Genomic DNA, 144,179 nt, shown 5'->3' with positions numbered 1-144,179 from the left:
CGATGGGCATGAGTTTGAGTAAACTCCAGGAGTTTGTGATGGACAGGGAGGCCTGGCGTGCTGCTATTCATGGGGTCGCAGAGAGTCAGACACGACTGAGCAGCTGAACTGAACTGAAGTGAACTGAAGCAACTACTTTAGAGGTAACTTTAGGAACAAAGACTATAAACTAAGAAATGCATTGTGCATTTTTACTTTTGAATTAAAACAACTTTTCAGTTTTGTACATACTCAGTTAGGTACATGGAAGAGGAAACCTGACCTAGCTGGGATATTGAGACTCTTAAGTTTCATGTTCTAGTGAAACAGCTTTATTTATTTTTATTGAAGTATAGTTGATTTACAATATTATATTAGTTTCAAGTGTACAACATAGTGACTCAGTATTTTATAGATTACATTCCATTTATAAGTATTATAAAATATTGGCTGTATTCCTTGTGCTCCACAATATATTCTTGTATCTTGTTTATTTTGTACCTCTTAATCCTCTAAGCCTATCTTGCCCCTCCCTCAACTCTCTTCTCACTGATAACCACTAGTTTGTTCTCTATATCTATGAATCTATTTTATAATATTTATTCATTTGTTTAATTTTTTAAATTCTACATATAAATGATATCATACAATATTTGTCTTTGGTAGTGCCTCAAAAATGTATATGTAGGTTATTACATGATCCAACAAATCTACTAGTTACATACCAAATAGAATTTAAAGCATATTTTAACACAAACACACAAATTGGCTGACAAATGTTCATAGCAATATTATTCTTATTAACTAAAAAGTAGAAACAACCCAAATATCTATTCACTGGTATGATATACCCATACAATGAAATGTTATTCAAACATAAAAAGAAATGAGATCCTGATATATTCTACAACATGGATGAACCTTAAAATCATTAAACTTAGTGAGAGAAGCCAACCACAAAAGATCACTCATTGGATGTTTAATTTGCATGAAATAGACATATCCATAGAGAGAAAAAATTGATTAGTTGCTGTCAGGGGCTGGGGAAGTGGAGGGAGAATGGGGAGTGTCTATTAATGGTTAAAGGGTTTGTTTTGTGAGTAATGAAAATGTTCTGGAATTAAATAGTGACAATTGTGGCACAGCTCTGTGAATATATTAAAAAACAACTTTTAAATAGTACATTTTATGATATGTGAATTGTATCTCAATATGAAACATGTTTTAAAAAGCTGTTACTCTACTGAAATGTAAACATTGAGGTTGCTATCTAATCAAGGAACTGAGAAGATTTTACTTATTGAACAAGGAAAATCTGGGGGCCTGACTTGGATTAAACATCTTTAGTTATCTATTCCTGCTTCACTATTACTTTACAGAGTATCCATCGCCCCAGAGCTAACCAGATCATCATCTTGAGGAAGAAATAGACCAACGGCAGTCTTCACCATGATCCCTACAGAGCACCTGTATGGACATCACAAGACTCAGAGGCCAACACTCATCTGATGCTGGGCAGCTCAGGAAGGGGCAGGATGTGACCTTGATTGAGTCTTAGCATTCAAGCACGTGAGGACATAAGGAAGAAGAAGTGAGAAATACAGGTGCCAAGATAGTAAAACAGCAAATACAGGGCTTCTTTGGCAGGGATGGGGGCTGGGGGGGTGGGGGGGTTGGGGTGGTGGGGCGTGGAGTGTGTCTTCTAGTTTGCTCGTCCATAGGAGTAAGGATATAGGAGTACTGGTAAAATGCAGAAAAGGTTGTGTTAGATTGAGGAGTTACACCTTGAATGCCAGGTTTCAGAGACAGAATCAAACTAAGAGAATTCCACTTGTGCCCTGGACTTTCTATAGGTAAATGAGTGAAGTTAGGTAATTTACTTCACTCTGTGCTTAAGGTTGCTTTTCTATAATGGGAGATACTGAAATTGATTTCAACAGTGTTTTATTTGGGTTAATTCTGAATTTGTTTCCTATTACTGCTATAACAAATTAGCATAAACTTAGTTGCTTAAAACAACATAAACTTGTTACTTTACAGTTATAGAAGTCAAAAGTCTAAAATCAAGACATTACAGAGCAGCATTCCTTCTGGAGGTGTTAGGAGACAATTTGAGAAACTGTTTCCTTGCTTTTTCCAGCTTCTAGAGGTCATCTGCATTTCTTACCTCATGATCCTGCCTCCATCTTCAAAGTGCCTCATTCCAATCTCTGGTCCCATTGCCACATCTCCTTTTTAAACTTTGACACTCTTGCCTCTGTCTTATAAAGGTCCTTGTAGTTACATTAAACACCAAAACCCGAGGCTTCTCTGGTGGCTCAGATGGTAAAGAATCTGCCTGCAATGCAGGAGACCTGGGTTTGATCGCTGGGTTGGTAAGATTCCCTGGAGAGGGCATGGCAACCCACTCCAGTATTCTTGCCTGGAGAATCCCCATGGACAGAGGAACCTGGCGGGCTCTCCATGGAGTCACAAAAAGTTGGACATGACTGAACAACTTTCACTGGATTCCATTCTAGATCTTAAGGAGTAGGGTCCAGGAATATGCATTTTAAACAAACTTCTCCAAGTTTGAGAATCACTGCAGTGAGAAAAGACATGTTACTCAAAATTTTTGTGAGTAAGTACAGGAGTGAGATTAGTAAGACAGTATTTTAACATAAGCCTGAGCTTTTTAAAATCAGGTGAGAGTTAAGCTCTGTTAAGGGTTACTTAAGTATTGGTCTACATTTGCTCTTTTTTTTTTTTGTAACAGAAAATTCTGCAAATAGTTTGGATCAAAAAATGGAAAACAAAAGCAAATAGTTGGGGCGTGAGAATGAGGGAAGCCTGTTTCTCTAATCTGTGAACCACCCTAATTACTAAACCTCTTTGCTCGTTGGGGGAATTCTGCTTTAACATACCTGCTTTTGATACCCAAAAGCTCAGCTTCTCTGTGCACTGGTGCCGAGTCAGATCTTGGAGTTTTGAGTGAAGCAGAAAAGGTTAGCCATATTGCTTTGCCAGCAAAGGCAGCCACAATGGGCTAATGCCCTCAAGACTTTGTCCCCAACTTGGGGAAGATAGTGAGAAGTTTTGTAGTAATTGTTCAAAGAGGGCATGATCAGCTTGCTGACATTCTTCTGATGGATTGGTGGTAAGTAGAAATCAATGTCATCAACCTTCACATCTAATTGGTCTGGGGTCTTCATACTTGTGGGCAGCATACCATCATTAATCATAAACTTCTCCCCTCTGGCGGTGGTTTCAGTCTCTACAAAGTAGCTCAAAGATATTGTTGTGTGTATCCATTGATGGGGAAACAGGACCTTGGTCCACGGCTGCTCCTGACTGTTTCTCTCTGATCTCACATCACCTCCCTTCACTAATTAACAACTGTTTGAATCTGCCCAGTGGAACTCAGAGAAGGTCATGGAGGCTGAATGAAGGTTGTTTCCTATAATCAAAGAAATGGTGGACAAGAAAGGCCTTGTTCCAGGAGCCCCACTAGGCCCTGCACAGTACCACTTTCCCATGGCATTACCTGCCAGGAGAGAAGCCTTTTGAACCCCGTTGCAAGTATTCAGAGTGACTGACTTAGGGCTTCTTAGATGGGTCCAGCTTGGCAAGTATCTAATAGTTGCAGTCATTATGGTGGTGTTTATATATATATATATAAAATATTATCTATATATAATTTTATTTATTTATTTTGGAGTGTGCTGGGTCTTCACTGCTGTGCAGGCTTTTATCTAGCTGCAGTGAGTGGGGGCTATTCTCTAGTTGTAGTGTGTGGGTTTCTCATCACTGTGGCTTCGATTGTCGTGGAGCACGGCCTAAGGTGCCCGGGTGTCAGTAGTTGTGGTTCCCGGGCTCTAGAGCACAAGCTCAATAATTGTGCACACAGGCTTAGTTGCTCCAGGACACATGGGATCTTCCTGGACCAGGAATCAAATCCATGTTTCCTGCATTGGCAAGCAAATTCTTTACCACTGAGTCACCAGGGAAGCCCCCATTCTAGCATTTTTAAAACTGGAGTACAGTTAAGAATTCTCTTTTTGCTTGTATGCAAAGTTCATTCTATATGTTTGAACTCATGGCACTCACTTTAGTGATAATTAAGAGTTGGAAAAGAGTATAGACACATTCTAATAATATTTAGTAGAAAGAGCTTGAGCTTTGGAGACAGACTTGGGTTGGAAGGACATTTGGTTCTTCCAATTACTTCCTGGGAACTTAACTACTTAGCCCTTCTAAGCTTCAATTTCCTCTTCTGTATATTATGCATAATAAATCTTGACTTGTGGACTTCTTAAAAGGAATAAATGAGACTTAAATGAAGTCCCTGTCATGTTAGTTCACACATAGTAAATATTATTATCCCTCTTTGCATACAGAGGAGAAATTCTTCACAAAAAACCCTCTGTTGTGTGTCTTCTCTATATAATACAGTGACTAGCCTAAACTATGAGGGTAGAACTGATGGCTTTTCGTTGGAACCTGGTTCTTTGCAGAATCACAGTAATGCGGCTAATTTGATAATTAGAAACAGTAACAATTTTCCTGTTATAAAGGTGTGCTTCTAGCTGACTATTACCTGCAATGGCCCAAATCATCATATTTCCTTTTTCTCCTCTTTCTTTGGCTGCATAATTAAATTTACAAGCAATGAGGAGGTTAGTACAGGGCAGGGCACAGCTTATGTGGCAGTAGCAATAAAATGCTTTAGAGCAGATAATTCGATACTTCAGATGAGAAGGAGATGCTGAGGATGGTTTCTCTCTGGCCAGCTGTAGGTGGTACAACTCCATGGACTTAAATATGATTCTAGAACCGTGCTGTTCAGTGTAATTTTACCTAGCCATATGGAGCTATTTCAAATAAAATTAAAATGAACTAAAATTAAGTAATTTTTTAAAACTTGGTGACTCAGTTGTACTGGTCACATTTCAAGTGCTGAGAAGTCACATGTGACCAGTGACCACTCTATTGAATGGCACAGACATGGAGGATTTTCATCACCAGCATTGTGTTAGAGCACCTATATGCTGAGGTTGATCAATTAAGAGTTGTTAATTATTTAACTATATAATGGGCAAAAGGGTGGGTTGTGCTATGAAAATTAGCTGAGAGGAATTATACACGAAGAAAGAGAAAATAAGAGTTTTTCCTTCTGGATTGACATCTGGTAATTGACAGTTGAAGCAAGAATAAACCATCCCTTAGGACAGAAAACAGAAGCACCCTGGCTAAAGAGTTCATTATGCTTAAGTCTGAAAGGCTGGGGATGGGTCATCTGATACAAAGGTCTGGCAGCCAGTGTGCCTACTAGGCTCCCAGTGGGTTCCTGCTGGCAGCTGTCACCATGACAACGCTCAAGATGAAGGCTGGAGCCCTGAAAGTAGCTACTGTCACAGGGCTGCCCCACACCTCACACTTACGCTGAGTGGCGTTAACCACAGTCTAATCAATCAATCACTGTGAAATCCCCAGAGAGCTCAATTTAAGTACAATTTATTGCAGTAAAAAGTGAGACTTGGAAAGAATTTCAGGCATTAAATCTAATCAGCAAATGTAATGTTCAGCCTCTTTCTGTTAAAAAATCAAAACATAAATTTCACCGTATCCTTGTTGCTATATTTGATTCTCAGGTAGGAAGCGGTGCCCCTTTTCCTTACATTAAGATGACATTCTTCATTCAGGGTAACTGTGGTAGTTATTGGTACCGTTCAGCGTTTGCTTTCTTTCCAAGCACTTAGTAGGATATCATTACCAAGCCCCTCTCTTTCTATGAAAGATTAAATATCTTTGTTGGGAGTCAATTAAGACAATAGGAAGTAAAATGCAATTCTATTTCTGTCCAAATGATTTATTTTGGTCAATGCAATGGTCTTGGAACTGATACGTTACTTCCAGCCAGAAATCTTTAAGAATCAGTGCATTAATTAACCACCTTTTTCCTGCTGCCTTCAATGTTTCAGATGCTGGAAGGCTGCATGGCTCCATCAGTCTCAACACCTGCTGAGGGCAGCTTGGAGCAGCTGTTAACCTCTCCCCCGTTAAAGATGGACCTGAATTGAGACCAGGTTTCAAATCACTGAGATTTAGAATCTTGTTTGATGCTAAACATAAAATATTTTCAAATCTCTTGACTAAAACAGTGGATATCCCAAAATTTAAAAAAAAAGAGTGAAAAATCTAATAAGAATGAACAATTTCAATGTAAACTGACCATTTCAAGAGTATCCAATCTATCGCTGGTCAGTGTAAATGAAAAAAATCACTTTAATAATGTGGTTACTTCCATGCCAATATCATTTATCTTATCAGCAAAATTTATTAGCCTTGGTTTAAAGTAAAAAATTAGCCTTGCAATAGCAACTGAATTTTTCTACTCAGACTTCTTGATGAAAAAATCCACACAAAGACATCTGATGACACCTATATATAGGTGCTGCAAGCTTAGTCATTCAGTCCTGTCCACCTCTTTGCAACCCCATGGAATAAAGACCACCAGGCTTCTCTGTCTATGGGATTCTCCAGGCAAGAATATTGGGGTGGATTGCTATTTCCGCCTCCAGGATATATAGATATTGAATTAAAAATTTTTAGTTAAATATAGAGATATTTTTTAAATAAAATACTCCAGTCCTTATCTTTAAATTTAAAAAAAACACATACACAGCCTATGGGAAAGGTAGGTGATATATAGTTCAGTTCAGTTCAGTTCAGTCGCTCAGTCGTGTCCGACTCTCTGCGACCCCATGGACTGCAGCACACCAGGCCTCCCTGTCCATCGCCAACTCCTGGAGTTTACTCAAACTTATGTCCATCGAGTCGGTGATGCCATCCAGCCATCTCATCCTCTATCATCCCCTTCTCCTCCTGCCCCCAATCCCTCCCAGCATCAGGGTCTTTTCCAATGAGTCAACTCTTCTCATGAGGTGGCCAAGGTATTGGAGTTTCAGCTTTAACATCAGTCCTTCCAATGAACACCCAGGACTGATCTCCTTTAGGATGGACTGATTGGATCTCCTTGCAGTCTAAGGGACTCTCAAGAGTCTTTCCAACACCACAGTTACATAGTTAGTACATTATTTAACCTTTTGAAGATTATTTGGGGGGAAATCCTGGGGAATGATGTAGAAAACATATATTTTATTTTTATTATTTTAGACACAGTTTTCTAACTTTACTAGTTCATTCATGAACTAATGTAGTTGATTTTTTTTTTTTTTTTAGTTCTACCACTTTATTGCTACCAACCCATCTCCCTCCACCCTCGTGCACACATGCTCAGTCATGTAATCCCATGGACTTCAGCCCACCAGACTCCTCTGTCCATGGACTTTTCCAGGCAAGAATACTGGAGTGGGTTGCCATGTAGTTGATTTTGAATGATTTATGGATGTTACAAAATGCCGAATAGATTTTTAATGTGTTAATACTTGCCATAAAGTTATAGTTCAAATAATAAAGCAAAAAAAAATTCAAGATTGTTTTTAACAATGACAGCCTCCTTATGGGGCTTCCCATGTGGTGCAGTGGTTAAGAATCCACCTGCAATGCAGGAGATGTGGGTTCCACTCTGTGTTGGGAACATTCCCTGGAGGAAGAAATGGCAACTTACTTCAGCATGTTTGCCTGGGAAATCCCATGGACAGAGGAGCCTGGTGGGCTATAATCTATGGTATCGAAGAGGAGTCAGACACAACTTAGGGACTGAATAACAACAACCAAACCTCCTCATTGTAAGCATATGGTCTTCAAAAAATGCAACTCATTTATATATATCAACTCTGTCATGTTTGTGTACTTGTGTATGCACCTCATCCATCACCTCAAATAGTTTTAAAAATTAGATATAACTATAAAAGTTTTAAAATGAAAATGTTTAAAGCAATTGTATTCCTTTATAATCATAAATCCTAACATTGGACTCTAGACATCCACTGGGGATAGTTAATATAAAAGACAAAGAATGATTCTGATGTATTTTATAAATATCATGGCTGAAATTTCTCCTTTTATCTTGATCCTCAGAAAATAAAATCTCCTTTAGCAGAAAAAAAATTTTTTTTTTAATGCAGTTAACTTAGAAGTTAATGAGGATGCTTTGGCAGTGTGTGTCCTCCCTTTTCTCTTTAGAACAGGATCTAGGATGTTCTGCCTGTTGGCCAGTAAGGGGAGCCATCACAAAGTAATTATGAACACATTTACATGACAACTTTTCCTCCTAGAATGAACGCTTGTGAGGATTTTTCTAATGTCCGTCTTGCTCTTCAGGGAATTTTCTAGGTCATCACTGACCACGCTTTGTGAGCTCCCAGGCTGTCATAGTGGGGGGCCATCAGATAGTAAATGCTGTAGAAATGCTCAGCTGCTGTGCTGTTTCTTTGGAATTCCTTCCTTCCCCACGTCCCATGCTGTTAGAAAGAGCTTCTATTACGTAGGATCCAGGCCAAAGGCTCTGATCTGAGTCCTGCTGTTTTAATGCCTGCCCCTACTCAGGTCTCTTTATCAACTCCCCTCACTCTCCAATAATAAATGTAAATTGCATGTTTCTTTCAAGTCCACCTACCCACGTCTTTCAGGAAAAGCCATTTGTCTCCATGCACCTGAAGCTAATTCTCACTTCTAGCATCTTATCCACTGAGCCAACCTCCTGCCCTGCTGCCTTCTCCCAGACTCCCCTCAATGTTATTTTACTTCTTCTGGAGGCCCGAGTGCATGTGTTTTCAGGTTGGCCCAGAATGAAAGAATTCAAGCACTGAATATCCCCGGTATGGTATTTCTCCGCATTTGTTTCTGATAACTCAAGAGACGAGGTAGAGCGTTTGAGTGTGGCGCCTAGCCAAACATAGATGTTTCAAGAAAAGTCAATAATGCATATTACAAACATGTTTTGGTGACCAAACACAGCCTCCCAGCTATAGGTCTCCCCTAGAAAAGTGAAGCAATTATCTCAATCAGTCAAGTGAAAAGGTCCATTTATGCTTCAATTCTCTGGCTAATTCAGGCAAAAGTAAAATTTTCATCTGAATGATCCCAGTAATTGGCTTGCTGCTTTGCTTTACTAGTGAAAGCTTGACAAAGAGGCAGAGGCTGTTCCATACTGACAGGGAGGTGCTGATCATAGGGAACTTGTGCATAGAAAATGCTTATAAGAAAGCACATTAGCAGTGGAGACTTTGTCGAGAAATTTCAACAAAGGTAGCTCCTAATCATAGATTATTAGATGAACCTTAAAATTCAGTCTTTCTTTTCTTCCCTTGTCACCGGTTACCCCTCTTCCAGTGTTTCCTATCTAGAGCAAGTATACATCTAGGCACAAATCAGGAAATCTATGTATTCTCCTTCACTCCTTCCTCTTCCTTCTTCTTCATTCAGTCTTTGACATATATTTTGATGTAGTTGCCACCTCTCTGTTCCCATGGTCACTGTCTTAGTTCAGGTGAGTATTTGTACTTGGCTTGAGCATTTACTCATTTGATGGTGATTTTCTGAGGCTCTCCTCATATGCAGCCACAATGCCAGGTACTGAAAATACCATGATGAGCAAGACCTGGGCCCATCCATCATGGTTACTCTTAATTGGTTTTCTGCTTCCTGTCTTGTACATCTCCCCTAGTCTGTTCTATTTTGCTGTCAGACTTACTCTTCTAAAACTCCAAGTGGAATAAAACTCACCACTGCTTTATAGCCAAAGTCCTAAGACAGTCCCTTGAACTGCAAGGAGATCCAATCAGTCCATCTCAAAGGAAATCAGTCCTGAATATTCATTGGAAGAACTGATGCTGAAGCTGAAACTCCAATACTTCGGCCACCTGATGCGAAGAACTGACTCATTGGAAAAGACCTTGATGCTGGGAAAGATTGAAAACAGGAGGATTGACAGAGGATGAGATGTTTGGATGGCATCACCAACTTGATGGACATGAATTTGAGCAAGCTCTGGGAGCTGGTGATGGACAGGGAAGCCTGGTGTGCTGCAGTCCACGGGGTCACAAAGAGTTGGACATGACTGAAGCACTGAACTGAGGCTTGGCACTTAATCCCACAGGGGATAATTTCAAGAGTCCTTAGGTATCTGAAGAAAATTTCTATGTAGTGTAAACATTAGTTCTTTAAGCAGGCCTCTTTCATTATAATTTTTTGTCTCTTTACAATTCTGATCCTTCTTCTCTGAATACAGTTCAGTAAGTGGATCTTCTTAAAATGCAGTAACCAGAACTGAAGTCAGCACTTCGCAGCGGGGGTGGGTATTAGGGTGGTGGGGAATGGGGAAGGTGTGGTTAGGGCAGGAAGTCTATCATGAAGCATAAATCTTGTCCAGGTGAACATACATGTTCATTTTTAAAATCTAAGTCCAACACTTTACGTTTAGCTCTTAATTGCTACACATCTTCACTTCCTTCTTTTGAATCCTGAGTTTGTGATGGACATGGTAATGTCCCATTCCAATTCATGTCAGGCTGACACTGTTTCTCTTTCAAGGAGGGCCTCAGTTACAGAGAGATGCCTTGCTTAAAAGCATGACCAACCTGGGGTACTCACATGCATGACTGATCACGACGGGTTTAAAGACCTGATGTCCTTGGCTCACTAGGGGACAACTCCAGTGGGCCATATTGGCTCTGGGGCTCCTTGTGGGTTGTACTGAGGCCACATCACAGTTTCATTTATTCCTCTGTTTAATTGCTTCTGCCTCTTTGATTCTCCAGGTATTGATACCTAATAAATATCTGCATGTCAATGCCCATTTTAGAGTCTGTTTCTCTAAAATCCAAACTGACTAGAAATGGTCCAAAAATAGTAATCAATATGGTGGGATTCTGGAGCTGCACTTGCCCATCACTGGTGGTATATGGACCACAGATGCCCAAGGTGGAAGTCCACTGGGGTTCAGTTCAGTTCAGTCGCTCAGTCGTGTCTGACTCTTTGCGACCCCATGAACCGCAGCATGCCAGGTCTCCGTGTCCATCAACAACTTCTGGAGTTCACCCAAACCCATGTCCATTGAGGTAGTGATGCCATCCAACCATCTCATCCTCTGTCATCCCTTCTCCTCCTGCCCTCAATCTTTCCCAGCATCAGGGTCTTTTCAAATGAGTCAGCTCTTTGCATCAGGTGGCCAAAGTAATGGAGTTTCAGCTTCAGCATCAGTCCTTCCAATGAACACCCAGGACTGATCTCCTTTAGGATGGACTGGTTGGATCTCCTTGCAGTCCAAGGGATTCTCAAGAGTCTTCTCCAACACCACAGTTCAAAAGCATCAATTCTGGGGTTAGTGGAACTCAAACACAATAAAGGACAGGTAGCGGCAGCTAACTGCTAAAAGCCAGAAGGTTGCACTTTTCATAATGAGTGTCAGAGTCAGAGCAGCAGAAAAGGGTCCTGACACAGAAAGCCATGGACTGGCTCATAGGTAACTGGTGTATCTACCGACAAAATAGATGGACAGCCTTTATACCACCACAAGAAATTAGGGTAGATGACTAACAGCCTAAAGGCAATCACTCCAATAAAAAATCATAATAACTCTTGCCCATTTTCCAGACCTGAATTAGTTTTCAGACTCCGGATTCATTGACCCAAGAAGGGGCTAAGTCTCTAGGAGGAAGAACCCAACTGTATCATTCAAGTCTACATGCTAATGGTTCCCCCAGTCCTCTTGAAAAGGGACCTACAACCATTTACTGAGATGACTGTGCACCAGGGAAAGAGGAATATCCCAACATTTAAGGGCTATTTGATGCTGTATTAGACTTGACAATATCTGGAGAAATGAAGCCTCACCATGAGCCTCCTGTTTAAGAGGGGACCTGTTAAGAACCAGGAAATAAACAGAGTTCTAGTACAGAGCTGGCTTAAGTCCACTAGGTTTGTAGATCCACCAGTGGTCAGTTCCCCTGTCTCAGATCACATAATTGAGATTGGCATATGTGGTATATATGAAGTCCCCATACAGGACATTTGGCTATGGGATAAAGGCTATAATAGTGAGGAAGGCCTAGAGGAAATCTCTGAAACTGTTCCTGCCCCTTCCCTCTAATAAAAGTAAAATAAAATAAACAAAGTTGCAATTCAGGGAGGATAGTGGAAATTAGTCTTACCCTTAAATACCTAAGGTGTCCAGGGGCAGAGGTCCCATCACATCTCCATTTAAGTCACCTAAGTCTCTGTAGAATGCAGATAGTTCTTGGAGAATGAGAATAGATTATTGTAGATTCAATCAAGTGGCCACTGCAATTGCAGTTGCTGTGTCAGATAGAAAGAGAACATTTTCTAGAGAAGGCTAACCAATGTCAGGTACGTGAGTGAGGCCATTAATTTGGAAAATGTATTCCATTCTCTTCCAACCAGAAAAGAGAAGTGAAATTGTTTGCCTTTATGTGGATTGGGTGACAGTATACATTTAGTTTTGTATTTTGTCATAATATAGTGCAAAGAGATATTGATTCTCTGGACATCCCGCAGTTAATACCACCCCATCTATGATATTCTGCAAATCAGGCCAGGTGAGTAATAAATGGTCAGCATGCTGGAGGCATTAGGTGCTCTAAAGGGCAGGATATAAACACTTTGAAGACTCAGGAGCCTGCCACATCAGGATAATCTTTGGGGATCCCGTGGTCTGGGGCATTCCAAGACATATCCTTCACAGGAGAAGTAAGTTATTGCTTCTCCTACCTTGAGGAGGGAAGCATAGTACCTGGTAAAGACTCTGGGTTCTGAGGCAGCATGTTGCACACCTGTGAATGCTGTTCTGATCATAAACTGGACAACGGGACAAACTGCCAACTCTGAGTGAACACAGAGCAGACAAGGTCCGGGTAGCAAGTCCTGGTTGCAGTGTCAAAGTGTGGCAGAAGCTATGACATCAGAGGTGATGGCAAAAGATGTGGTATGGAGGTTAGGGCAAGTACCAGTGGTATAATCACAAGTCAGGCCTGTGGATCAAGGCATTGCCATTTGTAGTAGTAATTTATATGCCTTTTGAAAAACAACTCAATATATTCCTGAGGCTTGGTAGAGACTAAATACCTGACTAGGGGATGGCAAGTGACCATGCCTTTGGAATCAGATCTCAGAAGTTGGGTTCCAACAAAGCCACTAAGTCCAAAGATAAGGCAGGGCTAGCAGCGATCCACAGTATTGCTCTGATACAAAGCAGAAAACCTGGGGCTACGCACAAACCAGAGTGGAAGGCGCAGGAAGCTGCACGAAGACGTAGCCCCGTCTTCTGTCTCTGTGCCAGCACCTCTCACTCAGCTCACCCTCCTACAGTGCGGAGGATTCCTTATGTCCATTCCTTATGGAGGAGGAAAAAACCTGAATTTGTTTGGGAAGTAGATGCAATGTAAGCCCAAATGCATGGCAGCTGCTCTGCAGCCTCTCTCAAGGGTTCAGTTCATTTCAGTTCAGTCACTCAGTCGTGTCCGACTCTTTGTGATCCCATGGACTGCAGCACACCAGGCTTCCCTGTCCATCACCAACTCCCAGAGTTTACTCAAACTCATTCCTATTGAGTCGGTGATGCCATCCAACCATCTCATCCTCTTCTTCTCCCACCTTCAAGCTTTCCAAGCATCAAGGCCTTTTCAAATGAGTCAGCTCTTCACATCAGGTGACCAAAGTATTAAGAGCTTCAGCTTCAACATCAGTCCTTCCAATGGATATTCAGGACTAATTTCCTTTAGGATGGACTGGTTGGATCTCCTTGCAGGCCAAGGAACTCTCAAGAGTCTTCTCCAACACCACAGTTCAAAAGCATCAATTCTTCAGTGCTCAGCTTTTTTATAGTCCAACTCTCACATCCATACATGACCACTGGAAAAACCATAGTCTTGACTAGACGGACCTTTGTTGGCAAAGTAATGTCTCTGCTTTTTAATGTGCTGTCTAGGTTGGTCATAACTTTCCTTCCAAGGAGTAAGTGTCTTTTAATTTCATGGCTGCAATCACCATCTGCAGTGATTTTGGAGCCCCCCAAAATAAATTCAGCCACTGTTTCCACGGTTTCTTCATCTATTTCCCATGAAGTGATGGGACTGGATGCCATGATCTTTGTTTTCTAAGTGTTGAGATTTAAGCCAACTTTTTCACTCTCCTCTTTCACTTTCATCAGGAGGTTATTTAGTTCTTCTTCACTTTCTGCCATAAGGGTGGTGTCACTCAAGGTTAGCTTTGAAAAAGGCTGGGGAAGACCTTTCATATGGGCAGAACATCAGTGGTGCACCTGGTTTTCTGGTGTGGAAGGGAAAATTGCTCTGTTACGATATATGGATCATGAACAGAAGTGAATGGCCTGGCTGATTAGTCGGGGCCCTGAGATGAGAGAGATCAGAAGATTAGGAAAAAGGAAGTCTGGGTAGGATGGTGTGGGTGGGCATATGGCAATGGGCACACAGTGTGAGGATTGTGGTATTTCATGTTAACACTGACCAGACGGCATCCATGGCAGAAGGGCCATGAAATGGCACTATGGACCCATGCTGCCTATTACTTTGTCCACTGTCCACATGTGGCTTGTCCAAACTGAAACATGCTATTAGTGAAAATACTGGACTTCAAAGATTTAGGAGTACAGAAAAAAGAGGAATGTAAAATGTGTTTTTTTTGGTTGTTGTTGTTGATTACATATTGAAATGATTTTTTTTTATATTAGGGTGAATAAAAATACTTTGAATTTTTTTAAATCATTTTACATGCAGTTACTAGAAAACATAAAGTTGTATGTGCAACTCACCCTTGTGGCTCACATTATGCTGATGTAGGCAGAAAAACTTCGCCAGCGAAGAGCAGTGAGCCTCAGCCATTGTCTACTTCACTGCTGCCATGATAGGCCCATGAATTGGGCAGCAGTGGGAGACACGAAAGTTATGCTGGGCCCTTGAGCACAACCTCCCTTTTACCAAGGTAGATAAAGCTACCACTGCTGCCCAAACTACAAAGTGCCAGCAACAGAGACTCAATATGGGAAGCCCTCGATATGATGCCATTTTTCCAGAAGTTTAACCAGACACTGGCAGATTAATTACATTGGACTTCCTACATCCTAGATGGATAAGAGGTTGTTTTTCATTGCTGCTGTTGTTTGCTTCTAACTTAAATATATATATATATATTTCTAACTTCTACCTTAAATATATATATATATTTAAATATATATATATATATATATATATTCCAAGTCTGATTTTGCTTTTCTTAGCTGCAAGGCTTACAGTATATTTAATCTGCTCATATGAGACCCCATATCACACCATATCAGAACAGTGAACTAACTTATAGGAAAGGAAGTATGTACAGTGGGCTTGTCACTATGAGCTTTTACTGGCCATATCATGGACTCAGAAACTGCCAACCAGACAGAGTGCTGACCGGCCTGCTAAAGGTACAGCTGGAGTGCAAGTTTGGAGGTGAAATTCTGTAGGATGGGGTTACGTAGTCTATACATTGGACCTTTATATACCATTACATCCCCAGTAGAAAGAACACATGGGTCTAGGAACCCAGGTGTTTCTTCCAAAGGGTGAAAGCAGAAGGGGCCCCACTTAACATGACTCACTGGGGAAAACTGTGCATCCTACTCTACAACTCTATAGGCTCTGCCAGGCTAGAGGTCCCAGTTCTCAAAGTGGGCACACTTTTATCAGGGGACTACAGATTCCCATAACCTCAGATATGCAGATGACACCACACTTATGGCAAAAAAAAAAAAAAAAAAAAAAAAGCAAGCCTTTTGATGAAAGTGAAAGAGGAGAGTGAAAAAGTTGGCTTAAATCTCAACATTCAGAAAACCAAGATCATAGCATCTGGTTCCATCACTTCATGGGAGATAGATGGAGAAAGAGTGGAAACAGTGGCAGACTTTATTTTGGGGGGCTCCAAAATCACTGCAGATGGTGATTGCAGCCATGAAATTAAAAGATGCTTACTCCTTGGAAGGAAAGTTATGAACAACCTAGATAGCATATTAAAAAGCAGAGACATTACTTTGCCAACAAAGGTCAGTCTAGTCAAGACTATGGTTTTTCCAGTGGTCATGTATGGATGTGAGAGTTGGACTGTGAAGAAAGGTGAGTGCTGAAGAATTGATGCTTTTGAAGTGTGGTGTTGGAGAAGACTCTTGAGAGTCCCTTGGACTGCAAGGAGATCCAACCAGTCCATCCTAAAGGAAATCAGTCCTGGGTGTTCATTGGAAGAACTGATGCTGAAGCTGAAACTCCAATACTTTGGCCACCTCATGCGAAGAGTTGACTCATTGGAAAACACCCTGATGCTGGGAGGGATTGGGGGCAGGAGGAGAAGGGGACGACAGAGGATGAGATGGCTGGATGGCATCACTGACTCGATGGACATGAGTTTGAGTAAACTCTGGGAGTTGGTGATGGACAGGGAGACCTGGTGTGCTGTGATTCAAGGGGTCGCAAAGAGTCGGACACGACTAAGCGACTGAAGTGAACTGAACTGAAAGATTCCCATAGAATGTAAGCTGCTGCCTGGGCATTTGGGGCAGGGAGAAGAGTTGCCATCCTAATAGAAGTAATTGACCTTGATCATGAGGAAGAGATGGGTTTACTGTTATACAGTGGGAACAGGAAGAAATATCTATTAAGATGCCTTCTGGGTCTGGGTCTTACCACCAAGGAAGCCACAGAGATTAGCAGAGGTGGTTGCTGAAGCTGAGGAAAAAGTAGAATGTATAGTGAACGAGGGAGATGATGTGTATTGGTGGGGGTTCTAAGACCATCTGCAGTGGTAAAAGCTGTAGTTCATTCTGCTAACCAAGTTCTTATAAGTTTTCCTGAATCCCAGAAGGCCTGCTCCCTGAAATTTAAATGAAGAAGTGGGTCTGAGTTGTGGTCTGTGGAAGACACAGAGTTGTTACCTTCAAGAATTCCCCTCCAGGGTAGGGCTTCCCCAGATTCTGAGAGTGCTCAGTAGTTTCCAGCTTGCAACTCTATTTTTGGGCATTTCTACTACAGAGCACCAACTTGCCCCAGAGCACTCCCTTCCTGGGGGACCACGTCCAGTGACTAATTGTGGGGTGGGTATAAAGGTCCAATCATTTTCAGCCACCAGGCTTGGAGAAGCCCTTTCTAGTCCAGCACCCAACTAGGGATGGCTGGCTGGGGCTTTGTTGGATCTGCTTTGTAACTTGATTTCTCCCTCCTCCTCACCTGTGTCCTCCCTAAGCTTTCACAAGCATTGGTCCCTAAGGAAAATCCTGCTTGCTAAACTGCATCTCAGCATTTCTGCTGGAAAGCACAGCCTGCAACCCCAGCCTCTTAGAGGTTCAGTCTTCTTCTTTGTACTTTTCTCTTCTCTCTCTCTAGTTACCTCTTTAGACACCGTTTCACTCTCAATCTCGCATCTTTATCTAAGTTCTAGATCCCTATTTCCTTCTGTTCATTTGGTATTTTCACTGAGTATTCCAGCAACATTCCTTGTCCAAAATGAACACACCTCCTTGTAACACTTAATTTCTGTTCATGATGCATCTATTCACTTGAATTCTCCCCTGTTCACTTAAATTCTCCACCTGTAGTGTCTTGAGTCATCATCTTTTTGCTGCTTTTAATCTCTCTCACCCAAGAAGGCTTTCAAAGAACCAGCCTTTTCTTTGCCATAATCGTCTGGATCCCTGTCCTTGCTTGTCTGGAGGGGACCTATCTTGTTCATGCTGCCCCCTTGTAATCTAGCGAAATGTCCTAAACATAGTAGGTCCTTGACAGTGATTTTATGAATGAGTAGTGACTTCAATAGCTACAAGGAAAATTTTTACTCTGGCATTCCCATCTTCCCAAACTGTCTGTGTCCTGCCACCACAGTGCTTTCACTGTTAAGCATCACTCTTACTTGGTTGAACCTCCTCTTCTAATACCTTCAAGATTTCCCTCCTTCCCTAAGGATAAAAGGAAGACTCTCTAGACTAGTCTTCAGAGTTTTGCAATATCTGAATAGATTTTCCTCATTGGATTGCTCATTTGTCCCTCAAGGTATATCACTTAGCAGCATCTTTCTAGTCTGCACAGAAGGGGGTGACCTGGTCCTGACTCAGTCCTTCCCCAAGCCATCCCACATCTTGGAATCTGGATGTCCCCTACCAGTAAAATTTCTTCCTCCTGTTGAATCTGACCCCATCTCCACCCTTTCAGACAGCCATCCTTCCTTCATCTGAACTCCTGCAAACGCACCACTCAGATCTGTACTGCACATATGTCAGTAAACATATTTTAAGCATCTACTATATTCTGGGTGCTAAGTTGGATGCCAAGGACGTGGTGAGTAAAAAGACACGTTTTAGTTCTCAGGGAGTCCTACAGAGGGAGTAAATAGGTAAACAAATTCAGTGAGACTTGAAGAGCTGTGTTGTCACTGTCATGTAGGCTGCCGGCTCTTTGGAGCCCCATGGACTGTAGCCCGCCGGGCTCTTCTGTCTGTGGAATTTTCCAGGCAAGAAATACAGGAGTGGGTCGCCACTTCCTACTCCAGGGGATCTTTCCGACCCAGGATGGAACCCGCATCTCTTGCATCTCCTGCACTTGGCAGGCGTATTCTTTACCACTAGCGCCACCTGTAGCATCTGCATTTAGCATAAAAGAGCAGGCCATCCATCTTCAGGAGATTCAGAAAGGCAACATAAAGTTTGAAGGGGCATTTGAGTTTTTGCTCAAAAAGTAAGTACTCACTAGAATTGTGCTGTCAGGATGCAGTTGTGGGGTGTATATTCTGGGCAAAGGAGGAGGCAGAGAAAAAATAGTGTAGTAGGGTCAGACACAACTGGGCAACTGAACAAAAACAACAAAGGCAAAGTCTAGGCCGTCTGCCTGTGGGCAATGGAACAAATAGTCTGATAAGTAAAATAGCTAGAGAGATTTGCTGTACCCAGATCTCACCTCACCTCGTAGGGACATTCCAAAAGTGAAAGTCGCTCAGTCATGTCCAACTCTGCGACTATACAGTCCATGGAATTCTCCAGTTCAGAATACTGGAGTAGGTAGCCTTTTCCTTTCCCAGGGGATCTTCCCAACCAAGAGATCAAACCCAGGTCTCCAGCATTGCAGGCAGATTTACCAACTAAGCGATCAGGGAAGTCCTGGGGACATTCCAGAGTTTGTGTTTTATCTTGTCAACAATGAGGAAGGAACTCCACAGATTTTTTAAGTAAGTGAGCCACGCGATCAAATTTGTGTTCAGGTGTGATCAATCACATATTATGATTTAACTTTCAAAAATATACCAGTGTTCAAATATAAGAAAAACAAGTTGTTCGAAGACAGTGACCTGTACATAATAGGAAATTAGGAAGGATCCATTTTCTTTTCTCTTCATTCTACTGCCAATAAAAAGAAGTTTGGTTACCTTGAGTCAGCATGATTAAACAGATAGGCATATATGTGTACATATGTGTACGTATTCTAAATACCAAATCACATAGATTCTGCTTCAAGCAAAGCAAAACACAAATACTACTAAACAGGAGAAATGCAGAATACTACTTACAAAAGATTGTATTTGCCTTGGTAAAAATATCCTCCCCAATTTCATTGGAACAGGAAGTTCCTCTCTGGCCCTCATATTTGTTTACATGTCATTACTTGATGAAAGAGTTGAATACAGTTGAGGAAGAAAAATGTTAAGCATCTTCACTTAGAGATCAATCACAGTAGAGTTAGCACATCTTTGAGTCATTTCACAGGAACTGGCTTCACACACAACTTTTCAGGAATGTATCTGTTACACCGAAGGAGGGAGGTATTCTTGTATGTGTGTGACTGCTTTGAAGGTAAGAACAAAGGATTTACACAAAATGCAACAGTAGATACAATTTAGAAACTGGTTTTACTCTGCTGCAAACAAATGGACAAGATATTTGTACAATATATAATAAAAAGTACAGCATAATACAAGTGCCACTAATAAAAGAAACTTAAGGATAAGACTTAAAAATGCTTATTTGTAATATATATATATATATACACACTGCAATAAAAAGCCACAATAAATACACAAATTTCCATGTCATTCATAATAAATACTGAAAATATAAATACAGAAGACTACAGCTAATATGAATAAATTATTACAACATAAGGTCCAGGTTAAGTTCTGTTGACTATTACTGTAGCTTATTTTATATACCCTTTGGCATCTTTGATGTTATAACTTATACACAAGAGAAATCAATCTAGAAACTATGTGACATACAACATGATGTCTTAGTGTAAAGTGAAGGTATGTATGAATTGTAGTTTGATTTTCTTCCTGTCAACCTTTCTAAGTGATTATATTGAGCATAACAGTAATAAAGTATCTATTGAAATATTTTTGAAACTGAGTAAAGGTCATAATAGGAGTCAACAAAAAGATAAAACCAATCACAATATAGAAAATGTTATATGGTGAATTGATCCCACTGTGTTTAGATTACTTTTTTTGCCAGAAATCCAACAGATAAGAAACAAAAAACCCCACAAATACTCTCAAAAGACTTCCCTTGTGTAAAGACCATTCCCAATGTCCGAATGGTTCAATGTAGACTGAAGGATAACACCCAAGTGCTTTGGATCATTTGCTCTACCATTACATTCAGCTCACAAAATTTCACCAGAATTTGCAAATGTACCAAATTTCTATGGCAGCTGGAAAGTGGACACACAGTTGATGTCTAAGACTATGATCAAGATAAAGATACTGCAAAAGGTGACATTTGCCTATGCAACCAATTATACATACACATTTTAAATGGGGAGAATGCATTTTTGACCAATGTCAGATGACCTTTTCCTATTAAACTGTTATACCCTGTGACACTGAGGGAAACACATTGAAATAACAAAGTGCCATTTCTGCATTAACAGGCATTAACCAGTACATATGTATTAATAGTTCTATCTTAAGAGGCTATTACACCAGAAATGCAATAAACTAAAATGAAAGCAGATCAGCTTTACTAAGACACGATAAAGGCTGAGGTTCTTAGGAACAGAGTTGTAATCTACATTTTTTTAAAAACTATTTCTGTACTGTAAATGTCTAGCATTTATTTTACATCAAACACTTTTGAAACATGTTTCACAAACTACGCCTCAGACTTATTTCCATAGAGGTGTCTAGAGTCAATTAAAACATGGGCCAAATGATTCAACATTCTTTACATAAGCAAACTATAGGTTGTTTTTTTTTTTTTTTTTAAAGCAAAAAAAGGTTATTTCCCCTAATGTTATTTATGGGGAGCAACCACATGGATGTGGCTGTCATTTCACAAGATCATCTGAGTTGGGGGAGTTAAGCAGCTGTACCTAGACTGGAAAAAATCCCATAGAGAGAGGAGACATTGATTTCCAGGGTGCTCCTTATTTTCCTGCTAGTTCTAACTCCAAGCTGTAGGCAACTCTGAACAAACAGAAAAAGCTCTCTGCAGGGGGTGCTTGGGTCAAGTGATGTAATCAGAAAAAAATCACCACCCTACTGGACTCCTCCTTCTGTTTTCAGGCCTTGTCAGGACAACACATTTTTACATCATTGTGTGGAACCCTGAGAAGGCAAGCAGCCACTGTTTCCAGAACATGGGGACAAAGGCTGGGATCAAATGGTGGCTGAGCATTTTCTCTGGAGTCATTCTATCCCACACCAGACTCTCCACAGCCAGTCCATTCCCCAGAAAAAGTGGGAAAACTAGAGATTCTCCTTTGTCATTTTAGGGAATAGAAAGATGAATGAGAAAGTACCTATTTGGAAGCAAGAAGGGAGAAAATGCTCCCTTTTTGTAACTGTAACTTCTCAGAAAATTGAGCAGTTTAAAAGTGGAGTCACTTGATCCTAGTTCTGATATCTGTCACTTGGGATCTGAAACAGTCACTTTTCCTGATATCATAGCAATGGCAAAACAAAAAAGAAGATAAAAACAAACCAAAAACTATAGCAATATTTGTCATGAGCAGGTCATGTTACTGATCATTGTCCCAGCATCCACATCTTTATTTTTAAAACTCTGATTTCTTAGGAGTCTTAGGGAATCATCAAATGTAACAAACACCAAAGGTAAGGGAAATCCGACTTTCTGAGGCTCCCAGGACAATGGCCTAAATCACCACATCTGTTGCCAGGTGCCTAGTTCACAAAGACTGGCCAAGATATTTTCCTACTGTGAGAAAAGCCTAAAAGAACTGGATTGTGTTGCTAAGGAAACCTTCTTCCCCAGAGATGTTAAGAATAGATGGGTATCTATCCTGTAGAGCATGCCTGAGTGACAGTCTTCCCTAGAGGTAGATGGATGAGTTAGATGACCTCTGGAGCCTCAGGGCTATAAAATTTGAAGAATACAGAAGAATCTCAAACTTTCCATTATTCACACACAGTTGGCCATTTTAAGTATCTTTGAAAAGATGAAACTATGCTGAGATACCTGTTTGGCATGACTGGTGCCTAATGAACCAAGACACAGACAGTAACCTGTGGCAGTGGATGGACCTTATTTGGTTATGGTACAGAGGAAATGACTTTGTCAACTACTAAAATTTAAAATCAATTATATTCAGATATCATTTGGGTATCATTAAAACATTCAAGGATCAACACTAAATTAAAAATAAAACAACAGCTAACCTTGGGTAATTTATATTCTAGTTTTATATATTTGGGTTTTCCTTTTCAGAAGAATTCAGATAAGGATTTCATTTCATTTCTTCTTTCTCTTTCATAAGTATCTTTTCAGAAGGGTATATAGATCTTTGAATTTTTTAAAAGATAGGCGCTTTATTTACGGCTAAGGAGAAAAGCTTGGCGGCCAACATAAAAAGAAGGAACAAAACAAAATTGGATAAATTTTGCTACAAAGTTAGAAATTTCAGTTTTATATTGTATAGGTTCCCTACTTAGAGACAATAACAAAACCGTATTAGGAGGCCACACCCCGACAAGGTCAGTTCTGGTCCTACCCAGCACGGCAGGAGAGCTTGAGTGATAGAAGCTCCTAGACAATTTTTAAAGAGATATTTTCTAAGTCAATTCCCCTTCTAAAAATACTCATAATAAATAACTTGCAATATCCTGCTAAGCCAGATAAAAATACTGGGAGAAAGCCCCAAGAGTAGGGAGAACACCTAACAAAGAAGTATTCCAAAATTACAACTGAAGTCATTCAAACAGGTCACATAAATTAATTTAGACAAAGGCTAGGCTAATTTCTACCATAAATTTGTCTTCTCCTAAACCCTTCTAATCAATATACATTAGCTTGAAAATATTTAAGCGGCCTCACACGTCACTAGAATGAGTCATTGAACTGAGTTGACTATCACCATGGTAACGAGTAATGCAAAGAAAGGAATGCCACCATTAGTACGCTGAATTCAAGCATTGTCCAACATAAATTCTACATTCTTGAAACTTCAGTTCTGCCAGAAGCTTCTATGAGATGAAATAAATGACACACTAGAGTTGGCTTTTCTTGAATTATAAGCAAGTGTAGAGTAGCAAGTGAAAACAATTACCCTGTATAGTGATATATTTATCACAAGTGAAGAAAGTAGTCAACCACCTGACTTAAATCTTTGAAATTCAATTTCCATGAATGTACCAAGTACCTGAATTTACTAAAATCAAAGGCTATATGTTAGATTACAAAAAGTGTATAAAAAAATGAACTGGCTTAGGTTTTGAATCTGGTTGTACAGACCTTCCTGCTGCCCATCATTCTGTCTGAATCACCACTGCCAGGATACAGAAATCAAGGCATTATTACATTTACTCTCCAGACAGCACAAAGTTAGACTAACCCCAGGGCTGCTTATCAAGTAAAACCCAGCTCACATCAAGCTTTTAAATTTGAATCTGATAAGAAAGAAAAAAACCAAAACACATGCATTGTTAGAAAGGAGGACTCTCTTGCTCCCCTTTGTAGGAGAGGGCTGTAGGGTTGAAATAAAACTTAGAAACAACTGTTTTAAATAATCACATTCAATATACAGATTTGGCAGGTGAAATATTAAAGAGCTCTTTCATTTCCATATTCATGACTTTTGACAAGAATCTATCAGTCTTTTTAATATAAAATGTGTTTACATCTTTAAAAGTTTTTTTTATCATGCTGTAGCTCTGTATTATTTTTTTAAAGCATCAAATTATTTTTAGATAAGAAGATGTAATTGATGGGAATAGTAGGTCACAGATGTGAACACCAACTGGGTTGTGAGGGTTCACACTGTAACTTCTAGGTTTGGGGTTGCTATTTATGAATCCAATTATTCTAGTAAAATAAAATTCTAGTTTCTCAGCTCAGCTGAAACTTTATGATTCTTAGGAGACATCATAACTTATTAAGCTTATAGTCCATCCTCACCCCACCCAAAATTCCTATAATTCTAGTGAGTTTTCAAATTGCTGATATTCAGTTAAATTAAGTCAATTACATTCTTTAATGCTACAGAAAACATCTGATGAGCTGTGCTATTTGCACAGAGCTGTGGCATTCGGCTTAGGCATTTAAGTTACTCAAGCACAAGTTAGCAGATTTCAGAATGAATAAGGTAATCAGTAGTTGCAAATTTGTGTTAGAACTAAGAGTGATTAAGGCTTTAGCTTTTGGTGTTGGTCATGGTAAGAATTCATAGCTTAGTTCCACTTTTGAATTATAGTTGTCTTGCCTTTGAAAGCATGAAGCTAGTTCCCATTTAAGGTTGGTATTTTATACACCGACTACAATAATGAACTCTGAATTATCTTGAGACAACAAGGAGCAGATGCCACTTTGAAGAGAAAGATTAAGTCTGAATTTGGAGAAATGGAAGTCTCGTGGCACCTTTTAAAAGGGCAGTCTCTTAACGTTGGAGGATGTCGATTTTCTACCTGCTAATTCAATGGTTTGTAATCCGTGGCTAAAAGTAAGGATGGTGAGTGACCTGTTTTCTACAAGCTGCAAGGCAATGCTGTTGGAACCAGGAACTCAAGCTTAGCTATTTTATAGGCTCTTTGTAAACAGAAATGAGTGATGGTGTTCTACATTGCTGCTTCAAAGGTTTCCTGAAAGGTTTCCTGGGTTATATGTGAGTCAACCTGCCTTTGAAACTGTCTGGTAGGAGTGCTGGTATAAATTTAATATAACTTACACAGGTCTAACACCGAAGAAGCAATTATGTGAAAATCTCTTTTTCACTGGGTTAAGTTCTTCTAGTTGTGGCCAAATTTAATTCATAAATTTCAGATAGAGAGGGAAGTAGGAGGATTCAGTGAGTTCTACTAATTTAGGCAAAAGAAGTATCTTTTTTAGTTGCAGTTTTCATGTAGTCAGACAAGAATTGATGTCGTTTTTTTCTAACATCACTTTATAAAGTCATAACTTAAAAGGACTGCAATGAGGCTTGATTATTTCATTCCACTTTTCATCATTATCATAATCCCTTAGAATTTGTAGTGTTTCCCCCTCTTTTTAACCACCCAGGATAGTTCCTTTAACATAGTAGGTGTTCAATAAGAATTTGTTAAAAGAAAGAATTGATAAACACATTCTAAATATGTCAAGACCAAAGGATTTTGACTTGTACAACAATTTCAGAAGTTTAACCAAAGAATCAGTGATACATCAGTTAACAGGAAATAAATCATTCATTTCCTTGCTTAATGACAACCAAACCAGAATTCTGTCTAGAAGTCATCTGTCAGAGGATAAAATTTTAAAGAACATAATCATTTATAATCTCCTTTTTCCTTTGTTAATGTGTGACCAGTGTTTCTGTAATTCATTGTTTTTATTGGGGGCAGTATTGCTGGGCTATATATGATTATGAAGACTTTAATAATAAAATTAATTAGTAAGTATTAGTTTCAAATTTTATATGTGATTGGAACTCTGGGAAAAATGCTGTTTCACCACAAAGAAAAGACTGGCTTTCAGAAAGTAACCATATTCTTCAATTAACCAAAAGACAGAAGACAAATAGATTTTACTGATGTCTTAAATAATCAATGATCAAGAGAAGGGAAAAAAGTAAATCTCTTTGATTGATTTCTTTCTCCCAGAGGAAACCTAGAATGACAAAGGAAATGCAAGCTGCTCCAGCCACTTGACTTGCAAATCAATTTGGCCTGGATTATAACCGGGAATTAAACCCTAATAAAAGGTAGAGGGCTGGTGCTAAAACAACAGGGACTAAAGCACGAAGCATTGCCATTGACAGTGAATGACTAAAAAGCCGTGTGTCAAAACAAGACTATAATTTGGCTAGCTATACTACGGGGGGAATACAATAGCTGCAGGTCAGGCCACTGTGTCTCCGTGTAAAGATCTGAAGAATCCACTGGCTGTGTTCAGCTCTTGGTCCCCATTTAAAAATGCTTAGAAAAACTGTAGCCCTTCCTGGCATGTGGGCATTTTTTTGTTGAATAGACGATCAATTAATGGAAAAATAAAAGTCAAACGGCACACTGTGCTCTCTCAGCTTTTCTGGGAAAAAGTAACAGTGAAATGATTCCACCATTAGTTTTATTTACAACTTTGAACCAGTATATTTAAAATATAGCTTTAAAAATCATCCTTATTTCCAGACCACAGTTTTAGATCATAAAACCCAACCAAATGCTAGGGTAGGGAAAATTCAGTACTTGTTATTGGCCTAAAATCTGTCATTCTCTGATGTGTGGTATTACACCTACTGTGTGTGTTGAGGGAGGCATGTGTGTGAGTGTTTTCATAGGTAATCTGTGTATGTAGGCAATATTGAGGGGTTAGGTTATAAATATATATATGAACGTTTGGAACAGAAGCTCTCGTGGCTGGAAGGTTAATCCTGTGTAGCTGTGACTTTTGACCCCAATTAGACAGATAGGGGAAAAAGTTGTTTTTTGTTTGTTTTCCTGTTTCTAGGTTAAACATATTTTTGGAAGTGAAGCTACAAAACAGAGACGAAGTCCAACATAAACAACTAGGTGTCAACGTTCTTGTGAAAATAAAGCTGAACTGAATTAAATATCCATCCTTTCAGAATCTAGACTGGCATTCTACCCTTCAATCCTACACAGAGACACCTCTGCCCCACTCTGACGCACTGTGTTCCAAGCATAAGCTGAGTGCTTCACACATTAAGTAACTATTTCAAAGGCTTGCAATGGTCTAATCAATATGGCACAGAGGATTTTTCACGTGCTCAAGTGAAGGGACAATAGTTTCTTGTCATTTTCTCTTTGGGCCTGTGCTCTTTAGATTGTATTGATGGGGGGAAAATTTGGAGATCAAGCACTAAAAACTGTAATTTTACAGACAACATGAGATATGCTATCAAGATTTGAGCAAAATCCCAATCTGAATAGCCCAAAGGGCCTGTCATTCAAGGAGCATCCCTGCCCCCATTACTGCTACCTCCATAAAGACCAGCCCAAAGCTGCTTTAATGTTAATACTAATGGTTCTAAGGTTGGGTTGGCTCATTGTGGGGGTAGAGTAGGAGCTGTAACCAACTGCACAGTGGAAGAGCTGCCAAGTAAACATGTTTTCCCCAAGTCAAGTCTTAGTAGAAACTCTTCCATTGGAGGACTTTCTCTAGACCAAACATTTTTAAATTCAGTGAAATAAAATAGTAGTTTTTAAGGACTTGAGATCTACAATGTATTTATATCCATATTTCTAAACATCCAAGTCTAAGAGACAAAAAATAAGTAGTGATGCAGTCACTGAATAGCAAGGCATGTCCACATTTCAAAGAGGCATAAAATGTGAAATGACATAACAATAGAAGGTCAAAAATATGAAACAGATTTAGCATAGTCATATTGCATTGGAACTAAAAAGTTAGAACACACTATTTAGTTACCTAAACTAATTTACAGGAAAACAGGATCTTAGAAGTCCTCCGACGAACCAAGTGCAGATAATCTAAAGGTGGGGAGTGCATGTTTTATTTTTATCTGTCCCCTTTTATAAGAGAACATGAGGTAATTAGAAAGTATTCAATGCATTCTGGACTGTTCTGCTAATTGTCCCAGGCAAGAGAAATCAAAATACTTCAGAAAAGTAAGGCCTAGTTGAGTATTTGGGTAGAGGCCCCCACTTCAGTCAGCTAGTCACTAAGTGTAAATTTCATTAGACACTCATTTTTGTAGAGACGGATTGATCACGCTGTAGAAAAAGGCTGGTTGCTGAGGCTGTGTCTCTTCCATGTTTTCTCAGCCTCCTCTGCTTTGACCCAGTTAGGTCTTGAGAGTGGTGAAGGAAAACAGGTCATTTTTCCTTCATAAAGTATCATTGGATTGATTCCTCTATTTAATTCTATGAACCTTATAATAGTTACAGATTTTAAAAATGTTTTTTTTTTTTTAATTTTTCATCTCAAAGAGTTCTTAGTCCCCACCCCTCACAAGTTACCATGAAGGGGCATAAAGTGCATTTTGATGCAGGGGCGTAGAGTTTGAAGGTGCTGTCCGAGCTAAGAACCAAGATGATGCTGTGTTTAAAAAAGAAAGGCAATTCCTTCTACCTCCATCTCTGGAGTCAGCTGAGGGAGGGCAATGAACTAGGCCCTCACCAGAGGATTGTCCTAACTCTTAACTTTAGAGAAAAGTGTGTAAGGACCTGCACATACAGACTCATTTGTTTGTCCAAAATAGCAAAAATAGGCCTATTTCACCCTTAAGAAAGTATTTGCAAATCTGATCAGACATGATCATAAAAACGTGAATGGATTCCAGAGGCAATCCATGTGGGCATGCTCGGTGGTACTAACTATGCATCTTCAGCTGAAAAGAACATGCTGCAGTTCGTTTTCATCAGAACATGACTTCTAGCTACCATAAATAAAATACACAGGGGGCAATTAAATCTTTTTCTTACAATAATAACTTTTACATTAAAAAGTCACCGTCATCTTCAGATATATCGAAAATTAGGACTCTAAATCTTATTTCCCAGTCTTAGTTAACAATCTTGCACAGGCCCGATAATCCAAAACTTGGAGCTCTGATCTACACAGCTTGGCAGGTTTCACACAGTTTGACAGGTAGGCAACTGTGAGATATGCTTTTTTTTTTTAAATTAGCATTTTCTATCAAAACAGTCTGAAATCATTTAAAATCCTCATAGAGACTGCGTTTGTGCAACGGCACAGTCACGTAGCTAGAAAGGAGAAAACAAAATACAGTCTGGATGCTTCACCACGGGCCAAGTTTTCTTGGTCCTCAGTTGAAACCACAACGAGCCCAGGAAATCCAATTAAATACAGTGCTTTAAATAGGAGAAGAGTTGGTCTTAGAATAACTTAAACTACTAAACAGGGACAGTCTCGACCACGGGCGATTTGATGCACTCTTCGTGCAATCTACTCTTTTCTGCAAGGCTCAGAGGATCTTCAGCAGGATGCTCTGAAATGTGACTGTCACCATTCATCGCAGAGACAAACCCTTCCTGGGAGGGGCCTTTCAAGTATGAGTGAAATTCCACTTGAGGATGACTGGACCTGTGTTCGGGATATAAGCTATTGCAGGGCACTCCGCCGTCATTTTCCGAAGAGGAGCAGCAAACGATGACGGAGGGGTTGGCTGCTGGATAGTGGGAGGCGCCATACGCCTCTTCGGCTTGCCGGGCGTAGTCCACGAACTGCTCCGGGGTCATGGTGTAAGGCACCAGCGAGAGGGCACCGCTCTTGACAGTCTCTCTTTCCGGATAGTTTTCAGAGATCTGGTTGGGCGTTCCTGGAATGTGGCTATCTATTTGGTAATAGAGGGTCGAAGAGCTGGCATAAAAAGGAGCGTTCTTTGCGTGGCTCTCGTGGACGGCGGTGCCATCGGAATAGCAAAGGACGGAAGGAAGAGGGACCACCTCGGCGTGAGGACCCAGCCCTTCCACGAAACCGTCCCCTTTCTCGTCGTCGTCCTCTTCCTCCTCCTCCTCCTCTTCCTCCTCCTCCTCCTCGGACTCGCTGGGGGCCAGGCTCTGCGTGCTGGAGTCCGTGACTCCGCTGCAGAAGCTGCTGCCGTCCTCTTCCTCCTCCTCCTCCTCCTCTCCCTGGCAGTCTAACTCCTCGGCCGACTGCAGGTGCAGCACGGCGGCCTGCGGTTCCGTCTCAATCTCGAAATTGTCTGCGAGAGCGTATTCGACGGAGTGAGCCACCGGGCCCATGGCGCTGCCGTGCGCACCCATCTCCCCGGGGCAGCCGTTCAGCGCCGGGATTGGCTGCTCGCGGTTTTTCTCCAGTTCGAGTTTCATTATTGTGTGCAAAAAGTGAGTCCGGACGCGGATCGGATTGAATTCAATTCTGCCGGCTGTGTTACTACAACCTTCTTTAGTGCAGCCGCAGGGGAAGGACATGCGATCCACCTTGGGAGGAAGGACACGGGTTAGCCCCCCTGGAACTCGGAACAAGCCACATCCAAATCCGGTACCTCACGGCAAACCCTTGGACTCTGGGATGACAAACCCACTCACGCCAGAAAAAACGACAATCAAACAGCAAACAGAAACTAAAGGGGAAGTGAAGGCTTAGGACAGAAGAGTTAAACGAATTTTAAACCTATGCTCCAAATAAAAATGAGTCGATGGTATGGTTTTAGTTCGTTTATCCCTCCTGCGCTTTCTTTACTTCTGTTTCCATCCTCCCTTACCCCTTCTCTCCAGCCCATTAATTTCGGTCCCATTCCCCCCCCCCCCCCATGTTTCTCTCCTTTTCCTGAGCTCTTTTTTCGGCAGCAAGCCAGCTCACATGCCCAATTTTAAACAAATTTACTGCCCTTATACCCATCTGCTATTTTTAGTCTAAATAACATGACACTCCTCACACTAGCCAGGAGTTTTTTCTTTTCTTCTCATAAAATGAACCTCTCCGCCTGAGACACCATTTAGTCTCATGCAGCCTGATAATTCACTCGCATTGGTTCACTGTCTTATTCTTTTGGGTCCTTGGTACTCGATGCACCACTGTGGGGGCTGCGACAGGTATGCACATTCATGACTGTGCCTGGAGGACTCCGGTTTAGTTGCTGCCCGCACCCCCTCCCCCCCATCCCCCACTTAGACTGTAGGCTTCTCTAGAGAAGCTGCTTATTTAATCAATGCCCCCGAATTACTCCAATTGGACTGTTTAGATAGAGTGATTGGGTGCAGCAAAGGCTGTAAGCCTGAGCTCCCCACCCAGGTGATGAGTGGAATTCTGGGCATCCCAAAGAACGCCTAAGATATGCTTACTGTCTTAGACCCCATCTCTATGCAGACCAGAGTACAGGCAAGCAGGAAGAACTTGCCTTTCTTGCTACCTTATTCAACCTCAGGAATTTCCCATGCTACAGAGAAGAAAGCAGATTCGATCCCAGTCATCCTGGCCTCAACAAAAAGCAGTAGCAGATGTCAGAGCCAGAATCTAGAGCCGCTTTCTAAGCTGTGATTTCCTTTTCTGTGAATTCACCTCAAGCAACTGCTCAATGGATGAGAACTGCCTTCTCCTTTTGTCTGCCTGAGGGCTTTAACTGAAAAAGTTGAATTTCTGCATAAAATACCACCCCCTATCTAATCACATAGCACCAATGACACAGATGGACAGGAACCTGAGAATCATCTAGTTCAGGGGTTGGTAAGCTTTTTTTTGGTAAAAGGCCAGAGAATAATTTTAAGCTTTGTGAGTCATAAGTCTCTCCAGCAACTATTCAACTCTGCTGTAGAATTATGAAAGCAGTTATGGGAAACATGTAAACAAAAAACAAAAACATAACTGTGCCTCCATAAAACTTTATTTACAAAATCAGGTGGTGGGCCAGACTTGACCTGAGAGTAATCATTCCCCAACCCCTGATCTAGTCTAGCCCATTCAGGTCAGAGGTGTGAAAATTGAACCCAGTAAGCTTACCTGACTTGCCAGTTTCACATAGTGGCAGAAAACAGAGCCAGGAGGAGAACTCAGTGTTCTGAAGATCCAGTCTAATCATTATTCCACTAGTCTGCACCACTTCTAACCAATCATCATTTTATAGCCCATGGATGGATTAGAGAATGCAAACTCAAATGGTAGGGATGACATGATCTCCCTGGCTGCTTGTTAGAAACCAAAATGAGCTCGTATAATAAATGAATCCAAGGGGAAACAATTTCAACTGATAATTGCATCTTGGATTGCCTTTCACACTATGTCATATATGTGTGCATATATATTATATAATATGTGTGTATATATATACACATTAATATGTATACACACATTTATTATTATGTATACTATGTATATCATACATATAAATATCATATATACAAATAATATATTATATAATATATAAATAGATATATGTGTGTATAGGTAATACACATACATAATATATAGAATATTGTGTATGCATATATTTACATAAATATGTATATATGCATGTTTATGTAATACATATTATGTATAAGTATATATATTACATGTACTCATAAATGTCATTGAATTAGTATTTCTCTCTTCTTGAATCATGTGTCTTGCCTTGCTTCAGAGTTTTTTCCACGTGTGGGAAACTTCATTATGTGTAACACAACTGCCTCTTTAGTGGGTAGTGTATCGTGTCTTGCCTTTGGGTTCCCTGAAATCCCAATCCTTACCTGACACTTAATGCCTGCCAGGCTGCAGGTACACGTTTCTGGATCACAGAACGCCCGGCAGTCACAACCACAGTCCTCTCGAGACAGGCGGATGGCCCTCAGCTCGTGCTTTTCCTCCACGTCAATCTTTTTAACTCCAGAGGCCCGCAGCAGTGCTCTTCGTTTTTTTGTTGGCAGGGGTTGAAGAAAGAAGTACTCATCCACCTCGGTATTGTCTAAATCAATATCATCATCAGAAATGTCATCCACTGTAAGAGTGCTCGCTTCTTCAGATTCCACAGTGCCGTTCTTTGTCATCTAGAAATACAAAGCAGCAAATAAGAGACTTAGCAGGTTTGGAAATCCCCACTTTTGCACTTGGTAAGGATGAAGTTCTTATATAACACTATGTCCCTATAATCTGTAAGTGTTTGTGGATAGGTCTGGGAGACTAAGAAGTCTGCACTTCCACTTACAAATGATTCATATGGGATGAAAAAAAAACTGTGAGTCAAATCATTTCCTCTTATTTTTCTCTTTAGAGAAGTTACAGGAAGGCACACAAACATATCAAAATGATAGGCTTTTATATGGACACAAGACCTGTTAATTGGAACTCTTAACCTCCTAATCTAGGAGCTACAGTTGTTGGAGCTTTCAGCCAGCATGATGTGAAACAGGCCAAAGGTTACAGATGCCCATCAGTGAAAGCTATCTTTAGACTCAGTTCATGATGGACACATTTGATGTTGGGATAAATGTGTCCTTGTTCAGAGGTGATAGCATCTTAGTGGAAGCTCCTGCCACCTAAATCAGCAAAACATGTCCTTCAAACAGCAACTCTGTCTTTTGGGCTCCAGAGAAATCATGTACTAGGAAATAAAGTTTTGCTGCCCTGTGCTGTTGGGATTACAAACATGGTTTCTCTACAGAATGTTCCATGACCGAGGCCTGGACATGAAGCAGTCAGTCAGGTCAGTCTCTTACTGGGAAATAAGACAAGAGCAGATGGCAGTGAGGCAGGCTCCTGCACACAGGTACCCAAACAAACTCCGCCCTCAAAGGAGTGCATAGGAAACTACCCACAGCACTGCCTTCCGCAGTAGAGCCCCTGAGGGCGGCTGGGTCTCATACCATAACTGTTCTCTCCTATGTATATTTCTTGTCTAAATTAATTTCATTCATCAGGAAACCCAGAGTCAGTATTTCACGTCTTACTGCTATATCACCACATAATGTGTTTTCTTCATAAAAAAGCATTTAGAAAGAGACACTTTCTCTGAATATGAGCAAAACATATATTCTAAAACAGCACAGGAATAAATGCAGAAACTCAGTAAGGGACTATTCAAGGAAGTTCTAAATAGAACTTTTTTGATTCTTTAGCTTTTCAATGTATTACTTTATGGATTTCATTTAATTGTAATCATTACTATGCTTTTTGATCTTAACAACAATTCAGTTATTACACAGTTAAAATACCCTGGTGATACCGGACATCATTTTCTCATCTTTATAGGAAAAAGTCTGACATTTAGAGAAGAATATTTATTGCTGACCAAAAATCCCAAACTTGACAACTTGACAACTCTGAATGTATTGAAAAGCAAATAAAAGGTTGATCTTTGCCCTCACGTGGAGGAAGCAACACAGTAGCAAGTGTGTGTGTGTGTGTGTGTGTGTGTGTGTGTGTGTGTGTGTGTTGCAAAGAGTCCCTGAAATACATTCTCAAAAGCTGTTGATTTATTATATAAATTTGTTTTTATTCCAGAGCTTAAATCTATGTTCTAACAAAGTTAAGCATTTCCTTTTATTGGGTTTTGTCTCGTGCTGTGATCTGTAGTTTATTACCTTCCTTGAAATTTCTTTATAAATGCATTGGTTAAGCTGTTTTCATTTTTCTTTGATGTCCACTAATAGGGTATTACTTCGTTTGGCTGCTATTAGCACTTTTGCTAATTCTTATTTGCCAACAGAAGCATCTTTCTATCTGTAAAGATTTGATTTTTGAAGGAATTCAAGTGTATAACTGCCTAACATATACTCAATCCTCTGAGACAGGTAACTCTGCATTAACCAATAGGAGGGTTACCTTTCCTATTTTGTCATCTCTGTGGCATTTAAATTATGTTTTCACTAATTCTTGGCTTGTCTATGTGAACTTCATCAAAATTCTGACTCCACAGCACATGTAGGACACCTAGGACTTAGCATGATTCATTTCAGTACCTCCTTCCCACTTAATCTCCATGTTCTATAATATTTATGCTCCCTTGTGTAGCTGGTAACATCACAAAAACAACAAAGAACTTCATTTCATATGTTTGATTTTTTTAAAAAAATAATGGTGGCTGTCATTTAACACATGAAATCTAAAAATCAATAAAAATAAGCAAACATTTTAAAAACATGAAAATTTTTAGGACAACAGGAAAAACCCAACTGGCATCTAAGAATGAAAAAGAAACAACTGTATCTCAAACCACAGATGATGCTTATGCCAATACCACACGATCACTCACTGATCCCATTCTTGAGCATTTATCTGGAGAAAACTATAATTTGAAAAGATACATGCACCTCAGTGTTCATTCACAGCAGCAGTATTTACAATCGCAAAGACATGGAAGAAGCCTAAATGTCCACTGACAGAAAACTGATAAAGAAGATGTGGTGTGTGTATATATATGTCTATGTGATGAAATATTAAAAAGAATGAAATGATGCCACTTGCAGCATTGTGAATGAAGCTAGAGATTATCATAATAAAGAAAGTAAGTCAGACAGACAAAGATAAACATCGTATGGTATTGCTTACATGTGGAATCTAAAAAAAATGATAAAATGAACTTACCTACAAAACAGAAATAGACGCATAGACAGAAAAGAAATTTATGATTACCAAAGGGAAAGGAGAGAAGAAGGATAAGTTAGAAGTTTGGGATTAAAATATACACACTACTATATATTGTATAAAATAGATAACCAACAAGGTCGGTTGTTGGTTCCCTGTATAGCACAGGGAACTCAATATCTTGTAATAACCTATAATGGAAAAGATACTGAGAAAGATATATATATATATATATATATATATAAAACTGAATCACTTTGCTGTGTACTTGTCACTTAAATTACAATAAGCAGTTTCATTTTAAATAAAAATTCAATTAAGAATCTAAAAATCCTTGATACAGAGTGCAAACTATTTTTACTCTTGTTCAAGAACACACAAGGGCTCTAATCAAGATTTTAAAAATCTCATATTATCACTGAAGTGGTCTGGCAAGGTTTTCTCCTCATCTATCCAATATCATCTCTGTCATTTCTAGTGAAGACTGGAACTATTCCAGTTCATCCTAGTTAACTGGCTTATCTTCCCTCCTCACAGTATGTGGTTTGGTGTGTAACCACTGACAGGTACGATTCTCTACTGTCCCCTCGGAAGTCTTTCTCCAACTCTCTCCAGGATATGCCCATTTGCACCTTTAAAACTCAGGCCAAACCTACTGAGTTTAAATGCTCTTTTAAATTAGAGTATTGCATACATTATTTTCAAATGCATTTTCTATATTAGAGCAATGGGGAAATAAGCCAATGAGCATTTTATTTCTGTTCACTAACTCATGTTCATTTCGCTTTCAAGATCTAGTACAACAAACTCTGGGGAGTCTTCCAAGATTTCCTCATCTGTTTTTGCTGACTCCTTTACCCCATGACCCATCTTCACAGGAATATTTATTTTGTACATTTTTTTTCCTCTTTGACATGAATGATACCTTTAAATGTCTTTTTCTTATCTTAAAATAGAATCATTGAATTTTCAGACATTAGTTCATCAAATGCAGCCTCCTTATTTTATGCATTCCTGAAGCTCAAATTATTAACAATTACAGCCTCTCCAAACCGTGCTTAAACAATCTAATCCCCTGACTCCTATTTTAGTATGCTTTTCCCTGTATGAAACAGATGGATTCCAAGTTTCCAATGGTACCTAATGCAGTATGGGGACTATTAATATAATGTGGAATTAAACCACAATGTGTCTAAAAAGTTCCTTTGTTTATAAAATAAATGCATACATAGTAACGAGCACATTCAAAAAAATGCTCTCTTTTGAAGTTGATTCCTTAGAAGGCAATCTGTATCTTGGACCATTTCTGGCTCAGTGTTGTTTTCCCAAAGAATGCTGCCTTTCCAAGAGCTCAAAGAAGGCTTGCCAAAAAATGTGGTTTAAGGAGACCATCAAATGATACTGACCTTCAAACCTGACAGAGAATGAGAGAGAGAGATTGGAGGTGGGGGTGAAAGAGAGGTGAGAGAATCAGATGTTGAGATAATAAGAGCAATATGAATAACAATAATTTTGAATCTGCATGTCACTGCTTCAAGCAGTTTACCTGCACAAGCTCACTGAGCATCAGAAAATATCTCATAAAGTAGATATTAGCATTAGATTGTTTAACTGATGGGGAAACAGGCATAGGAATGCTAAATAACCTGTCCAAAATCAGAGGCAGTGAGGTATGTACCATGTCAGAATCCTAAATATTTAACTCTGCAGCTTGTGTTCTTAACTGCTTTGATAATTACTTAGATACACTCTTTTTTGATATTTAATATATATTCAATAATCTTTTGTGCTTATTTTACATTAGGCTCTAGGTGTGTTGGTACACAAGATATGGGTCTTGAAATCAATGGATTAAAAAGAAGAGGAATCTAGTAATTTCTGAAGGTGGGAGGAGAAGTGGACGACAGAGGATGAGATGGTTGGATGGCATCACCGACTCAATGGACATGCGTTTGAGTAAACTCTGAGAGCTGGTGATGGACAGGGAGGCCTGGTGTGCTGCAGTCCATGGGGTCACAAAGAGTCAGACATGACTGAGAGACTGAACTGAACTGAACTGATAAAGATTTCCTAACTGAACTTGGACACAGGGCATTGAGACTATGCAGAAGGGGCAACTGGTGGCTCAGATGGTGAAGAATCCACCTGCAATGCAGGAGACTGGGGTTTGATCTCTGGATTGGGAAGATTCCCTGGAGAGGGAAGTGGCAACCCACGTCCAGTATTCTTGCCTGGGAAATCCCATGGACAGAGGATCCTGGTGGCTCCAGTCCACGGGGTCACAAGGGTGATACAACTTAGTGACCGAACCATCAGAAGGGGCATCTAGTGGTGTGGCTAAGTGGTGGAATGAGGAGGGTAGGCTTCCTATCTAAGCTTGATCCTGAAGATGGAGTAGCAGTTCGCTGAACAGGTGGAAGCAGAAGGCAGTCCCTGCTGAGCAACAATAGCTTTAAAGGCCTGAGATGGGACAGAGCTTTCACTGGTCTACAAAATATCCAGACTGGATGAACTTGTGTGGCATTCCTTCCTGTCTTGGCCCATAAGCAAAAAACAAAAAGTAAATCAACAGAACGTATTCAGAAAATGGCATCCCCCTTCCTCTGCCTTAGCCATCTTCAGGTGATAAGTAATGTCTTAACTCATAATTTGATTTAATGATCCTTATCTTATATTTATCTCATTTATGTGTACGTGTGTTTATACTATATTGGAACTATCTCGAGGGATGCTGTGTATGTGTGTGTGTGTGTATTTGCTTTGTTCTAATGATGCTACTTAAGATAGGACTTAGTTCTTGAGCCACTGTGTAAACTTGTCCAGACTCACTCTATAAATTAAAGGATTATAGCTTTTCTTAAACAGAATTGAAACTCCTCACTTTTGCAAATCTATCTGATATGTACTGATAAGTATGAGGAAACAGTTTCCAAAGCCCAACAGAGTAAAAGTTTTGCCCATCTAAATATGTTTGAGGGATGGGACACGTTACACATTACTTCCAGAATCAGCAGAGTGATTCTTAGACTATCCTGAATCAAGGACCAGATGGGATGGGGGAGTGAGTGGGGTGGGGGATTGGTGAGTGGGAGATTATCAACTCAGTAGTCAATCTTTTTTTTTTTCTATATCATGTAGTGGATATATTCCGCTGTAAATTCCAACAAGATGAACTTTTTGATGAATTGAAGGCTTGAAGAAACTAATTTACTGTAAAATAATTATAGTAGGGAAACAGTACTGAAAATGTGGATCGATCATAATGCTAAAAATAAAGCAAAAAACAACAAAAATAAAAACACTTCCTTTCAGTGGTTTAAAGTGTTCTTAATAATAAAAACTCCTGGTTATTACAAACTCATTAACACATATAACAAGGACAGAGGCAATAAGAATGTGAAAAAATAATTCAATTTCACAATAATGAGGATGATGTGGAGAATGACCCAAGCCATCATATATTGAAAACCAGGTACTGACCTCTCTACTATATATAAATTATCTCACCTGATTTGCAAACAATCTTCGGAAGTATTTTAACAGTTGAGAAAACTGGAGCATGGAGAAGATAATTTGCTAAAGTCTAGCTACTTAGATAATTGGTGATTGTACTGAGAATCAAATTCAGGTTTGGTTTGACTCCAAAACTTGAGCCAGGCTCACAAGACCAGTTTTGAGTGAAAATTCTTAGAGTAATATTAACAGAAAACCTGTATAGAAGAAAAGAGAAGGATATGGTTGCAGTTACACTCCAAGAGCTGATCTCAATGCTGTGGGGCAGGAGGTAAGAGAGCAGAAAAGCTTCCTTATAATTAGCTCATTCAGAAATTTTAAAAAATATATGATTCATACACAGAGAACAAGAGCTCAAAAAAGAATACAGGAAGCCAGCTGAAGATATGACATTCTCGCCAGTGAGCATTTCCTTTGAGTAATCTATTTTGTGAGCTTGTGGAGGTGTTCTTTCTAATAGACATGCCAGCAAAAGAAGCTAGTCCAAGTGATAGCTACCACTGTTGAACTCATGTGTTACTTTTGATTTTTTCAGCTGACTTGTAACTCATTTACCCTGTGCTATATGCTTAGTCACTCAGTTGTGTCTGACTCTTGGGACTCAATGGACTGTAGCCCACCAGGCTCCTCTGTCCATGGGGATTATCCAGGCAAGAATACTGGAGTGGGTTGCCATTCCCTTCTTCAGGGGATCTTCCCAACCCAGGGATCAAACTCAGGTCTCCTGCATTGCAGGCTGAATCTTTACTGTCTGAGTCATTATCGTTTACCCTGGGAGCACTTAATCAACATAGTATGCTGCCTAATTTTGTAGTAATACATTAGTTTTGGTGGTTGGTTTTATGTATATCTCCCTCATTATAATGGGAATATGTTGACAACAAGGACCAGCAGCTACTAGTCTGCTGGGGAGATGACCGTGTAATAAATATGATAGAGTGTGGTAAGTGCAACAAAATATATGAGCAAGTTATAGAAGCAGTGGAGAGGAGGAAATGACAGACAAATAAAATGGGAGGGAGATACAAAGACACAAAGTAGAATCATTTACTTCCCATTCTGATTTCACAGTCTGTACCAAGGAGAAAAACCTTTAAACAAGAAATGGGAGAACAGATATGTTAGGAAGAATTTCATGTAAAAAAAGAAGGTGGGAGATAGTCCAAGAGTGCTCAGCAGTTTTATGTAAGACTCCTTAGGTCTGGGCTATTCATGTTTTAAATCAACGAAAAAGTTGAAAGTTATGACTGCTCTGTCTAGGGTCTGCAAAGAGTCACGGGGAAAGGAATTAAAAGGTAATAAAAATGCAAGTGAATTATTATTTTTAAAAGTGCAAATTATAGATGAAATTCCAAAAAAAGATGATTTAAAAAGATGGTCTCTGTACAGGTGAGAACAGGGAACAGTGACTATTAGACTATTGCCTGGGCTCACTAGGGAGAGAATGTCCATTTGCCAAATTAAAATTCATGCAGAATCTTAACCTATTAAACAAACAAAAGTGAGAAAGGTATCCAAAGCCCTGACCCGATGGAACATAACTGGAAAACCAGTGATCTAGTCTTGAGATTCTCTGACAAAGTTTCTTATTTTCTGTGCATGGAAGGATGGAATACCAACTGATTAATAAGGGTATGGTTGAATGCATGGATTTTAGTTAGTTGAAATGTTGAAAATGTTTCAAAGAACAGAGATGCTCAGCCTCTTTGTACCACCAATAAGGCGTGTGCTACCTAGAGATTCTATTGGCAGTAGAGACCAATCCAGGAAAGGAATCTCCATGAAGGTCACCATGGGGTGGTGACAAGGATCCTCCGAGAGGGTATCATGAACTTGGCCCTGTCTTGTTAAATGTAGTTTTTAAATAATATCTTGGATGGATAACTAAAAGGCAGGTTAGCACATTTTTCAGATGACAAGATCAAGTTCATTCAAATAAAAAAAACAAAATTTTATTGACTGCTCTCTGTACACCATGTATAGTACTAAAGAGGATTCTTACCTAGGAGCTGTTAAAAAGTTTTAATTTGCATGATGATGCAGACCTTATTTACCAGGCCTGATATGCATATTCGCTTCCTTGTCTTTTTGGTGTTGCTTTACTTACCACTAGCATAATATGAACAAACAAACTGATTAAGATCCAAAAAGCTCCTGTACCTTTAGCATATACCTGTGGATAGAGTATCTATAGCTCGGTTAGCAGGTAATGTAACATATTGCTATGTACTGAAAAAATCCCATCTTGAGTGCAATGTCCAGATCAAGTTCCATAATTTTTAATTGGAGTATAATTGCTTTATAATGTGTTTGTTTCTGCTCTACAACAACATGAATCAGCTTTATGTATATGCGCATCCCGGCTCTCATGAGCCTCACTCCCACCCCACCGCCAGGTTCCACATTTTGAGGTGGACATTAATAAACAGCATTATATTCAGAAGGAGCAACCAAGGCTATAAAGTGTGTGGAAAACAGGAACGTTAGAGAAAAGAACTAAGGATGTTTAAATCTACAGAACAGAGACACATGGAGCCCATATAACCTATTGTCAAATATTTGCAAGTCCATCAAGACTGCTTTCAAACACTTGGAGTTTGGAGAACAGGGACAAGATTTATTCTATGTCTCTAGAGGCCAGAATTAGGGTCAGAAGGTATAATTAGATGATAGCAGGTTGATCAATATGAAGAAGAGCTTTCTAACAATTATCACTACAAAATGGAATTGGCTTTCTCAAAAAGCAGTGTGTGTTTATATATAGTAGTGTATGTATATATATAAATCCCAACCTCCTAATTTATCCCTCCCCTTCTTTCCTCTTTTGTAACCAACTATACTTTAATACATTTTTTTAAACAAAGCAATGTGCTTTGGGTTGCCAGAGATGTGTAATAAGAGGCTGGATATACATATCTGCATTTGTATACTCAAATACACATAGGATATATATTTGATGAAAGGAATTCCTGGTTACATGTTATGAGTTGAATAAATAGCCTGGGTGCTAATGTCTCTGGCAAACCAAACTAAAACATTCATATCACTTTGATGTTCAGTCAAATCTTACAGTATAAGTCCTCAGCTCATTAGTTGTTAATTGTAGTTGGCAATTTAGAACCAGATTCATTATGTTTGGCTGTTTCGTCAGCTGATAAGAATTTCAACAACCCGAATTTACAATGAGTCCTTGGTTTACATATCACCCCAAAAGTCACCAGAAAAGATGATAATATCAACAAATAAGACACACATTTTCCATACATTCCTCTGTTCTTCCTTCTGGTTTAGACAAATATTGTCTCTTTCAGCAGAGGCTAATAAGCGAAATGAATCCAAGAGTGTGCTGGTAAATATATAATAACTACGTCTCTGAAAAAAAAGGGAGGGGTGTTTCTAATTTGTTGTCGAGTTTGTTGTGTTTGTCTGATGTTGTGTTTGCTTTGTGTTTGTCAAGTCCCACAATATGACTGTTCCCATTATTGGCGATTTCAAGCTACGGTGGGGGAAGAGATGAGTCCAATCCACTTTAGTGAGGAATTTTTACAAGCTGACTCCAGAACACCACCGCATGAACTCCACATATTAATGAGAATGGGTGTCTCCTGAACTAGAAGATCACTGTTTATTGCATAGGAAAACTGTAGAGATTTGATTACATATGTTTAATTTTTCCAGTTAAATAAAAATGCCAGCATTTTTGAAGGAACCTATTCTTAAATGTATTGCATTTGCTCAGGGCTGAAGCCCAGCCTCTCAGGATGCACCACTTTGGTTAGGTGTATTTTCTCTGAATCTCTCAAAATATGTTGCACATATGACATGGCAAGTATTTGGGAAGTCCATGTTTTCTCTCTGGTGTCGGAGAAGGCCTGCACTGAACAATGTATTGAAGTACTGGTCCTATACAAGCTTTTGAGTAATCTCTGCAGAGGCTGACAAAGAAATTCTGTACGGAGTTTAAAAATACTAAGTGGAGTTTAAAAATACCAAGATCAGCACACTCTGACCCATTTAGTAAGAACTGTAGTATGAGGAAATAGTTAAAAACATATCCCTAAATTTGGAAACTACAGGTTAGAGATACTTGGCATCAGTCATGTCTCACAAACCTCTACTGGCTTCTATCTCCTAGAGCCGTTAGGAATTTTACTTGAAGGTTAGTTAAATCATAAGACTGTTGAGAGGAAATAAGAGGGCAGGGCTGGAAGACTGGGCGTGAAGGTGGAGAATTATAATACTGTACAGGTAAATTACTAACTGAATAAAGCACAGTCATAAATCTAAGATTTGGGGTGAAGGAAACTTAGATAGAGACATTTTAAAGTTTGCTCATTAAAGGAAGAGTTACCATCTGGCAACTCTTTTTTTTTATGAAGAAAGAGAGCAAACAACCAAGCATTACTCAAGGAGCACATGATAACCCCAAAATGTAGAAACAGCTTTGACCTTAGAAAGGAGAGGAAGAACGATCACGGCTGAGAAAGCATTGAGAAAAAGAACCCAGTGAAAGTTGTGAAAACTAAGTTACATTTCCCATACCATGGTAACAGAATCCAGAAAAATATAACCCCAGAGGCGAATTCAATGCCAAGGTTCTTTTGAAACATAGAGGCAGCCGCCTAATGGATTTTACAGATACATGTGAAATGGGAATGAAGGCTAGTGTAATTGTTCAACAGTGTGGTGCAGATGATGAAATCTAAGTACTTAATTTGGAAAAATGTATAGTATTAAGATGACTGCAATGATTACTGTGAAGAGTATGACATGTCTGAATGGGCTTGACAGGGGAAAAGAACTGTACTCTATAATTTAGAAATCTAAAGCTAGTTATTTCTTCTAGAAACATGTACTTTATTCAATAAGCTTTCCCTATTAATTGTTTCTAGACAATGTTTGGAACAAACACCACCACCACCAATAAAGGCACACTTGAACCCCTCCCCCCCAAGTAAAACTGGATTTATTCTACAAATCTAATTATATATATTACTTCTCAATATATCAAACTCATAATTAGATGGAGATGAATCACTAAGAAGACATTTTACAATGAGAAACTAAATTTCTATCCTTATTTTGTTTCTGAAGTATTTATTATAAATAAACACCAAAACACATGTCTGTGTTCTTTTTACTGATCTTAAGACTGTCATATGGGCTTCCGTGGTAGTTCAGCTGGTGAAGAATGCACCTGCAATGCAAGAGATCCCGGTTTGATTCCTGGGCCAGGAAGTTCCCCTGGAGAAGGGATAAGCTACCCACTTCAGTATTCTTAGACTTCCCTGTGGCTCAGATGGTAAAGAATCTGCCTGCAGTGTGGGAGACCTGGGTTCAATCAGTTGGGAAGACCTCCTGGAGGAGGGCATGGCAACCACTCCAGCATTCTTGCCTAGAGAATCCCCATGGACAGAGGAGCCTGGCGGGCTACAGTCCATGGGGTCGCAAAGAGTCAGACACGACTGAGCGACTAAGCACACAGCACAAGACTGTCATACAGAGTAAAGTAGGTCAGAAAGAAAAACAAATACTGCATATTAATGCATATATGTGGAATCTAGAAAAATGGTATAGATGACCTTATTTGCAAGTAGAAATAGAGACACAGACTTAGAGAACAAATGTATGGAAACCAAGAGAGGAAGGGGGGATGGGATGAACTGGGAGATTGGGATTGACATATACACAATACTGATACTAAGTACAAATTATATAACTAAGGAGAACCTGTAGTGTAGCTCAGGAAACTCTACTCACAGGGCTCTGTGGTGACCTAAATGGGAAGGAAATCCAAAAAAGAGGAGATAGAGTTGATTCACCTTGCTGCACAGTAGAAATGAACATGACATTGTAAAGCAACTATACGCCAATAAAAATTAATTTTAAAAAAAGGCCCCATTGGAGGGGGGATGTCGTTGTGTAAACAGATTCTAAACTCACTGTTTAGAACCTGAGACACCCTGGAAAGACACACAGGTAGACTGGAAAGAAAAACATCTCCTTTATGTCCCAGAGCTTTTGTTTCTCAGGTAAGCAGGAAGGAAATGACCCAGAGACTGGGAGAGTTCTTTCCTCCAAGTCCACTGAGTTTCCTGGTGTGTTTTATCTGGTCTCCATAGTGAAGGCTTTGGAAAAAGTTTGACACTTAAAGCTTTGCAAAGTGTGTGTGTTTTTTTTTTTTTTTTTTTGGTCAGACACTCCTTCTCTCTCCTCCCTTAATGGGCAGTTCACTGTCACCCAGAGAGGACCATCTCCAGGAAAAACCAAAGTGGCAAAGTTTGTCCTTAATAATCCTCCCTTTCTTCTTTGGGTCCCTCTCTCTGCTACTGACCCTTTCTAGCTGCTTTAGCCAAAAAATGGAATCAATTTAGTCACATTCTGTTCCTTATCCCAGAGGTATATTTCAAAGCAAATGTCATATTGAAAGTGAAATCTCAAGTATCTGAGTGAAATTTTTGGATCCGTAATGTTTTTGGATAGCTAATTTTAGATTTTGGATAGCTAAATCTTAGACAAGCATAGTCGGTGATATTTAAAAACTCATAAAAGTTAATATATGTTTTCTTCCATTAATACCCCTCAGATTTTTTAGTCAATGAGTCCACAGTGCTTTGATCTTTTATTAGATTTCTGTGAAATGTGTTTCCCAGTTTCTGAATACTTTCAGTACGCTTAGATCAGATCACCTTGGAATCCCATTCATTATCTTTTTGCTTAATATTCACTTGAAAGGAGTGATAATATCCAAATGCCTTTTGTTCATATCTTCACCAAAATGGAAAGTTGCATGTTTTCAGTTATCAATGACAAACCAAGGCATGACACCCACTCGGAAGACTGATTCTTCAACTTGCAACACTAAGCACAATGACAAAAATAAATCAATAACAGAAGCCTCTTTTTGCTGCTTCTTCAGCTTGCTAAAAATAAAAGGGTAGAAGTAACTGAATACAAATTATAGCATCAGAATATATCACCGCCTGGTAAGGAGGAAGGTTCCTGCAGGTGTGTAGCTCCCCCTAACAGTCATTGCGTGTGTGTGCTACAAAGGTCACCACAATACATCTGGTTCTCAGATGGAATTACAGTTCCCCACCTACCAAACCCCAGACAGGGGTGACTCCCAATAGGTACAGAGATTGTTTTTCCCGACACCTATCCGGTAAAATCAATTGATTACAGAATACTAAGTAACAAGATAATAGTTTTCTATTGAGTGAGCCAGTTAACATCTTTGTGCTTCTTTTTATTCAGTTGTACACATGGTCTCATAATTTACCTATTCCAGTGGGTTTTTGTCAGGATTAAATTAAATAATGTTTATAAAATGCCTGGCAGGTAAAAAATCATTTAATGAATGGCAGCCATCACTACTGTTCTGCCAATATTTGAGTTTGGAGAATGACTTCATCTTTTGAGTAAGGGTTACAGTTGGTTTGTAGTGAGTTAGAAAAGCAGACAGTGTATTTCAGAAGCAAATCTGAGACTTATTATTAAATTAGGCTACATTCAAAGCTCTTATATAGAACAACAACAATAGTGACTCATTACCAAAAAAATCTTAAGGGCCTGTCAATGAACTGTGTCAAAAATACCTCCAAAGGAGTAATGAGACTTGCTCTAGTCCAGGTTGTAACCAGCTTCATTTAAGCAATTGGCTTCTTGCACAACTGGGGACAATGTACATACACGAGGTGCAAAATACCTAAAAACAGGTGTTGTGAAACACACATCACACCTCTGCTAACTGACTTCATATTGGCAACTAAAGGTACACGTAACACAGGTGTTTCTGCTACTTAACCAGTGATACTTTATGTTTAGCATCCTGGATTATGTAAGAAAAATCCTTGTCTTTCTTCCTTTGTCATTAGATAATAATGGGAGGCCATTTACTATAAGTTGATAAGTTGATGGATCAATACAAATATAAAGAGTGTCTCTGATCGAGGAAAAGGTTTTCTGAGCTGTGTTTCTCTCCACTGACTCTCTAAGATGGCACAATGATAGTTATTTCTGCCTGGATCTCTCCCTGACATCATTTTAATAACTCAAAAGTCTCTCAGAATCACCTGGATTCCTTCTCATATTCTTGTCATCAAGAAAGGTACTATCACCCATAACCCATTCAGTTTTGTGAGCCAGAAATTTAGGAGTCATTCTTGACAGCTCCCCACTTTCCTTCCGAATCCAACCCGTCATCAAGGACTGTTGATTTTATTTCCTAAATTACTCCCTCCGTCCATCTCTCTTCATGTCCCCTACCATCAGTGTAATCTAACCTACCATCTTCTCTCTCCAGGACTATTGTAATAGCCTCTTAACTGGTCTGACTCCATAAGCTCCCCTAACATGGCTACCCCTGCCCCTAAACCATTCTCAAATCATAGCATGAACCAGATCACATTATTCTGCCAACTGACCCCATGCCTAAAACTCCTATATGAGTTCTGATGGCATTAGGATGAAGAGAAAAACAGTGTCTTAATCAGGCTGACAAAGCCCAACCCTACCCCCTTCACATTACTCCTTCCGTCTCTGCTCCGGGCTCCCGAGCCTCTGCATGGCTCCCCGTGCTTCCTCCTGACACAAGGTAACTCAGCGTTCCCTGCTGCCTGAACCACTCTCACCAACCCTTTCTGCCTAATTACCTGTTCAGATTTCAGTTCAATCGTCACTTTCTTGAGGAAACTTTCCTTGATATCCAGCCCCCGTCAATTCTCGGTTACATACTTTCCTAGCACCTTGCAACTCCCCTTTATGGTACTTCATGAAGCTGTGATTTTTGTCTACATGATTAATATTTTTCTTTTCTGTTAATATGTAAGTTCCAGGAGAAAGGGGACCACATCTATTTTTCATAGCAATTAGCCCCAGCCGAAGCACAGGGTTTATGACCTAAATAAATATTTATAGAGCGAATGAATAAACGATGTCAGGGAAGTTTTCTGCCCTGTTTTCAGTGATGAGACTATACTGTTTTTCCTTTAAAAAAAAAAAAAAAAAAAGCCTCAGCAGAGAGTCTGCTTGGAAAATACCCATTTTAATCTGCGGATCTAAACATGAAAATGGGTTAATGCAACTAGATTGAGGTAAGGATAGGGGGTTTGGCAAAAAAAAAAAAAAAAAAAAAAAAAGTGCATTTCTAAGGTTTTTGTTACCTTTAGTTTTAGAGAATTCAGTTTTTCCTCCCTGAGGTGTTCTCTGAGCATCTCCCGGTGGAGCCTCTCCTGCTCCCTGGCGAACTCGCCCAGGGTGTACTGGCGCACGCTGTTGTGGCGGCTGGACATGCCCAGGGTGCTGCCGCCTTGGCTGGGCACGCTCGTGAAGCCCTGCCTCCGGGTGAAGTAGTACACAGTGACGCAGCTGAAATGCACATTCTTGGTCCTCAGCCGCTTCTCTCTTTTGAGGATGGAGGAGGCTGAAAGGGAAAGAAACAATTCAGGGAACAGCCCCACAGCAGTTTCCGGATGAGGTGAAGAATTAGAAAATGCCACTCGATGATCTCAAATTTACGGTCAACCCTTTCTGGCTGGGAGACGCTAAAAATGTTGTCACTCAGCATTGGCACAGAGTTCGCATTCCTTGCTTAGATTTTTCCTAGCTGTGGTGGAGTAGACTTTTAAGCCCTCTATAATGGTAGTCCAAGCAAACTTATAGGCAAGTTGCCAATAGTCTGTGAATCAGTGGCAGAATTTAATTTCTCATTTCCCTTAACCTTTTAAGTTTCACTTTTATGATTTTCACATGAGTTGTATTTTACTATAATCAGAAAAGACACATACTACAAACTCTTTGTCTCTCATTTGATATGGATGCACTTGGTGTGAAACAAATATTTGTCTATTTTTAAATTTTAGAAAATTCCAAAATGCAATAAAAATTTATAGGAAAAGGCTCAATGGCACTATTTAGGCATTTTTACAATCTAAATCTAACCCAAGTTTTCATCTGATGAAAACACCAATAAGTAACATTATGGAGAGTGGGACTTTAATCCAAGTATACATTGAGCATACTGAAAACGTCATGAGATATATCAGAACCTTTACTACTAGTTACAGAGACATCAAGATGCACAGAGCACCATGGAAGGTTGAGATGAACTCTGTAGTTGAGAGAAAGAGAGTTAGACATTGACCTCTTGACGTTGGAAGATGTGCCAGTCTGTTTATTTTGTTGTGAAGTAACCCAGTCTTATAGAATTTGAGTGATTTCTTTCAATGAAACAAAAAGAAACAATGAACCCCTCAGATGTTATATATATATCCGCTAACATTTATGGACTGTTCAACGAACTATGCAAAGGACTATGCATGAATTATCTCATTTTATTCTTATGACTGCTTGAGTTGGAGTAATCCAAGCCTCCATTTTGAGGAAAACAATCCATAAAAGGTTAAATGACGTGGCCAAGCTTATATAACTAGCAGTGAAAATGGGATTCATTATTCTAGAACCCAGTCTTTTAGCCATCAGGTCACAGTAGAAAGCTGAGATCAAGCTAAGGAAGATGAACAAGGCTATGATTTGGGGCCACACTGCTTCTGGGAGATGTTAACGCTGCAGACTCCAAAGATGATTTTTATTTGTAAGACTGTATAAACAATGAAACAAAAGTAACTACAGGAGCACTTTGGATTTATATAAAAATATGCTTCTAAGGGAACAGAATGAACTTCCAAGTTCAGTTGTCTCATTTTCTCCTTGTAAAACCTTCAAGCCAAATAGAGAGATTGCTGTGATACATATCATTTTGAGGATTTATATATTCTATAAATACAAACCAGTAGTTTTTCCAGGCACTTTCTAAATGATTGGATATATTGGTGGAAAAGACAGATAGTGATCCCTGCCCACATGGAGCTTTCATTTCCAGTAATGAGAAACTCAGAATAAATAGACTCAAACAGAGTAAAAGAAATAAGACATTTGGGCAAGAATTTAGCTATCTCAACTTTTCCTCCTCGTTAATGCTTCACTTCTCCAAAAGAGATTGCCAGGGAGCGAATGCTTCCAATGTGTATGTCGTTTTTCCATTTATTTTTTTCTAGTTATTTATGTACATGTTCACAGCAACATACTTGTACTCCTGGCACTAGTGACAATTTTCAACTTAGATTTAAAAGCTCTGATCTGCTTCATAACTGTAGGTTTAAATCATCTCAAAACAAAGAAGAATTTGTCAAAATGTAAAAGATTTCACCACAGAAAGTAAAATTCAACCATCTGACCAGTAATTTGCTACCTGATCTGACAACCTTATCCATCACCACCTTACAGCAGGCTAGAGCCTCTGCTTTTTGGGTGATAACCTTGAACTTATTTTGCTCTTCATATCATAAAAATGATGCCCTGAAAATATTATCTTTTTAATGTACTCATTTAAAATAGTTACCATAACCACATCTGATAATTTTCTTACTTGTATTTTAGATAATTCATAGTACTCTACATGAATTTCCTTTAGAAATTTTTATTCAGATTTTATACCTGCATTTTTAGATTATAAAAGAATTCCATCTTTTGGATGAATCTACTGTACCATCCTTTCACAAAAAGCCATATTATACTTTCCCCAGAAAACTGTTAAGAGATGATTTTCCAAAGCTTGGAAGAAGACAACAGTGGCAGAGAGTAGGAACCCTTCACCTGGGCTCTTGGCATTTCTAACATTGTCAGAGTGCACATGGACTTATGCTTTTTCCTATCCACTACAGCTTATAATTCAAACGTGCTTATACTTGTTTCAGCACTTGCATATTGTAAGTAGCACATTAGAAACATGATCAAAAAGCCTATAGAATACCTTTAAAAGGAAGGTTTTGAGATGCTGTAAGATTAGTCTTATGAGGAATATTTTAAATGTGACTTTCCTAAACTTAGGAGGCACTCATGTCTCTCTTTTGATGATTGAACTGGAGCCCTAGAACAGTCCCTTATGGGCTATCTCTTGCCTCCAGAACCAGTTTGACTAACAATCACAGAATGAAGTTATCAAAAAAGAGTCTGTGTTTTTCAAATCTGAGAAAAACAGATTAAATCCCACATCTGCCATAGGGAATCTGAAACCTTGATGATACACCTACCTAGTAATCTGTGCCCTTTACAGAATAACTGAACTTAATGTTGTGTCTCTACAGAGTTCAGGGTTCATTTTACTACAGTGAGGTCAAGAGCAAGAAAAAAAAAAAAATGAAGGAGAAGGTGGCGTTCATTACTGCTTTGAAAAATAACTAGTCTGCTTTCATATGCAATGCTAATTTTTTGCTGCCTTCCAGCTCCTCTTCTTTTATCTCATTTAGTTACCATCCTGCAGCAGAAGTGTCTAAGTGCAGCAGTATTATTTGTCTTAACCAGGACACAGCTCTTGGGGCTACCATTATGGCTAGCACATCAGGGTGTACTGGTATTGGTGTAAAATCATCACATATTATGGAGATAATATTGATCCTTGTAAATTAAAGGAATAAACAGCACAGAGTAACCAGCATTAGTTATCTGCAGAAGCTACCCATCTTTAAAATGCTTTTAAAAATGAATGAAGAAGAGAGTTGAGAAATTAATTAACGATGCCAGGGTGAGAAAGTAAGTAGATAAAATAAGTTATACAAAACATTTATATAAAGAGTTCATGCTCAGAGTGGATTAAAAATGGAAGCCATTTGGGATTAGCAGATGCAAACTATTATATATAGAATGAATAAACAACAAAAATCCTACTATATAGCAGAGGGAGCTATATTCAATATCCTGTGATGAACCACAATGCAAAATAATATGAAAAAGAATATATATATATATTTATGTGTAACTGAATCACTTTGTTCTATAGCAGAAATAAACACAGCATTATAAATCAGCGATACTCCAATAAAATATATGTTTAAAAAATGGAAGCCAAAGATAAGAGTTGTACAGTGTGTTTTCAGGGCCATCCAGGGGAGCCAGTGCTCTGAGACACATATTCTGAATATTCTGATCCTACAGAGAAGATGAGTATATGAAAATATCAAAGCTGCCTCACATCAGGCTCTAAGAAAATGCAACCAACCTTGCTCCATTTCTACACACATAAACCAACCTGTTCATTCACATTGGAATACAATTTCAAAAGTCAACAAGACTATCTGATTGACTTGTCAATTCTATTCTTGCTGAAAATAATCAAATTTGCTTTCAGGATTATACTTTAGACATTTGTGAATGTGTATGTCATTGCATCTGAGATTGCTCTCCCTGTATGCACAGAGACCATCATGTGTCTGAGCCTGTAAAACTGAAGACAAGATTCTGGATCACTGATTCCACTATAGCGCAGTCACTCTGGGGCCAGTGCTTAAGGAGTTATTCAGCTACCCTCGTAATGCACATTTGGCTCTTCTAGTGTCAACAACTGTCAGCAAAGTCCAGATATAGGTGGAAAGGCAGACAACAGTAAATAGAACTATGTATTTTGACTCTGAAGTTGGCACATGGAGGTTGAGAGTTTTTGGTCCGGTCTGATGTTAAACATGGGGAAAATTGTGGAAAATATTAATTCTACCATTTGGGTCTGATGAAGTTAATAGTATACTTCTTTCTCCTACACAGTATGTTCAAAAGGAAAATACTAGATGATTTGTAAGTCAATATTGAGTTTATTTTTTCGGGGGGGGGGGGGAGCTTAGTAGAAGCAAAGTGAGATTGTTGAAATTATTGTTGAAATTAGTTTATCTTGGTAAATCCTGGGTAATAAAAACTTGTTTTCTTAAATCATACAGGCCAAGTTAATCAGGGCCTCTGAAAATATGTTGTTTCTCACCTTTTGAAGAACAAATCAAGATCATATCAGTTATGAAGTCATGAAACCTAACTTTCAAACAAAGACCCCAGTGTCACCAGAAAATATTTTGCATAGGAATTAACAATAACAGCTTAGATACTAAATCAACTTCCAATGGTTAAAGTTATTAAGATTTTTAAAAATATATGTCCTCAGTCTTTCCAAGTGACTTCTACAAATCTCCTGTGATCATATTTTCACATCTTCTCCAGCTTGACACAATTGTCAAGATTGGCCGCTCTTGATCACAGTGTCACACACATGGTATCAGATCTTAACCACAAGTAAGGAGTGAAATGGATCTAGCAACCAAGCAATTAGGAGTAGTTTCTTCGAAAATGAAGCAAGTTTGCTGTCAAAAGTAATTCTTCCTTGTTCTAATTGTTTCCTTTTATTCCCTTATGTCACATTCTCAAGTTTCTCAAATCTACTTACCATAATTGTATTTTTGTGGTTTTTTTTGTTTGTTTGTTTTTGTTATTTTGCTCAAGCAAGGTATTTAGGGAAGTAGTAAATTTTTCAAGTGGGAACAATTCCAAAAGATTAATAAAAGGAAATGTCTTAAGGCACGGGTAAATGAGAGGCAAATGAAAGTAAAGACTATTTGGGAGTATTTTCCTTCCAACTGTGAACAGAATTCAAATTACCTGAAGTATATAACACAAAGTGGTGGCCAAATTAATAGTATGTTATACTCAGGATGTTATTTTATATTTAGTGATGAAAGATATAGGGCCTCATTGGTGGCTCAAACAGTAAAGAATCTGCCTGTGATGCAGGAGACCCGGGTTCAATCCCTGGATTGGGAAGATCCCCTGGAGGAGGCATGGCAACCCACTCCCATATTCTTGCCTGGAGAATTCCATGGACAGAGGAGCCTGGTGGGCTACAGTCCATGGGGTCACAAAAAGTGGGACAGGACTGAGTGAATAACACTTGCACATCATGAAAGATATAACATGTGCAAAAACAATCATGAAAGAAAGACTTTTCCAAACACTGAATCTGTTAGAGGCAATACTGGGGTATTCCCAATGTTTTGTAACTGAAGTGCTTTGCATTTCCTAAAAGGCCATCAGAATGGAGACGAAGTGGGTAAAAGTGAGAAAATGTCAGGACCCATCAAATTAGGGACTTTTTTCTTTTACTATTGCCCTTATTTCTATGAAAGCAGCATTCAAAAACAAAAATCAAGGAAGGGCAGCTCCCACTTGAAGTGATGCTTACGATATCAAGTCCCAGCTTGTATCTGGTTCCCTATAGTATGAATGATAGCTCTAACTGCTTGTCAAACTGCAGCACATCTGTCTCTCCAGCCCCTAAATGCCATTCTTCCCCATCTCCAGCCAACCAACCAACTTATGTACTAGTAACGCAGCAAACCGACTGGAGAATGTAAAGTATGATAAACATACATAAGAACCAGTCAGCATTCTGACGTCAGTCCTTCTGTAGAAGAGAAATAGGTTTATAATTCACAGACAAGGTTAGGTAGTTTAACCATTTACCCCTAAGTATTTTCCATCCTAATAATAGGTTGAAAATTTTCACAATGGATTACCCTGAAGACTAATAACGTCTTTGGTGCACTGAAGCTTCTGAGTGGAAATAATTCAAGATGAAAACCTTTTGTTTAAATCGCTAGTTTTACAAAAACAAAACAAAAGAAAAAACTCTCTCACATAAGACTGTGATAATAAATTTTCTATCAAGACATGTACAAATACTGCATACGCATTTAAGCAAAAAATTCAACAAGAACAGAAACAATATAAAATGTTGACCCTTCGGGTCTGCCGACCAACGCTTTGTTTTGGATAATGAGCATGCGCATCACGTAGCCATCTATTCAGTCTGTCAGCTAGGTCCACACAAGCAAGCCAGAGACCCGTGTGCAGGGAAGCAGCTCTCTCCACAGCCCAGGCCGCTCAGCACACTGCAAGCTGAATTTGACATCAGAGAGGGTGGTTCAATAGTGTAATCATCTACTTGCAATTCTCTGCTTGGAAAAAAAATAAAGTTTATTGCCCAGGATTTTGATATATATTTAGAAAGCTGCAAATAAAAATTGAGAACTTCGACTTTCCAGCTTTGATGTCATAAATAATTATGATGATTAACTCACAAAGAGTGGTCATTTCTCAGAGCTACCTCTTTTTTTTCATACATTTGAATTTATTAAAATGCCCTCTGCACTTTCCCCCTGATTCTTGTGAGTAATCTAAAAGAATGGGGGGGGGGGGGTCATTTTATTCTCACACTTACTAGAAAAAAGGAATAAATGCTGTATTTTGAAGTTATAAATTTGAAATAAAAAAACTGAAAGAAATGAATAAGGACCTACTGTGTAGCACAGGGAATTCTACTCAGTATTCTGTAATAACCTATATGGGAAAAAAATCTGAAAAAGAATTGATATATGTTTATAACTGATTCACTTTGTTGTACACCTGTAGCTAATGCAACACTGTAAATCAACTATACTCCAATACAATTTTTTTTAATTGAAAGAACAAAAATTTTAAAAAGAAATCATGTTCTCTCTTATCTTTAATCTTTATAGTTGACTTAGCACTAACCCTTTCACTGCTTACATTAAACTGATGCCCACTGAAAATGCAATGTGACTTAGAAAGCCCTATCTATCAACATCAAATGCAATTAATACTGGGAATAGTGAACTGTTAAACTAAAACAAATTTAGATTAAACCACTGATTAAAATAATACCATTAACTGAACGATCAACCAAGTTTCACTCTAATTTTTCTTTTTCATCAATTCATCCATCAAATTTATAGTACTAGGCATCATGAATCTTGGGATTCTAATTCTATATTTGATATGAAGTCTTCCTTCTGGTCTTTATATGATAAATTGTGTGTTTATATAACATATCACTTAAATAAAGCTTATATATTAAAATCCTTTAGCTAAATCTGGACCCTGAATTCTGTTTAGTTCTGTCTCAAACAACTGAAAGTTCAGAAATTTTTTCCCCATTCCATATATTCAACTGGCCATCTGACTTTATTTCTAGTGAGAACAATTTCATAGAAATTGATCAACGTTATCACCACTTTTCTCTGTTAATAGTATGTATTTTCCTTTAGATAACATAATCATTTTCCAGAGAATCTAAGATTTCTACAGAGCTGATATTAACATTTATACATGGAACATTGATTATTATTGAGGTCTTTGTCGTCTCATTTTTAAAGAATGCTTCTTTATTGTAAGCATACCATATCACTAATGAATTAGAGAAAGTATTATTATCCTATCCTCATACTTGGAAAATAATAAATTGTTAGATAATGTACTTAATTCAAAATCTGAATTCTGAATTTGCTGATCTCCATTATACAGATTAAATTAAGGGGCACCTGCATTTTTCAGTCCCTCTGTCAGTATTTTCAGAATTATGTTTACCTCAGGAATATTATCAGAAATATTACCTTTGTAAAAAACCTTAAGAATCACAGATGGAAAGCATTACATATGCAGACTACTATTTTGGTGATGCTGTTAAACCAAACAGAAAGTGTGTTCCTTTATTATCAGTGAGAAAATAAATGCCACCTACATCCCAGCTTGTTTCCTTAATCTCTCATGTGTGCAATTAAACTCTAAAACTACATGCTTAAGAAATACATTTCACTGTTATTAAAGTAACAGCTATTTCCAAAATATATAAACTCTCATTTTATTAAAATCTCAACATGGATACAATCTTAGGACCATATCGTTTTTTACCCGGAAAAAAAGGTAGTCGTCACTAAACATAAATATTCGCAGTGCTGGCTGCAGTCCAAGTTGTAAGCACTTTCCTCTGCTGTCTCAGCAATTCTCCTGATGTCAAAGACACATTAAAATAAATGGGAACCATATGGCTCCTCAGCAGAATACCCGCGCTCTTACAACCGAGAGGGCAATGCAATTCATTACCACCATCTGAGAAATATTTGGGGGACATGGAATATCTCAATGCAAAATAAAGCTGCATGAGGCAGGCCATTTGATTAAAATGCTCACACAATGACAGAAGGAGATATTTGCTATTCTTTGGCTCTACTAACCTGTTTTGCTGCTTTTTACATTTTCTCAGTACCACCATGAGCCTCCTCTGTTAGAAGGATTAAACAGCACTTCCCACCTGCTCAATGACTTCCCCACACTGTATCTCATCTGGCTCAACAATGTAGCCCCATCAAGCCTAATATATCATGATAATCCAGGTCAGAGCATCACTGAACAACAATAACAACAAAATGAAACAAAATCCTCAAAAATAACAAGAGCAACTAAGATCAAGTCATTCTGGAGAGGACTGGGTCAAAGGTAATGCACTTGAACTTTGAACTTTGCTAAGAATGAGGAAATTTGGAAGCACATTTCTTTTTTATATCCTTAACCTAAAAAGCCTTTACTACATTCACCCCAAACAAAAATCGAAATCATTAAAAAAACATAAAAGGAAGAAATTCATCAATGCTGTATTACTGGCTCCATATGTCAGACATTCTAAATTTAAAAAAGAGATCTAGGGCTGCAGAGTTGGGATTAAAACGGAGTCTGGGAAGGCAGCTGGGAGTGGGGCAGCTGGGGTTACTGTGGTACCTTCTGTTTCCTGGCTGTCAACGAAAGATTTGGGAGGGCTGTAAACATCAAAAAGAAAGAAAGAAAAACAAAAGAAAAACTTCATGATTTTTCTACAAAAATAGTCTTTTGTTGATTGAGCATATGCTTCAACTTCTCATAATCCTCTCATTGTCTGTTTTAACACTTTTAAAAACTATAAATAAGAAAACCACTTAAAGTATCATGTCTGGCATAAAATTACCACCCAATGTCTACTATTAATAGAAAAATTAGTTGAGATTCAGTTCAAATGTCAACTTTAAGAAGCCTTTCATAGAATCTCTAATATGTGGTATGTGCTCTTTCTACACATTTCCAGAACACCCCTGACTTGGTACAGAAAATATGAATGTGTGTTTCTCCTCCACTGCCTGGTAAACACCCAGTGGGCAAGGAGTTCATTTTGCTCCCTTCAGAACCCTCAGGTTACAGCACACAGCCAGGCACTGAGGACTCGCTTGATAAATGTTTGTGTAACCAAATTAGATGAATGAATAACTGAGCTATGAGGTACATATGTAAACGTATACATTTCCTGAAAACATTTTCCTTAATTTTAAATGATAAGGTGACATTTGACAGTTTTCCCCTAAAGCCTCATGGTCAGTGTCTTCCTTCCTCCCTAGTTTCTAGTCACTTTATTTTCTGAAGGTACCCTTCAATAGAAAACATACTGAAGAGAGGACACATTGCCTTCATGGCTTCAGGGTACACATAACTTTTGTATTACAAACCATTTGAAATATGCTATATTTTCCATTTCAATAGATCTGACATAAAAAACTCCCCAAAACAAAAATCGCTGGCACCATAATAAACCTCTAAATAATCCATTAATAATGAGCTGGTAAACCCATCTCTAAAAAGCAAGTAGCTGGTAGGGGAGTTACCTGAACATTATAAAACAGTTTTGAAAGAGAAATCCTGCTGATAAAGCATCACTAATTGGTACTGACCTCTAGCAAAAACAAGACTGAAATTTGTGCCTTTAGCAGTTCACTAGTGATAGATCTAAAAAACAATTCTGTCTCTTGGTATTTAAATTATCTTTGCCTTAGCATCATGACTATCCTGTAAAAATAAAATCATATCACACAAGATTTATTAATTTCCTATGGAATTTTATGATATGCAGTCATGTTCTAAGACATCTAATTTTCCTCTTTTTGTGGTTGGTGGAAATGAAAGTAAAAGCCATGGTTGTTGAGTTCCTGAGACAAATTGCAGAAGCAAGCAAGGAGAATTTTGAATTTTTTTTGAAATACAAGAGCCAGACAGACAGAACTGATACAATATAGGCTACTATGTAATTTGAGAGAAGGCAGCTATTTATCTTGTCTGGGACAATTTTACCCTGCAACTAAGGAGTTGTCCTCTTAATATGTCGCAGATGGGGGCAAAAACATGAGTTTCTGGGTCAGAAACAAACTATTTCATTATTCACAGTACAAGAAGCAGAAGGAGCATCTTGTTTCTGTTGGTACTCCCTGTTCACCAGATTCTACAGGGGCAAGGTGGTGGAGCCAAATAGATGCTGCACACACAGTACGTTTGCATTGTACCAAAAGCATGAGTTTGGGAATCCACTGTTTTTCTTAGCAAGCAGTAAGCAAACCTGTTGTTCATTGGGAAGGAGACATTACCTCACCCTTCAGGGTGGTGGTGGTTTAGTTGCTAAGTCGTGTCCAACTCTTGCAATACCATGGTCTGTAGCCTGCCAGGCTCCTCTGTCCATGGGATTTCTCAGGCAAGAATACTGGAGTGGGTTGCCATTTCCTACTCCAGAGAATCTTTCTGACCCAGGGATCGAACTCAAGTCTCCTGCATTGCAGGCAGATTCTTTACCACTGAGCTACCAGGATCTCTTTGTAGCTCACAGATATTTCCCTTTGAAAACATCTTGCCAAAGGAGAGAATCAGCCCAAAGTTCTTGGGAATGTATTTGGCAGTTCCCAGGAGCGGGCCTGGTTATGATTTGATATCACATCTATGGGGCAAATTGGGGGATAAAGGTGTCCATTGATATCCATGGGAAATTGATTCCAGGATCCCCATGGAACCAAAGTCTGTAGATACTCAAGTCCCTTAAGTAAAGCAATATAATATTTGCACATAACCTATGTACATCCTCCTGTATACTTTAAATGATCTCAAGATTTCTTATAATACCTTGCTGTTCAGTTGCCAAGTTGTGTTTGACTCTGCGACCCCATGGATTGCAGCATGCCGAGCGTCCCTGTCCTTCACTCTCTCGGAATTTGCTCAAACTCCCGCCCATTCAGTCAGTGATGCCATCCAACCATCTCATCCTATGTTGTCCCCTTCTCTTCCTGCCCTCAATCTTTCCCAGCATCACAATGTAAATACTATGTAGATTATTGCAAATATAATGTAAATATTATGTAAATAGTTGCCAGAGCACAGCAAATTCATGTTTCTCTTTTTAAACTTTCTGGAATTTTTTCTGAATATTTTGAATCATTTGTTGGTTGAATCCGCAGATGCAGAATCCACGGATATGGGGGGTCAACTGTGCATCCACATATACTCTCAGGTACGTCAGGATGTATAAAAACAGTTCCCCTTTTGGGATCTATGTTTTCCCTTTTCTATGCTACTCATATGACATATGGGTTGTTACAGGAAATATTTTTTCCAAAGCTAAATGTGACTTTGGGCTATAAAGGAGAGACGAAGGTATAAAAAGGTTTCCTTTCCTTCTACATTTTAGGATTTTCTATTCCTTGGGATGGAAGAGAAAAAAATGAGCAGAATGAGTATACGGAGTTTCATAAAAGCAGAATTCAACCCTGTCTATCTTCAAGAGCATCACTTCTCAATGATTTCTATGTTTCTTTTACATCTGGAGTGAGCTCAAACTTGGATCCTTGGTTCTCAGCATTCTCCACTAACCAGTTCCCTGACCTCCTCTCATGTATATATGGTCTTCAATGTCTCTAAGGTTTTCTTTTTAGTTAAAAAAAAATGTTTTTACTGGAGTATAGTTTCTTTACAATGTTGTGTTAGCTTCTGCTCTACAGCAAAGTGAACCAGTTATATATGTATACATATCCACTCTTCTTTGGATTTCTTCCCCATTTAGGTCACCACAGAACACTGAGTAGTTTCCTGTGCTAAAAAGTGGGTTCTCATTAGTTATCTAGTTCATAGGTTGTTGTTGTCTGTTGCTAAGTCCTATCCGATTCTGCGATCCTATGAACTGTAGTGTGCCAGGCTTCCCTGTCCTTCACTTTCTCCCCGAGTCTGCTCAAATTCATGTCCATTGAATCAGTGATGTCATCCAACCATCTCATCTTCTGTCACCCCCTTCTCCTCCTGCCCTCATTTCATACATAGTAGTGTATATATGTAAAAAAAAAAAGTCTGGAACACTTCACAAATTTGCATGTCATCCTTGAGCAGGGACCAGGCTTATCTTCTCTGGATTATTCCAATTTTAGTAAAAGTGATGCTGAAGCCAGCACTCTAAATTCAAGTTTTAAGCGACTTTCACAAGCAAAGCATTCATCTCCAGCCCCTGCCAGGGACCAATTCGCTCACCAAAGGGAATTGGTAGTGGGAGACGGCATAAGGAAAAAAGTGAGAAGCAGAATCAATTTGAGGTCGACCCTGCCTTGACACCCCCAGACTTCTGGTCTTTGATCAAGGATTCAGTAGGGATAACACAGGATGTTTTTTGAGTACTTGAATAATCTTGAGAGAGTTAAGGGACTATTATTGTTCCCAGATGGTAATGGATATAATTACTTTCCTTGGACAGAAGTTACCCTCTTTTCTACAGCAAGCCATTGAAACTGAGAAAGACTAGAGAAGGCCATAGGTAGCGTTGAGCAAAGAACTCTTCGGGGAGGAGAGGTCTGGGTACAAGGATCCAGGGGCGGCTTAGGGGCATTAGGAAAAGATAAACAAGACTTGGTGAATCACTGCTGTGATCCAGTTTAAAGTTTCATGCAATCTATTACTACAAACCACTGCTACACATTTTGACAATCTATACATAAAGTAAGGATATTTGTACATAGGCCAGTTTTAATGGTAGAGGTATGTAATCACAAAGTTTGAAAACTTACTAGTACACAAGTGTTGAAGCTGTAAAACTAGTAATGATAATTGGATAATTTAAAAATACTGCTTCTATTGATGAAGTTTTATTTGTGTGTTGACCATGTGCCAAGGCCTTTCTAAGAACTTCATAGGTATTAATTCATTGAATCTTCATACCAATACAAGCATTGTTGGAATAGTAGACTGTTCAATTTTATAAATGAAACTGAGGTGCAGAGAGGTGAAGCGATTTACCAAAACCTCACAGCCAGTAGCAGAGCAGCCTGATGTGAATGCAGACAGCATCAGTCCAAGGCTCAAGCTGTTAATCTTAACAATCTCCTACACATTCTTAGTTCCGGAATGGGCTAAGACTCTTTTTTCTCCCTTCTTATATTCCATGGCGTAAGTATGTTTGTCAGATCAGACTTTAGTCACGGATTGGCATCCATAAAAATAAAGAGGGCTTATGCAAAGGTATGGGCTTCCTTTGTGGCTCAGCTGGTAAAGAATCCGCCTGCAATGGGGGAGACCTGGGTTCGATCCCTGGGTTGGGAATATCCCCTGGAGAAGGGAAAGGTTACCCACTCCAGTATTCTGACCTGGAGAATTCCTTGGACTGTATAGTCCATGGGGTTGCAAAGAGTCGGACACGACTGAGCAACTTTCACTTTCACTTTCATATTCCATGAAAATCAGCTTTCAGGACTCAGAAAGAAAACCTCTAATTATAGCAATGAAAATCTAGCTGCATTATTAAGAAAACAGGAAGAGAGAAAGCAAGTTGCTTTTGTTTTAGAAGCAGTTAGAAGCAACATAGGTAGTAAACTGTTGTAAGCCTCTGCTGTTTTATCACCAGAATGCTAGGGGCCTGGAGCTATAAATCCTAATGACACAGGCTTTAAAGTCAGACACACCAGTAGGCTCATTGCTAACTTAGGTCAGTGACTAAACCCCTGCTTCTTTATCTCAAATTTCCTAGGGCTGTTGTGAATGGAGGTTATAAACATGAACCCTGAAGCCAAAGCACTCAGTTCAAATCCCAGGTCTGCCATTTGCTTGTGGTGTGACCTTGTACAAGTTACTTACTCCCTCTATGACTCATGTATTAATATAAAATAGTTTTACTAATAAAACCCACTGTATAGTGTTATTACAAGGATTAAACAAATTAATATTTGTTAAGCATTAAAGCTTGGTGCATAGTAAGTACTATGCAAGTGTTTGTTAAATAAAAATAAAGAAATCAATAAATCATTAATATAATTTGAATTGACATAAATCATTTATATAGAGCAGTAGAGTATGTGAAATGGAGAGATCAATATGTGTTAACTATTCACTGGCAGGGACTAGTCCCATATGACAAGTGTTTTACAATGAAAATGCTCTATTCTGTAATTTTAAGTGTACAATATTCTGGACTTTACTTTTTTTTTCATTTTTGGTACATTTCTGTCATTGAGTATCTGACATATATATACACCTAATATAGCTGACATATATATTTCGGGAATTACACAAGGTCCTAGGGTTGTAGCTGAATAAGAGAGAAAAGGTACCCCAAATGAGGTTTAGTCTAAGGAAGTTGTTTTAGTCTTGATTTTATGGAGGAGAAAAAAGGGGCCCAGAGTGGTTCTCAGCCAAGGTCACCAGCTAGTCGATGAGACGCATGTTCTACTCTGGCTTCATGCTGGCGCCTTTTGCATTTCCCTGTTCTGCTCTTTTTCCTCAGGTGTCAGCATACATGCTTCACCATTCTCAGTTTTGCTCTTTCCGTGTCGTGGGTACTGCAAATCCTGTCTCTACTTCAAAATTATAGGATTTAAGTAACACTTTTCTTTTGCCTTCACCAAGAATTGATTTACATTTATCAGTCTATTCATTTTGTTACCCACCCATATTTATCACCATTAACCTGGGGCCAGATCACTAAGATAATGAAGATACACAGTGATTTCTCATTATTCATAGATTCTGGATTTGTGAATTCGCCTTCTTGTTGAAACTTATTTGTAACCTCCAATCAATACTTATGGTACTTTCATGATCATTCACAGACATGCCCAGAGCAGTGCAAACTCTTGAGTAGCCTCACGTTCTCAGCTGAGGCTGAACAAGTTGATGCTTGAATCTGTGTCAGCTGTCCTGTTATAAACCAGCATCCTTCACATGGTATGTTTTATGTCACAGGATATGTACTTTGGGGCTTTTTGTTGGTCAGTTTGCTGTTTGAAATGTCCCCAAGCATAGTGCTGAAATGTCCAGTGTCCCTAAGTGCAAGGCTGTGATGTCGTGCTAGATAAGCTTTGTATGGGCATGTGTCACTGTGCTGTTGACTATGAGTTTAATGTTAATCAATCAAGAATAAAAATTAGGTTAGCTTCCCTGGTAGCTCAGATGGTAAAGAATCTGCCTGCAATGCAGGAAACTCGAGTTCAATCCCTGGGTTGAGAAGATTCCCCCAGAGAAAGGAGTGGCAACCCATTCTAGTATTCTTGGCTGGGAAAGAAAAGCCTGGTGGGCTACAGTCCATGGAGCCGCAGGATTGGACACAACTCAGCCACTAACATTACCACTACTACCTTGAAACAGAAACACACTAAACAAAGTATGTATTGATGGGTGGATGAAAACATGACCACAGGCTCCCAGAAACCTAACCCTATATTTCCTAGGAACAGAGGTTCAGTATTTGCTAATTTATTGTTTGCTGCAACTTTATACAACACAACTACTAGGAATAATGAGAATTAGCAGTACTTTTTCTCTGTTCATGGGCCATTTTTCTAACAATTGACAGCTGAGCAAAGTTAATAGAAAAGTGACAAAAAGTGGCACTTAAGTGATTAAAATATATAAAAACTGTTCAAACTCACAAATAATCAAACAAGTAAAAATCAAAACAATAACAAAATACATTTTTTTCTGATTTAATTAGTAAATAATGCAAAATTGGAATAATCTTAAGTGTGGCAATAGTACAAAGAGATAAGCATTTTCTATACTACTGATTGGTATATAAATTATTACAACATTTTCAGAAGGCAAGTTCTCAATGTATATACCAAGAACCTCAGAAAAGGTTTATCTTTTTTTGTTTTTTCAATAAAAATAATTCTGGATCTAGGAATTGACCTCAAGGATATAGTAATCAGAAGTTTTAAAAATTATGTGTCCAAACATGTTCATTAAGTTATGTATAATAATGAAAAACTGAAAACCACCTAAATGGTCAACATTGTAGAAATGGTTGAGTTAAAATAAAGCTTTGTCTATTTGAAGGGATAGTTCTGTAGCCAATAAAATTAATAAGATTTTGCAGATATTTTAATAATACTGGAAAATGCCTGGTACAATGTTCAGTATTAAAAATAGATTAGAAAAACATGTTTAACAATATCTAACAGCTATATAATAACACACAAAAGAAATACTGCCGGGAGCCAACACACGAGACCCTACCCCTAAAAAGGCCAGAAGGGAGAAAACCTGATGGGCAAGGCGGATCAGGTTTTCAGGGGTTTCGAAAAAGTCACCTCACAAGACCCTACCCCACAGGCCGTAAGGGAGAAAACCTGACGGGCAAGGCGGATCAGGTTTTCAGGGGTTTTCGAAAAGGCCAGCTCACGAGATCCCACCCATGATAAGATCACAAGGAGAAAGCCTGATAGGCAAGGCAGATCAGGTTTTCAGGGATTTCAAAAAGCTGCCCCCGGCTCTCACTTTAAAGATGATATCTGTCTTTCTGATGCCTGCTTCAATGGAATACTCCCTAATTTCTCTGCCACAGGCAGGAGGGCCTTCCCCGATCTCTTACCAAATAAGAATCAATTTAGAACTTTAATCAATAAGTTTCCCAGGTGGTGGTATTTTATGAGATTATTCAGGGTGAAAGGAGTGTTTTAATTTAAACTCCTTTGCTGGTAGTTTGTTAGCCAAATGCATTTATGCACTTGGTACTAATATGCATGATTGCTTATAATATCCTAATCATAAAATAGCATAAAAAACCTGATTATATAAAAGCCCTAATAGATATAGAGCCCTTTAAGGGGTAAAGGAGTCCTATTAGAAAACATAAGAAAAATTATTCTATAGGTGGCTATTGGGTTGTGATTTGCTTGCTGTGTTTTTCTTGCTGTATTTTTGCCTTTAATGTGCTAAGGTTGTATTATAAAAACCTTTGTTAATATAGTTGAAGATCTAGAGAAATAAGAACTTAGCCCTAGTGTGGTAACAATGAGATGGTTGTTAATTGTCAGTCAGGAGTGCTAGGCAGAAGCTGCCTCACCAAAGTCGCAGAGTCAGTATGGGGTAAACTTCTTAGATAAATGCAACTGACAACTTTTGCAGAAAGATTAATTTTTGTAAGAATATAATTCTACTCTGTACTATTTCCCTATGACACTGTTACCTTTCAGTTAAGGTCACCAGAGAAACAGGAAATAGGTTTACATTCACCTGACTTGCATAAAATGTTAATAGGCCCCCAGGCCAGAAAATAATGTACAAGACCCTCATAAACAAAGAAGTAGGCAGAAAACACCCTGGGTTTGTGAAGGACAAGCTGACGTAATGTTAAACTATCTTCCCCTTAGTAATGTACTAACTTAGGGTATAAAAGCTACGGTAAAAAATAAAGCATTGCCAGACTCTTCCAGATTCTCTGCACCCCCGTCTGGTCATTCTGTCTCTCTCTCTCTCTCTCTCTCTTTCTCTCTCCTCTCCCTCTCCCTCGCAGACTTGGCCCTATCAAGGCTAGTCTCACGTGTCTTCTCTCTCTCGCTGATGCCATTCATCCTGAGGGTACCCCCTGGATCCTGCCGAGGCTGCACCCCGGCAAAATACTGAGAAAATATACCACAATGTTAATATCGATCATCTTGGAGTGATAGTATTACAGTTCCACAAAATCCATTTCTTTACAGTTTTGAATTTTCCAACTTTTCTACAGTGAATGCCACAAAAAGCAGAAAACTTATAGACAGAAATTCTCCATTTTGTACTTTAAGATCATTCTATAGCTTTTGAATGTAAGACAATAAAATTGTTTAATGCATTCATGAAGTGACATTACTATAAATGAGTCATCTTATACTCTAGCATTTATGACCATATGTTCCATATTTTCAAAATTCCATTAAACATAACCACAAGTCCTTATATATATATAGATTCCATAGAGTATGTTTAAGAACCTAAACTACTCCAAAATGGTTATGAATGTGTCATTCCTTATATACCTCATCACAACCAGCTAAGTACTAATTCAGAGACAATGAGGATGAACCTAGAAATATGTTAATAACTTCATCTCCATTAGCATGCCAGGTATACAATTAGTCTGTTCTTTTTTCATGGGACATCCTCACAATCACTGGACAGTAGTGTTTCTACCAATCTCCACATAAAGATTCAGACAGTTTAAATCATCCTCATTCTTGGTTCTGAATTCGAATTCCATTTCCTTTTCAGAACTGAAGTTTTCTTATCAAAAACCCTAGTCTCATTTAGTTTCCTCCTACTCAGAACTTGGTTTTACTCCTTCAGTTCCAGGCTACTTTATGAACAAGACTTGTTGAATCAACCAAGAATCAAAGCTCTATGACCTGCCTATTTCCTTGATCCCACAATATCTTCTGCCATACCATAGCAGACATTTTAGCTAAAAGGAAATAATTGGCCTAGATCAGAGCCATATGCCATGATACTGTGAATAGGATTGCTGATTTTCTTATATAGGGGTCAACCCTACTGCCCAGTCCCTACTGCCCTCAATCCCAATCCACTAGTCATAAACCACTCCTGCTCCAGCATCAGTAAAAAGCAAAAGAATTTGTCGGTTATCAGTCAACTAATGCTTAATTCTCTAATTACTTAAAAAATAATACAAGAGTAGGAGAATTATCATGATGGAATTTTGGAATGGGTGGGAAAAATATCCATAGAGTCTAAGTTTTGCTAGAATTCAAATATATGTGTAGTTATATATACAAATAACATAGAGGTATGTCTAAATAGTTTTAAGTATCTGGTTGACTGCTAATTTGGTTCTAGTGAAGCCAAGGTTGTACATGGTAATAGTAATTAGCTCTCCTGTGTTGCACATCAATGCTATATGTTATGAGAATTAAATGGGAGAGATGAACCTGAATAAGGCAAATACATCAGTACTCCTGAAAGTACCTTGAGGCATATGTCTATGATGGAGTTAGAATAGTTTTCCTCATATAGTCAGAACAGTTTTCCTTATTTCAGTTCTCTGAAAATACACAGATCATCTTCCTATGTTATTCACTCCTTCAAAGAGTTCCTCACATATAAATGCCTAATTTATGCACCCAATTATGCAGGCACACATTCATATTTATTCATTCACTGAGTAAACATATATTAAGCACCTATAACCCTGGCAATTTCTATGTGGTTTCCGCATAAATTGCCAGTCTGCTGGCATATTGAGTTTGCCACCGGCCCCAAGCTGATAAGATAAGGATGTTCATTTGACCCAATGGAAGACATTGTTTTTCTTAATGTTTATAGGAACACTACTAAAACAATGTCATGTGTTTACATAGATGTAGGAACTTGTTACAACAAAAACCAGGTTTCTTTACTCTTTAGTCTGCCACTCCCATGCTGTGTTTGAATGTTTGGGAGCAGAAGCTGGAGGGAGCTAAAGGGCTTCGCATAATGAAAGGATGTGCCTTGCAGCTCTCAGGGGAGCAATTCAGGAGGAAAACAGAGAAGTATAGAGGAAGAATAGAGCTAGGGAGAGAAGCGAGGTTGCACTTTTTATCATGCAACGATTACCTATGACTCTGAAACAGATTTTCAATTGTACAGAATCGTGTCATTCTTATCCTGGTGCAATCCTGGCGTGCTTGCATTGGATCATGGCCACAACTCTGAGGTGACTTCTGCCATCTGACACAAAATCTAGACCAGTCCAGACTAGTTTCACCATTAGGTGAGATACTATGTGTAGGCAAGATAATATTACCTGATATGTAAATAGTGTAACAAATAAGATTAGGGATTCAAAATAGCTATTTGTACTGCATGTATCAACACTCTATGATGCCCTGTTTTTGCCTGCATACAAATCACGCACTTGCTCTTTCTTACTTGCTGCCTTTCTTTCTGCTTCAACAAATGGCCAACCATTTTATTAGAGGGCCAACCAATTTATTAAAGCAGACAATTATCCCAGAGAGTAAACTCTCAGAAGTGCCTTGCGAATAAGGGTTACGGTTTCTAAAGACTTTGGAATTTAGTTTCCATTTAAAATTCCTTCTTTTCCTGGGAAAAAAATAGAGGCAGGGTTTTGTCAACCTGGATGAATCAAATTGCCCCGTATGGTACTGGGATACATTTTTGATATATATATACAGAGAGAAAAGGAGTAGGAGTTTCTCCAAGTTCTGCCCACTCATCTCCACTGTGATCACAGTAAGTTTTTCAAACAGAAAGCTAGAGGCTGAACCTCACTGGCGCCCCGAGGGCCCAACCTCCCCGCACTCCTCTGGCAGCTCTCCCACTCATCAGACCCTCTGCTGCCGGGTTCTCAGTGTGGACAGTAATTCACAAAGGAGAGCAATCGGCTCCCTCTGCTGAGAACGCCCGGAAGGAACTCCAAGCGCCTTCTCCCCCAGCTCCAGGCTCTGCAGGGAAGGCTCTGCTCAGGACCGCACTGGCCAAGCCCATCGGTCTGCTGGGCCGGGAAGGCACCAGGCTCCGTGAGCACGCCGGCGGACACCAAGATGAACAACCTGTCATTCCTCCCTGGACAAATTGACAATACAGCAAGGAACACAGAAGTACCTAAAATAGCAAGGCAGCAAGGCGCTAGAATGGCTTCCTCTAGAGGTCGTGTTAGCTGCAGTTCTCCGACACTAGTGTGCAATAATTATCGCCTAGCAGGTAAGTTTCTTCATGATGATGAGAGCAAGGAGTGTGCTTCACGTCTTTATCTTTTCAGCCCCTAGCACAAGGCCTTGCACACTTCCTCGTGTAATCCAGGTCTCTGCTCACGTGCCTTTTGCTCAGAGAAGCCCATCCATCTTTCTTCAATCCTTTCCCTCCTTTGTTATCAGAGTCCCCATCACTGTCTGATGTTATACATTTGTCTGTTATCATTATGACCATCAGCATATAAACCTACAGGGCCTTATCAGTCTTTTCACCACTGTATCTTTGGTGCTGGAACATTGCAGAAAGGGTGCTCACTGCATATTTTATAAATAATATTTTACAACAAATAAATAGTTGTAGAATGAATGGATTGCTTTAATATTATAAACGAAGTAGGGAATGCTATGAAAACTCAATGGAGAAATTCATCTTAGCTACTGAAGGATCAGGAAAGGTTTTATGGAGCAGGGCCTTGGAAGTGTGGGTAAGATTTCAATGGTACTGAAAAGAACCCCAAGGTTGCCAGTGGCAGAACACATTTAGGGACCACAGAGTGGATGGTTGCAGATGAAGTTCTGTTTATACTTTAGTTACTAGTTAAGTTCAACAGATATTTACTGAGCACCTACTATGTGCCAGGCACTATTTTTAGCACTGAGGAAATAAACACAGGAGTCAGACACAATACAACACAGAATAGACCAGCTTGGTTTTAAACTCAGATCTTGTGATCAGGAGACTGGATTTTTAGTCTGTTGTCAGCAGGGTGTCTCAGAAAGCTTGTAAACAAGGGGATTGAGGTTATTAGGTGGGAAAAAAGAAAGGCATTAGAATGTTGAATAAAGCAAGACTAAAGAAGCTCCAATTATCAGAAGAGATTTCTTTTCTTCTTGTAATTAAACAGTAAATATTTCCCAGGCTGGTTCATAAGAAATTCTAGAAAAATAACAAGATCAAAATACGATGAATGCCAGAATCTGAGGTTTCATGATAGACCATTGCATTCTTCCTTAAAGACAGAAACTCCAAACCTGCTGACTCTGGGAGGTTAACGATCTGTATTCCAATGTAGTTACAGGTGATTTAAGTGATAGAAACAATAAAAGACAGTCCTGGTTGATTTCTTTTTACAATATTATTGCATTATTAACCCTCTGGAGTGAGCATCCCTGCGTTTTAATCACTTGAAATGGTATTATCAGGTAATGACAGAGATGAAGGCTTTCAGAGACAAGGAATCAGCTTAACCATTCAGTGAGCATCTGGTTCACTCTGGTGGTCCTTTTGCTATGTTTAAGGTGACAGGAACATTTGCATTAAGCATGACATGAAAGAATGGTCAAATATCACAGACTGTATTAAAAAAAGAGAAAGAAAATAAACATTTTTCACATTTATATCACAGTGCTCAGTGTTTTTCAGGTTTTATCTCATTAATTCTTGGCACAGTCCTACAAATGAAATAAAGGGCTTCTACTCTGCAGATAGGAAATGGAACTTGACAGCTGCCTAAGTTGCTTCCTCCATGTCGTTCAATTAGACTGGAGAGTGCAAATTCTGATAAACACAGTAGCAAAATAAAAATGTAGGCGAATCATGAGGTACGCCACAACCATATTTATTGGGACTATCCCATGAGGAGACATTAATTTAATACAAGTTTTTTTTTTTTTTTTTTAATGCATCACAGTCAAGTATTCTACTGGAGAATTTCTTCAAACACAAATGGTTTCAAATTGTTGATTTCTAGATTTAGATTTGAAAAATGTAAATGTAAGACTCTCAAATCCCATTGCAGGGAGAGACTGTTGAAGAAAGAGAAAACAACATTTGGTTTTTCTTATTTCACTTTCTTTTTTCTTAATAGGATGTCAGGCTTGTGACATTGCTAAGAAAATACAAAGAACACTTTCTCACTAAATTCAGAATTAATACCTAGGCAGTATTCTAAGCATTTATACAGTGCTTAATGGTATTCTATTATTGCTAGTGTGAGGATGGTCATATTTCATTATTGTTTCTAGGTTTGACCACACTGCACAGAAATTGTGAAAACACTCCAAGCAATTCTCGAGTTGAAAGCTTTAAGTGCCAACAGTATTTGAACTCATCACTTTGAAATAGGTTCATGCATATTTTATTGCAGGGGTCAACAAACGTTTTTTCTGTAAAGGGCCAGATAATAACTTTGGCTTTGCAGGCCATTCTGTCTCCTGCAGCTATTCCACTCTGCCGTTACAGTGCAAAGGCAGCCACAGACAATGTGTAGTGTGTAAATGGATAAGGATGGTTGTGCTCCAGTCAAATTTTACTTACTAAAGCAGGTGACAGGAGAGGCTAGGCTTGCAATGACTGTAGTTTGCTGAACTCTGAATTATAAAATAGATTCTGCTATAAAATATCATTTAAACAGAAGCCATATTCTGATTGCCTGATTACTAGTTTGTGCAACTAATCTGTTTTCACTGCTGCCTCCTTTATTGGGTTGAGGTCTTTCAGAGCATGGAGTGCATCTGGCTTTCCCTTAATATCCCTGTTGCGTTAAGGGCAGGACAACTGGGTGGTTGCCAAGGGTTCCTACTAGGTCATCCATAACGGGGTATTAGAATATCACAGGAATCAATAAAATACATGTGCCAGTAAAGCTGGATTTCTAGAGACTGGCAACTTGTAAATTGGTCTCATTCCCACTAAAGTACATAAAAAAAAGCCTTCACTGTCACCACTTATCTTTGTAGAGGATACGCATGGCACACACCCCAGGCTGCTCCTTGCAAGGAAGGCAACAACCATTTCCCTGCACTCACAGTGCCCACCCCCACCCAGCTCCTAAGTCAGTTGCCTGAAGTTGTAGTCACTGGGAGCTGAAATACTGGAAGTGCCTGATATATGGCATAACTACTCTTTACCAGGAACATGTGATTTATTTTATCATTTAAATTAAAAACCGTCTTCTATGCCTCCTCAGAAGTGATCTGGTTCAGAAAACTGCAATAGCGAGGCAATTACATTTAAGTTGTAAAGCTATATAATGTGTAGTGCAGGTAATAAATCTCTCATTTTAAACATAATGAAAAAGGTATACAAATAATTGAAAACCCTGGTTCTAGTAAGAGGATGTGGAACAAACAATTCATCTCCCCAGGGCATCCACATGTTCCTGTGTGTCCCCGGGTAGGCTTTCAACAAATGTTTGTTGAATGAATGAGGGCAATAGGCCTTTGCTCCACCAGTTTTGAGGGATCGAAGGGACATGGAACATGTTGAATATTAGCAATTTTATGATAAGAGATATAAAAGAATTTCTGATAAAATTCCCACTAGAGGATAGCTGTGCAAGGTCAATGTCTCTTAAAATTGTGCTGAAATTCACAGTGAGGGAGAGAGATCCATGTCCGGGGTAAATATGAAGTGTCTACCTTATTTTTCATCTGGTATCTGGGAGAAAAAGAGATGCTGTGGAAGAGCAGTTTTTGGGAGGATCCTGGAGACCCAGACTGGAGAAATTATTGGCATCCAACTGAAGGGACAAAGCTCCATGGCAGGTTCTCATGAGTTCCCAACACGTGTCCACCACTTGCTGCAGCTAGTGCCCCAGGGAGGATGTGCGCTAACAGGAGAAAATACGGTGGATTTCAAAGTGATTAAGGAAAAGGCATTACAAACGGGTAAACCAAGAAAGGCAACAAAGCTGGGTGAATAAACACTGGAGGAAAGGGAATCAGATTTAGCAGTAGAAGAAATAAAAACTGCAATGCTAAATGCCGTTTTAGAAGAAAGAGAAAAGACCAATCCAAAATATGTATGCATGATTAAGATTAATATATTGTTCACTAAAAACACTAGAATTTAATTTTTCAGGCAGAAAAGGAGACAAAAAGGAGCTTTAAAATGTCTTTAAAAATCAAAGAACAAGCACCCTCGGATGGTGCACCGCAGGTCTTATTTTAATCTATATACAGATATGAAGATTAAGCTTTTGTATAGTCTGTTGAGATTCTTTGAAAGAAAGCTTGTTTTAAACAATCAAACCCACCTGACTACAAAAGAAAAAGCTGCAACCTTTCTTTTAAGTGGTTGAGAACTGAACCACAGGAAATCAGCTTAGACTCCTCTAGATCTGAGAGAAGGAAGAGTCTGCTGAATACAGCAGGCAGGGATTAAAAGGGAATCAATGAACAGTAGAGTGCAAAATGACGATAAATAAAAATGAAAACTTTTAAATGGAATAAAGAGAGGGTGATCAAATAGGACTAATGCTCAGCTGATGCTTCAGGTTTTACCAAACCCAGTAATTTGATGGTTCTGGAGTTTCATGTTTACTAATTTGGTTTCTGAATCAAACATAACTAGAAATAGCTTCACTTCTCACTTGGAGACTATATCACGCTATCTGGAGGAAGATTACACTCTGCCTCTGACTCTGCCCTCTCTCCTGACTTGACAGATACCCAGATGACCTTACAATGCTTCAGCTACTTCACAGAGATAGATGGATCACATGCATCCTCCTGAATTCAAAGCATGTGGGAGAAAAATCATGGGTGCTTTTCCTATGTGAAAGAGGTGCATGAACTGGGGCATAAGAAAGCACAGCTACTCCAAGTGAAGTGAATATGGGAGAGTTCCACGGTCAAGGGATCCGCTGTTGTTGCACATTTTTAATGAGTCAGGAGGAGGCAAATGGTGAACATACACAGTGGTCCTCTATCTATCCATGGGACCTGAAGCAGAAAGGAGGAGGAACATCAAAACAACTTGGTGAGAGCCTGAAGAAGCAGATCACCCCTCTGAGCAGGGTCATATGTGATCCATGAATATGTTCTCAAACTTAAATGTGTATCACACTCTAATTATGTATCCATAAATTGAACAGGTGGAGGCTAAAAACAACCCATTCTCTCCTTCAAGAATTCCACTGTGGCTCCAAGAGAGGGCACCAAAAGCATGGTTTGCATGTGGTGCAATCAAGTGCAATGTGAAGGGAGAAGAGGGGTTTCAAAATGGAGAGACTGTCAACGTGTCTTTTTAGACGAGGGGGAAAAGGCTATTTCTAGCAGATTGCCACAAACAGTTTCTCAGTAAAAGTGGACTATGCCTACTTCAAGGGTCCAGAATGAAAGGGAACCCGGGGAAGCTACCTGTGGCTACCACAGCACAGCAAGAGGAGCTAGTGAGAAAGGGCTTGCAGGTAGGATGGCAGAGGATTTCAGGCGATGGAAAGCTCAGCTCCGACGACACAGAGATCAAGACGATGAAAAGGAAGTGATTGCACCTGCTGAAGAGAGGAGACGGGTAGGCTTATATCACAGGCAGAGGTCTTCTCAGGCTCTGAGGAGAATATTGAAGGGGTACATTCAGCCCAGTTAAATGGGTTCCACAAGGTCTCAACACTGTCAAGTACTGGGTGACAAGAAGAGTCTTTAAGAGAATATCTGAGAAAACCAGGTGGTAGTAAAAGAGAAGAGTCTCACAGGAGCTGAGGGGTGTTCAAAGGAAGCCATGAAGAACCTCTTCTCTAAAGTGCGTGAAAGCATAAAGCCAGAATAAGCAACGTGTACCACATCAGAAACAAGGAGGCCAGAGACGCCGTCTATACAACGGCGAGGGGAGTGCTGCTGAGAAAGGAAGGAAGAAGCTGTTCACTGTGCTCCTGGGGACGTGGGGTGGGACTGCGGGTATGGAAAACTAGAGGCAGGAGTAGGGATTTTCTGTGGTTTGAGGATAAACATAAGTAACTTTATCCTTGTGTCAAAAAGCTTGGCAGAATAAAGAGTTTTCACACTGGGAGAGGTTGGTCCACCCTGGGGTGAAGCTACTTGGCCACTGGGTACAAAGAGGAGACAGCGGGGGCAGTAAAAGGTGTTGGCAGCGGGCTCAAAGAACCTGTGCATCTTGGCAGTGAAGCAAAACAGGACGTTTTAATATGTGTGCAGTTCTCACTGATTCTTTGCACAAGGAACTATCAAGTGTTAGCAACACACGAAAACTTTGAAGAAGAAAAGACAATATTTATGCACCTGAAATATACCAATCTGTATGCACTGTCAGAATTAATTTAATAGTTACAAGCTTTTGTGTTAGTTTCTACTAAATCTTGCTTTTGGCCGTTTCTACTCTCCTGCCTAGAATATTCTTATCCCAGAATAACATTGCTCCCTCTGTGCATTGCTCCTTATTTGTTACGGGTCTCCGCTTAAGTTTTACATTCTTGGAGCGGTCTTGTCTTTCCTTCTTTTCTTTCATGCTCTCCTTCCCCCTATTTTACTTTTCTTTACAGTGCTTACAAGATATGTATATTCATTATCTGCTTTCCCACTAACATGTTGGTTCCTTGAGAGCAGGGTAACATCTGTCTACCCGAGGCTGTGCCCTCAGAACCTAGAAATGTGGCCAGCACATAAAAAGTATTCCATAGGGACTTCCCCAGTGGTCCAGTGGTTAGGATTTTGCCTTCCAGCTCAAGGAGTGCTGGTTCAATTCCTGGCTGGGGAGCTAAGATCTCATATGTTTCATGGAAAATAAGCCAACGGTTAAAAAAAAAAAAAGAAGCAATGTTGTAACAAATTTAATAAAGACTTCAAAAAATGGTCCACATCAAAAAGGACTTTTAAAAAAACGTGCTCCGTAATACTTTTTTGAATGAAAGAACTGATCATTGACCCCATATTACAAGTGAGAAAATGAACTCAGAAGTTTAGTAACTTGGCTAGGACACAAACAAAATGATGGAGTCAGGAATTGAAATGGAAGCTTTTGGACTGTCATGTCGTTTCAATTACTCTGTGCGACCTCTTTAAAAGCAGAACATGTATGTCTGCAGGGCAGTGTGACAGTGTTGGCTTCCCAGCCAGGCTGGGATTTCAATCCTGGCTCAGCCACTATTTAATTCCCCACCTTCTGCAAGCTTTGTAACCTCTCTTGCCTGTTTCCTCTTTGTAAAACGAGAATATCTACCTCACTGGGATGTGGAGATTAACAAGTATAACGTCTGGCACCCAAGCAATTCCTAGTGAATGGTAGGTGAGACTACTGGAGCGGACAGAATAAATAAAAGAATGAGGTGTTAGGAAGGAGGAGGAAATAGGGAAAGGCTGGGAAGGAAAGGTGAGAACTTCGGTGTGTTTGGCTTTCCTTGAGAGCTGTAGGATGGAAAGAAGGCTTCTTGGTTAAGAAGCAGAAACCAGGCAGCTTTTGTAAAGAGGGAGGACCTATAAGGGGGAATTTATGAGGCCCCAGTTTAACAATGGAGGAGAGCAGCTGGCCAACAATGGACTCGGTAGATACCACGGTACCTCAGAACGGGCGAACCTTCATGAAGTTGCAGTGATACGGGATGAATAAGTCTAGACAGCTAATGTACGACATGAAGACTCTACTTAATACTGTACTGTAGACCAGAACTTTGTTAAGAGAGTAGATTTTAGGTGCTCCAACCACACACACACACATAGTAACTATATGAGGAGATGGGTATATTAATTAGCCTCACTAGAGAGATCATTTCACTGTATATGTATATAACAAGATATCATGTTGTATACCTTCCATATATACAATGTTTATTTAAAAATTACAAAAAAGAAAGGGTATCTTGACCCTTTATGGTAAAAATGAAGAAAATCAAGGTGAGATTTTAAAAATGTGTCCTACATTGAGTGTATACTTTAAAATGTTGATTTTATTTTATGTGAATTTCAGCTCAATGGGAAAAAAATACAAGACGGAAAAAAAAAACCCAAAAAAAACCAGGTGAACCCACAGAACATTTGTTGTAATTTAAATCCCTGAAAGTGAGGAAATTGTGAGCTTACATCAAAGGGGGAAAAAGGCTGCCTTTGGAGGCCGTTTTAGGAAGAAGAAAGGGCTGGCTTGACAGAAGCCCTCTGTGTGATTCTGCAGCGCAGGCACGGAGGCTTTGTTCATGTCCTCAGGAGGTGCCACGGAACCAGGCTGGGGCGCAGATACACAGAATCCCAACAGTTCTGTGTTTTGATAAACTCTTTAGCTTCTGAATATATAGGGCAAAGCCTAAGGTAAATAAAATACTTAATAAAATGTCCTTATTAAAAAGACCAAATTTTATAAAATAAGGGCTATTTTCCTTCTGCTCTCTCCCCCTAAATTCCAGGATGACTTTTCTGAATTATCTTTGGGGCCCAACCCAGGATGAAAGAAGAGACAAAGCACCTGACTGCAGTAACAGTGCAGGCGGCTAGGACTCTCGTCATTGTTTGCAGGGACTGGGGGAGGGGGGTGTGTAGCAAGAGGAAGCTCCAGGGAGGACCGGAGAAATGAGGCTGATAGACTTCCTGTGGAATCCAGGGAAATGCTAGACAAGGAGAACAAAACTTTTGCAGAGAGGAGACAGTAAGGGTCATTTCACTTGAGGATGCTCTAAAATAGAAAGGAAGGGTGTTAGAAAGAGTGATGGTAAGAGACAAAAAGCTGAGGCAACAGCCACCTATAAGAGGAGTCTGAGGTTCAAAAGTGGACACTGGAAGAGAGGGAGAGAGGTAAATGACATCACACCACGGTATCTGATATCTGAAGGCTCTGCTGGGCAAGGACACCAAAGAACCAACAAACTAAATGTCATACAAAGGGCCTGGGCAAGACTCTTCAGCAAGGTGAGGGACAAGTGGATTTAAAGGCAGGAGGTCTGGGTTGGAGGAGGAGAAGATGGGATGTTACAGGTGTAGAATAGAGACTGGTAGTTCATTTACCAATATTTTGAATACTTCTCTGCTAATATCATTTCAAGCTAGTCACCCAGACTCCCTGACAGTGAAATGGGGTGATGAAGTGTCTAGGTTCTAACCAGTGGGGATGTGTAAAAATCATATGGGCAATTTCTAGGTCTTGTGTTTAAAAGAGGTGTCTTTCTCCTCATCATTCTTTTCTTATCCCCTACCCACGAGTGAGAATGTGAACAGGGTGTCAGGAGACCAAACAGTCAACCTATAAATTGTATATGAAATATCAGAGGTCAACAGGATAGAAGTAGCCCGACTTCCCACAACCAGGGGGCCGCCAAAAGGGCAGTGGGCTGCTTAGGCTTAGACCTTTATGTTTAGAGTGAAACAAACTTTTATTTTCTTTAAGCTACATAATAACCTTAACCATAAGCTATATTCTATAGTGTAGCTAAAGTGGCTATTATTCTGTTACATAAACCAAACTAATACATAGGTACTAAACAGAAGGCTTAAATATAAGACTCTCTTTAACATACTATTTTTAAAATATATATTTGACTCTTACAAAAATATGCAGACCCAGAACTAATCCATCAAAAGATCTATGAAGCCAGATGTCAATTAAGGAGAGTTAGCTGGATAATGATGTGGTGGAAAATACATGTACGAAAGAAGGAAAATGGGCTATTAGAATTAAAAACATTTATTTGCAAGGGAGAACCTTTTGAATTCAATCTGAGACATAGTCTCTTTTCTCACTGCCACAGTAACTTCTGAAATTATTTTTCAAAGTGGAAAATATGGCAGAATACAGGAAGATGCCCATTATAAAAGAAACATTTAAAAATAGAATAGAAAGACCAGAGCAAAGAAGGAACTTCTACCTGCCTTTCAAGATCTGTAGGAGTAGTGGAGGTGATGGAATTCCAGTTGAGCTATTTCAAATCCTAAAAGATGATGCTGTGAAAGTGCTATACTCAATATGCCAGCAAATTTGAGAAACTCAGCAGTGGCCGCAGGACTGGAAAAGGTTAGTTTTCATTCCAATCCCAAAGAAAAGCAGTGCCAAAGAATGCCCAAACTACTGCACAATTGCACTCATGTCACACACTAGTAAGGTAATGCTCAACATTCTCTAAGCCAGGCTTCAATAGTACATGGACTGAGAATTTCCAGATGTTCAAGCTGGGTTTAGAAAAGGCAGAGGAACCAGAGATCAAACTGCCAACATCCTCTGGATCATCGAAAAAGCAAGAGAGTTCCAGAAAAACATCTACTTCTGCTTTATTGACTATTGCCAAAGCCTTTGCCTGTGTGGATCACAATAAACTGTGGAAAATTCTGAAAGAGATGGGAATACCAGACCACATGACCTGTCTCTTGAGAAATCTGTATGCAGGTCAAGAATCAATAGTTAGAACTGAAAATGGAGCAACAGACTGGTTCCAAATAGGGAAAGGAGTAAGGCAAGGCTGTATACCCTGCTTATTTAACTTATATGCAGAGTACTTCATGAGAAACGCTGGGCTGGATGAAGCACAATCTGGAATCAAGATTGCCAGGAGAAATATCAATAACCTCAGATATGCAGATGACATCACCCTTATGGCAGAAAGCAAAGAGGAACTAAATAGCCTCTTGATGAAAGTGAGAGAGGAAAGTGAAAAAGTTGGCTTAAAACTCAACATTCAGAAAACTAAGATCATGGCATCCGGCCCCATCACTTCATGGCAAATAGATGGGGAAACAGTGGAAACAGTGACAGACTCTATTTTGGGGGGCTCCAAATTCACTGCAGATGGTGACTGCAGCCATGAAATTAAAAGACGCTTACTCCTTGGAAGAAAAGTTAAAACCAACCTAGACAGCATATTAAAAAGCAGAGATGTTACTTTGCCAACAAAGGTCTGTCTAGTCAAAGCTAAGGTTTTTCCAGTAGTCATGTATAGATGTGAGAGTTGGACTATAAAGAAATCCAAGCACCAAAGAATTGATGCTTTTGAACTGTGGTGTTGGAGAAGACTCTTGAGAGTCCCTTGGCCTGCAAGGAGATCCAACCAGTCCATCCTAAAGGAAATCAGACCTGAATATTCATTGGAAGGACTGATGTTGAAGCTGAAACTCTAATACTTTGGCCACTTGATGCGAAGAACTGACTCATTTGAAAAGACCCTGTTGCTGGGAAAGAATGAAGGTGGGAGGAGAAGGGGATGACACAGGATGAGATGGTTGGATGGCATCACTGACTCAATGAGTGTGAGTTTCAGTAAACTCTGGAAATTGGTGATGGACAGGGAGGCCTGGTATGCTGCAGTCCACAAATTCTCAGAGTTGGACATGACTGAGCGACTGAACTGAACTGAGGAGTAGGGGAACATGTTAAATGATCTAAAGCAAATTCCCTACTTGGTAAAGTTGATGCCTCTAAGGTGAAAGTGAAAGTTGCTCAGTTGTGCCTGACTCTTGGCGATCCCATGGACTATACAGTTCGTGGAATTCTCCAGACTAGTATACTGGAGTGGGTAGCCTTTCCCTTCTCCAGAGCATCTTCCCAATCCAGGGATCAAACCCAGGTGTCCCGCATTGTAGGCAGATTCTTTATCAGCTGAGCCACAGGATGGCTCTAAAGAGAAAAATAAATATTCAGATCCTTTGTGGAAATACTTAATAGCATACTTACATAGAAATATCAAATGGGAAGTGAAAACAATGAGATGGAAGGAGGAAACAAGACTAAGGCAATATACTTTATATGTCACAGGTATGAGGATGAAAATGTGTTTAGACTTTAATTAATCTATTTAAAATAGATAAATTTTTTTCAATGGTACAAATTATTAAGAACAAGGAAAGATAGATAATTTGATGAGAACATATATTAAGCTTTCTTTAATAAAGGAATACTATTATTTGCAGCTAAATAAAAACAAAGCAGTTCATATATCCCCTCATCCAGATGATCTTCTTGGTCCATATTCTTTTAAACAGAAACATTCTGCTTCTGCACTGCTTCACACATCTTTCCTTACTTCTATGGACTCATTTTATGCTCCATTGAAAACTGTTTGCACCTTCATTTCCAATCACTGAAACTGGGAGTTCCTTGAGGGCCAAGTCATGTTTTATTTCTTTGTGTCTTCCATTCTTAGCATATCAAACGAAAGAATACTTGAGGACAATTTTGCCTGCTGGGAGGAAAGTGAGATGAAAAGCCAGAAAAGAAAGCCAAAGCTGGCATCAATGGTATTTCAAAAAAGGACTGAAGGAAGTGAGCAGAACACAAATAATAATATTTTGGTAAGACGCCTGCAGTGAAAGCTGCCAAGAACAGCTGTGGTTGGACAAGACTCAGCATAGCACCCAGGAGTACAAGGATCCACAGCTGCTTACCAAGGATGGCATTTGTTTAGTTTGGCGTCCGATTTCCAGCTTAAGATGTATCATAAGGTGACCATATCCATATGCTCTTTCGAACATCAGGGAAATAAAGTAAGAAAAGCAAGGTTACTATTTGATGGTCATTGCTCTCTTAAAGTATAAGTTTGAAGAAAAGCAAACTAGAAAAAGACCCACTAAAGAATTGATCATTACATATATTATACTATATATAATATATAATCATATATAATACAATATAATTATATAATATATAATCATCATATATATAAATCATTACATATTCCCTGGTAGCTTAGCTGGTAAAGAATCCACCTGCAATGCAGGAGACCCTGGTTCAATTCCTGGGTTGGAAAGATCCCCTGGAGAAGGGATGGGCTACCCACTCCAGTACTCCTGGGCTTCCCTTGTGGCTCAGCGGGTAAAGAATCTACCTGCAATGCAGGAGACCTGGGTTCAATCCCTGGGTTGGGAAAATCTGCTGGAGAAGGGAACAGCTAACCACTCCAACATTCTGGTCTAGAGAATTCCATGGACTATATGGTCCAGAGGGTCACAAAGAGTCAGACATGACTGAGCGACTTTCACATATCTATTTACATATACATCACATACACATATGAAAGATAAGATAAAATTAAGGGATGGTAAACAAAGCTTGAGGTCACTTAATCCATAGGTAATACTGACATTTTGTTGTAGGGAAGGAATTATAATGTAATATCTTTCAGATAAACTCCTTCCATGAAAATATGTGAGCATCCACTGAATGAAAAGGTACCTTACAAATACCAAATGTAAGAAGATATCAGCCACAGAACTTCCCTGGCAGTCCAGTGGTTAAGACTCTGTGCTGCCAGTGCAGGAGACACAGGTTTGCTCTCCGGTCAGGGAACGAAGATCCTACATGCTATACTGTATGACCAAAATAAATAAATAATTTTTAAAAAGATATCAGCCACCACATTTATGGGCTACCAATACTACCCACTATGAGCTTACATTACAAAATATAATGGAAAATCAGTCACAATTTATCAAGAGTGTGCTTGCAGTATTTTGCAAATTTGATGGTGATATTTAAGTAAAATCTTTTTCTGCTTTATTAACCTTATAAGCAATTCTTAAACAAAGTAAACATTTATGTAGAGTTGATCTGAATAGAGTACTCATTTGAAATGACAGAGGCATCTAGGAGATACTAATAAGTCCTGAACTGTCTTCCTTATCAACCCCGCTGGACTTGTCCTTATTGCCTAATAAACCATATAGGAGTATCTAGAACAATGGTTTTTCAATGTTTTCAAACTGAGGCTCCCTTTTAATATCAAAATTACCATCCCCCACATTGACTTTTAATTGGGAAATACACATAAAAAAGCCACTTTGGACTTGTAATTATTTTAAGTGACTATGTTTTATTTAACTACAACAGCATCTACATAGATTTCCAAAACAGAAAAGAAAATTTAAAATATTTATTCACTTTACAATGTTCCATTTTTTTTTTTCCTTTTCTGTTTTTGAACAGTAGATGACCAGATATCTTAGATATTTTTAGAATGTTTGTATCGTTATAAGTTCTGTCTGGATCAAATTGATCATAAAGAAAAACTAAAAAATTTAAGAGCTTATATGCTTTATCCAACAACATTTATAGAAAACCACACATTAAGTAATTATTAATTACAAAGTTGCTTTAATTCTACTTTAAAAATTTTGCAATTAAATAGTTTTGCTTAGGTAATATATGAAATCTCTAAAAATACAGGAGAAAAAGGCTGCATGTCTTTTGAGTGCCCACTTCAGATATATGCACTTCATCTGAGAATTTTTGATTTCCAAACCTTGCTCTTACTAAGCTTCTATTCCTTCAATGAGAGTAGCAGGTTTGTCTTATTAATAATCAAATGAATGATTTCACTAGTATGCTTGAAAAAACTCTTTAAAATATTTTTACTCAGAATTTCTACGTCCTTCCGACTTAGGTGACTGTATAAGCAATTCAGTACCTTTATCAGATTGAGCAAGTGAGGGAACAGCACAGGTGGAAATTACCTATAGCAGGATATTTGACAGTAAACCAACTCTGGATACAAGAATTTCTGAGCCTCTAATGCTTCTCTTTCTGATAATGCTTTACATTGTGTGTGTGAAACTTTTATAACTGATTTTGAAAAGACATGTTCTCACAATATTTCTTGATTTTGCTAGCAGCTACCAGGTACACTCTCTGGGTTGGGAAGATCCCCTAGAGAAGGGCATGGCAACCCACTCCAGTAATCTTGTCTGGAGAATCCTGTGGACAGAGGAGCCTGGCAGGCTACAATCTATAGGGTCGCACAGAGTCAGACACTACCGAAGCAACTTAGTACACACACTTGAGGTACTATATGGGGGGAAATGACACGTGACCCACTCACCGAGAAGGACTGTTTGCTCCCTAAGCTCACTCTTAACGTAATACAATAGTCTGCGGAAGCAAAAAGAGTCAATGTGATTCCACAGCTGCTATCTTTAGCGTGTGTGAATCTGACTCTAAAAGGAGTTGGTTGTTTAGTCGCTCAGTCGTGTCCGATTCTTTTACCACCCATGGGCTGTAGATGGCCAAGATGGCCAAGCTCTTATGTCTGTGGGATTCCCCAGGCAAGAATACTGGAATACGTAGCCATTTCCTTCTCCAGGGAATCTTCCCAACCCAGGGATTGAAACTGCATCTCCTGCATTGGCAGGTGGATTCTTTACCACTGAGCCATTAGGTAAGTAGGTAAAAAAAAAAAAAAAAAGGCCTTGTAATTTTTTTTATTTCACAACTCAGTAAGTGGAAGATGAAGACACAGAAGAGGACACTCACATTCTTTTAGAAACAATTTTAGGTACAACTATCAATTAGGAGAGATTTGGCTTTAGTGCTCTTTTTGTGGATTTCATTGTAGCTCGTCTATAATTCAGACATACAGCACACTACCGGGGCCCCATGCACCTTCCATTAGAAAACAAGTCATTCACCACCTTGGCTGTGATTGACAGCTTCATGGCTTTAAAGCCCTGATATTAACCATCCCCAAAGAAATAATGCAAAGGGTGGGTTTAAATGAAAAGGAATGTGTTCCTAGCATGTTACAGCACTTTTGAACAGCCTCCCAAAGTTACCCCACATAAATAACAACATTCATAAGGGTAATCCAGCATAATCCTGCTATATAATTCTTTTTCCAAATTCTAATACATTACCAAATCATTCTTTAAGTCAAACCCAAGTTTGGTTCTCCTAATAAACCCTTTATAATTAACCTCAGAGCATTTAGCAACCCTGTGAAGGCTATTATTTCTAGCACTCCATAATCCTTCCACATATATAATTTTCTCTGTTTGGGCCTGTAGAGAGGGGGAAAAGGTGACTGGATAGCAAAGATGTCTTAATGCTGGCTTCACAATTATATGAAATGGTGTAATTTGTGTAAATGTCAATTTGTTTAGTTCTTGGTTCATACTGTCTTTCTGCTAAATAACAAAGGTACCTAACTTTGTGAATTTCAGAGTCCAATTAAATGACAGTACTGTTTGGGTGTTAGTAAATATTCGCTAACGTTGATGACAATGAGTGTTATGTTAATCAGATAACACACTTCAGTTTCCAAGAGGGGGAAAAAAGACTCTGTTTTTCAAGCATCTACTTAAAGACAGCACAGCAAATGACCTGCCACCACTGTGTTAAAAAGTCACAGATGGAATATTTTTGTTGGTACAATCTGTGTGCAAAGATCATTGAGCACCAAACAGTTTGAACTGTGTTTTTCTGCTGCTGTGGCACATTTTCATGTATTTGTCCTTTACCTTATTTCTGTAGAATTGGAGAATAGACAGTGTAGCTATCTGATCAGAATTGGGGCTAGCCTGTGTCAATGGAGGAGAAGGAAGCTGAGGCAGTGGTTAGTCTGGAATTGTGCCTGATATTCACACATGAATTGTAACTGAGCTAACTGACCACAAATCAGACAAAAGCTCATGGCATAAAAAGACTGGAAATGGTTGAGAAACATAAGAGAAAAGTTGGTATTTTAAAAAATATTTAAGTATCTATAAATTATCACCCAAATTATTTTTTCATTTTATTGTAATGAGTGCTGTTACCCCACCAATTCTTACCAATTTTAAGAATTTGTAATGAGTGAATACTTATGATAATTAACAAAATGCCATTTTATCAGTTAAGAAACACTAAAATTTTATACTCAGGGCATTCAAAAAAAATAAAGGAAAATTGTAGAAAAAGTTTAAGGTGCACAAAAACTGGTGGGTTTAACAACAATCATAGAGCTAAATCCAATAGTTAATAACTGGCTCTCCACAAAAATGCATTTATTTATATAAAGAATGCATAGACCCACTACTTACAAATAATATAAATATTTTTCATTGTAATTCCATTTAACCAGTTGATTCTCACAGAGTTGATTATTAATTGAGTTTTGCCTAAGTTTTGCATCCATCACCAACTTCTGACTGCAAATGATAGATGAGTGTAGCTAAGATATGAATACTGGTTGACATTTTCATTTAAGAAAATGGGTAAGAGGGTTTCCTAGATGGTCCTAGTGGTAAAGGATCCACCTGCCAATTCAGGAGACATAAGAGATGTGGGTTTGATCCCTAGGTCAGGGAAGATCCCTGGAGTAGGAAATGGCAACTCGCTTCAGTATTCTTGCCTAGAAAATTCCCTGGACAGAGGAGCCTGGCAGGCTACAGGCCACACAGCTGCAGAGAGTCAGACATGACTAAGCAACTGAGCACACACACACATGGGTCAAAGGAAAATGAAATATCAAAAACATGCTGAAACGTCACTCATCCATCAGTGACATGAAGGACTTCTCTGCTAAGTAGGATAAAATTTCTGAAGACCAGAAGAATATTTATTCAGCTTCTTGTGTTATGCACACTGTAAAAGCTACAGAAATGATTTAATTTGCATTATTCACATTTTTCCATTGCTTTTCTATTGTACAATCTATAAAATAATAAATTGATAGCTCTGATGTGAGGGTATTTGCCAATTTCTGTGGAGGAAATAATCCTACCGGGCCTGGTAAATTAATATAATTTTATATCAATATAATATTTATGGGAATAACTCAAAGTATACAATAAATATACAAGCAAAAGAGCTCTTATGATAACCATCAAAATAGAGTCAAACAATATTTTTAGAATTTCACTGTTCTGATGATTATGATGTCATTTTTAAGATCATTTAAAAATCAAAATGGAGTAGTTATAGTTCAGGCATCCAAAATGAAGCCAGGTTACCATTGTAGATGTGGTTTCAGACACTTTTCTTCATCACTAAGAACTTGAATTTTTTCTAGAACATATCAAACTCAAGGTAAACTCAAGCCACTTCAGACCCCAACCAATCCTTGCTTAACAAACACTCTTACTTCTTACTAGCTTCAGTCCTAATTATTGAAAACAATTTATGTTACCTTGCAGTTTTTTGCTTTCATCAGCCTCCACCATTTTGTAGTCAGGGAAACACGATTTCAAGTGCTTCTTAAATCTGTTGTCTCCCGGGTTTTATCTTAACAACCCCCAAATAAATGCTTCTTTACTTCAATCAGGTCTCAGTTTCTGAAATTTTGGTTAAGAGTTACAACCAATATTTTCACCCATATGTCCTCAAACCTTTGGGAAAATGAATGAAGGTCATGTAGTACTCTGACACACACTCTTTTAAACATGCATAGTTCTATTATTTAAGAATTCTAAGGTAATTGATTTTGCTACTCTATATAAAGCATAATTCTGAAAATTGGAGAACTAATTAAGTACCAAGAATAACTACAAAAACAAAGTTTAAGAAGTCTTTGCAGATGGCTAATATGCATTTAATATTTTAGCAAGCATTTTGTGGTTTTGTAAATATTACACAGACAATATAAAGGTAATCTTTATTAAAAGCAAATATATATGTATACTATAAATGTTTTTACATTTTAGGCAATACAAATAAATGCTGTACAATGAAGTTTTTTGGATTAAGATTGTATTTAGAAAATTAGATGATTTCATTTCATATTTAGAAAATTAAATCAAACCCACACAGTTTTCTGCAAAGATTAAAATCATGCCTAGATTAAGAACTGTAAATGAGAAGAGAGAAAGTTTCATTGAGTAGATCATTTGATGCTTCCATAGAAAGGTTCCTCTGTCCTTAGGATTCTCCAGGCAAGAATACTGGAGTGCGTTGCCATTTCCTCCTCTAGATCTTCCCAACCCAGGGATCGAACCTATGTCTCTTGTGTCTCCTGCATTGGCAGGCAGATTCTTCACCACTGAGCCATGGGGGGAAGCCACAGAAAAGTAAATGTGCATGGTTAAAAATTCAGGTGCTAGAATGAAGTGACCAGGGTTTGAATGTGGTCCTGCCCTTACTAACAATAGGACCCAGGAAGACACTAACCTCTGAATTCCAGTTCCTTCATGTGCAAAATTAGGATTAAAAATAACAGCTGTTAAGTGTATTAATGCATGAAAAGTATAGCAGTAAATATAATTTTTAAAAAAATCTCACATTTCTTTTACACCATTTGAAAGGAAACCCACCCTTCTAGTGAGTTTGAAACAGATTTTGTCTCTTAATTGGAAAGTTTAAGAGATGCTAACTAGAACACCAGAAATCTTTTTTTCTTTTTTAAAAAGTTTATTTATTTTTTAATTGAAGGATAATTGCTTTATAGTATTGTGTTGGTTTCTACCAAACATCAACATGAATCAGTCATAGGTTTACCCATGTCCCCTCTCACTTGAACAGCAATTGTTTTTTTAATGCATATTTTTATTTATTACTTGTTTACTATCTGTGCTGTGGGCCTGGGCCAAGCACAGGCCTCCACCCTGCGATGCTTTTCCTGCTTGTTGACCCTTTTTCCTTTCTGGACCCCATATTCTGAGTATGTAAGTATACATTTTCAGTGCAATCAACTGCATCATCTTCTTTCTCGCTCCCTTCCTCCTACCTCCTTCCCTGACTTTTAAACCTCAAGTTACTATCTATTTCTTCTAGTACACTGTCCTTGATATATGTTATAGAAAACTTTCCAGAAACACCTGTGCCAACACTGTACTTCTCTGTGCTGGTATATACACACTTCATTGATGTTCTGATAGTGCCTAGAATTCAGGAGAATAAGTCCAAAAGACATCGAACACCTGCTGTGACTCTTTCCCATAAATCCTGTGGTGGAGTGCACTCATAAAAGCTCTCACGGTTCCATTAAGATGGTCAAAGAGAGAACTCTGCAAATGGCTGATGCTAATGAGCCCATAGATATTTTTAAAGCCTGATGTGGTCAATCAAAGGGGAGGCAGCTGCCAAGACACCCCTTCTCTGCAGCTCTGAAGCACTTCCTGCAGGGAGGTGGGCCTGGCTGGTGGTGCCACAATGCCCAGCCTTACATCTCAGCCATTAACAATGTCAGCAACTCTTCCCTGCTCCTTTTACTCTAAGAAAATACAACTCAGAAAAAAATTAAGGGGTTCGGCTTCAAAAATCTTAAGAGGACAAAACTCTGATTATCTGTCCTGCATTTTAAACACAAAGAAAACAATAAGCCAATACACCTTATTTACTTTGAACCCAATCAAATTTGTACCTTTCATTTGAAATGGAATCTATGTACTATTTGATTAATTAGCAGTAGACTGTATATTTTCTGAATTGGATGCCGACAGAAGTCTGAGAAGTGATGCTAGAATGAGAAAGATTGTTAATGCTGTTTTCAACAATAATTATGGGAAACAATATGATCTAATAATACAGAAGTACAGGATCCAGAGTCACACTGACATAAAAGCTGGCCCCATTACATATTAGCTTTGTGATTTGGGGCAACTACTTAAAATCAGCATCATATACTTCACAAGTTATGCCAATTAACTAAAATAACACGTGTAAAATGTAAGCACAGTCCCCAGTACAGATGTTTAATAAAAGCGCAATAAATGCCAGTTATTACTGCTGAAAGAATGGAGTAAACTCCGGATCACGAGTATCAGACAGGTAGGCAGTAAGCTGAACACGGCCTCAAGAAGAATTTCACTGGAATAGATTTGCTGCTATTATTGTTACCATTAAATCTAAAGTCTTTTGAGGAGGTATACTCTAGATCCACCACTCCTTCACGTCATACACTGGGCTCCTTTCTCACAGTCCTACGACTTGTCTGGATCTGAAGATTTATTTGGATTTGCATTTCTGATCTAATTTTTTTCAGACTTATATCCCACTCTACCAAAAACACAACTGTCATATGTCTCTTTCCTCTTAAAAGCTATTCTCTGCTCATGTAGCTTTCCAGAAAAAGTATTAATAAAATTTGTGTTGTCTCTCATTAGATCCATCATTACAATAACAGCTAACACTTCCTGGACACTTAATAAAAATAAAGTACAATGAAAGCATTGTGCCTGTATTCACTCATGTAAGCCACCGTCAAACTTCCAATGTAGATATATATTTTTTTTACCAGTATTTATAGATGAGCAAGGCTTCTCAGTGGCTCAGAGGTAAAGAAACTGCCTGCCAATACAGGAGACACGGGAGATGCAGATTCGATCCCTGGGTCAGAAAGATAGATTCCCTTGGAGAATGAAAATACTACTCGAGTATTCCTGCCCAGAGAATCCCATGAACAGAGGAACCTGGCAAACTACAGTCCATGGGGTCTCAAAGAGTCAGACATGACAGAGACTGAGCGTGCATGCATGCATAGATAAGAAAATCACTAGGTTGGATACATGAGACAAGTGCTCAGGGCTGGTGCACCGGGAAAACCCAGAGGGATCGGATGGGGAGGGAGGCAGGAGGGGGGATCGGGATGGGGAACACATGTAAATCCATGGCTGATTCATGTCAATGTATGGCAAAAACCACTACAATATTGTAAAGTAATTAGCTTCCAACTAATAAAAATAAATGAAAAAAAAAAAAAAGAAAGAAAATCAAACGTTAGAGCTATTACATTACCTGCTACTGAGTAGACAATCTTTGAAGAGAATATAGGCAATTTGAGTCTAGACATTATATTTTTAACTAATAGATAGACTAGAAGGCCACTTATTGTGGACTTTAATAGTCATTTCAAAGGAATCATACCAAAGTGATTATATTAATGGTGGGAATTTCAGTCATGTGGTAGAAGATATTTTAGGATAGAAGAACCTCTTAAAATATACTCCCCAAATGTCTGTACATTGTGTTGACAAGTAGGGTTGACCTTACCAATTTTAAAACACAATTAATACCTAAATGAGACAAATTTAGATATTTAGTTTTATAAATAACATTCCATGACATCAAATGACTATGTATTTTGTATTTTAAACATATTCCAGACAAATCATCCCTTCCAATTCTTCATTCTTTTGTGGTTTTCTTAAGAAATTTTTAGTTAGAATACTCCTTTGTGGTAATGAGATGTTCCAGAATGTTCACTTATACATTTCAGATGAAGACAGCATTGAAGATAATTTTTTCAAACCATAAATACATGAATATTCTATTTATTTTCTAATATTTCACTGTCAATAGGACAACATACATAACTCCTTATTCCAACCATCATCATCTATTTTTATTCCGTCCTCATTAAACTGTCTTTTTTACAGTTCTGATGTACTATGGGGTTTCCCAGGTGGCGCAGTGGTAAAGAATCCTGCCAATGCAAGAGACGCGGGTTTAGTCCCTGGGTCAGGAAAGATCTCCTGGAGAAGGAAATGGCAAACTCTCCAGTATTTTTGCCTGGGAAATCCCATGGACAGAGGACCCTGGCAGGCTATAGTCCATGGGATCGCAAAGAGTCAGACACGACTAAGTGACTAAACAACAACAATAACGTACTATACTTTGAGTGCATTATCTATTTAATCAAGACATCCTAAAATGTCATCAATTAAAATAATTCATGATCTTCTGTTTGTTTGTTTTTTTTATGGTGCAATCTATAAACTAAAAGTGCCAGATGGAATATTCTATTGGACATGTATATAGGTACATTAATAGTACACAAACACAAACATGAAAACATTAAGATGTCCTCAAGCATGATACTATAAATAACTCAAGCTAAAAGACCATCAGAGGCGTATTATATTTGGAGGGAAAATGGATTACCTGAATCTTACACAATTTAAAATACCTTGAAAATCAATCTATTTCACATTTTTTTTTCAAATAAACGAGATAATAATGGTCAGAGCTACTTCTAACAGAACTAAAACTAGACTGAGGATCTTCTGGCTTCTCAGTTGTGACTTGTTCAATTACAACAAACTGAAGGAATTTGCAGTAGCGTCTCATTCTCACAAATTCAACTGATGCAATCAGGAAAGCAAAATCATAGCAAACCTAAATATTTTTCTTTCATAATAGCTCTCAAACACAAACAGCCATTCACTGATAATCAAATAAAGAAACAATATTCCTTTTTAACACCATAAAGGAGACATAAAGGTTATGTGGGACTTACTGTATATAGAGTGTAACAGTGTATAATGTATTTTGTAAGTACAAAAAGCAAATTTCGATGAGTATTTTTCTAGATATCACTGTGCAGCCTACAACATGACACCTGGGAAAGAGATGACTCCCTACATTTAGGACACAGGCAATGAAGGTATGAGGTTTCAGGAAAAAATTTGATAACATCACTTGGCTATCAGTGTGGACAAGAGAAAGGCGCTAAATGAATACATTAAATTTAGTTCTACCTAACGACCAAATTTGGCCTGAAAGTTTCTAGTGGGCTGCAGGGCTCTAGTGCTTTTCCTTATTCAGAATACAATGGTAAACAAAATACATATGCAATAGTAAACAAATATAAAATAGCCGCAAACTGTGGTATGTGCTATGAAACGGAAAAAAGGTGCAGAGAAAAAAATAATGGGGATCTGGAGAGTGGGTGATTCACAGATTTTTATCCCAAGTGAAAGATACATAAAACTTGTCAAAAGTTGTAAAATATTTCAAACTTACAGACATAACATGTACTTATTACCTACATTTAATGGATGTTAGTATTTAGCATATTAACTTTAGATTGCTCCTTTTAAAATGAAAATGAGAAAGTACAGTTAAAGCACCCACCATCCAGTCTTACATCCTTCCTTGCTAGAGGTACCAATTTTCACATCCTTTTTTATCATCTCTTCCTATGTATAATTTTTGTTTCATAAAATAGATTGTATTTCTGTGTGTTTTAATGATGTAAGTACTGTCTTGCAACTTGTAATTTTCACTGAATGGTATATATATATATATATACATAAATCTGACTATTCAGTTCAATCTATTCTATTTTGTCATTATATGAACAAAGCACAGCTTATCCAACCCTATACTGATGGGCGCATGCATGCATGCGTGCCTGCTCAGTCGTGTCTGACTCTTTGCAACCCCATGGACTGTAGCCCACCAGGCTCCTCTGTCCATGGGATTCTCCAGGCAAGAATACTGGAGTAGGTGCCATTTCCTTCTCCAGGGGTTTTTCCAACCCAGGGATTGAACCTGCCTTGCTTGTGTCTCCTGCCCCAGCAGGCAGATTCTTTACCACTGAGCCGCCTGGGAAGCCCCATATTGCCGGACAGTTGTTAATGGTTAACTTTTCACTACCGGGTTTCCCAGGTGTCACGCTCACAGTGCATCTGACACTTACAGTACATTCTGAAAGCTCCTGCTTCAATATATGCTTGTCAGTAAATGATATTGTCAAGCTTTAAAATTTTGCCATGTTGATAGTATGTCATGTGTGAAACAGTGTCTTTTTTCAACTTTAATTTCCCTAATGACTAACCACAAAATTGAACATCTATTCATAATTGTATTAGCGTTTTTCTGTGTATTATATATTTATATTCTATGTCTATTTTTTTATTGGATTGGCTTTTATTTTTATAAGAGTTCCTTTCATATTGAAATAGTAATTCCTTGTCAGTTAATGAATTACAATTTTTTTTTTCCTGTCTGTGCCCATTGTTTCACCTTTTTAATTGCATATTTGGTCATATAAACAAGCTTAATATATGCAAATATATCATATTTCCTTATGCTTTGTGTTACTCGCATCATATCTGACATAAAGATATTCTACATTTTTCTACAAGTTTTATAGTGTTTAATTTTTTTTTACATTTAGGCATTTAATTCATTGGGAATTTATTTTCATGTATGATATGAGGCAGGGATCTAATTTTATATTTTTCAATGTGACTGGCTAGTTGTTCAAAGAATATTCACTAGAACAGTCTCTGCTTTTCCATCTCATTTGCAATATCTCCTCTGATGTAAACTAAGTTGCCATTTAAATGTTGGTCTGTTTCTAAGCTCTCCATTTGTTCCATGTGCAGTCCCATGTTCTTTAACTACTAACATTTTCAGTACTGAGATATGTTATAGTAAGCACATTCTCCCCTTTCCTTATTCTTTTTCAAAATTTTACTGGGTCATTTTTAAAGTCCTTGACCTTTCACTGAAATTTTAGGATAAATGGTACCTACATATTTTAATGTATTATGTAAAATTTTAATTAAATAAAAATATACATAGTAGCATACTTTTAAATCTCATTTCATCTAGCTCTTTTTTTTTTCTTTTTTTGCTGGGTTATTGGAAAGCAACTCCAAGATACTATCATTTTTCCTGTAAAAACTTGCACATATATCACTAAAAGAGGAAGACTTTGGATCAGCATGCTCTGGATGGGGTGATCAGAGACAGCTACCTCAAAGAGCAGATATTTAAGCTGGAACCTCAAATATCAAGAGTCAGTTATTGGAAGACTCTTCTAAGAAGGATCTTAGAGGAAGAAAGTTTGTTACATTCAAATAACTGAGTCAAGATCAGTATGGCTGCAGTGTGGAGATGGAGGGAAGGCAGGAGAGGAGTTGGAAAGGAGAGCAAAGTCTCAGTCAGTCATAGATTTTTGGAGGCTGAGGTAATGAGTACAACTGAAAGCAACCAAAGGACTCAAATAGGAAAGAGATGTGATCCAATACACTCCTGCATAAAGAAGAGGCTGATTTTCCTGCAAGAGAGGAAGCTCAGAGCAGCTGGCAGGCTCCTGCAGCAGTACAGAGGAGAAATGCAAGTTGTCTGTACTGGGGGTACAACACATATGGGGATCGGTGGACAGATTTGAGACCTATTATATAACATGTGACTCTAGGGGAAAGACAATAAGACCAAAACAGAATTTTTAAAGAAAATCTTAGGGCTGAAATAAACAACTCAATATAGTAAGTCATCATTTATTAAGGCTACATGTGAGGTCCTGATTCTAAATTTAAACCAAACTGAAAACCACTAAGTGAACTGTACTTATATATGCTAGTGGTATGAGTTGGTAATACCTCTTTTTCCCTAGCTGTTTCAAAGAATGGTGAAGGTGAAAGCATCTTGGATTCTCTCAAGTGTGTTATATTGCTACTACCTAAATAGCTGCACAACATCCAATTAAATAGTGATGCTTCTGCCTGGGAAAGCTGTATACAAGCAGATGAAACCAGAAAGGTGCATGGACATGCTGGGAATACATAATTACAGAGGGAACCTATTTAAAACCCAGTTCACCATTACACGTATTTGGATATAATAACCGATAAATCAGGATCCTGATATATCACAGTGACACCCATCCAAATCATAAATTACAGAGTTAGCCTGAAAATTGGTATTTATTTCCACTAATGTCCATGTCATTATGAAGTCCTACAACAAATGCATATTTTTTTCTTTATGTGATTTATTTGTACTAAAAAAGAAAACTCTTTACAAAGCAAGTGCTATTTATCAAGTATTTATTAGCAATTGAACCAGCACCAGTCTTAGTGCTGAGAATATATGTTTAAGCTCTATAAATCTCCAAAAAGATAAGGTGTACACACAAATAACAATGGTGTAAAACAGAACACAATAATTCAGAGAAGGGCTGAGGAGCTATTAGACTGTAAGTTTCTACAGAACTGGATGGTGTCTCCTTTACTTTCGTATTTCCAGCTCCTAGTACTAGTGCCATGGCAAACAGTAAGTACTTAATAAGTGTTCATTCATCCACTCACACTAATATTTATTAAGAGGTTACTAGATACAAGACATACAAAGACCTAGCTCCTGCCTTTGCTGAGCTTACACTCATTCCTTTGAAACTCATTTTGAATGCCCTGCTTAAAGACAGAAAGAAGGACATGCAGAAAAGGAAAATAGGAAAGTAAGCTTCATGATGATGAGAAGGCAAGGTAATCTGTTCAATATGAGGTCAGAGCTGGAGGGACTTGATGAGTCTGGTTAAGTACTCTGTGCTTTGAGATGGAAGAGAAAGCAACCCTAGGCACCTTAGAAGTGCCATGTGGCAATAATGGACAGCCAAATTGAAAACACCCAGTTTCATCATTTTCTCCAAAACTTCTTAAAGTGTTCAGCTGTTTCGAATGTAAAGGAAATATGGGGTAAATGATATGGGAGGAAAATGGTTAAGACTCCAGGCCTCACTGTACTCTCCGCAAAAAAAGCTGTAACAATGGAGTGAATATAAACGGTGCTGTGGAAAGATATGTAAAGATAAATGGGTATTATGTTGGGGAAAGGGCTTCCCAGCTGGTGCTAGTGGTAAAAAGACCACCTGCCAATGCAGGAGACATAAGAGATGTGGGTTCCATCCCTGGATCAGGAAGATCCCCTGGAGAAGAGCATGGCAGCCCATACCAGTATTCTTGCCTGTAGAACCCCATAGACAGGGAAGCCTGGCGGGCTGTAGTCCATGGGGGTCACAAAGAGTTGGACATGACTGAAACGATGTAGCATGCACCCACATGATGGCGAAAACAAGAGTATGAGATAAAAATACGGGTGGAGGGAGAAATGGGGTGGAAGAAGGGGTATGATCTGAGTTTAGAGCACTGAGATTTGATATTTCAATGATAGGGCTGTACTGGTTTGTAAAACTATCATGGGTAAAGCTGTGGACACAAGCAGCTATGAGGAGTGGAGATAAATGATATGAATGGAATAGAAGACTCCAGAATAGAGGTGATCAAGGAAACAAGAGGCTAATGGTTCAGCGAGCTATCACATGGCTATTCACATCATGGTTTGGTGGGAAATACTGGGATGGTAAGAAGATAGAAAACCATAGCCAAAGTGTTTGAATGTTGTGAAATACCAGGAGATTCAGACAAAGAAGATGAGTAGAATAAGAGACTTGGTAAAGTTTTCATAGAGAAAAAACAATTGATATGAGCCTTGTAGCGGGTACAGAACTTCACAGTCAGAGATTGAGAAGCAGAGGAGAAGAACTTTCAGCCTGAGGGATGGGGAAAGTAAGGTCAGAGGAGGCAGCAATGGTTGACTATTTCTGATTCATTGCATTGGATTTCCCAGATCTCTCAGGCAAAATAATCTGAAAATAATTCCACTGTATACCAGTCAATGTCTTTTATAATACATTCAAGTGAGTATTAAATATTTTCCAAATGGACCACTAACTCATATCTATTTCCTTCACTCATAATCGCCAAACTACTTAAATCCCATATTTCCACTAAACACTTAATGACTTAACTGGCGCATGGCTAGTGTCCAGATAGGGACATGACCTACTATGTAAATCTGCAACTGGTTCCAGATCTGATCTCACAATGCCAGGCTAACTGGTTCTTTTCTAGCACAAGCAGATGCAGGGAGTCAGGGTCTGGGAAGGTCTTAATATAACAGCTTATCAGAGGTCCCTTGACCTATGTTGCTTATCTTTTCCTACTTGGTTTCTGCTCTAACTTAAGACCAATTTTGATCCCTGTTCTTAGAACCATTTTATCACAAGGTAGAAAGAAGCTTATGAGGGTCACATGGTGCTAACTCCTGCTCAAAGACTTCCCTAAAACTTCGATGTTCACTTTCTGCCTTAAAGCGCCTCCATTGTTTGAAAAATCATTGATTCAGGGATTGATTGCTATGTTTGTTTTTGCTATAGTAAGTTCTCAAGTTATTATCACAATGCAGAGTAGACATGACCTGTCGCTGTAATCTGAGCTGTATTTACCACATGTAGTCTATCATTTTGACATGTCTAAAAGCACCTACCACAGAGATTTAACATAAGATACACGATATTTGTCAAAACTGAATCTAAACGTTCAATGCACTTTAACTGCTTGGTAAAGAGAATAGATATGTTTTGGTCATACTTCCACCACAAAGTTTCACATCAAGATCTGATTTCCATTGATTTTTTTATCTCTAACCCCACTATAAAATGTGCAGTCAGTGGGAGCGAAATGAGATTGGAGGAAAACTGTGACTTGGGTGCATGTGGTAGCATATTCACGCCCTATGTATTCAGCGAGAAAACTGAGGGAAGTAAGCAAGGAAGGAGGGAGGGTGGGAGAGAAACACAGATTATAATCTCAGCCATTGGATAAATTAATAATATATCTCTGAATGTTAACTTCTACTTGTATAAAATGGGTACAATAATGGCTCCTAATCAATGATTTTAGGCTACCCAATGAACTCAAGAATGTGGAAGTGTACATTAGAAACTCTTATCCTATATAAGACATCCACTACCAGATTTCACGTGCAATTTAGAATACCTATCATTTTGCCTTTTGATATTTCCACTTCCTAAATATTATATGTTTATTTGTAGAAACACTATGTTTCAGGAAAAATATGTGTTCCTTGGGGGAGGATGCTTCATCAAACAGCTTCTCATTACTTGTGTGAAGTGCCAAGAACCTTGAGAGGGTAGGAAAAGAATCATACCGGCTTCTCTGCAGCTCTCCTTGTGACAGAGCTCAAGTACAGGCTGACTGGCTAGAGAGCCACAGGGATTTGGTGAAACAAAGCGCTCCACAGCAATACAGAATCCAGCTGCTTCTGTCTCAAGGGAAGTACAAGATATGACCTTGGTTGATCGCTGGTGAGTATGCTAGTTGCCTAGCAAAACTCAAGGAAAAAAGCATAGTGTTTTTACTGATTTACATTTCGAAGCTTTTAATATCATAATGTGATGTGCTACAAACCGAATACACTTACAGAAAGCATGGAATGGATGGAATTTTCTACTACCATAGATGCTGAATTGTACCACATGATTTTTATCAATTCCTATGTTTGTAATGATAACAAAATGTTATGTTACACAATATGTTAGTGCTTATAAAGCACTGGGTGTACTTGACATTTTAAATCTGAAAGACGAGCTCACAATGAGTGAGATTTAAATAACCGTATCTTAAAAGATGTGTGAAGCTAAATTTGGTTTCCTAATACCACACAAATTTGATAGCAATCAAAAATCTTTCTTTACGGTAATTGCTTTTATTTAGAAAGTAGAAAAATATATTAAAGAAATAAGATTCATCAATAATAATACATATTTCTAAAAATGACCAGATAAGTACATACTTTAATCTAGCTGAAAAAATAAATAAAACATTTTACAAAAATTTATGCCTCTACTTGGGGCTAGCAAATGATTTGAAATACATTTCAAGAAACAAGAAACCTTTTTAACTACTCTCACATGGGTTAATGTGTTCAGATCTTTTATACAGCAAATATTAATATTCTAGGGGGAATTTTTGTTTTTTGATATTTTGCCTTTTTTTCTCCCACTTTTTCTCCTTCCTCATAATGTTAATATGGTGACTAAACAGACTATTACATCAAAAGGGCACTTTTTATTAAATCAATCATTTAACTGTCTTTAAAAGTCATGAAAAATCTCTGCCAGATTTCATTTAATACAAAATTAAATTATCAAGTTTGAAAACTAACCATTGCCAGCTACCACTGACAATAAATGATGAGTTGAAAATTTCAGTAACTTCTTGGGCATCACAAAATATGTCTATTTTATTCAACAGGAAAAATAACATCTGTTGGACATAACTCATAAAAAGTCTTTACTAGCTAACTGAAGCATTGCATGATTTAGCTGATCATGCCATTTGCTTACATAAACACAATCTAAACTACAGTTATTTCAGTTTAAATTTAAACCATTTTTTGTGAGATATATAAATATTAACTGAAATAAAAATCAACAAATATGAAATTAATCTATCATTCTAATACTTCAAAAAACCAAGCCGCTTTCAGTTTTTAGAGTAACTTATGATACAAAGACATTCCCTGACAATGTAGGTAAAATTGTGTGTTTTCCTTTTCTTAACACTACCTCATGCCTTCATGCTGTGCTGTGCTAAGTCGCTTCAGACGTGTCCGATTTTCTGCCACCCTATGGACTGTTGCCCGCCAGGCTCCTCTGTCCATCAGACCCTCCAGGCAAGAATACTGGAGTGGGTTGCCTGTGGCCTCCTCCAGGGGATCTTCCTGACCCAGGGATAGAAACTGCATCTCCTGCATGCGGGCAGACGCTTTACCACTAGCACCACCCGGAAGCCCCATGTCTTCATAACTATCATGAAAATATATTAACTGTATCAGCTACCATAATTTAATGAATCATTTCCCCATTCTTAGATACATGACCTTCCTCTTCCCTGCCCCAATCCCCATTTTTTGGCCTTGTCTTCAACCATCAACATTTTCAATTATGCATTTTCCCTGTGTTTTTGATGTTTTCCCCTTTAGATAAATTATCTGAAGTATAGATGTATAGAGATGAATATCATTATGGCTCTTGTATTTCCAACGTGCTTTATAAATTTCATTGCCATCAATAGCAATATGGATGTACATGCAATTTGTACCATGACCATCACCAGCACTTTAGTACTGTACTACTATTTTTTATTGGAGAGAGGAACACTAATTTCATGGAAATGAAATTTCCATGGTTTCATACAATGAAGTTTCACTAGTATTACTTTACTCTGTGTTGTTATTACTACTGTAATGCTTGAAAATATTCACTAATCATATTTGCTATCATGTTGATTATCTTTGAAGGTATGTATCTTAATTTATATAAAAAATTTACATGTGCATTTTTGTATGCCATTAGACAATAATGCTTTGCCATGCTAACTGCAAATATTTTTCCAATATAGATTATTTTACTTTGAGATTTTGGGGGGATCAGCTATGTTTAATACTTTTATATTATTAAATATTTTAAGTATTTTGCAATGTGACTTTTTATGTTACTTCAAAGCTCAGATAACAATCCTATGAAACATCTAGCAAATATGCAATTTCCCCATGATATGAATTTTAAAAATCTTTGTCTACTTACTCCATCTGAAATGTATTTTGGTGTATGTTATGAGATGTGTTTCTGAATTTTTCTATTTCGAACTCTAATACCAAAACCATTTATTAAATACTTCCTCCCTCTCACATTTGTTTTATAATGTCTATTCATATAACATATGTATATATAATATATAATTCTTATCTATACTATGTTGAGATTTTCTCTATTTTCCTAGATCTAATAAGTACCAAAAATGTTAAACTATATAATTTTCTATGATTATTTGATATCTGGAGTAGCTTTTCAAGGTTTATGGCTTCTTTTTAAAAATATCCCTTTATTCTCATTAGCTTAATTTTCCAAATAGATTTTTATTATTCCATCACCTCTAAGAAAGTCTAGTTGAGGGTTTTATAAAGATTATACTTTTATATTCACAATTAATATGGAAAGATTTAATAGATTTACCTTTATATCCAGAAACATAACCTGTCTCTTCATTAATTCAAGTACTTTTCTAACTCACAATAAATTGCATTATAAAGATATGTCCAAGATTATATAATTAAAGGGAAGAATGAGATAATAGAAAAGGTGAAGATTATGGGATGGGACACATAAATATACGGAGATATATATATACATATATATACACACACATGTATATATGTGTGTGTCTATTCTCAAATCCTATGTGATCTTGGGCAAGATATTTAGCCTCTTTGAGCCTCAGTTATTTCCTCTGTAAATTGAAGGTAATGGTTCTTCCAGGATGGTTGTAAAGGGTAGGGATAATGTATATAAAACTATTAGATCACAGCATGTACCCAATACATGTGAGCTACAAGAATAAATTTTAATATAACATGTGCTCAGTACTTGACATTTTACAAAGTTCTTTCATGTGTATTATCTCACTTGCTCTTTGATCTTCACAAAACCATCTTAGATGATGATGTTGTTGTTATTATCACTGTTAATATTAAGGCCAAACAGGTAAACATACATCTTTAAAATCAAAACACAAGCTCATTTCACACTATCGTGACATTTGTAAATATATCTGAAGATCAACCTACATCACACAATTACTTTGTCCCTGAATATTTGATGACTTTTCTGTTATAATAATTGTAGATGTCCTCTCATTCTATTTTCTATGAATTTTGCTTGCTTAAAGGAATGCTGTTGATTTTAATATGTGTTTCATGTTCAATAGTTTTATTGAGCTCCTTATTTACTCTTAAAAATATTATTAATTCTCTTGGTTTTCTCAGTAGTCACATTACCAAAATAAATTCTACATTATGTAATGACATATTCATAAAATCAGCTACTTAACTGAAAAATAAAAAACTAAAATTGGTTATCTACCATCATATCACGATATATTAAGCACTTCCTATTGGAAACATAAACTCAAGATTATTTAGCTAGTAATAGTCAGTTTCATTTAGCCTGTAGATTGTATTACCTTATGAGATTCTCTTGTCAGTCCGTCAAACCTCACAGTACCTTGCCTGACAGGAAGGTGTGATGCTACAGTACAGTGGAAAAAGAAAAAGAATACACCTTTTCTATTTTGTGGGCCTTACATATTATTCTTAAGGATAAGAGAATAAAGGGATGAATAGAAAGAGGTATAAACAGCACTCACTCGCACATTTGGGAGACTTTTGCTGCTTTTTAAAATCTCTAAAGTCATGGTAGGCAATGCTCTTTCTCAGTGAAGCCAGACCTTCCACTCCCAAATACATCCTCCCCATTTTTTTCTTTTTTCTCCTAGGGTATCATTTCAACTATGACGAGGATACATTTTTTGTGCCTGGACATGTCTTTCCCCATCTACTGCCAGAGTAGGGCATTTCCTTTGAAAAGTACTAATAATAAAAACTCATTTTTCATTGAAAATGTTGGTTAACACTATCAAATAATCCACTAAATAAAGGAATCCAATGATGCCTCAAAAATCTTCCATTTTTCCTGGATCATGTCTTGCTTTTAGTTCAGTTGTAAAAACAAAACAAAATCAGCAATAACAGTTAAAAAATCACCACAATGATCCAATTATTTTCACTGTAGAACCAAACAATCAGTTTCAGTTACGGCTTCTGTACTCACGGGGAAAATGATTAGAAGTGGATGGATTGACACTGTCCCCACTGTCAGCACTTTCACTGCTGGAAACTTCATCATCTGATTCCCGCACAGAGGAGCAGGGCGAGGAGCCGTCAACTTCTTCAAACTTCCTCTTTAAAATTCCACTCATCGCTGCAGTGCTGTCACATGTACCTGTAACAGGAACGGGAGCAGCGGAGCATTGAGATATTTGACCGCTGGATGTGCAGCCAAGGTCTCTGGAGTCATTTTTATATGGCTTTTTATACATGAGCTGAGTTCTCTCTTGAAAGGATCACTAAGCAGTTTTTTAAAACATATTTTCAGAAATGAAATTAGATTAAATATGAGCATCTGACCATTTGCTTATCAAAATGTAACAATTTTTTAGACATATTTCATTTTGATGTACTACCTCTATCCCTTTTTGTTGGCAAGTTGAGAAAATCCACTTAAGTATGTAAAATTCTGTAACAAAGAAAAATGTTAATGTTCCCCAAAGTCCTCAACAATTACTGGAAGGAACACAGATAAATATGCACAAACTTCATACCCAAGTTTTAAATTTCAAGAAATCCAACTAGCTGAGCACAATGAAGCATATGAAATCAGGTCTAAATTTTAGGTAGTTTCCACTTAATGATTACAATAAAATGAAACTTTTTCACATGATACCTGGTTGCTGAATCTGTTGCCACAGTTTCAGAAACCTCCTAAGGATATTTACCAGGGATATAGCACTAATTAGGTGGGAAGAGTGAAGAGTGGGAAGTGGACATGGTTTCTCCTAAATTCTTTCTCTAGGCTGAATGATGTGTTTCCTCTCCTTGAGCTGCCCTCTCTCCATCTTCATCATTTACCTTGACATATGCACAAAGGTATCAATTTTCTGCCAATGTAAAAATACTTCAGGAATAACTTATCTATAAATTAGCACAGATATAGGTAGGTCTAACACTGCTAAATTAAAATCACTGCAGATGATGATTGCAGCCATGAAATTAAAAGACACTTACTCCTCAGAAGGAAAGTTATGAACAATCTAGATAGCATATTAAAAAGCAGAGACATCACTTTGGCAACAAAGGTCCATCTAGTCAAGGCTATGGTTTTTCCAGTAGTCAAGTATGGATGTGAGAGTTGGACTGTGAAGAAAGCTGAGCACCAAAGAATTGATGCTTTTGAACTGTGTTGTTGGAGAAGACTCTTGAGAGTCCCTTGGACTGCAAGGAGATCCAACCAGTCCATCCTAAAGGAGATCAGTCCTGGGTGTTCATTGGAAGGACTGATGCTGAAGCCGAAACTCCAATACTTTGGCCATCTCATGTGAAGAGTTGACTCATTGGAAAAGACCCTGATGCTGGGAGGGATTGGGGGCAGGAGGAGAAGGGGACTACAGAGGATGAGATGGTTGGATGGCATCACTGACTCAATGAATATGAGTTTGAGTAAACTCCGGGAGTTGGTGATGGACAGGGAGGCCTGGCATGCTGCAGTCCATGGGGTCGCAAAGAGTCGGACACGACTGAGCGACTGAACTGAACTGAACTGAAGCTGAAGGTATTATTAGGTTGATTCCATTCATTCTATCTTCCATCTTGTATGTCAGCTGATTTTTAACTCCCATTTGAGTTCTTTGTTACATTTTCTAGGTACTGGCTTCAGAAATCGCTGTAATTATCCCCTTCCCTATGCAGATCACACAGCGCACAGCCTGACCAGATCCCCTGAGCTGGGCCAGCTTTTCAAATTCTATTTGGATTAGCAGCATCAGAACCACCTAAGGGGGAAATCTTAGAAATGTAAACTCTAAAACCTCATTCCAGATCTACTGAATCAGAAACTTTCTTGGAGGTTAGGGCCTAGGACACTGCTCTATATAGCCCTCCAGGTGATTCTGACACATACTCAAATTGAGGGCCATTTGCCTAATTTCTAGTCTGTTCTGCAGTAGCTCCTTCCTTGGGCTTTTCCTTCCTTGAGTGTGGCCACACATCAGCCACATAGAGTTATCTTACCTAGCACTCAATTCCTAATCAAAATCTTCTTTTGTGTCCATCACTGCTGTGACTTCTAGTAAAGTTAAGGACAGTATTAGATGTCTCTTAAGTATCATTAATTTCAATTTACTCTACTCTTCTATTCATGTGTTTAGTAACCAGTAGGCATATGCTTGACTCCTTCGGTAGAGTAAGGGGATACAAAAAGGAGTAGAATGTGTTACCTGCTCCCAAGAAGCAAGCATTCACTATGCTGGGCTGCATGGAATTGAGAATACCTCCAAATTCATGTTCTATTGCCTTGTTTTACTAATTTATGTCTTTTCATGACTTATTTTCACAATAGATAACTGATAGCAATAAGAAGATACTGCACTGTACACTGTTTTGAGAATAAAATCTCTACTCTGACTCTTCTTTTACCACTATTCAGACTGGCTTATTATTTTATCTGTCTTAAAGAGTATGAAATGCATAAAATGTTCATGCATATCTGAGCAGGGTGGAGGGGGAAAAAGATATTTTAAGTAAAGTTCCTGAAATAAAAGTAGGACAGGATATAAATTTGAAAATTGTTCACTTCAAACAAGATGCAAAGTAATTCATGAGGGAGAGACACCAAGACACAAAGTAATACAAGATGGAAACCCATGTTTAAAAAGTATATTTTTAAGTAAGATATTGCAATGGTAACAGTTAAAAACCATGTACTAAGCGCCACTTAACCATCTGATCTCCCCCAACTTCCTTAAGAAAGGCAGATTTCTTGAGAATCAAGGACACCCAATTGGCCCAAAGGAAACTATATTCCAGCATGGCAAAATGTGGTACTTGGCACTCTTCTCTTCCTTTCTCACTTCCTCAAAGCATGAGAGGGGAAATTTTTGGAGGGATGATAAGGGGATTCAAAAATCTCTTTTCCCATTGTTGTTACATTTGTACTGGCAAGACCCGAAGCAGTGGAGTTGAAGGCTGACTGCAATTTCTATCTACATCTTTGGGACTGAAAGAGCCTAAGCTCTTCCCAGGTCAAAGGAAAAAAGGAACTGACTGCTTAGGGTAGGATTAGTATCTATGCTGAAAATTAAACATTCAAATAATCACAGATGGGTATAACTTTAACTTTGGGCTTCTCTGATGGCTCAGATGATAAAGAATCTGCCTGCAATGCAGGAGACCCATTGAAAGCAAACAGTAGTGGATGGGAGAGAATAATTAGGAGGTGGCTGTCCTAGTCCAAGTGAGAAATGGTGGTACTCTTGATTAATATGTGTTTCAGGGTTTGATCCCTGAGTCAGGAAGATCTCCTGGAGAAGGGCATGGCAACCCACTCCAGTATTCTTGCCTGGTGAACTCCCTGGACTGACGAGCCTGGTGAGCTACAGTCCATGGGATCACAAAGAGTTGGACACGGCTGGGTGACTTTCACTTTATAACTTTTAACTTATACCAATGAAACAGGTTAAGTGCTAAACTGCTTGTGCAGCAGCCAAGCATAACACCTGTCTAGTTTCACAGCCTTTAAAAAATATTACATGAGTGTAACAAGATGTTATAACAAATTATGAGGGCCAAATGACCTATTGCTTACTAGCAGATAAACCTTGATCAAGACCCAATAGTGGAATGGTAAAAAGAGCATGTGGCTTTCTCCTACATCATCTATACTATCTCACTAGGAAGAAAAGAATACAAGATTTAAAGAGAAGGCTTGTTAATAAAGTTGTATATACTTGGTTTGCTTGTAACCTGTATTGTTTCTCTCAGAATTTGAGGACAACCATATGTAGATAGCTAGGTATAGATGCAGGTGAAAAGAATCAATGCTTGTCCTGTGGCTGCATAGCTCCTTAACTTGTCATATAATATATTTTTTTCCTAAAGATGAGACATAATTAAACTTGGTAGGTACGAAGTCAGTGAAAAAGTGGTCAACATTTCAAATTGGTAAACAGCATCAAAGCTTGAAGAACAGAAGATAAACTTGGACAGGTATTAATTTACTCTAAATATGATAAGCTGAAAATTTGTCTTGTTAACAGCCACTTAAATACAGCTACCATTTTCCAATTCAAGAAACACATGTTAATCAATGGTATCACCATTTCTCACTTGGACTAGGACAACCACCTCCTAATTATTCTCTCCCATCCACTACTGTTTGCTTTCAATGGGTTTTCCAGGTTGGAGGCAGAACGATAAATTTAAAATGCAAATGTGATCATGTCCATAGCTTAAAACTCTTAAGTGGCTTTGGATTGCCTTAGGATAAAGTTCAAAATCCTCAAAATGGCTTATAAAATCTTTAACAACATACTCTGTTTAACTTCACCTTTTCGGACCATTTGGCCTTCTTGCCAGTTTTAGTTCTAATAATAATTCACTTTCTCCAACCTGTCTTTTCTCTCTGGACTTTAAGCCCTTTGATATATGCATGATTTCTTGCATTCTTCTTTTTAATTTCTTTTCCCATAGCACTTCAGTCCAGTTCAGTTCAGTTCAGTCTACCACCTTCTAAATCTATATTATTTATTTATGTATTTTTAGGTGTATTAATTATTTTTCATCCCCTGCTGGAAGATACAAAAGTGGGAATATTTGTTTTCTTTACAGATGTTCCAAGCATCTAGAACAATGCTTTATATCTAATAGGGCTGCTGCTGCTGCTAAGTCACTTCAGTCGTGTCCAACTCTGTGCAACCTCATAGACGGCAGCCTACCAGGCTCCTCTGTCCCTGCGATTCTCAAGGCAAGAACACTGGAGTGGGTTGCCATTTCCTTCTGCAATGCAGGAAAGTGAAAAATGAAGTCGCTCAGTCGTGTCTGACTCTTCGTGACCCCATGGACTGCAGCCTACCAGGCTCCTCCGTCCCTGGGATTTTCCAGGCAAGAGTACTGGAGTGGGTGGCAGTTGCCTTCTCCTATCTAATAGGGGCTCAATAAATATTTGTATGATGAATGAATGAAACTCTTCCATTTCCATAGTTTAATTATGTTGTCAGTGTCTGTTTTCTCTGATAGACTAAAAGCTCCATAAAGCAGAATCATGTTCATCTTATTCACCATTCTATCTCTCCTAACAAAATATCTGGCATATTTGATTAGATGAGAATCAAAATGACATGAAATTGACCTCAAAACGTCATACAATTTCTTTTTGCTTGCAAGCAACCCAAATGCCAATTCTAGCTAACTTAAGCACAAAGACATCTGTTGGAAAAATACTGAGCTAGTTGATGCAATCTAAGATTCAGCTGAAATGCAAAATTGAGGAACAGCAGGAATAAGGACAGCTTCTAGATTACAGTTGTAGAAATTCCTTGATGTTTTTTTGGTGTTTTTTCTTTTAGAGCACCACTCCTACCAGGTTTAAGTCTAGCAACTTCTGTGTCTCACAGTTCAAGCTTAATGTTCCAAGGCATGAGCAACCTTTAGCCCATTTTGGGTCAGGTGTCAGTCCTGTGACCATTTTACTACAGGGCCAATGGGCAAGGAGCCACCCAATTAGGTATCACTACAAAGAACCTCACTCAGAGGCTTCAATAAGCTCACCGAGTTTCAAAGTCAATAGTCTCTCCGTGTCTAACACTGATTTGTCTAATTTTTTCATTTATTAATATAGTTCATGAATTCATTACTTGACCAACTTCTTGGTTTGGGATTGCTTTTTCCCTACACTCAAGTGCCCTTTCTATTGCCAAATTCAAGTTTAAAATTCTAATAAACATTTTATAATCTTGGATATCTGTTATTCTTAATTAACATATACTATTTATTTCATATTTGTATTAGATGTAAGAAGCTACTGGACACATTTAAAGAAAAAGTCGTAGAAAAGTAGAAATGTCTCCATCTCTACTCAAAAAGATACTGATAAAACTACACTAGATTTTCTACGATTATAAGTACAATGATTTTATTTAATGTATTTCTGGAAAAAATGTCAGAAACCAGAAGGCTGGAGGGTGAAGAAAATAAGTAAGATATTGAATAAAAATGTACATTTTAATGCCTCGGGAAGAATGACTGAAGCTAAATTTTGGGTTTTTGTTGGAATCTTGTTCATGTTCCTCTTTCAACAGCCTAAAAATTTCATAGCTTTTCTAGGTAACTCACTGAGTTCTTACTATCCCATTTATATTCATCTTATGTTTAATCCTTTTTTCTTATGACAGTCTATCCCTATTTTCTAATGTTTTGCTATGTATTATAAGGAAATGGCCACAGAAAATATAGCTGAAGACCATCATCAATCTCAGTTCTGTACAGCGAGTTCTTTTATTTGGAGAAGAATCATTTTAGAGTTGCAAGATTTAGCAAATTAAAATAAAGGACACCCAGTTACATTTGAATTTTAGATTAAAAAAATAACATTTGAGATATAAATTGACCTATTATTTGTTGCTCATCTGAAATTTAAATTTAACTGGGCGTCCTGCTTTTCTTCTGACAACCCTAAGTGGTGTTCTTGGCTCTTGGTGAAAAAGCAGAATGACTATGAAATCAAGAAAACATCTACATAAAAGATGCCTTTTACCCACTGGAACTGGGGCGTCCCTGATAGCTCAGTTGGTGAAGAATCCGCCTGCAATGCAGGAGACCCCGATTTGATCACTAGGTCGGGAAGATCCGCTGGAAAAGGGATAGGCTACCCACTCCAGTATTGTTGGGCTTCCCTTATGGCTCAGCTGGTAAAGAATCTGCCTACAATGTAGGAGACCTGGGTTCGATCCCTGTGTTAGGAAGATCCCCTGAAGAAGGAAACCGCTGCTGACTCTGGTATTCTGGCCTGGAGAATTCCATTGACTGTATGGGGCCGCAAAGAGTTGGACACGACTGAGGAACTTTCACTTCACTTCACTAACTGAAACTACCACATATGAATATTCCTGTCCTTTACCAATCAGACAAAACCCAGTAAATGAAACATGTGAGGTCATTAGGGTGAATCATGAGTTCATCAAACAACTGAAAAAAAGGTGAGGGAGGTGGGAAATAATTAATAAGTTAAGGGCAAGCCTGCCCTATCACCAATGCTGGAAAAAATGCATTTAAAAGGAAGTAATTCTGGCATGGCAAGAATTTCTTTATATTGTAATGAGGAGATATTTTCAGTGAGATGCTGTTTCTTCCCTGGCCTGATGGTTCATTTGACCTGGCAGGTCCTTAATTCCATGGAGGCTACTTAGACCAGGAGCTATACATGGTCCTCTCTCAGGAACAAAGAGGTGTGTCTAGAGCCCCTCTGTTCAGTTTTACCTGGGTGTATCCTTTGCATTGGTTGCTTGCTAATTTTGTAGTTAATCAAAATGAGAGTAACCTTTAACTGCAAAGGTCATTAACAAAGACCCTTCTGTCTTGGTGATGCGGCATATATCAAAGGAGCATGTTAGCTTGCATTATAACCTGGCATGAAGGACATTTCTTCCTGGTTTGTCAAAGAAGAAAATAATTTACTTTACATCCTCATCAAATTCTTCCAGCAAGCACAGAAAGCTAAGAAACCATAATAAAGTTCTCTCCCAACAACTATGATAAGCTAAGGCTGTTCGCTTCAGTCAGCAATGGGCCCAGAGCCCAGGAACCACTAGTGTCAGGATTCAGTTGCACAGAAAAAGCAGCTTATTCTCCTTTACTGTTATGCAGAATGGAAAGCAATTTTGATGTTTCCTCTGGCTGCTTCACCAAATTCAAATGATGAGATGAGAAGCACTGCAAACAGGTTGATGAAAATACTGGTGTATGGCTCTTCTGTGATAGCAGGTGGGAAAAGCTTAGCTGGCAAAACCAAGATTATTCACAATGTCACACTTCATCAACTAGATTGTCTACAGGGCCAGAGAGAGGATGAAGAGGACAGTTGCTCAATTGATGGTGTGCAGGTTTTATTCCAGTACTTAAGAAAAGAGGGCTTGGCTGAAATTATCATACGGTGGTATTTTCTGGTGGGATATCATTAGTTATCAAGTGAAAGAAAGTGAAGTCGCTCAGTGGTGTCCGACTCTTTGCGAACCCATGGGCTATAGCCCACCAGGCTCTTCTGTCCACGGGATTCTCCAGGCAAGAATACTAGCGTGGGTTGCCATGCCTTCCTCTAGGGTATCTTTCCAACCCAGGGATCAAATCTGGGTCTCCTACATTGCAGGTCGATTCTTTACCATCTGAGCCACCAGAAAGCCCATCAGGATACAATTTTAGATGAGTTAATTTAAATCAAAATCTTTTTCATCCTCAGTTTTTACACCATGAATTTGAGTAATCTTTGTTCTGCCCTAACATTCACACTGCTACTGCCCTTACACTGTTACATGAATCAAACACTGACTATTGACTGAAGTTGCTACTAAATAAGATAATTATTATCTTAAGAAGTTGGCATCAGACTTCAATGCCTTGACCACATCATGCCAAACGGTCTCAGAATGCTTATGCATTTCTTTTTTAAAAAGGGGGGATATCTTCTTTCACAATATTAGGCCATTTCTGCCTTAACCCATTTGGCAAGAAATTGACATAGCTGCTGCCAAGAAGATAGGGATTTGGCAATGAATTCACAAGGTAAAATCCTGCAAGGTGTTTCCATGGGGCACTACCAATGTGAAAAATGTTACTGGTGGCTTGCCAATTCAAGGAGTGCAAGTTAGCCAAATACATTTCTCTTGTCCAGGTGTCTGCTTCAGCCAAAAATGCTGGGAGTGCTCTTGTCTAATGAATATTCTTGTTGGAGAAACAATTGGAGGGTTCCCCAATTATGTATGAATTCCTTATGCCAGAGTTACCTGTGACCTTGAGTTAAAGGTCCGAGTTACTTTATATATTTTGAATTTTGACAATTTTGTAGCTTGATGATTTGCAGTTTGATAATTTAATTAAAGAAATGAATGCTTGCCCCTGAAACAAGTGCACACATGCATATGCCATTTATTCATGGATTTCCTGGTTAAAAACTTCTGCTTTAGTGACTTAACGCCATTTCCTCAGCTTTGGTGGACATCCAGAACTTAAAAGAATGATTGATTGGAAACACATTAGTTTAAAGTATCCTAGAAATCTGAGCATCTGTTGCCTCCTGTTCTCTTTACACTAGGGTCATCCCCCTCCCAAGGCAAGGTTCCTTCTCCCCTGGCTGCTTCTACCATAGGTGCCAAAGAGTGCACTGCATCTCCTGCAGACATTCCTTGCTGATTTCAAGGTTTCCTTTCTAAACAGTGTCTGTCTTTCCTAAGATGTAGTTTAGATTGCCTCATTCCTTTTATAATAATGCCAGTCACCATTTGGTGAATATCTATTATGGGCCAGACACTTTGCACCTATCCTCTGTAATCTTTTCCCCAAATCTGCAGGGTAGTTTTAGCAAAGGAAACTGTGGTTTCAGAGATCTAGGTCATTTGCCCAGGAGACCTGAGCCAGACTTTCTCTGAAAAATATTCCCTGACCAGCATCACACTGGGTCTAGTGACCTCCCTACATCACAGCACAGCACCTGGTTGATGCCCTGAGCAGTATTTACTACACTGCATCAGAATTACTAGTTCACCTGACTGTTTCACATACTTGACTGTACAGTTCTTCCTGAACTGAACATGTATTCCAGTGCCTGTTCAGTAAATGAATGGTCATCAATTTGGAACCTAATCCTGGATCAGCTACTAACAAGTGGCCTAATTTTAGGTAAGAGGATTACCTCCTCTGCGTCTCAGTTTCCACTTCTATCAAAATAAGGGGCAGGGCATACCTAGTAAGAACAGGCTCTGATGCAGTACAGTCCCCACAACCAAGGAGTAAATGATCGAAGCCTGGCCTCCATCAAACATGGGAGCCTCTAACTGTCAGTACTGCCCTGCCTCACTGTGTGCAAACTGCAATGTCTAAACTGATGCATGCCCTACTGACAAAGGAATGGAAGGCTACGCCACTTACTAATGCTAAAGGGGTTCTACAGAACCCCAAGAAGCTTTCCATACTACCTGTCATTGGGATTAGAGTCCATATAAGATAGCCAGAACTTGGTTTTCAATGCCTCGTAACCCTAAAAACATCGTTCATTAGTTGTTATTTGGCAACACGATATAATAGAATACATGTGGACAGAAAGCCAAACTTGTTCCCTAAAGTTAACTTTCAGGATGCATTTTCAGTTAGCAAGAGCAGAGAGACCCAACCAGGAACATGATAAGGCTTTTAAAACTGTTGAAAATGGATCAAGTGCCTGTTGTAAGCCTATTTTTCCTATGAAAAAAAGTACCAATGAAAAATTTATTTTATATGCTTCTATTAAGACTTAGTCTAATTTCTTGGATGACCAGCAAGACTTCCCACATTAGGGGAAAAAAAAGGACCACACAAATGTGAAAGAATTTAGAATTATTACTGCAGCACTGGAAGATAACATTTTTTTTTTCCTGAGCACTTAAGAAGTTTCTCTTCAGTTGTTTAGAAATTTTCTGACTAAATAGTAGAGTAGTCAGCATAGATCAAAAGATATTTGAGAGATATGACATCCTTTTCCTTCAGAAGAATCATAGGAATAGACTGAAGTGAAAGATCTTTTAAAAACACTTCCTTATAAAGTACCCTAAAGTGGATATCATAATAAATATGGTCATACTTCAGGACCATACCCATCTAAGCACTGGGATCCTGCCAAAGATACTGTGCAAAAAAATAAAGATGATTTGAAAAATTAGAATAGTAGAAAAAGCACTTTACATGTCCTTTAAAATGATCACTACTTTAGGCTAGATATAGATTTTTTTACTACCAAAGGCAGATAGTAAATAGTTATTCAACCTACAGCTGACATTGCATGAAGCAGCAATTAGTAAAAATAATTTGGAGAGTAAGATTAAATACCTGAATTTTCAAGTCTCAGAGAAGGTTCTCCTGGCATAAATTAAAATCATTACACAATAGAGATAAATCACACCAAACTCATACAATCTTTAAAACTTGGAAACCCACTACTGAGAAAAGTTTCATCATTCAAACAAGTTTCACAAAAGCAGAATCATGATATTCCCCACTCCCCACCACCAATTTATCCAACACTTGCTACTCATGTATAGTCATCACAGAGCACTTCTAGGTATGCTACTGTTAAAATGATTTTTAAGTAAAAAAGATGTAGATATATTTTCTAGATTTCTTTTGAAAAACCTTGTGACTACATCAATTGATGCAGTATTTCTAGACATCATTCTGATACAGAGGAAGTTTAAAACAGCAGTGAGTCCATGAATATTTCTTTTCATGATTTAAACAAATTAGGACTTTGAAGTCATGAGGCAGAACTGGAATCCTGCTCTACAACAGCATTGGATCAGCAAACGTTTCTTGGGCACCGAACATGAGCCATGCTCGCTCTATAACTGAAAGGTCCACGTGTTAGGGGAAGCACACTGACCGAAACCACCCACCCTGGCCAGGCACCATAGTAACCATTTGCATGAGTTGTTTTACGACAGGAGGTCCTGGTAAGGAACACGGAACTAATAAGCCAGCACCACCCGGAAGAGTTCGGGAGAGGTCAAAAGGAGACACCACATGTCCGACCACCTCCCAGAATCCTCCTCTCTGGCATCCATCTTGGCTGAGCAAGGCGTGCACCACCAGGCAGACTCTGAGTCTGAATGACTGGCTAAAGACAACCCGGAAACGAATCCCATCACCATGAAACCCAAGGCTGTGAGCCACGCGGCAGAGCTGTTTCCTGGGTTCCCTTACCTACTGCTCTCTGCCCGGGCGCCCTTTCCCAATAAAATCTCTTGCTTTGTCAGCACATGTGTCTCCTCGGGCAATTTATTTCCGAGTGTTAGACAAGAGCTCAGTTTCGGGCCCTGGAAGAGGTTCCCCTTCCTGCAACACATAGTCTATGGATAAGCCAGGAACTTTGGGTGGAAAATGAACAACTAATGCCTTAATTGTACAAAGTCAACATGGAAAAGAAAAAAATAGTAGAGCAAAGCCTTAAAAATGAAAAATTTTAAAGCAACAAAGGATATAAAACAAGAGAAATAAAAAAAGCATATATTACTACATATGTGAGGATTTTGTGGATATTACATTTCTAGTTGGTAGGACTATGAAACCACATATATTCTGAATTTGATAACTATGGTGGCTGCCACTTCTACTTGTCCCATCTGAATATAAGGCATCAACTGCTCAGTACTTCCTAGGTATGACCTCTCTCCTAGTGGGTTTCTAACTTTGGAAAACATGTCTTTTTCTCATCCATTGAAATTTTATCAAGAGTGTTGTAACTATAGACTTAAGCTGAACTTGTCATATGAGGACCAGGGAACCAACTCCTGTGGGTTGAAAAATGTTACTAATTTATTACTATAGTTCTCACTTACAATGCTCATATTCTGTGCCAGGCATGCATCATGCCATTTTGTTTTCATAAAAGCTCTTTGATATAGACACAATTATCTCCGCTTTGCAAATGAAGATGAGGCTTACAGTTTTCAAGTACCCTGTCCAGGGCCACATGGATTGTAAATGGCAGACCATGCTTTAGAAATGACAACAGGGTTGAAACTTGAAAGTAAACTCCCAAACACCATGCTATTCAGTCTTTTCACACTCCACAATATAGTGTGAACTTACACTCTTTAAAACTACATAATAAAAGCACTTACTTATCAAGAAAACAATATACAATATTTTCCTGGTTTTTCAGTTGTTCATGAATTGCCATAGATTACCCAGGCTTGTTAAAGTAGTTCTCAGGCATTTTTAAATACTAGTGGGCAAAAGAAGACCATGATATAGAACTTTTCCCCAGTACTTTGGACTATTCTAATTCTTACAGAATGAGAAGCAACATTTCTTCAGCTCTTCAAAAATCTCTGGAGTGTAAGAGACCATCTATTAATGGGTATGATATTAACCACTGTATGTATCTTAACATATACACTATACTAGTGAACTTTGAAGAAATAGGGATTGATGGCTCTGTTGTCTTACTTTTCTTGTATATGATTGGGGGGAATATTAGGCGTACACACATGTATACATGCATGCACACACACAAATGACTAAATAATGCATTTCTAAATGAATATGTGCATTCATAAGCTTACATGGAGATGAGAGATTTCCTGAGTAATAATTAGCATGGCAGTAGAAGGTGGTGTATCTCAAAGTCCCAGGATTTAAGTATGAAATAGACCACAACTCCTGAAATTGGTAAGAATAGGTATATGCACCAGTGTTTAGTCAAACGCCACCAAGATAATTGGTCTGTGTGTTTTCTTTGGTATACCTGCTAGAAATTCCTCATTCCCTATTAGAAAAAGTAATTTCAAATCCCTGTTGGTGATTTAGTATGACAGATTCTCATTGTAGCAACAAAACTCAATTTCTCATTTATCTGGAGTTCCAACATGATTTAAATATCCTGAATGTAAGAAAAACGAAGACAAATTCTACGTTTCTGTGCTCAGTATACTACATATCTGCATGTGTCAGAAGGTCAGCACATAGGAGTGATAGAGAGGGATATTTACCTCTCCCCATTCTGCCCACCAAAATCTAAGCTATACAGAATTTAATGTAAACTATATGCACACACTTCATTTTTAATTACTATCAGATAAGGAGTAATCATTAATTACTAAAATAATATTAACAGGAGAAAAGAAAGAGTAAAATATAAAAGGCACATAAAGTATATAGAAAGCATATAAAGCTATATGCTAAAAAGTATATAATGGCAACACTATTTAGTACTGGACTTTCCTGTAGCTCAGATGGTAAAGAATGTGTCTGTAAGGCAGGAGACCCGGGTTCAATCCCTGGGTCGGGAAGATCCTCTGGAGAAGAGAATGGTAACCCACTCCAGTATTCTTGCCTGGAGAATCCCATGGACAGAGGAACCTGGTGAACTACAGTCTGTGGGGTTGCAAAGAGCTGGACATGACTGAGCAACTAACACTATTTAGTACTGGTGCACAGTTGAGGAACAATGTTATTTGCTATAAGTCAGCGTAATGGTGGAAATAATTCTTATGCCATGAAGAAGGGCCTAAACTGATTTCCATTTTGCTCAACAAAGCAGAATGATATGTACCATATTTTAACTTCCAAGAAACCAATACCATTAAAGAAAACCTGGCCATTTAAGTTGTAAACTTTACATATTTGGAAAATTGGTTAATTTAGTAGATTACTTTCCAACTGTCCTAGACAAAGTATTACTATAATGTTGCCATCTGTTTAATAATATGGAATAAAAATAAGACCTTTAAAACCATCTTACAATTGTATTATCCTTATACTCTTCAACAAAATTAATACCAGTCTATTTACATTTTAGAATAGGCAATAAAAATGCAATCATTTGTTTCGACTGTTTCCTAAGAAATGCCAGCTTAAGATGAAAAAATGTGATTGTTTTGAATACTCAATTATTCTTTACATTTTCCATCTATATGTTTTAATTTTATTCTTCTTTCTTTTTCATAGGCACCAGAACTTCAGGGAAAGGACACATATATTGATAACACAACCTAAAACCTACACACACAATTTTGAGACGACAACAGTTATTTGTAGATTTTAGATTATGTTCCATCCTGCTAGACTGAGTACAACATGTTTGCCCTAAAATCTTTTCCAAGCTTACAATATGGTCTCTAGTCTCAAATGATGACAAAGACAGATTGGTAATCAGAAAGCAGGAAATTAATTTTTGAAAAATCCTTAAAGATTTCTTTGAAGTCTGATATAATACCACCTCAAAAAGTACACTGTGTACGTCCTTCAATGATTTGTTTTTACATTACTCTATTTGCTCTTAACTTTCTAAATTTAATTTCATTTGTATTACAGGAATGCATTTTTCTATATGCATTTAAGTATCCAGACCATTAACTTACTAGGTACCTGCTGCTGAGATCTGTATGGAAGCTGTATGGTTCAAGCAAATGCAAAAAAGACTTCAAAGTTTTGAGTGAATTTGCATAGAGACATAAATTCTCCAGGATATTCAAAGCCATAAATTTGCCGCAGGACATATATAGCTCTCTCGTGGCTCACGAAAGCACAACAATCCTCTTTATTTCACATTTGTCTATTACCACGTTTTCTACAAGAATCTTCACAGGCGCTCCTTCTTTGCCCTCACTGTTTTTATTTCTATATTCAGAATGTGCTAACGGGTAGTAGCAGTTGCATTTACAAAGTTAAAAGTATTGGACAGGCTAAATGAACTTTAAACCTAGTTCTTTCCTCTTCCCTGTGCCCTGCCTGTAACACATGTAGAGGGCTGGTAGGTATAAACTCTGGGCATGACCTGAGCTAAAAGTAGAGGTTTGCTTTTCAAAATTGTTGGATAAAATATAGTTGACCGTAAGAAAGACTTTATTTGGCTGTTTGAAATACATATATGTATGTAGTATGTATGCATACATATATAATATATACATATCATATATATTATATATAACAACATATGAATATATAAACTATATGTAAATATGTATTTCATAAAATTTTATACCTATGTATAAAACAAAAGTAACCAAATATGTTGTTTGGACCAAAGGACAGCATTTTCCATTCTACATTAAAAAGGGGCAATTGACTTAAAATATACCCCCTTAAGCTGCAGTCATTACTGAAAGTTACAAAAGAGAGTTTAGAAGAAAATGGCAGTTTATTTGTTTTTACAAAACTCATACAAAATATGAGTATCTTTTCCTAATTTAATCTCAGGATTCTGGATAAATGTCAGAATGTCCCCATAGTGTGATAAAGGATGAGAATCTGGCCCTAAATGACTACTATGAAGTGATTTCCTAAATATTTAAAATACTTGTCCTTCACTGTTTTAAATGGCCATTCTCCTGTTTTGGTCTGCCCTCCAAACTCCCAGTACCCCATTTTAAAATAAAAGATATTAGTGCCAAACTACCAAATCTTGATAATCATTATAATAAAATGAATGCCCCCCTTTTCAATGCAAAAGAAAGTAATTATCTAAACATGTACTAGCTCTTTGTAGGTAAGGTTCATAAAATTCACTCAAAATATCTTAGGCAAATATGAAAGCATAAAGTAATTTCACATTATTTTGCCTCTTCATTATTTTGCCTCTTCATCTTTCCAACTTAATTTCATACACATATAACCTATAATGTAAACAGATAAATATTTGATGCAAATTACAATAACATTTTTCCCCATCAGCATTGTAACTGCTGAATTGACACATTTGAAAATTTTAATGACATAGATAGTCTGATCATGCTGCTTTAATTAGGTTTATTTAAAAATATGCTTTTTAAATAAAAAAGCAATATGAACAATAAAAGTGAGGACACATTTGTTTGGTTCAGGTCAGACTTTACTATGATGTAATCACACATTTTACAAAAGTGTGAAATTTAGTCCATGGAAAAAGACTTTTTTCCTGCCTGTGACATTTATGAGGTTCACTTCACAATCCAGACTTAACTGAAATGAAAAGTCATAGGAAGCTGAACATGTTGCGTTCAAAATAGCATTATCTAAAAAGTCCCAAAGAAAATTAATAACAATTATGAAAATTAAAGTATTTAAAGGATGCAACCCCCAAATAAGAAATTATTTCTTTGATAAGGTGTTTAGTAACGAAATACAGAACGAAGACTCTCCAAAATGAACCCTCTCTTAAAAGAAAATGAAAATATAACTTATTGAAACTGTCCTTATGTTATTATGTGGGTTATGAACAAAAGAACTCCATTATTTAGTTCCAGATACCTCACAAGAATCTTAGGTTCTTATTTAAAACAGATTTCTTAAATATGTGAAAATCCTCTAAAAGTTTAAAATCTTGACATTCAACTAGATGTTTCAACCCAGATACCTCCCTGCAATCAAAAACTTTCTCCAAAATGTAATTATTTAGGATCCCCAACCCAAATTTTTTCTCTCATGACATTATTCCATTGGAACAAAACACTCACGTTTCAAACTGAGACAACATTAAGAAGATTTAATAAACTAGTTAAGGGAAGCTGAAAATCGAGAACACCCTGCCGATTTCCACAATGAATTAAAATAGCCAATCCTCATCGGTGTCTTTTATAGAAACAAAATCAGGCGCATCACGAAATCTGTCACCGTACCTGCGTGCACTTTAAACGACTACGGCACACACGCTGTAAGATCTTCACTCTGAGACATAAAGCACACTTCATGTAACTGCTGCAAAACACTGCTGCAGAGGAGCCCAGTGCATTTTTTTCGGGCAACTGATCCAGCTTTCCACCAGCCCCGTGACCTTTGAACTCCCTTCTGCCCCCCCTCCTCTCGCTTCTGCAGTCAAAGCCTCGGAGCTGGTCTCATTTGCATGAGGCTCGGGCAGCGCTCCAGCAGCTGAGACGGAATGCTGGGTAAGGAATTGTGGAACTGCAGTTCTGCCAGAATACCTGAATCACCCGAGAAGCGGAATCCGCGATGGGGGGTGGGCACCGCCTGCGCCGGGCTGCCGGCACCACAGCCCCACCCCCAGCCCCCCTTGTCTATTAATGTATAAGTGTTTTTAACTCTTTGTTTTAGAGTCCTGCTTTCCCCTTCCCCACCAAAAAGAAGCTGTCAGCAGCGACTATGGTAACCAAGGAAACCCAAATAGTCAAATACTTCATTTAAATACATGTGGAAGGCCAATTTAAAATTTTCATTAACTCCTCTTGTTTTTGAAACATAGCTATTTTTCCCCCCTTGCAAGGCACAGTGCACGCATAATCAGGGACATAGGATATTTCTTTTTGTTGTGGTTTAAACAGCATCTTACAGGCATACATTTGAGTCACTATACGAATACATGAAGTCACTGTGGTAATTCTATAAAATGTTAAATGCGCCCTAGTGCCTTAAGATCATCCTAAATGGTGTCCGACAAATTAATTGTAAAGAATTTAGGTCCCACGATGCCTTTAAAACAACACAGCAGTAAAAATGTAGAGCAAAGTTAAACTGTGTGTTTTGATCTAAAGATTCATGCAGCAGTAACGCTTGTCTCTCCTTGGCAGAGATGTTCAGTGTTGTGCTATTATTTGCTAGAGTTATTTCTTCCTTGTCTTCCTACACACAGCAGTCTCTCTATTTAAAACACAAACTCTCTTGCTCATAAACCTAAGAAGTGATTATTTTCTAGGTACAGAAGGTCATGTATACATATTTTTATAAATATCCATGAAGGCACATATTCTTTTCTAAATGGTGAGTCAATGGAAATATGCATCATCATATAATTAAGCCATTCTTCTTTTTTAAATTAAGCTAATTTGTTTTCTCCTTTAATGAGTGAATAATATTTAAGAAATAAACTGTTTAATGCAATAAAGAAATATAACATGATAAATAAAAGGCACAGGTTAATATAGATACATGCTATTTTATAGTTAAATATAAAATGCATTGTTCTGGGAGATAGCATTATTAACATTTCAAAATTTTCTTGGTTTTAAAATTCTTTATTTAAATAATTAACTATGTTAAATCTCTTGTAGTACACTAAAAGATGTCAACAAATTTTGAATGATATATCATCCAATTCATAAGACACAAACTATTGCAGTACAGAATTTTTTAATTCTGGAAAAATAAATGTGAAGATTTTATTTGAGCTATTTGTTAGTATTCTGCCATATGTTATTTCTGCATTATAGAAGGTTAGAAATTACTGAATGATTTTTTTAACCCATAAATTTTTAAATAGGATAAATAACTTCTCAGTTAACTATAATCATATAAACATTTCTCTATCACATCTGACTACATCAGCCATTTAATTGAGTTGGGTCAATTCAAGTGCATCCTTCATATTACACACTGTAAATATCTTGCAAAGTTTTTAAGGCAAAATACACACCAGCCCATCCTAATTTAAATCCAATCAAACACAAGGAAGTGTTGGAGTAATTTATAAAATCACTGACCTGTTCAAATAGCTGTAGTCTTAGTCCTTGCACTCTTTTTTCATTAGAATCCAAAATAAATTGATTAACATTTTCTAATGTGTGTCAGCATCACCGAAGGCACTGTTCTTCCTGGCTCAGCGGAATCTTCTGAAATTTGCCAGCCCTGTGTTTTATTGCTGGTACCGTGTGCTTTATTGTTCAGCGACAAGAGCTTCACTCTGCACAAAGACTCATTACCTACTGCTTGCGGCGCGGCATCAGCCTCACTGAGGCTGCCTATATGTGATCACATGGGAGTTTTGTCTGAGAAAGCCAGGCATGCCGCTGACTTCACTGTGTCTATGGATATTTTTATCAGCTGAGGTCTGCTAGGAGGAAGGAATAACAGATTAGGGAGCTGCTCTAAGTCATTAATGCAGCACAACTTATGGAAATCCCTTCACAAGATTTTTTTTTATTATTATAGAAAACATTTGAGCAGGCATTCAAAAGAAGTTCACTAGATTTCATTTTAATAAGAAGCTGGAAAATAATTTAAGGAAGGGGAACTAAGAAAAAGCTGTTTGCCACCTTTTGCTTTCTGAAAGTACTTTTGTACAAATATTATTAAAGAACCTTGCTGAACTGAATGATTTGACAGTATGTTTAACCTTTAGATTGCTGGTGTTTCTTTTTCTTGGCTGTTTTCGAAAGGATAAATCATTGTTCCCCTCAAAATCGCCTCAATGAAAATCTCAGTCACTAATAGATATGATATATGAATAAAAATAGAGATGTTCTAATTACTTTTGATAAAGTAGATGAGAGAGTGAGTGTCTTTTACTGATGTACATAAGTGAGGTAGATGATTAATTTATCTTCTCAAAAGATGACACATTCCTATAAGAGCTGACTTAAAAGAACAATGAAGATTTCAACTTAAAGATCTAAAGGGCATGTGGTTCATATTAATTCTTAAAATCGCAGTAACTTATTTTAGACAGCTCACCTCAATAAAGCATATGGTTTACCTTATCTGATTTCAGTGTTAACAAGTAGTTTCAAAACTGACTACTCAACATTTATAGTAATTTTTCTCCTATGTAAATACTGAATTAATACACATACATATATACACATAGGTATAGTCAGATTATCTTTCCAAAGTATATTTTTAAATAATTACCTAAAATTATTTCTCAAAATTTGAAAATGGATAGTGGATTTCCAAATGAAAAAGCTATTTAATAATTGGAAGTTGATGAAAAAATAAACTTCTTATCTCTTTAATAATCTAAATTGAATTGGTAACTGAAAGCTTGTTTCTTGTTAATCTCAGTGGAAATCTTAGGACAAATACATGCAACGTGCAATGAACAGCACAAAAGTAAAAGTCAGAAACACCATAAATAAATATCAGAAAATAAATTTTCTGTACAGTTAGATATATGGAACATTTTAATAAAGCCTGTAAGTAATATAGTAATCCTAAAAATAGTAAATCTATATACCTGTTTAAACTTTTCATTAATGAGAAGTTATTTTTTTGAAATAATTATAACTTAAAATTTTTTTGTGTCAGCTGAAATTTTAAAAAATAATTTAAAGCCAAAATAGGCATGTGTGGCTAAATAGCCAGTCTCTAAATATGATGATTTAACATCATTCTTTATAATATTTTTAGTAGTGTTAACATTGATTTAGAATGTTTCATGGCTTAAATAAATGCCTTTTCATGGATTTTTCTTAACCTTGAAAAAATATTCAGATATGTTTCAAATGCTACCATTTTAATGCATTTGTTCCAAAATGCTCATGTTCATTTTCCTCTGCATACAAGAGCCGCACTAAAGCTAGAAAACCTTGGGGCATTAAAATAAAAAGGAAAACAAGGGTTTCTGGCTTATAGTGTAATTCTGGGTTCTTAAAGATATGCATATTGTAGCTAATATCTTTGATGATGTCATCATGATAATGTACAAGGAAATAAACAAAAGGCAGCCATTTTTCTGTTGCTGCATCACTTCAAAAACAGTGAAATAAAATGGTCGCCAAATGGAAAAAAAGAATCAGCAGAAAACTAAGCTACTTTCAAATTCTTGGGAGAAGGAGGGGCAAAGGTTGTGAAATTAGAAATAAAAATCCATATATATGAATTTTGTGTGAATGTATGTAAATAAATAATTTATAATAAGAAAGAACTGTAAATAAATACAAGGGATAAAGAAATAGCGAGCAATTTAAACAAATTATCAGTAAAATAATATCTCCAATGGAAAGACTATAGTCTGTAAACAATGTATTAAATGTAAAAGCTTATTAAATTCATTAATGTTGAAAAAGGTATTTAAAGATGGACAACAGAGTTGGAAAGATCTAGAAAAAAACAAAATGATCATGAAACAGTAATTAGCTTCCCAGGTCTACTATTGTCTTAAATGACCTTGGTGAATGCTTCTATCATCTTATGCCTTATTTGTCAAGTCTGCAAAACAGGAACAGAAAAATCTTTGGAAAACATGTCATGGAAGTAAACAGCAATATTTTTATACTTCAGTTCTCTAAATAAGTTTTAACCAAGCATTGTCAACTAATATTAGTAAAGTAAGGAGAAATGATGTAAAATTCTAATGAGTAGTTAAGAGAATTTTTGAATGCATTATCCTAACAGCAGAGATAAACAGTTCTAGTAAGTAGATAGGACTTTCTGAAACAAGAGGTGATTTTTCCCTAGTACCTGCAGAAAATAAACTAGAAATGAATTTAGTAAGTAATTTGAAATGAATCTCAAAATTGCCTCAGGATTAAAACAAATTACAAAATATACCCATCCTTCCAATCAAAATTCTGTAACTTGGTCAGGGACATGACAAGAGAATTGCAGCAGAGTTTCTGATTCTCACACAATGAACAGCAATGCCTCTGCTTATATAACAAGTTCATCAGCCAAGAGTTCTTTACATTTGAAATTACCAGAGAAACACGAGATCACAGCTTAAAGAAGGAAATTCCATCCAAGATTGAAAGAAAATTTTAATTTGCTTTGTATATGAAAAGCTGTGAATTGAAAAAAGATGTGTCAGTTCTTATTATTGACTCTTACTAGCTTGACTTTTCTCTAATGACAAAGAGGCATAATAGAATCATTTTGTTTGCCCCTCTTTTCTACAAAATAACTAATGCTTGTCAGAAATAATCCAGAATGTTTGCTATCCAATTCATTCAGTAACTTGGATATATACACACCAACTGAATGGTCCCTTGAAAATTCTACTGCATGAGGGAAGATGAAGATTGACAGATACCATCACCTGCATTAACTAGAACCATATTAATTGGCATGTATACACACACACACACACACACACACACACATATATATATATACTGGCATATACCAATACATCATGTTAGATGTACCCTTGATAAGGCTGGATTTTCAAGTTACCTTCACCCTTCTTTACAGTACATTCAAAGAAGTCAATAAGTTGGCCACATCAATGTCAAAATCCAGGACTAACTCAACTCAATTCAACAAACATTTGAGAGTTTACTATACCAAGCTTGAGAGAGTTGCTAGGGGTATACAAATGAAATATACACTGTATCCAAGACAATTATACTCTATCTAGCTAAAAAATAAAATTTGCTTAGCAAGTTATGGGAGGAGTAGTACAGTGGAGATATGTTTTCTAAAGTTTGACTATTTTATTGATTCAACATGTATTTTAGGTACAATGAATATAGTATCTTTTCAATATTGTTTCATAAAATCAGAAAATCATTTATCAAATGTCATATCTAAATATCTATATTATATATATGTAACATGTAATAGTTACATATTCCTGTGGTATCCTTCTCATCAAGAGGTTGAATTTAATTTCTCTTGCCTTCATTCTAAGTTAGCATTAATGATTTGTTTAACCAATAGAGGCTGCACAAGTGATGTTTTGGAGATTCCAAGGTTAGGTCCTAAGAAATGTTAAAGCTTCCACTTCAGCCTCTTGGAGTCTCTTGAGTCTTCCAGGAGCCTTGAGTTGCCATGTGAAAGGAATAACTACACTAAGACTGTCACAAAGAAGCCACAGAGTAGCACTCTGATCAAACCATCTGAACTGAGTCCAGGATTCTGGCCATTTCTGATGCTTAACCCATATGGAAAGCCATCATGGACCCTCCACATCTACCTAGCCACCAAAGGCATATCATGAAGTTACCCTAGTTGTCACTGTGGGGCAAGAATTGCTGAGCTGAGTTTTTCTCAAATTCTTGTCCTAAATAATTCATAAGATGTAATAAAATGATTGCTGTTTTAGGCACTAAGTATTGTGGCAGTTACTCAGATATTGATAACTAGAACCTAGTTACATGTGTAGGACAGAGACAGCATAATAAACATAAAAGTACAAGAAAGGGCAGTCTAATATATATATATATATATACATATATACACATACACACAAATACATCCATATATATATATACACACATACATGTTTCCCAGGGAGTGCTAGTGCTAAAGAATCCACCTACAATGCAGGAGACTTAAGAGACAGGGGTTCGATCCCTGGTTTGGGAAGAGGCCCTGAAAGAGGGCATGACAACCCATTCCATTATTCTTGCATGGAGAATCCCATGGACAGAGGAGCCTGGTGGGCTACAGTCCATAGGGTTACAAATAGTTGGACAGGACTGAAACGAATTAGCATGCAAACATTCAGTGAAATGGATGAATTTAATGGATTCATTAAAAGAAAATACAACTTAGGAGGGTGGAGAAAAAAGCAAAAAAAAAAAAAAACCAAAATCAGAGCATGTCCAAGCACATGAGGACTGAGTTATCTAAGAAGATTGTATTGCAAGAATGGGATATCTGAACTAACAGAGAAGAAATTGCTTCACTAGCCAGAAGAAAAGGGAATTCCCAGTAATGGTACTTTGGGAAAAAACCCAGAAACAGGGGAAATAGCTTTACTATAATGAGAGGAACTTTGAGGAAGCTTGGGTGGCAAGAGATTTAGGCATGTGCTGGGAGGTTAGAGGAGAAGAAAGGAAGTCTGGTGCCCGTTCTTGGAGTGCAATGAAGCTTGAAGTGCAGAGGTTGTTGCAACACAGGAGACACTGGGAAGTGACCAAGGCATAGAAAAGGAGGTACAGTCAAAGTGATGAATAAGGGAAGCAACGTTGGCAGGAGAGAAGCAAGGCAGCAGGGAGTCTGAGGAAGAGGAGATAAGAAGAAATGATGAAACCCTGGCAACTGAGGAATGAGGAGAGAGGAATCCATCATAAAGAAAGAAGGAATTTTAAATTGGTTGGATAAGCCAAGCTCTCTGATTTATTGCGTTAAACTCAACAGTTCTGTGATTTAGTTACGAATTATATATGACCAGTATAGAGCATCTAACTAGCTTTGTTAGACAGATTTAGTAATTTCATGGGTAGTTTGATTTGTATTGGCCTCAGTTTGTCTACTTTCAAATATTGTGAAAATTGGTTTACATCATATTTTGTTAGCATTGTGTTTGGGAGCTTACAAAAGACTATAAAACAACAGGATCTTCCTTAAATAGATAGAGTACATAGAGGAAACCACTTATATTTCTTTCTGCCATTTGATTCCTAACTTGAAAAAGAAAAATATGTCTTAATTCTACAAAGATTAAAAAGATAGTTACCTTTGAATAATGCAAACTAAGACAAAATATGCTCCTCCACACCCCCAAAACCACACACCATTACCTATCAAAGTATACAAGTCTACTAGAGCTTTATTTTTCTGATTCTTCATTCTATTTGAATATTAGACTACCAAAGTAGCAGATGTTAGGTTAGCAGCCGGTGAACAGCCATGCAGAATGATGCAGGTTAAATGGTAGGTATTGCTATAATTGCTGCTGCTGCATATACAATATGTACATAAATCATCTGAACACGGCTGCTAAGAAGTCTTTATGCAAAGTGACCCAGAGAAGAAAGTATCCAGGTTTCCCCCTACCCTTCATTCTCTTTATCAGCACAAAAGCATTAGAAAACAGCATTTATCCAGAGAAAAGAGTAAATGAAGCAAACCTCCTCTCTGAGAACACAAAGGATACATTTATTTCTTAGTGACCATCAACTTTGATTATAAAGATTTCTTTTTATGCTGAATTAGATGTCTAACATGGGACCAAAAATATGGAGTCAAACAGCACATGCAAAAGCAAATAGGAACTGAGCAGGTAAAAAAAGAAAAAGAAAACATAATAATTTAATAGGACCAGTGGCTTTTCCATGTCAATGGGAAGGTTATATCATAACTAAAAGAACTATCAGTGGTAAAGAATCTGCCTGCCAATACAAGGAGACACAGGCCATGGCTATTCAATCCCTGGGTCAGAAAGATCCCCTGGAGAAAGAAATGGCAACCCACTCCAGTATTCTTGCCTGGGAAATCCCATGGACAGAGGAGCCTGGCGGGCTACAGTCTGTAGGGTCTCAAAGTCAGACATGACCAAGTGACTAAGCATGCACACAAGAGAGCTATGACACTGCTTTGGGGTTTCAAGACACAGGAAGGAGTTTCTTATATTTTATTTCACTAACACAAGTCTATAGGTACTTGACTAGATTGAATCTACTCTGATTTATATGAGACATACAAAAATAGTTTTAGCATATTGTTTACCTGAGTTCACTCATTCATTCACATATTCATTTTACATTCACTGATTACTATGTACTCAGAATCTGATTCAGTGCTCTGACAGGTTAAAGAGATGAATAAGTCACAGGCAGCAAGCTAAGTGGTTTTCCATCTAGAGGCAGGGACCTATATAAACAAATAGATAACAACATAATGGGATACATTCTCTAATTGAAAAATGTATAAGAACATAAAAGACAGGAGTGAATAAGCTATATAAAAATAGCTAATAGTTATCAAGTACTTAACTAAGATGAAGTGTTTTATTTTACACATATAAATTGACTCATATGACAATTGCAACAAGTCCATGAGGTAAGTTACTTTTACCATCTCCATTTCATTGATGAGAAAACTAAGGAATAGGCTAGTTAAGTGACTTGTTAAGTGACTTGTCAGTTAAGTGACTGACAGAGTCAGTATCCAAACCCAGATAGTATAGCTTTAATTCAGAGTGTCTCTACTGCTATCATGCTACTTGAGATAGTCACAGTGGGCTTCATAGAGGAGGTGATATGGGAAACGAATCTTAAGGGATGAGCAAGAGTTCTTCTGTGGAAAAGGAGAAGAGTATTCTAGGCAAAAGAGCTAAAATATATAAAGAGTCTGAGGCATGACTAATGTATATGTGGAAGAAATTAAAAACTTTACTGTGAAAATGGTGAGTTTATTTGATCTTGATATGGGATTGTGCATTTGTAATGCTGGCTTATTTGGAATTCAACTAAGAATCAGTTTGTACTTATACAAACTGATTACAGGGGATGTAAAACTTGCTTGACTACATCAGTGTTTTGTTATTAGATGACTCAGGAGAATGAACTGGAGAGAGGGTCTGGAAAAAAAGGACACCAAATGAGACAGTTGAAATATCCAATAGGAAAAGGTTACAAAGCTCTGAATGAAGACAGTGGCCGCCCTAGTTATGGAAAGGAAAGATATTAAGGAAGTAAGTCAGCAGATACTTAGGCAGGAATTAGGGGGAACCCTGAATCCAGGATTTTTTATTTGGAGGACAGCATGGATGATGATATCAGTAACCAATGTTAGAAGTACAAGAGGACTGCTTTTCATGCCTAGGGCAGTCATGATTTGTGGTCCCAAGAAGCACCTGAAACATGTAGCAGTTCCAGAGCATGGCATGCTGGATATACTGACTGGAGTGTTTGCTCCTCATTCATCTACCAGTCCCCATAAGCTGAGGGAACGTTTCCCCCAAATTATTTTCCTAAGGAACAGACTTAAGTATGCCCCAACAAGGGATGAAGTAGAGAAGATCTGCATACAGAATTTCATTAAGATTGATAGCAAGGTCCACACTGATACAACCTACCCTGCTGACTTTATGGATGTCATCAGCACTGGCAAGACTGGAGAGAATTTTCCTCTCATCTATGACATCAAGAATTGCTTTGCTCTTCATCATATTACACCTGAGGAGGCCAACTATCGGTTGTAGAAAGTAAGACAAATCTTCATGGGCACGAAAGGAATCCCTCATCTGGTGACCCATGATGCTCACACCATCTGCTACCCCGAATTCCTCATCAAGGTGAATGACATCATTCAAATTGATTTGAAGACTGGAAATATTACTGATTTCATCAAATTTAACACTGGTAACCTGTGCATGGTGATTGGAGGTGCCAACTTGGGAAGAGTTGCTATGATCACCAACAGGGAGGGACATCCTGATTCTTTTGATGTAGCTCATATAAAAGATGCCAATGGCAACAGCTTTGCCATCCAGCTCTCCAACAATTTTGTTATTGGCACAGGCAACAGACCATGAATCTCTCTTCCTTGTGAAAGGGTATCTGCCTCAGCATTCCTGAGGAAAGAAACAAGAGATTGGCAGCCAAACAGAGCAGTGTATAAAATGATCTCTAGGTGACATGACTCGCAAAGTCTTTGTACTTAATTAAAGATATGGAGCCACTCAGTGGTAAACACTGAATGCCTAAAATGCTCCCAGAAAAAGTACAAGGCCCTAAGAACACAAGGATTCCATCCAGAGTGTTCAGTGCCTGGCAGAGAAATTCACAGACAAAATCAATTATCCGGATACATATTTCTCTCTACTCTCTCAGTGGCCTGAATAAAGGTAAAGAAAGCACAATCAACTTCACAACCAAACTTCAAATCTGGAATACCATTAATTGAACATAACTGTGATACTCATATAAGGAAACTATATAAAAGTGTTCTATGCAGATTAAGATCATGGTCCAGATCACAAAATCTACCTCTATGCTTTATATTAATCATACAACATGAAGACATACAAAAAATAAATTAGATTTCTTCTTTAGGCAGGTGTTTTAATGAGTTTAATCCCGAGGCTTGCTATTAATGCTAGTGACTGACTTCTTTGAAAAGAGGAATGCATTTTCTTTCCTGTTCATATAGTCAGCTTCCTGTTTAGTATTCATTATTCATATCTATTTTTATCAAAGAGCACTATTACATGAAACCATGATCCAAGCATGTTTGGCTCTAATTTTTAACTCTGAAGGAAGGAATTATACACCCTTATTGTACTGATATATAATTGATTTCCTTGGTGGCTCAGACAGTAAAGAATCTGCCTACAATGCAGGAGACCTGAGTTCAATCCCTGGGTCAGGAAGATCCCCTGGAGAAGGGAATGGCAACTCACTCCACTATTCTTGCCTGGAGAATTCCATGGACAAAGAAGCCTGACAGGTCCATGGGGTCGCAAAGAGTTGGACACAACTGAGAGACTAAAATGCACACACACACACACACACACAATTGCTATATACACATGTGATCATAGTGTATATGTGTTCCTTTGTATTAGTGGTGTTATTTAATTTGGGTTGTCAGGCTAAAGAAACTTTCACACCTATCTTAATTTGGAACATCAACATGTCATTGAAGAAAAGCCATCAGTCTTGCAAATAAATAGTAAAAAAGACTTTTGATCACAGTCTCATTTAAACTCTGTCCAGATATTCTAAGAATTTCTTACCTTGGATTAAGAATAGAAAGAACTGTAAATACATTTTATCTGAATACTGTGACTCCTGAGGGATTCCTGGGTGACTCCTGATAACTTCAGCTGACAACCAGGGATACCACAGCTATTGCTCCTCTTTTGAAGCCAAAGCAAGATTTTAATCTTTGCCTCTTTAATTACTGATAGCTATCTATGTGTATGCTGTCACTTCAGTTATATTTAACACTTTGCAACCCTATAGATGGTAGCCTGCCAGGCTCCTCTGTTCATGGGCTTCTCCAGGCAAAAATACTGGAGTGAGTTACCATCCCCACCTCCAGGGTATCTTCCCAACCCAGGGATCGAACCTGCATCACCCGCATTGGCGGATTCTTTACACCCAAGCCACCTGGGAAGCCTGATAGTTATTGATTGTCGCTGCTGCTGTTATTCGGTCACAAAGTCATGTCCCACTTTTTGCAACCCTTAGGACAGTAGCCCACCAGGTTCCTCTGTCCATGAGATTTCCCAGGCAAAAATACTGGAGTGGGTTGCCATTTCCTCCTCCAGGGGATCTTCCTAGACCACGGATTGAACCTGCATCTCCTGCAGTGGCAAGCGGATTCTTTGCCACTGAGTCACCTATGGGGGAAGCCCATATTTATCTATGAAACATGGGATTATGATGACTGAGACAAAATTGGGCATTATATTGCTACCATTTCCCAGCCATGCACAGTGAGGTGACTTTAATGTTGTCTACTGATGCTTATTACATTGTGTCTATACAGTATCTCTTTGACCCAGGAAGCCTATGACTACATTATTTCATTTCCCCTTTATTTATTTATTTTTTCCCTTTGCTTTAATTTACTATATATTATAGCCACCCTGAAACCACGCAGAAGCAATAAATTTAAGACTTAATAAACTACAAGTTAAGTATTACATATTACTTATTACATATATGTAATTAATATTAATACTTAATTACTTATTACATATTTATCAATGTCATAGAATATCATATAGCCATTAAAGTCAGCATTATGACTATATAAAAATATAAATGTTTAAAAATAATAATTAGTGAAGAAATTTACCAGAAATATAAAAAAACATCATTACAAGTAAAATGTATAGAAGAAGACTGGTGAGGAATTAAAGGAATTTAGGGATTATGTGTGAGCTTAAAACAATATAAACAATGCAAGTTCAGTGTTTTAAGCATAAGATAATTAGAAAAGTAGAATCAAAATCATAAAAAATAGTTATCTCTTCGACATCAAGTAATAGGTGATTTTGATTTTTGACTTTGACTTTTTCTAAATTTTATAAGTGTTCTGTTTCCTGTTACCGATACAATGAAAAATTAATAATGTAATTTTTACATTAAAATTAATTATGCTAAATTAATTTAATGGTAGAAAAAGAATTTAAAATTAAGGCTATTGTTCAAACAATTTTAACTGTTGTGATTTTAAGCCTTCAGATACCAAGGAAATTGAACTCTGCCTCCCACACTCCACCCTTAGGCCAGATTTGACACAATGCCATCTGGTCTACTAGGTTTTTTAAAGCTGTGATTTTTGTCCATTGATGAACAGATTCCTTTTCAACATTTTCTTCAAGGAACTACAGAGTGTGTGCTGTTTTTCTAAATTCACCTTTGAGGTACTGCAAGAATGTCCACGTATCTACTCCCAGGCCTTCTTTCCGTGGCAGTGGACCAGAATGGGTGACTAGGGGTGGCACAATAAGGTCTCAATGTGTAACCCTACTTCTGAATGAGCTGCTGGGCCTTACACTATGATACGTTATTTTACTTGCCTGGAGGAGATGGTAAGAAGAAGAAGGTAAGGGCCCTCGAGTAAGAGATACATGTTTAAATTGGAAGAAGACGTTGGGATTAAAAAAAAAAAATCTATAGCTGGGCATTATGTAGTTCTAGTTGAAACTCAACAGCAGAAAAATTGGAAAGCCTGGGGTAAAAGCATCTAATTGGGAAAATATTAATGTATTCATACAAAATACTCCTTATGCATGAGAGTACCTGGAAAACAAATGCCCAGCCATTTAACTCTGGCTTTCTTGCTATTCCAGAGAGACATGATGCTAGAACTTATAAACCTAATATCCCATTGTCAGTTTTAAAGTTAATCATATACTGGAAAAGTATAACATAGTTTGGGAGTTTCCCAGGCAACAATTTGAGGGGCAACTTTGAATCTGCAATGACCCATACATCTTGGCGATAAATAGGAAAATCTGGAATAGAAGCCCATTGTCGGTCCACAGGCCAGTATTAACTGAGAGATGGCCCTCTGCTTCCTTATACTCTCTTCTTTCCTTCATCAATCAGCTCTTGCTCCCCCTTTAAGACTTAGCTCAAAACTACCCTTCCTTTTAAAACCTATCTCCATATCCCTTGCACATGGAGAAAAAAGGCCATTCCTTTCTCTCTCTTTCACATGTCTTCACTTATTACTCTACTATCCACCTTACAACATCATACTGTAGTAATGTGTTTGCATTTCTAGAAAGATACCAATAAACTGGGATTTCAAAGATAAAGGCGCCACATTTTTCACATTTATATCTTTAGTGCCTCCCACAAGACTTTCACACTGGGGGATGCTCAATGCTGTTGAACAAGTTCTTGCAAAAGTGTTTTTAGAATATAGACATAAAATGTACACAAGATTTTAGATAGCTGTCTTTAGAATATTTGAATAACACTAGTAACACACAGGTTGCTGTTCAGAGGACAGAATTATTGTTTAACACAAGCTTCCAGTTTGGTTTTCTGAGCTTGTCTCAATAGAAAACAGATGAAAAACTGGAAAGATTGTGCACACTTCCTCCTCTCACCCATCACAACAGGGTTATGAGAATTGGATCAGACAGGATATCTTGCAATTTCTCTCCTCTAGTAGCTGTTCCACAGCTGATAACACATTTTTAGCCTTGTTAAAAATTTCTCCAACTGATAAAGCTTCTTGGGCCTTTTCCTCAAGTACCAATCATCATTACTATCCCCTTTGCCAACAATTTTTCTCCCTTCCCTCCTTTTCTTCCAAATACAGAAGAGATATGCTTCAACTGTTGCTATGTCCAAGAGCGGGGCCTGTGATTTTGCTTGTACTTGTTTGCCTACTGTGATCTCTTTGAAGCCAGAGGTCAGTTTCTTTCAGAGTACAGACACTTGCACATCAAGAGGTATTCAGGCTTTGCTAATGGGCCTTAACAAACATGTCACATTTCAGATCAACACGTCTGCCAATATGTAAGCCATTTCGAGAACACTTTTTCTGTCAACAGAAGCTTTCTGTCAATTCATGACATGTGTTAAATGAAAGTATGTTAGATAGACTAAAATGTCCACAAAGTAATAGTACATACAGAAGAGCTTTGTGTTTATGTTCGTTCAGCATTAAGTTCACAAGACTCTAACGGTCATTAGCATAAGAAATGCTTATTGAGACATTGATTGATGATGAGAACCCCCTCCCCATCAAACCTACAGCAGATGGACCAGAAGGAAAAAGGGTTTACAAAGTAGAAATTTCTTACTCCGTTTTTGTTTATTGCAACTGTCTTATTCTTTCCTCTTGAGACAAGGGACATACTGTGCTGTGGAAAATAGTAAGATTTCAGTTTAGTTGTAGAGAATTTCACAGGACAAAAGAGATTATAAGGTGACCTGTATTGCAACAATTTTGTAAACGTTGCTGTTAAATTTATAGAAAAAAATACAATTTTATAATATTTGCAGAGAGAATAAAACCCAAAAGTTTTCAGTGAATATATTGCCAAAATTGAAATGACTTTTTACTGAATATCAAGAGCACAGAATAAACAGAAATATCATTACTAAATTGGAAAGGTAAGAAATCATTCTTGGAGAGGGAGAAAAAATATTTCAACCATTCTCCCTTTCTGAGTCCAATTTCATGTGGCCTTTTGAGGGGGTTGTGCTGGGTAACTTGAATTTATTCAACCTTTTGATGGACTTGAATTTTCTCCTGAGATGTTTTAAATATTTCTTTCATCCTTAAGTAGCCATGCAAGAAAGAAGCACCACTTGTAACTTTATCCCATTTTACTGATGGGAAAAGTAAGGCATAAATATTTCAAGGGGCCATTTTCTTAGTTTAGACTAATGCTCTTTTCAGTCAAGCATTCTGGCTTTTTATTATTTAACTGCAGAAATGTATTTGACAAGCAATAGTCCTTAGTAACTAATATAAGGAATTAAAGTCTTTCTTTTTATATGTTAGATAAATGGATAGTGTTTAAAGGGATTCTTCCTGTTCCTAAACGCACTGCATGAAAGTGGACAGCTATAACCAAATATAAAAATAATAGCATTTTTTGCTTCTCAAAAGTTTAAGTTTCAGTGAGCCAAATTATATCATAGACACCAGTGAAACAGTTTAGAGATTGAAGACAAATCACGAACGGAGTAGATCTGCAAGCCAAGCACATAACGGGAAAATGTCTGGTTCGCCATACGGACCTGAATTTCATATCTGATAAGTAGTTAGCCAAATTATACACAGACATTTTGAGCTTTGCTTTTAGATAGGACTTTATTACCTGATTACTGTGTTGCTTTTCTTCTTGTCAAAAACAGAGTGATTTGAATAACTCAAGCTCAACTGGGGAGCCAGGCTTCTGGTTGTTTGGGTGGATACTGTCACTGGAGATGGGAAGGTTGTGGGGTATGAATGGAATCATTTGGTGAGAAGCACATGGCTTTAGGTTAGATAGAAAAGACAGTATAGAGCTTGGGTTGGCTATGGAATAACTTGATAGATGAAGACGCGGGAAAAGAGATGGGCACATAAGGATTATTCACACATGTTATGAAAACTATGTTTGAAGTGAGTGCTAGAAAGGGGTCAAACTACCTTATTCTCTTATTTCAGAGACCTGTACCTTGGGGCATTTTCAAAAAATCTTTATAGAAGTCACTAAGCAACTTCTTCTGTCCCTAGGAGTTAGGTGTAATATTTTAAATTGATATTCCTATTAAAAATTTATTTTTAGGGATGAAGTCCATTGATCCCATCATTTAACAAGGAAGAAATATCCGGATAGGATAATAGTCTGTGAGCTCTCTAAGACAAGAAATAGGACTTAACTATAACTTAATATATAATCTTTTGTCCCTGGAATAGAATGAATTAAAAATTATATTGGTTTTGAAAAGTATCACAGAGAGTAATTCCATAATATAGGATAAATAGGAGACTAGAAAGATGACTTAAAATGCACATGTAATATTTTTATGATTTGTTCTTATAGATCTCTTAACTTAGCTATATTCCCTTAAATTCTAATGTGTCAAAGCTAAATGGCGACAATAGAACCTGATTTTGTTCATTAGTACAAATATTAGTCCTATTATACATTCTTTTTCTTTACTTGTGAATAACTGGGACTCCTTCCAAAGAATAGTCTGCTAATAAATTATGTTTCATTCATTTTTAAAAAATATCTCAGCTTCCCAACATTTATCTTGGTTTAATGCATTTAAATGTTGTTCAGTTAGAAAGCCTAAAATAAGATACTTAATAAAAGCATGTTCACCTGACAATCATATGCTATTTCTCCTAGTCTTTATCTATGCTGAGTTTGATACCATTTAAAACAAGTGATCTTAAAGGTGCACCTGTATCAGTAGAGATTAACAGTTAACAGAATATTTTTATTGCTGTTTCTGTCACCTTTATGCACTGTTTTGTTTTGGGTTTTTTTTTTTTTTCTGGTACCAGAGTGATTTTTTGAGGAAAATGGCAAAGAATAAAAAATTTGTATTGTCTGAAAACTAATGCAGTTGGAAATAAGAAATGAAAACTCCCATATTTGAAATCTCATATCCCAAATGAGTTAACATGCAAAAGTTTTGACTTTTTTCTTTACACATGCCCTCTCTCTCTCTTGCTCTGCCTTCCACCCCCAAAGCTTCTGATATATCATTTTACTGTACGTTTGTCTTGTACTTTAGATCTGTTAGACAAGTGTCTAGGTTAGAGGCAGCAGCCTGTGAGTGTGAAAATGTGCCTAGTTACTATTATGTTGCATGAATAGATATGTTTCTCTGTCATTGGGCACTATAATGCTATTATCAGTAATTCAGAGTATTATTTTCAGCAATCTATGCCTTACTAGATGATTCATAATAAGGATGATCATGCCAAGAAGACTATCATCATATGTTGCCACATGTATAGCTCCCTTTGGAGATGGGAAAAATTTATTGGGGGCCTAAAGAAGATTAGATAACTGAGTGCTTGCAAAATCAATCTTCACATTCACAATGACTTAATAGGTAAAGTCACTAACACTTCCACATACATGCTGTCACTTTTTAAAAAATTTGGTAGTTACTTATATTTACCTATTTATTTGTTGTCTTATAATCGACACATAATATTGTGTAAATTTAAAGTGTACAACGTGATGGTTGGATATATTTATATATTGCTATACGATTACCACTGTCATGCTGTTACTTTTTAAGTAAACAAGAGTGAGCTGATTGGGGTGAGTTTATGTATATTCATGTAAATATTCTTGTATGTGTATGTGTGCAAGTATATTTAAGTCATGATAAACATAAACCTTAAGCTAATCACTGTTCTTATGATTTCAGATGACTCTTCATTAGCAATTACAAATTTAATTTGTAATTAAAGGCCAGGTCTGGGCTGGCAGTGTATTCATATAAGTAGGTATAAAACAGTAGAAACTGTGACAGTGGCAGTGAATGAGTAGTATATACCCAAGGGTGTTAGAATTGAAACTCTTAAAACCTAACATGCTGGCTAAATAAAATAACTAAAGAGTTGCCATATGTACTTTATAATAATTTTCCCCCTTAACTTTTCAACTTTCCTATGGTTTCTATTTTTCTTTTACATTGTTAGTGGTTTTTTAAAAATCTGTGTTAACACCTTATATTTGTATAGTATTTATTTTTAAAACCCTTTAGAGATATACAATACTATTCAGGCTGAAAGAAAAGGGAAAACAGACTAATTTTAATAAGAACATTAACTCTCTCTGACTACATTGACTCCATTTAGTGAACTGGAAATTAACTGAATAAGAAGCCAGCTTCCATTATCTTTACACCTCTAAACATAACATCAAACTTTAATAAATGTGGGCTCAGATAGTAAGAGAATTAAATGCAAGGCCCTAAGGGCAGAGGTTTCTAGGAATGTGCTTATAATAGAGTTTCACCTGGGATTCAATTAAATATTTAGTGAGAGTGACTGAAAGAAAGGTGGTGTGCTGAAAGCTGTGTGGGAGACAGATGAATACGACACAGTTTTTGTCCTCTAGAATGTCAAGATCGATGGCAGCTAACACATTTCACCTTAAGTGTGGGGTGTATGTGGTGGTAAGGGGAGCTCCCTCTCCTTTCTCCCCCAGCCCCTACAAAACTGTTTATATTTTTACAATCCTATCACGCTTTCCTGTTTCATAGGACGAAGCATCATTTTTCCTTTTCTTGGCCAATACCTCTGCATGTGACCTTGATCCCATATTTTCCCTCTCTGTTCTTAGGAATTGTGCTATAAATCAGTGGTCAACAAATTTTTTCTGTGATAGACCAGATAATAAATATTTTAGGCTTTTTAAAGACACATGGTCTTTGTTGCAACTATTCAACCCTGTTGTTGCAATGCTAACACAGCTATAGACAGTATGTAGATAAATCCATGTGTCTGTGTCCCAATAAAATTTTACATATGGACACTGAAATTTCAAATTTTTATGAGTTGTGAAATGTTATTTTTCTTTTTTCCAATTATTAAAGAATGTTAGAACATTCTATGAGCAAATACAATAAGTAGCATGTCAAACTTGACTCTCAACCATAGTTTGCTGACCTCTGCTATGAATAATGGCCATTCTTCCATATCTTCAACCATTCCTTTTCTACTTTCTTCCTTTTAGCCTATAATCATACTAAGGAGAATATAAAAAATATTTAGTAATGACTCTGGATACTGACTGATGACTCTAGATTCTGACCAATCAGAATAGGTAAATCTGCCTCTCATATCTAATAGAAGCCATAAGCAACTAGTGAATAATTTTGATGTGTTTAGGACAAATACCAACCCAGAACACACCTCATTTCATTTGAAAAATGAAACAAAGCACATTTTGCACTGCCATCTTGATATTGGTCTACTCTCTTTAGACCCAATATTTTTGAAAATTATTGAAATTTATCATCTCTCATCTATTCTTCAATAAATCATCTGTTTCCATCATTCCTTTAAAACTGGCCTTTCCAGAAGAAACTTTCTCTTTTTAATTTTTCAGCCCTTTTTAGGTGTTCAATTTCTGTCACTTGCATTAAATCCCCCTAGGCCTTTTCTACTTTTCCAGCTTCTGATTCTTGGTTGCCATGGCAGGTTCCTCTTTATCCAGCCCTCTTTTCTGCAACCATTCCCACCTGGTATTCCCCAGCATTTTCTGCCTACTTCTCCCTGTTCCCTGTTCTTGCCTTGGCAGTCTAATCCATTCTCAGGGTTTCATTTTCACTTTTATGCAGATGACCTCTGTGTCTACATCTCTGACCTTGAGCTCTCTTTAGACTTCAGACTCATTTCATCACTTGGATTTCCCTGAGGTGTCTCTAAAGTCACTGTGTCAGACAACGAACCTATAGACATTCCCACCAGACATGCTTCACTCTCATATTCCATGTCTTAGTCCCGCAACGCCACCCCTGTTGCTGAAGCCAAGAAACTTAGAATCATTCTCAATGCTTTCCTCCCTTACACCTAAATCCACTTAATTGAGTACTGATTTCTCCATCAAAAGTTTCTTAATTCTGGCCCTCTAGCCACATCCCAACTATGGCTGTCTTTGCTCAGGCTTTTTCACTGAGCTGGTCCACTGTGCTGGTCTAGTCCCTGCTCTCTCTTTTTATACCTGCCATCAGGTGGGCCATCTCAAACAGTGTAATCAAGGAAACCATCCTCTCTACTAACCTCCTGAGTGACTCACTGTTAGAATATTTAGCATTGCCCCAAGACCCTCCACCATATAGATCCTGCTTCCTGCCTCAGTCTTACTTTCTATCAAATCCTATATGTTTTATTTCCATCCCACTAATAGGGGGATGGAAAAAAACTAATTAAAAATAATAACACACACACATATATAATGCAATCCTATACCTCCATGTCTTTGAACATGTTATTCCTATCAAAAATATCTCCTCTTTCCTCCTCTGCCTAGTCCTACTTATTTATTCAGCCTCTGAATTCATAAGGCTGCTCTAAGAGCCTTTCCTGATTGTTTCCATTTTATTTTCCAGTTTCTATTGGAAGTATGACTTCTCTTTTCTCTAACTATCTCAGCTTCACTATTACCATACAAGTAAAGTGTGGATAGTCATTGTCACTCCAGCTCTGAGTCCAGTAACTGGTAAACAGGTCTAGGTGAAGGCTACTCGGCAAGGCACAGGATTTAGAATGTCTGGGTTCTGTTCCCAGCATCACAGCTTACTTGCTCTATGGATGGGGTTTACACTTTCTAAGCATCGTATTTAAAATGGAAACTCAAGTCATTCATGAAAAAAATACCTTTGGGACACAGATTATGTTTCAGGCATTTTTCTAGGCACAGAAAAAATTCTCATCTTCAAGGAACTTTCATTTTAGTAGACATAAGGAAAGGAGGGGAGAAAGAAAATAAATAGATAATAAAAAAATAACTAAAATATACACTCTAACATATGGAAAGTGTACAGGGCATATAGGTAGTGAAGTGATAGGATGGAGGAGGAATATGGGAAATTTCAGACAGTGATTAGGAAAAGTCTCACTGAGAAGTGATATTTGAGCAGAGACCTGAAGGAGGTGGGCCATGAGAGTATCGACAGTGAAGAGAATTCCAGGGAAAAAGAAATAGCAACTACAAAAGATCTGGCCTGTTCCATAAATAACAAGGAGGCAAGAATGCTGGAAAAGAGTGAGCAAGGGAAGAAGAGAGGAGGAGACAAGTTGTGGGTGAGGTGATCACGGTATCAGAAGAGAGCAGACAGTACTATTATTTGTAGCCTCTTGTAAGGACTTTGAGTGAAATAGTCACTCGGGGTTCTTGAGGAGAAAAGCAGATGATCTGAATAAGGTTAAAGATGACTCTGGTTGCTGTGTTGAAAATGTATCATGGGAGAGGAAGGCTAGAAAGAGGGCCATTTCGGGGGCTGTTAGCAATGAAGCAAATGAAAAATGATGGAGGTTTGAATCAAGTGAAGGTGATAAGGCATGGTTTATTTTGAACATATTTTGTAGTAGCATAAAAAAAAAAAAAAAAAACTTGCTGGATTTGGGGCTTGGGAAAAGAGAGGAGACAATCCTGACTCCAGGGATTGTCACCTGTGCAATTATAAAGAGGGTGTTACTGGGAAATCCTTGGGCAAAAATTCCCCAAGGAATAAATAAGAATAGGAGTTTACGTTAGATAAAAATAACTCTGAGTTGTTTATTATATATTTAAGTGAAGAAGTCAGATAGATAGTTCTATCTATAGATGAGCTGAATCTTATGGAAGGTCTTTAAGCTCAAGATTAACATTTTCCAGTGAACAAATTATATACATACAGCCTCTAGATTGTAGATAAAAAAGAGAGGCAGTCTGAGAACTGAGTTCTGTGCACCCTAGTATTTAGCTACTGGGGAAATGAGGAATAACCAGCAAAGGAAACTGAGAAGAGTGAGCAAACATGGCAAAAAGAAAATTATGAGTGTAGCTTCCTGGGAGCAAAGTATAGAAAGTAAAAAAATAAAATAAGACAGTGAACAAGAGGAAGTGATAAACTGTCTCCAAAGCTACTGATGGGTCAGTTAAGTGGAAGACTGAGAATTCAATTTTATTTTATTTAGAAACTCAAAGGCCACTGTGACCTTGATGAGCAGCTTTGATGAAGTGGTAGGGGCAATGCGTGACCAGAGAGCATAAATAACTCTTTCAAGGAGTTTTGCTAAGTGCGTAGATAGTAATGATGCATAGATGGAAGGTGATGTGAAAGAAAAGAGACTTCACTTTTAAAGAAAAAAAAAAAGGCATACTTACATGCTGGTAGAACTGATATAGTAGAGGGAGATATTGATCATATGGGAGAGAAGAGTAAATATCAGAGTAATATCTTTGGATAGGCAACAAAGAATGAGATCTCATGTATACACTGAGTGTCTGGCCTTGGATAGCAACATGAACAGTTCATCCACAGTGACAAATATTAATGGAGGGTAGGGCTATGGAGGAGAGCCTACACCCTTTCTCTTCTGTTTCTATTTCTCAGTGGAGTAGTAAACAAGATCATAAGCTGATCACCAAGGTGTCAAGAAGAGGTGTTAGAATTTTGTTATAAGAAGGAACGCAAAGAAACTTAGTGAACCTGGAGAATATGATAGATGAGTGACTCCAGCAAAGCTCAGTTGAAATTAGTGGTTATAAGTTTAAATAGAAATAAATCAGTACAGCTGCACATTTTTCTCCCATCATGTTCAACTGGAAATAGGTCTGAAATAGATAGTATTAGGTTGAACCTGGGGTCATGCCAGGAATGTACTATAAAGTGGGAGAGATGGGCAAAGGGAGTTGAGGATAAATCTGAGGAAGTGATTATAATAATGGGTCATTTAATTTAGTTTATTTTGGAAAGAAAGGAAGATATGAGTATAAAGGTGGTGAAACCCATGCATGGTAAGCCCTAAGGCATTGAAGAATTACCAGATTCGTATTACTAGAGGGAGAAAGCAAGTAAGACAGGAGGTAGGTAGAGAATGGTGATCACAGAAGAGTTCCAGTGAGATTGAGATCATGGAAGGGCTACAATTATTGGATATGAAAAGCTGTATGGTATGTACACAGAAAGAAAGCAAAATATAAAGTTATTGGAGAAGGGCTTATCTGCCTGGACATTGATATAACCAAGAATGAGGTTATGAAGGTATGATGTTAGAGAGTCTAGCAATAAGACACTAAAAGTTTCAGCGAAGGAAGGGGTGATATGGGGTTTGTAGATAGCTGTATATAGAGATATTGATATCTTTAGGTTACTGAGGATTAAAGAAAATATGCATATAAAGTGATTTCCAGAGTACTAGTCCATAGTGAATTAAAAAAACATTGATTTTTATTATCCTATCAAATCCATAGCTGACAACTATGTTGCCAACACCAAAGCATATCTCACCTTAACACTGGCTGATGGAGGATAAGCATTATACTGAAACAGATGGTTGGTCTTCTCTCTAGATTACTGAGAGAGATGGCTGTAGGCGTCCGAAGGGAATGGGCTTAAGAGCACCGAAGTAGAATTTCTGTGATGCAATGATTTTAGTAATATAGTAATCAGAAATTCCATGAGGTCATAATTTACCTATTTGCATAAAAACTAACAGCCTTTTTCTCTTTTAATAAATTTCCACTCAAGCCACTCTCCCCAACATGCTTATAAATGAAAATTAGGGCAATAGAATGGGTCACAGATTTTGTTAGGACACTGGCCTTCCCAGCAACATGAGTTCTCAATATTTTGGAGGACAGTGTTCTTCATAAAATGTCCATAAACAATGATATAGGCTCTTCTGTTGTTTATCATCACATCATGAAAATTGATAGGCTAGATTCTTCATTGAAAATAAATATGAATGCTTTTTCACATTTTCTCTATTTATGGGATTTCTGTATTTCTTTGGCAACTCTTTAAAACCCTCTGAAGATTTCCTTCCATGTATCTGTCTCATTTGAGAACAAGTTGACATTACAGCCTAAAGTTGATTGGACTTCTGAACTTTTTTTTAGAGTAATCTACATATTTTTGTTTTGCTCCCAGATCCAGAATGA

The 144,179-nt window shown here is 38.0% G+C and overlaps 1 protein-coding gene, 1 non-coding gene and 1 pseudogene across 2 annotated transcripts; 1 reads left to right on the top strand and 2 right to left on the bottom strand.

The window, feature by feature from the left end:
• Window positions 1–28,803: 28,803 nt before the first annotated feature.
• Window positions 28,804–102,894, bottom strand: CSRNP3 (cysteine and serine rich nuclear protein 3). Its single transcript, XM_065927886.1, has 4 exons — window positions 102,747–102,894; window positions 48,028–48,287; window positions 32,518–32,814; window positions 28,804–30,273 (listed from the first exon to the last, which is right to left on the bottom strand). Exons 1-4 carry the CDS (start codon window positions 102,892–102,894, stop codon window positions 29,224–29,226), a joined length of 1,755 nt encoding a protein of 584 aa, XP_065783958.1. The 3' UTR covers window positions 28,804–29,223.
• On the bottom strand, window positions 60,710–60,816 carry LOC136165696 (U6 spliceosomal RNA). The gene has a single exon (XR_010662698.1). It is a non-coding gene; the product is annotated as a U6 spliceosomal RNA (small nuclear RNA).
• Window positions 102,895–129,413: 26,519 nt separating the features above from the next.
• LOC136164233 (small ribosomal subunit protein eS4, X isoform-like) lies at window positions 129,414–130,204 on the top strand (annotated as a pseudogene).
• Window positions 130,205–144,179: the final 13,975 nt, after the last annotated feature.

The sequence above is a fragment of the Muntiacus reevesi genome, chromosome 3, assembly GCF_963930625.1.
Source record: "Muntiacus reevesi chromosome 3, mMunRee1.1, whole genome shotgun sequence".
NCBI lineage: Eukaryota > Metazoa > Chordata > Mammalia > Artiodactyla > Cervidae > Muntiacus > Muntiacus reevesi.
This window is presented reverse-complemented; position numbering and strand designations above follow the sequence as displayed.

What these genes read in the sequence shown, in the direction of transcription:
- CSRNP3 (XM_065927886.1), bottom strand. Translation starts at nt 102,894, where the DNA reads ATGAGTGGAATTTTAAAGAGGAAGTTTGAAGAAGTTGACGGCTCCTCG. An exon ending in TGAATTCTCTAAAACTAAAG is followed by an intron (nt 32,815 to 48,027) that starts GTAACAAAAACC and finishes TTGTATTTCTAG; the next exon opens with ATGACAAAGAACGGCACTGT. An exon ending in TGGCAGGCATTAAGTGTCAG is followed by an intron (nt 30,274 to 32,517) that starts GTAAGGATTGGG and finishes CTTCCTCCCAAG; the next exon opens with GTGGATCGCATGTCCTTCCC.